The following is a 111,818-nucleotide window of genomic DNA, read 5'->3' on the forward strand; positions in this document are numbered from 1 at the left end:
TTAATTCTTTTAGGGGTGTTATTACAAGAACCCAAAAAATTGAAATTCCATCTTTTAGAAAATGAGGTCCTTTAAGCTTCCATCTTCCTTGAGTTGGGTGCGCCCGTAACCTCAGGGATAGACTCCAGACCCCTGGCAACCCTGAATAGGAGAAGTGGTTTCAGAAAATGGATGGATGGATGGATGGATGGATAAATGGATGAATGGATCCAAAAGAAAATCAGTGTAGCAGGTATCGCCCATCCCTACTAGCCAGCCTACGTTCAAAGACATTAGTGTGAATCCCAGCGTGTACTTAAAATAACAACATTTCTGTAGATGTCTGTTATGTGTGTAAAGAGAGAAAGAGTATACACACTGTAACTGTCCTAGGGGACTTGTGACAATCCCTGTAAAGTTTAAGTTTTGGTATTACCACAACACTTTCAGCAGGAAGTTTGTCATATGCTGTATGAATCATGCTGAAAAATCCAGATTTGTGATTATTATTTGAATCAGAGTTCAAGCATTTCTCAAGTCTTTCTTCCCTTATTGCAACATAGGCGTTCCTGTACCACCCTGCCAATCATGCAGTGTGACACTGGCTGTGGGTGTTTCATGTACTTGCAGGGTGAGATGTTACTAGGATGTAGCTGTGTTACTTTCCCTCAGAACATCTGAAGTGGCCCACAAGGAAATAACCTATATAAAAATATATGTTTTAATATAGGTTTTGATATAGGTTTTTAATATATGTGACATATATAAAATTGGCCGTTTTCCTATATTATATGTACATATATGTACGCATATATGTGCATATATGTACATATAATATAGGAAAACGGCCAATTTTATATATGTCACATATATTAAAAACCTATAGCAAAACCTATATTAAAACATATATGTTTATATAGGTTATTTCCGTGTGGTCTGGGAGTGACTTGAAATTGGAAAAAAGATTTGATTGACAAAATAAAAAAAACGACAAACCATTTTGTTATACATTTCCTTCTTTTCCACTATTTTCATACAAGAAAGAATTAACCTTGTAAATGTTTCAGGAAAATGTGTAGACATCATAGCTTTTCATCTTCTCTCACTTAGAATTAGGTGATCAGTGGTCATTGTCAACACACCACAGTGAAATGTGTCCTCTGCATTTGACCCATATGTGACTTTCGTGACATAGCAGGGGGCAGCTAACTCAGCGCCCGGGGAGCAGTGCTTGGGGGTGGTACTTTGCTCAGGGTACCTCAGTGGTGACTTGCTGGTGGGGGACTCGAACCTGCAATCTTTCAATTACAAGTGCGCTACCCCTAACCATCAAGCCACCACTGCCCACACTTATTCGCCATAGTTAAATTCCATAACATGCCAATTACATGTGATACCAATTTCACGTGTTCGCACATAAGTTTTTTTTTTTTTTTTTTTTTTTTAGTTAGTTCTTAGTTATTGCCTTGATAATAGAAAATATGAGCTAGGCATCATGTATGACAGTTGCCAAAGTGAGATATGAGCTAAAATGACCAGATCCTGCCATGAGCTATATAGGAGACATATCTTGTATGTACATATAGGGCTTATATGTGGATATAAAGAAGCAATACAGGAGACCTATATGGCCTGTATATGCACATATATGCACCTCAATTTTGCCTATATGTGGCATATATACGTATATATATGCATATATACTGCATATAGGTTTCATATATACGCATATATCCTCATATAGGTTCTTTCCATGTGGGGGTGGCTTGGCATAGGAGGTCTTGTTCTCCTTTGTCACTGGAAATAACTGAACGGTTTCAGTAGCCTATACCCGCCATTACATCTGCTGAAAATGGCTTACTGATGATATTCAGAATGTAATCTGCTGAAGGGAACCACATGCATGCAGCAGTTTCTAGTATCCGACTACTTTGCAGTATTCAGTGAGGTTCAGAGCTCTGTGCAGTGTGACGGTGTGGGGATGCTTCGCTGCTGCAGCACCTGGGAGACTTGCCATAGTTCAGGAACGCGTGAATTCAGCTGCCAACCAGAAAAGACTGAAGGAGAATGTCCTGTCATCAGTCTGTGATCTGAAGTTCAAGCACAACTGGATTATGTAACAAACCAATTATCCATAGTACAAGAGCAATCCCACCTCTGAATGGCTGAAAAACACAACATTAAGCGTATGGAGTGGACTGATTGGAACCTCACTCAGATGTTCTGGTGGGACCTGAAATGGGCAGTTCATAATCAAAACCCCTCCAATGTGGCTGGATTAAAACAATTCTGTAGGGAAGAATGGGCCAAAATTTATGCACAGTGAAGCCAAATACCGATCTCCTCTTACCGCAAATGTTTGATTGCAGCTGTTTCTGTTGTAGGTGGCACAACCAAGTATTAAGTTAAGGGAGGCAATTGCTTTGTCATATGGGTGCTGATTAATTATTTTATAAGCAGCAATAATAAATATGTTTCCAGGCATGCAAGGTGGCGGGCGTATTGATGAAGGTGCTGGAGATCACCAGGTGGGTGTGTTACGGCGCCATGGCGGCGCTGCACCTCATCTCACATTCAAGTGGCCATTCAGGCCGCCGTGCGACACCGACGCCCAGCCCGGTGTTCGTGAGAGCGATGCCCGCCGTGTTTTTGTTTTCTCTCCTGTGGTAACGTGGGAACCTCTCCAAGCGGTGATTTCATCCTTCATTCCTGAAATGCACCTTTTGCTCCGTCCCTGTTTCTCAGAGCAAGTCATGTCTGCCTGGAAGCCGACCAGAGCTGGGTGGAGTTTTTGAGTGGAGCAGTCGACCACAACCTGCAGAAAGTCGGCGCTTTGGCGCAGGGCTGTGGCTGACACTGACGCAGACTCGGCCTCAGCCTGCCCAAGACGCTCGATTTCCGGGGATTGTGTGATGTAATCCTGAATGCTTCTCCTCTTCTGAACTGTGCCTGCATGTGGGATGACTGAGAGCTTTTGCGAATATGACAAGAGTCTGACAGAAATAAATACAGTGGTGCCTGTGGTTCATGAACACAGATGGGAAACACAAGGTTGTCAGAAGCTGAACTGCATGACGCGCACACGGTAAGATTTACACACGTTAAATACACGTAAGGATCGGACCGGGTGCACACAAGACACGGGCAAACACATGCACAGCAACAGGGAAATGCAACCATCAACATTAACATTAACAACAACAACAATACAAGGGCTATTTACAATAGCACGTGGGGCATGCTGGGACATGTGCCCCACTGGTGCTACGCTAGTATAAAAAAAAGGAATTTGGTCAAGGAAGTTGTTCGTCAACCAAATTTTGTATGCAAACCAATGCATTTTTTTCACAAATGTTTTGATTGCGATTGTTCGTAGACCACAGGCACCACTGTATTCATGAATTGGGTGGAGAACTTGGGTTTATGGTAGCAATTTGTGGTGTTCACAGCTTCAACTAATATATATACACTCACCTAAAGGATTATTAGGAACACCATACTAATACGGTGTTTGACCCCCTTTCGCCTTCAGAACTGCCTTAATTCTACGTGGCATTGATTCAACAAGGTGCTGAAAACATTCTTTAGAAATGTTGGCCCATATTGATAGGATAGCATCTTGCAGTTGATGGAGATTTGTGGGATGCACATCCAGGGCACGAAGCTCCCGTTCCACCACATCCCAAAGATGCTCTATTGGGTTGAGATCTGGTGACTATGGGGGCCATTTTAGTACAGTGAACTCATTGTCATGTTCAAGAAACCAATTTGAAATGATTTGAGCTTTGTGACATGGTGCATTATCCTGCTAGAAGTAGCCATCAGAGGATGGGTACATGGTGGTCATAAAGGGATGGACATGGTCAGGAACAATGCTCAGGTAGGCCGTGGCATTTAAACGATGCCCAATTGGCACTAAGGGGCCTAAAGTGTGCCAAGAAAACATCCCCCACACCATTACACTACCACCACCAGCCTGCACAGTGGTAACAAGGCATGATGGATCCATGTTCTCATTCTGTTTACGCCAAATTCTGACTCTACCATTTGAATGTCTCAACAGAAATCGAGACTCATCAGACCATGCAACATTTTTCCAGTCTTCAACTGTCCAATTTTGGTGAGCTCGTGCAAATTGTAGCCTCTTTTTCCTATTTGTAGTGGAGATGAGTGGTACCCGGTGGGGTCTTCTGCTGTTGTAGCCCATCCACCTCAAGGTTGTGCGTGTTGTGGCTTCACAAATGCTTTGCTGCATACTTCGGTTGTAACGAGTGGTTATTTCAGTCAAAGTTGCTCTTCTATCAGCTTGAATCAGTCGGCCCATTCTCCTCTGACCTCTAGCATCAACAAGGCATTTTCACCCACAGGACTGCCGCATACTGGATGATTTTCCCTTTGCACACCATTCTTTGTAAACCCTAGAAATGGTTGTGTGTGAAAATCCCAGTAACTGAGCAGATTGTGAAATACTCAGACCGGCCCGTCTGGCACCAACAACCATGCCACGCTCAAAATTGCTTAAATCACCTTTCTTTCCCATTCTGACATTCAGTTTGGAGTTCAGGAGATTGTCTTGACCAGGACCACACCCCTAAATGCATTGAAGCAACTGCCATGTGATTGGTTGATTAGATAATTGCATTAATGAGAAATTGAACAGGTGTTCCTAATAATCCTTTAGGTGAGTGTATAATGCATCCGACTTGTGTTCAAGATGTTAAATTAACATGTTAAGTGCACATATATTCCCTTTTTTCTTGAGTCTGTTTGCTCATCCAAAATTAAATGTGATTAATATAGATTAAAAATGAATGATTTTAATCGTGATTAATTAAAATTAATCCACAGCAACCCAATGATTAATCTGAGTAAAATTTTTAATCGTTTGACAGCACTAACATATAAAAAAAACGTGTCTTTTCATTTTGTAGTACACAAAAGGCAACCATCATTTGTCATTACACAAAGTGTCTCATATTTAATCTTTTTGTAAAGCAATAACACATCAGTGAATCTGACAGAGGAATTATCCAGTCCCTTTCATCAATGGAGTTTGTAGGTTTTGCTTCTTTGTAGAGTGTGGAAGTAAATTACCTAGACTCACATTCTTTTCTCTAAATTCTGTTCGGCACCATACATATACCTGACACGACTTGAGTAAGAAAAAATGTCTTTTATGAAGACCGGGTATCTTGGAATTGACAGGAAAGAAAGAGTATCCCTGTTCCATGGAACTGAATCCCCGTACAAAGGAAATGCTTCAAACTACCCGTATCTCACCATATATTTGGTGCATTAATCTGCTTCATTACAACATATTCATTAGACCATATTATCCTCAATATATGTAAATATTGCAAACACATAAGAACATAAGCTTGTTTGTCTCCATTTGGTACTTCTGACTGCTTTCCCATTAGCTTTCTCTGCAGCACTGAACAGCCTACATAGTACGTCCCGTTCTTTTAGCAGAGGAGGTTCCAATTTTTTTCACAAACAGGCAGTTTCAGCAGTTTCTGGGTCAGCACAAGACACATACATACACATTTTTCATGCCTGAGGCCTAAAACACTGACAGCAATCCAAGAATGTGCCTCTCCCCGGCCCCCTTGGACCCCTTCATCCACAAGAGAAAAAAGTACATTTGTTTCTGATATGCGCATCACAAGTTGGTAGGCGACTTGCTCTAACCAGTTCTTGACGTTTGAGTCTACTGTGAGCTAAATTGAAAACGCTTGGTTGGCAGGTTTCACGTCAACAGTGATGCTCGTGTTGATGTCCGTGAACAAGTTGCAGTTGAAGTTGGCCTGCAGCTGCCTGGCACCGGCTCTGTATGGCATGAAGGGCACTAGCACTCGAATCTGACCATTGGGTTTGATGGAAGGCAGGCTAGGGAAAGAACACATCCATCAAAATTGAACTTGAACAGGACATTAATACAGTAATATATAGTACTGTGCAAAGGTCTTAGGCAATCAAAGAAAATCAAAGAAAATGATACTTTAGTGATTAGTGAGGTTCATTAATTCTAGTTCAGGTAAACACATTCAGGTTCAGGATTTGGTATTCAGGTAATGAAATTCAAGTACAGGTTAACACATTCAAATTCAGATAAATAAATTCAAATTTGGGTTGTGGTGAGTCTGATTTGATGCCATACCATACTCCACAGATCTGATATGACATGCAACCCCTCCACCCTACCTCTATGAAAATTATTGTTACAGCAATGTAAGATGTTTTTTGAACTTGGGAGATGAGTCTCACTGACTTGGTCTCGTGCACGTCCACCAGTAATCCAGAGCCGCTAACGGTGAGCTCACAGTCTGTCAGTACCATGGAGACGGGGTTGTCAAACACCACCTCTGCTGTCATTTCGGAGCCCGGGTAGGCCATCCCCTTCGTCTGGAAGAAGGAAAGCCAAACTGCTTTGAAATTTCAGTTGCTGGAAAATTAAAATACTGTTCTTAAAAGTTGTTCTTCTCAATAGCAGCTACAAGTATGGTTACATTAGTTATATCAAAACTGCTGCTATTTCTTCAGATTTGCCTCGAGAAGTAAGAAAATATTCCTATAGTTATGATTGCCTTTACATTGTTTTAAAGACCTTGAAAATATTTCTGCACTGTATTTTCTTCGTATATATATTCATATATATTTGCAGTTTCCCTTCTATTATTCTTTTAATTAAGAAACAAATATGACAACCTTGTTTTAGAAGACCTAGTGGAGACATGCTTTTTAGACTAAAACTTGTAAAGTTCTGAGTTTCCCAGAAGTCGAACGAGAGAAGACCGCACTCACAGTGATGATGAGTTTGGGGTTTTCTGGTACAATGTCTTTCTCTGTATAGTAGCTGACCCCAGCGTTATCCAGATCTGTGACGACAGCGCTCACTCTGATGGTGTTCCTCCCCAGGAGAGTAGCGTAACATGGGTAGGCGATCTGAATGGGAATGCTCATCTCTGTGGACACAAAACGGGACACTGGTTTGGTTTTCAGGCATTAGTACTGGTCTTAGCTGAGTTCTTAAATCCTGACATAATTTATTCAGGGTTAAAAAAGGTTCTTCCCTTTACACAAGGCTTGTGTTGTTTTTACAGAAGCAGCCAAATCCTGTACCTTTGCTTGAAAGTAGCAGTGTCTCTGGCTCTTTGGTCCAGATAATTGCCCCAGGCACACCATTGTAGAGCATGACCTGAGCAAGCACGTGGATTTGGAGCTTCTTGGATGCCTGGGTGCTGTTTTTCAGAACAAGACTATGGCTGATGTCCTTGCCGTTGATTGACTTGCTAACCTCTACTAACTTCAGCTGTAGGTTACGAGACCCAGGAGGTGAATTTGGCGTATTACTCAAAGGCTTGGTCCCTCTCTTCACAGCTTCTTTGTACACCTGCCTCTCCTTCTGTGTACCTGCACATAACATAACAATGACATGCTTTGATGATCAGTATCAAACCAAACCTATAATTATTCACATGACAATGCTTTGAGATTGTAGGCAATGATTGAGGTGAAACTTTTCAGCATCTCCACAGTTAGACCTACCCTCTGTGTATTTGTAGCTGGCTGTGATGTCTGATCTCTTGTCCATCCCAACCATTTTAGTGCTTATGTTCTGCCCCACTTCACATGTGTCTGAATTAAGCATTATTTTAGAGCCATTGGATAAAATCATCCAGTTGACAATATCAGCGTTGACTTCAGCAAAGACAAAAGGAACGTCGTATTTGACGTCTACATGACCTTCCAGCACAGCTTTGACTGGGGCTGGTCCACAGCAGTACAGTCCTACAGGAAGGGAAAGCAGACTTTCAGAGGTTCTCATGGAGAAGCAGGGGCTCCAGTCAAATTACTGTTTGTTCAGATTTTTGTAATGTCTCAAAGCCACATTCACCTTGTGTCCTCTTGATATTGGGTAAATCTTTTATCTGATTTCCACTATATGGTCTACAATTATTTATTGGTTTTTGGGCAGCTAGTGATAAGTGTTTCTAACCCCTACATTAAACAATACATGTCGTTTGCCATATAGAGTTGAATAGACGATTGAATTGTTATTCTTGGCTACAATTTTTTGATGGCTATTATTAGGGTTATTATAGGTGTGAAATGGAATGTGGACGACTTTGTACCATTGCTTGTTTCTTGGGGTGTGGGGTCCACCACCTGCCAACCATCATAGAAATCTCCAGAAAGGTCAGGGCGCCTCATCCAGGCCTCCACCCACACATGGAAGTTCCTACATCAGTACAGAGAGAGACTCAGGGGTCAAACTTTTTGCTACTTTATGCATTGGTAAGATGTGTTTAGTTTTACCATGAGACAGCTACCATATACTGTCTTCTTCTTTTTCAGGAATATGGCCTCTCTCTGTGCGGTATTGATCAACGACAAGATTACCGTCCGTGTCGTGGGCTGACTGGAAATTGGTGACCACTCGAGAGGGGATTCCCACGCACCTCAGAACTGCATTTGGAATTTAGAAATTGAAACTGAATCGAAATATATACAGATTTCAATCTTCAGTTGAGGGTACAGTTCCCCAGTTATTAATGCAGAATATATACTTCATCCAAAAAGAAGACAGCTGCCACCTTCTCAACATACCTGTGCACAGGACCGCTGCAAACACCCAGCACTGACCATACTTCACAGAGTTGTAGTTCCTGGCCCACTTCCTTAGGATTTGCACACTGTTGTTCCAGGATGTTGGTGATGTGCCATCAGAGAAGTCACCACACCATTTGCCATGTAAAACCCCTCCATCATCTTGGGCATTAATCTGAAAGGGGTGCAAAAGCAAACTATTGCTATTATATTATTTTTGTAGCTTTATACAGCAGTCTGATTTGCCATGAATTTGCCCTAATAGTGTAGCAAGCAAGCTATTTTTTATTAAAACAAAATTACTTTTGTACTGAACATTTTTTAACATACTGTACAAACGTCTCAGTAAATATTATAATCTACTGACGTTGACACATATGTGGGCTGTAGGTAAATTCACACCGCGTGCGGAGACATCTTCAAAGTGATCGGATGTCATTCGTTCTCTATGGGTGGGTGCGTTGCGTTGCAATTTGGGCGGTGGAAGCGTCAAAATGAAGTTGAAGCCTGGTCAACTTTATGGTAATGAGCTTTGATGCGTTTCGGCAGCAGCAAATCGGAGTGTAGAGAGCGTTCCACAGAAACCGTATATGCAATCGTTACAAGACAGAAAACGATTCCCCACCCATATGAAAAACAAGGGAAACCGCTTATAGTTATGAGATTTACATAAAGCGCTCATACAGATTAAAAAGCTTGGGACAGAATAATTCCTGTACAAATACTGTTTAAATACTTTGCTTATAGTTATCAAGTAGTCCAAGTAGTGCCAAGAAAGAGCCACTGAGATGCAGCAGCGAAACTACAATAAGCTGTATTTCAAGTACAGTATAGTACTGCATTATAGTGTATTTGAATTATACGCATGTCAGTAATTTAATTTGTACAGTACTGTAATTTGAGAAGCATTTGAAACAGCTGTATTGTAGTTTGAAAGAGTTAACACGCTCATTTTAATGGAATGTAATTGGGGTCAAAACCCTCTGAATCAACAGGTTAAATTTGTATGTCTAAATATGTCTAAAATGAATGTCTTAAAACGTCCATTTTCAGTGTCTTAAGACGTCTGGACCATTAAAGCTTCCATACTATTGGTTGGCGTCACATGCCCATAAGACGTATACCTGGAAGCCAGTAGAGTGAGGATGCAGGGAACCACCAAATGAGAGGCAGCACCTATAGTTTAGTTAATTTAACAGGTTAACTTGGGTATTAGTAGCCGAAATCTCCCCTTCTGTTCTGCCTGAGAGTGTGCGTGTACAGTATATACAAGTAAGCGTTGCATTATTGATACCTCGTATTAGTCACCTGCACACTTACCAATAACCACGTTACTTCCCTGAGTTGAGATACCGGCATTTGATATAGTTTATACTACATTGTTTATTTACATTTATACTGGCATGTACATTTAAACCATGAGTGCGTTGCGTTTAACCACATATACATTGTCTTTGATAATTTTGTGTTCCAGTGGTGATGTGTAGTTGCTAATGGAGTACATACTAGTGTATGAGATTATTGAGTTGTGTTATGGGACATATTGCATTCTGTTAATTATGTGTGAATATCATAATATTCTTGATGTTGTTTTTACTACCTAATTTAAGTTTGTATCTTTTTTACAGCTACACTCACAGATATATTCCTGCATAAGACCCCGATTCCTAGGTTCCTGTTATCTAGCCATAACTGAAGATGTACAGCAGTGTCTGACACTTTTCTTCAGGTCCAGCATGTCTTTGCAGTCCTGACTGACTGGCAACAGTGTTTCTACCTCATCTGAACCAGGTTCAATTTTGTTTATGTCCTCCTACAGTTCAGTATATCTTATGGTTTCATATCTACTCCATCTTCTTTTTATTGAAGGCTTAACATTGAATGTGTCAATGTATTTGAAACCCTACATCATTGTGGTGTAAAATGCATGAATAACACAAGCCAAGACTGACCATTGCACAGAGCACTCTGCTGACGTAGATGGGGCTGCATCGAGCAGAGAAGTCCTCCTCCTTGTTTCTCAAGCACTTGAGGTTCCTGTCCATGAGTTTCAGGCAAATGTCCACAATGTCCTGTTCAAACTGCAGAGCAAATGTTACATTTAGGTTAGATTCCAGAGATCATTTAGGTCCAACATACTCATGTATACAAATAGCTAAATATTAATGTTTCCTGTGGGGGGAATGAGGCTTTTGAACCTCTGGCAGCATAGGATTCTCATGCACTATCAGTCACTGACAGAACCACCTCACTTCTCACTGACTGGTTCCCATTGGCTTAAAACAGTCAATGATTGACAGCACGCAGAAGCCCCTCCCAGCATAAGAACATAAGACATTTATAAACGAGAGGAGGCCATTCGGCCCATCAAGCTCATTTGGGGAGAACTTAACTAATAGCTCAGAGTTGTTAAAATCTTATCTAGCTCTGATTTAAAGGAACCCAGGGTTTTAGCCTGCACTACTTGAACAGGGAGACTATTGCATACTCTAACTACTTTCTCAAATTCTGTTTAAAATGTTCTCCCGCTAAATTCCACCTATGGCCACGGGTTCTAGTATTTAAACTGATATTGAAGTAGCCATTTGGCTGAACAGCATCCAGACCTGTTAGAATCTTATAGACCTGGATCATGTCCCCCCTTAATCTCCTTTGCGCGAAGCTGATCAGATTCAGCTCAGCTAACCTCTCCTCATAAGACATTCATCTAAGACCAGGAATCACTCTTGTAGCCCTACGTTGCACCATTTCCAAGGCAGCAATGTCCTTTTTAATGTATGGTGACCAAACCTGCACACAATATTCTAGGTGGGGTCTTACCAAGGAATTATATAATTGTAGCATCACCTCCCTTTTTTTAAACTCCACACACCTAGAGATGTAACCTAACATCCTATTGGTCTTTTTAATTGCTTTCCCACACTGGCGAGAGTGGGACATGGAAGCATCAACATACACCTCGAGGTCTTTCTCATAATCAGCTACTTTTATTTCAGTGGAACCCATAAAATATCTGTACTTTATATTTCTGCTCCCTGCATGAATTACATTGATCTATAGGTACGTTAAATTTCATCTGCCAGGTATCAGCCCAGTCGCTAATTAAATTAAGATCCTGTCGTAGCCTCTGTGCTGCTACTGTAGTTTAGTATCTGCTACATCACCCACCTTGGTGTCATCTGCAAATTTAACCAGTTTACTGTATGTATTGGTGTCAATATCATTAATGTAAATTAGGAACAATAGTGGTCCTAAAATTGAACCCTGCGGTACCCCACTATGAACGCAGGCCCACTGTGACATTGTGCCTCTAATAACTACTCGCTGCTTCCTGTCAGTTAACCAGTTTTCGATCCAAGCTGCCACAGTTCCTAAAATCCCAGCAGCTTTGAGCTTTAGCAAGAGCCGTTTGTGAGGGACAACATCAAAGGCCTTCTGGAAATCTAAGTAAATCACATCATAGGCCTTTTTGTGATCAATTTCTCTTCCTCAAAGGACTCAAGTACAGTAGTTTGGTTAAACAAGATCTACCTCCCCTAAATCCATTTTGGCTATCCCTCAGAATGTTATTTGAATCCAGGTAATCTAGCATTTTCCCTTGGATTATAGCTTCCATTACTTTTCCAGTTGTGCAAGTTAAATTGATTGGCCTATAGTTTGCTGGATGACTTCTATTCCCTTTTTTGAATATGGGTATTATATGATCATGCTTCCAATCAGAAGGTACCATACCAGTAGATAAGGATTTCTGAAATAGTAAAGTTAAAGGTTGGCTAATAATATCCCTCATCTCTTTTAAAACTATAGCTAAGATGCCATTAGGGCCCTGCAATTTATTTATTTTGAGCTTAGCTAGGCTTAGTACCACATCAGCCTCAGTTATACATATATTGGTCATAGACGACGCTGTATTTGCACTTAAATGGTGGCAGGTTACTTGTGTCCTCTACTGTGAATACCCATGTAAAATAATCATTAAACTCTTTTACTATATCAATTTCATTTTGAATTATAAGACCCTTACTATCCTGCACATTAGTGAATTCAGCTTTTAGAGCTCTTTTGGAGTTGAAATATTGGAAGAAACTTTTGTCATCCTTAGCCTCCAATGCAATGTTCCTTTATACATTCCTCTAATGTTATTTTTTAAGTCAACCTGTAGACATAGATACTCCTGCTTTATTTTGAAATCATTAGTTATTTTCCATTTGTGGAAGAGAGCCCTTTTCCTCCTGACGTTATTCTTAATTTCCGTAGTAAACCACCTTGGCTGCAGTTTCCTAGATTTAGTTTTGCTGGAAACAGGTATGAAGTCCTCTTGCACTTGCAACCATGTGCTTTTAAAAAAATCCCATGCCTCTTCAACCGTTTTGCTGTTTAACTCCATCTGGTTTACAGTTTCTCCACAGCTTAATTTTTCCCATTACTAAGTATGTAAGTTTGACTGCATTCTCTTTGTACCTGTCCAAAGGTCCATGTCTTGGGGAAGATGTAATCGCTAGATCCTATGTACAGCAGACCGTGTTCATTCATCACATATTCCCGTCTGTCGCTCTCCTGGGGTATGTATACTGAATCATCTGCCAGAGATGAAAAGAAGAGCCACCAAAGGTACCATTATTCTTCAGTGTATCTGTATGAGCGCAGAGAGTGCAGTATTCATACTCAACATTTGGTGTGCTACTGTAAATGGCAAGTAACTTTAACTTGATACCCCTAAATCAAGTATTAAATAGTCCACGTGTCACTCCCCCCTCCTCCACCCTTACCCACACTGGGACTCACCTGAACACCAAGGATTAAACAGCAGGATAAACTTGTTATCACAAGTGAAGGAAGAGGCAGTCTTTATTCTCAGAGAATACTCCCCGATACAGGCTTCGGCTGGGCTGCTGACAGACAGCGTCACAGAGGAGACAGTCTTCTCCTGGATGCTGGCATTCCACAAATTATTCGCCAGCCCCGCAGGAGAGATCCTGAACATCGCCTTGGTCCTCAAAGCCTCAGAAGCCTGAAGACCTGATTGATGGTACAGAAAAATTATTACCTTTGCCAGGTCGTTATCCCCTGACCTCTCTCGGGTATTTTTAATTCATGCACCTTGCACAAATGCACGGAAATTAATTGAGATGTTTTGAGGAGATGAATCGGTGGCATCTCAGCCACAGTTGGTTTCCTAACGCTGTGTTGTGTAACACTAGTGATGCATGTGCACTAAAGCTTGTGTCATAGGCTATAATTTCGAGATGTTGTAGCATGCATGTCAGTAGTTTATACTAAGGGGCATCACACTAATGATCCAACACAGCCTCAGCTCAGTATTCAGGTACAGCTGGGTGTAACATCCAGGACTGCAAGTCTGACTGGAGGGTGGAGACTCTGGCTGACTGGCTGACTCTGACCAGCCAGAGGTGTTTCTCACACGCTTGTCCCTCATTCTCATAGAAACACTAAATTGATTAGTAAATGATGCATGCACTGACTGTTTTTTTTAAACACAATGTAGTTTTGGCTGTCCGTCACAGTCATGGTAACTTTCTGGACTGTTGTAACTGTGTACTACCATAAACATATTTTTCATAATAATGAAAACACATAATCAGAGGTGAGAACAAAACTTTTTTTTAAGCACAATGTACTTTAGACTGTCCATGGCAGTCATGACGACTTTCTGGGCTGTCTTCTACTCTGGAGTTGCTCACGAGGAGAGGCGCCGAGCTGGGGTGGGCATACTTATTGCCCCCTGGCTGGGCGCCTGTACATTGGGGTTTACCGCGGTGGACGAGAGGGTAGCCTCCCTTCGCCTTCGGGTGGGGGGACGGGTCCTGACTGTTGTTTGCGCTTATGCGCCAAACGGCAGTTCAGAATACCCACCCTTTTTGGAGTCCTTGGAAGGGGTGTTGGAGAGGGCTCCTCCCGGGGACTCTCTCGTTCTGCTGGGGGACTACAATGCTCACGTGGGCAATGACAGTGAGACCTGGAGGGACGTGATTGGGAGGAACGGCCCCCCCGATCTGGACCCGAGTGGTGTTTTGTTGTTGGATTTCTGTGCTCGTCACGGATTGTCCATAATGAACACCATGTTCAAGCATAAGGGTGTCCATATGTGCACTTGGTACCAGGACACCCTAGGCCGCAGTTCGGTGATCGACTTTGTGGTCGTGTCATCGGACTGGCGGCCGCATGTATTGGACACTCGGGTGAGGAGAGGGGCGGAGCTGTCAACTGATCACTACCTGGTGGTGGGTTGGCTCCTCTGGGGGGGAGGAAGCCGGTCAGACCTGGCAGACCCAAGCGTATAGTGCAGGTCTGCTGGGAACGTCTGGCGGAATCCCCTGTCAGAGGGAGTTTCAACTCCTACCTCCGGCAGAACTTCTCCCATGTCCCGGGGGAGGCGGGGGACATCGAGTCCGAATGGGCCATGTTCTGCGCCTCCATTGTGGAGGCGGCTGACCGGAGCTGTGGCCGTAAGGTGGTCGGTGCTTGTCGCGGCGGCAATCCCCGAACCCGCTGGTGGACACTGGCGGTGAGGGATGCTGTCAAGCTGAAGGAGGAGTCCTATCAGGCCTTTTTTTTAACCTGTGGGACTCTGGAAGCAGCTGATGAGTACCGACAGGGCAAGCAGAACGCGGCTTCGGTGGTCGCTGAGGCAAAAACTCGGGTATGGGAGGAGTTTGGCGAGGCTATGGAGAACGACTTCCGGACGGCTTCGAGGAGATTCTGGTCCACCATCTGGCGTCTCAGGGTGGGAAAGCGCAGCCAGAGCGTTGAGGGTATCCGGTTTAGTGACCTCAGAATTAGGTCTCTGCTTTTTGCAGATGATGTGGTTCTGTTGGCCTCATCAGACCGTGAGCTTTGTCTCTCACTGGAACAGTTCGCAGCCGAGTGTGAAGCGGCTGGAATGAAAATCAGCACCTCCAAATCCGAGACCATGGTCCTCAGTCGGAAAAGGGTGGAGTGCTCTCTCTGGGTCTGGGAGGGGGTCCTTCCCCAAGTGGAGGAGTTTAAGTATCTCGGGGTCTTGTTCACGAGTGAGGGAAGGTTGAAGAGGGAGATCGACAGGCGGATCGGTGCGGCATCAGCAGTGACGTGGGCGCTGCATCAGACTGTCATGGTGAAGAAGGAGCTGAGCCAAAAGGCGAAGCTCTCGATTTACCAGTCAATCTACGTTCCTACTAGAGCTTAGATCGGGCCCAAAAAATTAAACCCGATCCTACCCGAGCCCGTGCACCTTGTGTCCGAGCCCGACCCGGTCCGACACATTAACTGTAATTATGAGCCCGAGCCCGATTTAAACCCGACTATTTTTTAATACGTGAGCCGTTGTAACAGACGTTCTCAACTACAATTCTAAGTTGTTTGAACTACAGAAATTAGTTTAGATTTATCTTAATGAAAAATGCAACAAGGACGAAGCATGTAAACTGCATTGTTTGTTTATTCAGAATGGATCGCAAATAGATCCGAATGAAAAAAAAACGTGAACAATGATAAACACAGAAAATGAACAAGTAATTAACTTTGGATGGCATATTTAATAAATATGATAAGTTTTAGAATATTTTTAAACAAAATAGGTAATAGCGGAACTGTTGTTCTGATGTCCGCAATTATTGAGACACGTTTAGAAGAAAAGCACGTTTTCACTTATCAAGTTCGCTTGCTGCTGGAACCAGTTTGTGTGCTCGGCATCGAACTTTAAGTAAAGGGTTAAGAAAAAGGTTAAATCCTTCCGTAAGCAGCCAACGAGGTATGTGTTAATTAAGTTTTAGTTAAGTTTGTTGTATTTAGCCATGTAAATGCTAACTGAGGTTCATGTTAACTGTATATGAATTCTCTAAGCTGTCTTTATTGTTATTTATGTTTATATTTCATTTGAATTTCAATGTTTGTTAGCTAATATTGTAAGTAAATGTGCTTGATTTTGTGTTTCCGTATCTGTATTTAGTTCTCACGTCTGCCATGATGGTGATAATAACGAAGCCACTGTCTTTCGAATAAACCGTCGGCTCAGTTAAATGCAAAGGACTCTTGTGCTCGTGTCTTACGGGAGGGAGCTACATTTATAATTATGGCATAGCTCTCCACCCAATTAGGCTAATTAAGTAATGATTTAAAAAAAAAAACCACACACAAATGCTTGATCATGGCCCCGCCCGGCCCGGCCCGGCCCGGCCCGGCCCGGCCCGAAGATAGTGGCAGGAAATATCGGCCCGACCCGGCCCACGGGTCGGGTCGGGTCAAGTCTGGGCTCGGCCTCGGGCAGAGAATCTAAACTCTAGTTCCTACCCTCACCTATGGTCACGAGCTGTGGGTAGTGACCGAAAGAACGAGATCGTGAGTGCAAGTGGCCGAAATGAGTTTTCTCCGCAGTGGCTGGGCTCTCCCTTAGACATAGGGTGAGGAGCTCAGTCATTCGGGAGGGACTCAGAGTAGAGCCGCTGCTCCTCCGCATTGAGAGGAGCCAGATGAGGTGGCTCGGGCATCTGCTTAGGATGCCTCCTGGACGCCTCCCTGGTGAGGTGCTCCGGGCATGTCCCACTGGGAGGAGGCCCCGGGTAAGACCCAGGACACGCTGGAGGGACTATGTCTCTCGGCTGGCCTGGGAACGCCTCAGGATTCCCCCAGAGGAGCTGGAGGAAGTGGCTGGGGAGAGGGAAGTCTGGGTTTCCCTGCTGAGGCTACTGCCCCCACGACCCGACCTCGGATAAGCGGAAGTTAATGGATGGATGGATGGAACTAAGAATATTGTGATAAACAAGACCCCAAACAATATGATTTAAAGATGAACTACATCATCTTTAAATCATATTGTTTGGGGTCTTGTTTATCACTATGCATATGATCATTTTTCCATATAAAATAAAGGGCCCACTTACGGCGATCATTTGGAAGCGATCGCAGTCTTAAGTCGACAACGACCTGTACCGTGCAATCCTCCCCCGTCTATTTACAGGCTGCTAATTGAGACTGTTATTGAAACATTATTGTCAGGGGTGCAGGACAGAGACAGGAGACATATTTAATGCTTCATTTTGTTATAGGTTATGTTAAGATGTAACCAATATCACTCAAATCAGCCAAAAGACTCCCTACCTGTTTGTACAGTGAACTCCAGCTTGTCGAGAGCTGACATGTCAGCTGTTTTCATTTGGAGAGTCAGGAGAAAGGGCTTCCCCCTCCTCACTATGAGTCTGTCCACAGAGATCTCATCAGTGTTGTGAGCCTTGTTGTTTTCCCTACAGTGGAGCAGAACTAGAAAAGAGAAGAAGAAAAAAGGCAAGAGTAATCACAAAATGTTTTTTTTACAGTGTAGTGGTGCTTTCTATTTGTCCTCTCTGTCATCGATTAAAGAAATCAACAAGGCTTTGGCTGATAAGATTTACAGGAAAACTCAAATTCACTCTAAGTCACACTTGGAGATTGTATATCTTTACTAACTAGAAAATATACACAGCCAGAAGTGAAGGCAAAGCAGGAAATTCTGGGAGCCCTATAAAGTGCTGGGTGCCCAGAATCAGTCCGGGTATCGCTGTCCCTCCGACACCCCTGATGGGATGTTATCAGAGGCAGTTCTGATACCTGCTTAACAGCATTGATTTCTAAATTATGCACAGCCATTTTATTATACCAATTAAATTATTGTTTGATGTTCAACAAAGAAGTGATACAGTAGCTATAAAATTCATATATAATGCAATCTGACATAATCAAATTCTGCAGTTCACATGGTATATATGTACGTGTGTGTGTGTAATGCTGTGTATATATATATATATGTGTATGCATATGCACTCATACATACATACATGCACACACAAACATACATACATACACGCCTCGTATATGTATAAGAAAAACTGATCACATTTTGTCTCCGATTAACTTACCCAAAGCCATTGCTGCGTAAGTTGTTCTGCGTTATTGCAAGTTGTCCGCTGCCCAGAGTGTCTTTCCAAGTGAGTGGAGACACTCGGTCCTGACACCTCTATAAATACAGTGACACTGCCGGCTTTTTCCTGTTCTGCTCCCAAACAATGGCCTTAACTTACTAATATCAAATTTATCAGAAACTGGTTTTGTTTCTGCATGCCTACTTTTACTTTGTGATAATCTGTGTCTAAATGATTAGATAACAAGTAAACACACCTTCTTTTTAGAAAATTTTCAATAATGCTGAGAGATAGAAATCTTACACCGTTATGCAATTGTCGGTTTAATTCTTTTACAAATCTTTACAAGAACCGAAAGAATTTGAAATGCCATCTTTTTAAAAATTAGGTCCTTTAATCTTCCATCTGCCATGAACTAGGTGCAGGAAATTTTTCTATGAAAAGTTAAGTCTGCTAATCTATCTGTTCATACATGGCATAGGGCAGGAAAAGAGTAGGGTGACGGCTGCTGAAAGTCGATAAATAAGCGAGTGGTTTCAATCGTCTTAGGCACCATCAGGAACATACAGCTAACAGCTGAGCGGTTCCACAGATTCCGCAGGTTCCACAGTCCTCACTGAGACTGTTTACTTGCTTAGTTTTGGTTGTGGCATCTCTATGACATTGGGCCACCTCTTAAGTGATGTATTATATTCCCCTTTGTTCATTTTTTGACTTTGTTTTTGAGTACAGGTGTTTAGTCCAGCTGGATGATGAGAATTTATAGCCACAAAAGGTACCAGTGCCTGTCTTGGTCATCAACAGAATTCCAGAGCATAAGGGTACAATGGGTTAAACAGTTCAGTGAGCCCATTAATTTGTTATGGCTATTGCATGATTTCAGGGTTGGGATTAACATCAGCAATACCAACTTTGGTATTGAATTAGATTAGATCAAAAAGAAAATCAGTTCATCAGGTATCGCCCATCCCTACTAGCCAGCCTACGTTCAAAGACATTAGTGTGAATCCCAGAATGTGCATAAAATGACAAAATGTCTGATGATGTCTTGATAGATTTTTTCAGTGAAACCTCAGGTTCTTTTAGTTGAATGATGAGGCAGGTTCCTTAAGCTTAAGCAGTTTATTAAGACAGAATGAAGATGCTACAGAAAGATGTTTCACACGGACGGTTCAGTGTCTGTCTGTGTCTGTCTCTGCCCCCCCCCCCCCCCCCCCCGCCCCCGAGGGAAACAGCCCCTTTATCTATGGTCTTCGTACAGACTCCTGGAGCCGGGGGGTCAGACGGCCTTGGTGAGAGTAAGTTGTATGAGAGGCAAAGAACATGATGAGCAAGTAGCAAGGACAGAAAGAAACATCAAAATAAGAAATATGAAAGCTATAAATGAATGAACTAAATGAACATAATTAAATAACTATAAATTAACAAGTGAAATCCCCCAGTCTATTTTGTGTGTAGAGAGAAAGAGTATACATACTGTAACTGCCCTAGGGGACTTGTGACAATCCCTGGTAACTCACTTGTGATCACGCTTTTTCCCGTGAATTTTTGGTATTGCCACAACACCTTCAGCAGGAATTTTGTCATATGCTGTATGGATCATGCTGAAAAATCCAGATTTATGATTGGTGTTCAAGCATTTCTTAATTCTTTCTTCCCTTATTGCAACATACCTGTAGGCGTTCCTGTCCCACCCTGCCAATCATGCAGTGTGACACTGGCTGTGGGTGTTTCATGTAAATGCAGGTTGAGATGTTACTAGGATGTAGCTACTTTACCTCATGCAGTACATCTGGCATGGTAGCTTGGCAGCAGTGCTGGGCAAGTTATTCACAAAAGTGATCCATCACAGACAAAGGTGGAACTGACTGTGTCACCTGGCTGTGACAGCACTTCACTAAAGTCAGAGATAGGCAGTATTTCAATTAAATATATTTAAAATATGTATTTAATTACTTTTAAGTATTTTGTCATTTGTATTTTGCTAGATTGAAAAACTCTAATGTAATTTGTAACAAAATACTTTGAGAGACTGTAAACTGCTCAAAGAAATTAAAGGAACACTTTGAACACACATCAGATCTCAATGGGAAAAACACATCGTTTGATGGAAATGAAAATTAATTCAAAGTCCATTTTGCTGAAATTTCATTGCAGCAACTCAAAATTGTACTCAATAGTTTGTATGGCCCCCACATGCTTGGATGCATGCCTGACAATGGACCGAAACATGATTTCACAGAGGTGTTGTGTTCTATTGGATTTAGGTCAGGCGAGTGTAGGGGCCACACGATGGTATCAATTCCTACATCCTCCAGGAGCTGCCTGTATGCTCTCCCCACATGAAGCCGGGCATTGTTGTGCACCAGGAGGAACCCAGGACCCACTGCGCCAGCGTAGGGTCCAAATATTTCATCCCGATATCTAATGGCAGCCAAGGTGCCGCTGTCTAGCCGGTAGAGGTCTGTGTGTCCCTCCATGGATATGCCTCCCCATACCATCACTGACCCACCACCAAACCGGTCATGCTGAACAATGTCACAGGCAGCATGACGTTCTTCATGGCTTCTCCAGACTCTTTCATTTCTGTCATATGATCTCCGGGTGAACCTGCTCTCATCTGTGAAAAGCACAGATTAAAAAGTGTTCCTTTCATTTTTTCAGCACTGTATTTTATGTATTTAAAATACTTAATAAAATACATCGTTTTATTAATTTATTTTCGGTCATTTTAAGAACCTTCATCACCAGGCTTACCGATGTTTAAATAGATCACCATCTTTGGCTAGATGGAAGTAAATCACGTGACACATCCTCTTGGGTCCAGCTTGTTCATTGTGAACTTCGTTTTCCCATGACCAATTATCCAAGGAAAAAAGCTGCTTTGGTGCAAAATGCCTTAAGGTAAAGTATGTAGTATAATGTACTATCAGATATTGCTCACTGAATATCATAATACCACAGAAAAATGGAGCAATCAGCAAACAGCAGTGCTGAGCTCTAGCACTTGTGAATGAACTTGCTAGCCTGCTTCAGAGATACTAGTTCATTTCAAATATGTAAATACTACACATCACTAGGGCTGTAATGGTGCATGTATTAGTCGTGTACCATTACTATTTAACACGTACTTGTGTACATAAGTGAGTTAGTGGTGCAATTAGTAAAAATACTGCAGGATATACAGGTTTGGGAAGGTTAACAAAATGCTGTTAAAATGAGATCAAATTTAAAATACTGTCATGCAAAGAAAATTAAACAGACAATACACTCCAGATTTTTATCCCACATTCATTTGCCCAGCAGGACCCATTTGTCTAAAGCAGGGGGACCCAATCTTATCCGCAAAAGGCCGGTGTGTATGCAGGTTTTTGCTGCAACTCCCTAATTAGGTCACTAATTAGAGGACTGATTGGCTGAAGAGTCCTTACACCTGGGTTTGAACAGCTGACCTACAAGTTATCCCAAAAACCTGCATACACACCGGCCCTTTGCGGATAAGATTGGCCACCCCTGGTCTAAAGCAACATACAGGAGTGGAAGGTCTGGGGTTAGTGAAAGTCCCTGGAGCAACTGTGTCATTCTCTTTCAATCCCCTTTTAAAACTAATTATAATTACAATTTAGTTTCAGTTTTTTATTAGAGCTGGTAGACTGAGTAAAAAAATCCCTGAGGTTATGAGAAAAAACTTTGAAGGTTCACTGAACAAAAAATGTAATTCATGTATAGATGAGAGATGGCAAAAAGCTGGTGAAAATCTGCCTATAAAAGGTCGGCAACTAAGTTCAAGTTGTCATGTCATGTGCAGTCTTTGTGTCATGTGCAGTCTTTGTGTCATGTGCAGTCTTTGTGTCATTTGCAGTCTTTGGCTGGACAATAAAAGTTTATTCTATTCCCATTCAGGAGCAGTGGAACAGGCACCTGAATCTGAAATTTTGGCACTTTCACTACTACTAGATTAGTGTTACATATTTATATCACGGATGAGGTCAAAAACAGAAAAATCACAGTAATCTAAGGTCAGAGTCCACATTCTAACCATACCATACACACCTTTACATTCTCAAAGGGTGAAGATGGTAACAGTAGATCTCTTCTCTATGTCACACTTATTTCAGGCGTTGATAATAACAAAGTGGAGTTATACCTGTTTTTCATGTTGGAAGTATAACAACAGAGCTGATGACTCATACTTAAGTTGTTTTAGATATATGATTTTTTTTATTGTCTCGCAATTTCTTTTGGCCAAACCAATTACAATAACTGTCTTTTAAGCATATAGGGACACAGACAGCGAGGGTGGCTGCTGTCATGGTGAGCAATTATACAGTACAGTAGGCCTGAACGATTTGGGGAAAATAATCATATTTTTCTGACAGATACTGCGACTGCACTTTGCAGTATCAAGTCAAGCTTCAGTTCAATATTCAGAGTGTAACACATTTAAAACACGTGACGCAGCATTACCACATCAAAATATTAACTGGACTGTAATCCAATGCAAGGCAACATGTTTTTATTACTTTTTTTAACCCTTGTGTACATACCTCAAGCCTTTAGTGACCTGGCACATACTTATTTAAAAATCAAGCCACAAAAAAACGTAACTGTGCAAATCTTTTATTAAATACCTCATTCCTGAACACCAAGAACAGTTTCTAAACAAAGTGAAGGTTTTCTGACAATGGTCATATGATTCAGTGTGGACACTGTTCCCAGATTATGACACATACTCTATAAATTCTTATCAATAACATTTAATTGTTTGGTTCTCCAAAAAAATTAACGATAATCCAAAGGACTGCCTGAGCAAATACAACACAATTTTTAAATGACCATTTCATTCAATGAAGGAAAAAAAAAAATCACCAACACCCATTATCACCCATGTGACAAAGTTATCTAGTCACTCAGTCAATCAATGAACCAAATCCAAATAGATTAAGTTAAACTAGACACACCCAAACTCGAATACTGCCAGCCTTATTAAATCTACACATCATCAAACAGAACCATTCCAGCAATGTGGAGTTGGATAAGGACTCTCAAAAAGCAGCACAACATGACACGATCAAAATAACTTCCTGAAGACCAGAGAAAGAACGTTACTGAAATATATCAGTCAGGAATGGGGGACAAAGCACCTTCTAAAACCCTTGGACTGTAGTGAATCACAAATTAAAGCGGCATCTTATATTAAGTTTTAAAAAATGTTTAAAAAATTGACTCACTCATTCGTGGGCGGTGGAATGAGCTGCCAAACCACATCCCGCCATCAGATTGACTCTCCATTTCTCCACCTTCATGAAACACTTCAAGGTCCATCTGTTCTATGAATTTCAGTACTGGCCTGATGTTTCTTTACTTTCTTTGAATATTATGTTGCAATTCTGGGCATTCAATAATCCCATTAGTTTCTTGCCTTGTTTGTAAGATGCCGTGTAGCTCTTCCTCCTACACTGCTTACACTTGTTCCTGACCTTCATTGGAAGCCCACCCTAGCTGCACTTATGCCTAGTTGACTCCTTGACATGACCTATGTTTGTGTATCTACTTCATTTGTGCATTACTTTGGACAGAAGCATCTGCTAAACATGTATATGTTATTGTGTGGCACGGAGCCCCTCGCACAGATGGCCGTGCTTTTGATGCAGCCTGTGCCACTTGCCATGTTGGGTGACACCTGGGCACAGCTGGGACCTGGGCTCTCGGCCCCTGCTCCGCATCTGAGCCATGTACCGCTGAGCCTGGGGACCGCAGAGGTACGTCCGCAGGTTCGAGCAGAAGTGCTGGTGGGCAAACAGCTCTGAGGGATCCAGGTGGCGCCTGGGTGGCACCTCCGCCGTCCGCTGCTGCCAGCGGGACAGGGACAGCAGCCGCACACTTGTCTGGTGACCCACACGCCGGGCGGCATCGATGGGTGCTACGCCGCCGAGATCCCGCACATGCACCGGGGCACCAGCGGCCACCAGAATGTCGATGCACTCGGTGTAGCCCTGGCATGCAGCCGCGTGCAAGGCGTTCCGCCCCTGGGGAGTCTGGGATGTCACACACGCACCTGGCAAACACCCATGACAACAAAGGCAATAATAGCTCCTGTTACTGTCAGCGTATCTTGGTGCTAATTATTGCTAATAAACATGTGTCCACAGCAATATGAGTACAAAAAAACTCTTCAGGTAAATATATAGGTCAAACATCCTAGAGAGCGTACCCTACAGGTGAAAGCCAATCAGACGATATAAAATTTAGGATACATTCTTAAAACAGGCGTTATACTCAGAAAGATAGTTTCCATCTAATGCGACTGCATGAACCAGCCGTATAATCCAATACATGTCTGATTAATGTCTTAGGCCTGGCTCTAGTGATCTGGTCTCCATTGCTAGCTGAGCTCTTGATCGAGCTGTTGATGAAATAGATTGCATTATTAAAATTGCATTAAGAGAAATATTATGGATATTTTATCAAAGATTTAAACCAAATCAGTTGGTTTGCTGATGAATGTCTGATAAAGAAGAAGGAACTACTGCTGGTGTTTATCCATATGATGTCCTTCATCATTAATGAACTTCATAAATTCTTACTCATTTACTCATTGTAGAATTTAGTATATTCTTTGTATGTTAATGTTCAATTTTAAAATCTCACAGAGACCTGGCTTCCACAGATTTTACCCACAGTCCAATGCCGTGTCATAAAGGTATGTTGATGACTCTAAATTGTGTAAGTGGGTGCACCCCTGCCCTATGCCCTAGGTGTGCTATGCTCTACTAAACCAGTGTTTCCCAACCTGGCCCTTGGGGACCACCAGACAGACCACATTTTTGCAAAAACGTGGACTGTCTGGTGGACTGTCCCAAAGGATTGGGTTGAGAAACGCTATTCTAAACTATAGCCAGAACAGGACAGGTAGTTAATAAAGATGGAGGATTATTACTTTGACAATTTCAAAAGAAGGGGAAAAGGATTTTATACCACTTTCATTTGCTTCCCGGGACATTGCTGTGAATCACATAATTTATTAAATTGCAAGATGCATCCATAATAACTCATTGAAACCTTGGCTGAAATTAAAAGCAGCATACACAGCAGACAAGGACCAAAATGGAAATGCACATTGTTGTGGATAGTGACCAAAAAAAAAAGATGCGCACCATTTGCTATGAGGAACTGCACCACTGCCTTCTTTCCACGATGGGCGCTGACAAAGAGGGCAGGGAGGAGTCTGTGAGAGGGCCAGGGCGATGGCAGGATGGTGCCAAGCGGCTGAGAAGAACCAGCGGAGTCCGACCTGCCCAGGATGATCATCAACTGAGTGAGAGACAATGAGAAGGAGTAAAGACACAGACCAAAGAGGTGGACAACCCAGACTGACACATTACCTAACCATCTTGTTATGCTGTAGATGCCCAACATCACAAATTTCAGCTGTACCAGACTCTGAAACTTTCAATGCTACTTGCGGGACAAACTATGGTTCATTTTCCCCCACATTTGTCCCACATTATCATAGTTCATGCAGTCAGGAAAGTTTTCTAATGCAAGATGGTTTCGACATATTCATCTCCAGGTACCATAAGAAATGGATTTCATGGGAATCATGTCACACTGTTACCCTGTAATGGATAAAGAGTACAGAAGGTGTGTGGATGGATGGATGGATGGATGTCATGTCATGTCATAATGAAGGATATCCAACTCCGTAAGCATCCGAAATTACCAAAATTCAACCTAGCGATATTCAGTCAAACGTGTTTAGAATTAGCATTAAGAGAAATCCTTAGGCTGATTTCCATATACAACATCTCTCTGACTGAAAGCATGCTTAGGCACGTACTGCTGTCGCACACAAAATTTGTCTACAGATGATTATATGCGTTCTACTGTAAAACAGATGTTGTTTACTGGACGAAAGTAGTTTTCTTCAATTGTTGTTCATTGTTTACACTTTTAATTGTACCGTACCTTGCAAATGTCACCAGAAACAGCGGCTCTCACCAGGGCTGGCAAACCATTGTATGGCCAAATCGTCATGGTGATGGTACTCCTGGGAATGATGCCATTAAAGTTAAACGTAGATTCATCTACCAAATCACCTTAAAAAAGATAAGACAGATGAATGATTAGTAGGGCAGGAGCAGCATGTACTTCTGTGAACTAATCTGTGAATTAGATTTTTAAATGAATGGCCGGACTGGTTCAAGCTGATAGAAGGGCAACATTGACTCACATAACCCCTTGTTACAACCAAGGAATGTAGAAGAGCATCTCTGAACGCAGAACATGTCGAACCTTCAAGGCTACCGTGGGCAAGGGTTCAATTGAGTCTCAACTTCTACTGCGAATTTCAGATGGTAGGTTCAGAATTTGGCATCAACAACATGAGTAATGGTGTGTGGGATCTTTTTTGGCACCGTTTGGGCCCATTAGTACCTACTGAGCACACAGCCTACCTGAGTATTGTTGCTGACCATGTCCATCCCTTCATGACCACAGTGTACCCAGCTTCTAATGGCTACTTCCAACACACCATGTTACAAAACTTACATTACCTAAGACTGGTTTCTTGAACATGACAGTGAGTTCACTGTACTCAAATGGCCTCCACAGTCACCAAATCTTGATCCAACAGAACATCTACGGCATGTGGTGGAACAGGAGATTCACATAATAAAGAGGCAGCCGACAAATCTGCAGTGACTGCATGATGCTATCATGTCATCATGGACCAACGTCTCTGAGGAATGTTTCAAGCACCTTGTTGAGTTTGTCGTGAACAAATAAGACAGTTCTGATGGCAAAAGGGGGTCCAGTCTGGTATTAATACTTAATAAAGTGGTCAATTAGTCTATAATTGATAATACAGGCAAATATAGGTTCTTGATGTTATTAATATACTACAACTGCGACTCTTCTCTCAAGTAAACATCTGCAGTATTACAAGTAAGAAGCACAACCAGAATCATTCTAAAAAATACCTTCTCCTACCAGGAACAAAGGTGCTTATCATAGAATAAGATTTAAAAAGAACTCAGAATAGCACACAAAATTGTTTCCACTCAGTGTAGCATGGGCCACCAGATAATCTGATGGGCTGGGTGCTTGGGTGTAACTGTACATAAAAAAGGACGGGTCGCTTCCTTCATATTCACGATAAACAAAATAAGTCTGTGATTGGTTGTTATTGGTCCAGTCTTGGCATGGGCTTGACATCATGATTGGACAAGCCAGGATCGTCACAATGTTTTAACTGCAATGTGCAATGTCATTTAAATTAATACAGTAACATCTTGTACAACTTATAAAAAGATGGGCGAAGAAAAAAAACACAAATGTAAACTTAAATTGTCAAAAAATTACACATTAAAAACTGAACATCTGAGAAGAACCCTGGTTAAGGTTAGATTTAGCAAAACTAGTAAAGAATCAGAATTGATGTTGTTTCAAAAAAGTATGTTTAAGTTGTTGTATTTTGTATCCTGTATATTTCTGCAAATGTTTTGTTAAATCGGTGTTGGGTGAGGTATCCCACATTTGCTTACACTTCTGTGAATGGAGTGGCAGGGCAATGAGACGCCGAACAATGCCCTAGTGAGTGACAGAGCCCTGTTTTCTGATATTTGCAAACTTTCCTCACACAATGAGACCATATGTTATGCTTCCCCACCTGGAGATACACAGGCCGGACACGTTTTCTGGTACTGCAGTGTCGTTTCAGTGTTTTGTTTGTTTGTTTGTCCTTCCTTATGCCCCGATTCATCTTCCATCTGCAGAGGATGACTAATGAATAATATTATGAGCCACAACCTAAAAATTAACTGGCCTTATTACAGTGGAATCCACTCATCTGGCACTTCCAAGCAATAATTGTCACTGGTGACATCATTCAGACATATGCAGTATTATACTCATCAGTTATTATACAGCATATATTACATAAATGAATTACAATATAAATGCAGGAGTGACAGAATTTTGACATGGCTGGGCCATTAAACATGTATGGCTCAGATGCTGTCCTGTATCTTACACATACTGCAAATGTAGTCTCTTGGTGTTATTTGAATATTTTTCTCATGTTGGGTTCCACCAGTTTTTTGCATAGCTGGTGTTCCAGTACGCCACTGTACATGTTACTGGTCACTCACTTGAACCTCAGCCTAGCAGCAAACATACACTAGTGGCCAAAATTGTGGAGGCATTTTCGGCATTACACTTTAAAAATTACTGCACGAATATTGGCAGTAATGCTTATAACTGTAATGTGCAATGTCATTTAAATTAATAAAGTAACATCTTATATAAATTATAAAAATATAGATGAAGAAAAAAACACAAACTTAAACTTAATTTTTGAAAAACAATCATGGAATGTTACAAATATCATACATTGGACAATTAAATAAGTAACTGGGGCACATTTCCACACCCATACGACAAACACTGCCGTTACCTAGCACATTTTAATACTAATCCTGACATCCTTGTATTACTAATCCAGATACCTTGTGGCGTAATGTTACAACTATGCACTTAAAAAACGTAAGTCACAAAATAAAAAAGAAGAAACAAAAGCCTTGAAGAAAGAAACAGCTGTACCCAGCCCAGCAAATTAATTCTTTAATTCTTTGATTGGCTCATCAATCAGGTGGTAAAGTGAAAACACATGTAAACACTTACACCAGTCACCTATAAATGAATTTACCCCACAAATCTCACTGAATATTTTTGCAGTACTATTACTTATTTATTTAGTAATTTCAAAGCATTTCAGTTCTTATAACTGATACATGCCATTGTAATAGTAAAAAAATACAAAATAGTAATAACAAAAAAAAGTGCAGATAGCATGTTAGAATGTTTCCTCTTGAGGACCAATAAGGAGCCATAAAATGAAAAAAGTTACAGCTCACAAGAAAACACTCCAGCTAATAACGTTTTTTGTTACCTGTGGTGTAGAAATGACACTATATCTGAAGGGGATGTTTTTTTTTTAATGAAAACATTTCTGAACTCTAGAAGGCACACTGATCAGCCATAACATTAAAACCATAGACAGGTGAAATGTATAACATTGATTATGTCGTTACAATGGCACCTGTCAAGGTTGGCATTGTTTATTAGGCATGTGACCAATCAGTTATTGATGCTGATGTGTTGGAAGCAGGAAAAATGGGCGAGCATGACGGTCTGAGGAAGATGGTGGCGCAGGAGGTAGTGCTATCGTTCGGCAACCTGAAGGTTGCAGGGTCGAGCCCCGGGTCCTCCTGACCCCATCAAAGCGTCCTTGAGCAAGACACTGAACCCCAAATTGCTCCCGGTGTGCAGGTTGGTGCCTTGCATGGCAGCCTTTGCCACTGGTGTGTGAATGTGAGTGTGGATGGGTGAATGTGAGGCATGTATTGTAAAGCGCTTTGAGTACTCGTAGGAGTAGAAAAGCGCTATATAAATGCAGTCCATTTACCATTTAGTATGCAGTGGTCAGTACTTACCAAAACTGAACCAGGGAAGGCCAACTGGTGCTATGTGGTCATGGGTGCCCATGGCTCGTTGATGTGCATGCGGAGTGAAGACTATCCCATATGGTCTGATCCCACAGGTGAGCTACAGCAGAACTTTGTAGCCTGCAGACTGGTCTGAATGCTCATGCTGACCCCAAAAGCGCCTACGATGGGCATGTGAGTGTCAGAACGGGACCAGGGAGCAATAGAACAAGGTGGCCTGGTCTAATGAGCCACATGTTCTGTTACATCATGTGGACAGCCAGGTGAGTGGTGTTCCTGGGGAAGAGCTGGCACAAGGATGCACTATGGGAAGATAAGCTAATAGAGGCAGGGTGATGCTCTGGGCAATGTTTAGTGGGGTCCAGGCATTCATGTGGATATTACTTTGATGTGTACCACCTGTCTAAACATTGGGGCAGACCAAGTATACTCCTTCAATTGCGATGGCCTCATTCAGCAGGATAATGGTCCTGCCACACTGTGCTGGAATGGTTTGAGGAACATAAAAAAAAAAAAGTTCAAGCTGTTAACTTGCCTCCAAATTCCCCAGATATCAATCCAATCAAGCATCTGTGGGATGTGCTGAACAAACAAGTCTGTTCCATGGAGGCTCCACATCACAGCTTACAGGACTTAAAGGATCTGCTGCTAATGACTTGGTACCAGATTCCACAGGACACCTTCAGAGGTCTTCTGGGCCCAGTTTTGCAAAAGTAATCCAGTGGGATTTTGGATCACGGATTGGATCACATCTTGGAAATGGGTTTTTCAAAAGTAAAAGAGGGATTCTGAATTAAGATCAGACCACGTAATCCAATCTTACATTTGATTTGGATCAAACCTGCCCTTTGGGTTATTCAAAACTTTGAATTCAGATTGGGATCTATTTGATCCAAAAAAACAGGATTATCCTGATCCCATCAGAAGGGTGGATTCAGTTGTGATTTTTTGACCCAAATAAACCAAATAAAATATATATATATATATATATATATATATATACATTTTTTTTTCTTAAGTGAATGATCACAAACTTAATGGTTACTGATGATATATAAATTCCTTCATATTTGAAGCCTATATGAAGCATGTCACATATAATGATATTGAGATATGGTAAACAACAACAAATTAATATCAAAGCTATCAGATGTCAAATAAATGTCACTGTTGCTCATAGCTCTATAATTCCACAGTATATTAATGACAATGACCATAACAAATTTAGTCATTTAATAGGAAAAGTAATTTTTCACAATTGCATCTCTAATTGCATGTCCAGTGTGTCCTTCATTATGTAAGAACATTGGTGTCTGTCCTGTAAATGATTTTTGACTTTTTGACAGTATTGTTTTTGTTTTGTTATTTAACATTAGAACAAGCTAAAAAATTGTAAAAGATTATTTTTTTGTTTTGCAGTGTTTCTGTTTCTTACAATTAAAACAAACAATGGCTATTTGTGGCCACTGGTATTTTGCCTACCTGTTGTTTTTTTGCTAAGCCAGTAGGCTACACTGTTGGTTCCATTTAAGGCTATGGTAAACAGGATTTGGTAATCCTGAAATTTGATATTTGGATCACAGTGATCCAACCCAATGTTCCTTTAAAAAACTGTCATAAAAGTAAGATAGATCAGTTAATCCTGGATAGCAAAACATGGGATTTCCAAATCCGGACCAATTTGATCCAGATTAAATTTTTTGAAAAACTGGTACCTGGAGTCCATGCCTCGTTGGGTGATTTTCACGGCACGAGGGGGACCTACTCAATATTAGGCAGCTGGTTTTAATGTTATGGCTGATCGGTGTATGTATAATTCACACGACAAATTTCCTCAAAATCAAAATGGTGACACAAAAAACGGTTTTGCAAATTAGCTGAATTAAAATGGAATGACTCCATCATGACCATCTCCAGGGAATAAAGTAAAAATGGAGGGATGGATAGGTTTGCAAATCTTTATAAATCTATATGTAAAAAATGTATAATGACAATAAAGGGCATTCTATTCTATACATGTTTGTTGGGTCAGTCAATGCATCGAAACAGAGGTGTAGTATGTGAGGAATGAAGCCGATGTGTGCTTTCGCTCAGAGGCTGACACAGGCACACAAACTCATACGGAGCCATGCTGTGCTTTTGAAGTTAATTGAGGGGCTGCAGATGTATTTATAAGTATGAAGAACGCATTTATCCATATATATATATATATATACCTTCGTAGTCGCAGATGTTTTCTGTGATTAATGTGTTGTTTGTATTTAGCAGTTGTTAATCAGGCTCCACAATTTGTTTAAAATGCATATTATTATTGAGATTACCTTTGTTTTTGCATGCCAGAGTATAACATTTAAGTCACTACCAATTAAAAGGGGTGTTTTATATGGGTGCACTTACTCATATTTTTGAATAAAAAATATTTGCTCAGGAAAAAAAAAAAACCTTCGGAATAAATTACCATAATTTCTTTTTTTCCCATAAATGAGCTTTAGACCATTCCTACAATATGTAAAACGCTGTGTTGTGGTAAAGTCCACCTGAAATACTCTATGGTTTGTAATCGCCCTATATCACAGGCTTAACAACCATATTTGATTCTTCATAATGTTATTCAGCTCCGTCATGGGCCTATTCAAGCATTTAAACCTACAGTATGCCTTTCTTACTTTAGTTGAATCAATTCGCGGTTTTTCTGCGCCCGATAAATAAACAGCAGCATATCGTTCGTTAGTAATAAAATGCATGTACACAATATCGCCTGCCTTATATTAATAGTTTTTTTTTATGTGAGGAAAGTTATATTTTATGTTCACAACACACCTTGGTCCAAGTAGCTGAGTCTCTGACAGTCTGAAGGTATCCCGGCTATTAACTCTAACGCTGTCTTCAGTTCGCAGATCTTCGTGTGACCCCGACATTTAGGCACTGTGAATATTTCGCCGGTGTCCTGCAAGCTGACCCGAACGCTATACTCTGCCTTTTTGCTGCTGCGGTCCGTCACACCCGAAGCTTTTGGTTTTTGCGAAGGTAATTTTCTCATATGGACCCTCAAAGACGCATCTGTTTTAGTTAAAACCATTTTCACTGTTTGCAATGACAACCAAGCCCGTAGCCATGGTGGACCAACGCGGTAACTATGGTGAAACCAGTGATTTTTTTTTATTGCTTAGTAATCCACCGTACAATGTAAGACGAAACAAAGGTTCAATATACAGGGCGACAATTATATCATATATATATTAAATTTTCTTTACTCCGGTATCTTGCGCTTCTATTTTGGCTTGCAGAGGCCAGCCGGTCGTGGGCTGTCCTCACTCCTCTATGAAATCCACACAACCACCTCCGTAAGAGCTTATCGTTTACATGCATGTATTTCTTTCGCAGAAGCTCAAGGTGCCAGTGATATGATTATGGTGCCTGATAATATAATATAATATAATATACCCATAACCTTATGGACTCACTCACAGCTGGCTAGCCCCCTGGGTCCCGTTTCGCGAAGCCTTCTTCACGCTATGTCGTTCATGCGTTCTACTTTTTAACATAGAACTTACGAACTACGTAGCGTTAAGAAGGTTTCGCGAAACCAGGCTCAGAGCAGCCTACTCCAGTTTATCCAGTTGAAGCTATCACAGGGAATGCTAGGCTCAAACCAGCATCCCTTTCACAAACTCAGTGAAAATTACTGTGCAAATGTTACAAAATATACCTACCTTACAGCACATGCAGCGCTGCTTCAACTGCATCATACATAGCAGTTTCATTTATAGCAATAAAATCCTTTATTTTTAAACCATGATTGGGATTTAACTGCAGAAAATGACACCTGAAAGGACCTATGTTATGGCTTCACTTCTGAAGTGAATGTGTAGTACATTGTTATAAGTATTGGAATTTTCTAAACAATTGCACATTCCCCAATGCTGTGCACACAGCCAAAAACTGGCATACCTAGTACTCAAATCTCAGTGAAACTACATTGAAAAAAAAGAAAAAAAAATCACTTCACATGACTGAGCATGTCTGCATAGGCCATTAGCATTTATGAGATTCTTTGGTAGTACTTCTGAACTACAAATGCATACATTCGGTGAACCTCATCATTTTGTGTATTCCACACATTTTTGAAAACATTATTCATTTGCCTGTGACTCATTTGGAATAGAAAACAACCAAAGGTGACAGAGAAAATTGAAAAGAAAACCATTTAATGGAGAAAAGTGATTTTGAGTCCATTCTGCTATTGATTTTGAACCAGCTGCTTTTCAAATAATTAATTTTGTGCATATTATCTCCAGTCTCTACACAATCTGAAAAACTCACTTAAAAAATTAAATTCCAATTTTATAATTCTAATAGATACTGTACTAAAATACATAAAAACATCTTTTAAGAGAAAACAATTACAAAGTTTGTAAATGGAAAAGGGAGGATATAAAATATTTAAACAAGGTACATTGAAAAAAAAATAAACCTCATAAAACATATGCATAAAATCGTTCTACGGCAACATTAAACATGACAAAGGGGCCGACTGTACAGGCAGTTGAGGTGGGTTGGCTCAGCTAGAGACAAACATTTAAACACTTAAGACCATGTTTCTGTCACGGTCTGCATATACAGTATGTAAGGAAACAAAACACAACATTCATGGGGGGTGAAGGCAAATTAGCCTTCAAAACTGCACATCCCCGGTCAACACACTAACTGGCTTGGACCCTCCCCACTACAATGCCTATTTCAAACAGGCAAAACGTCTGACATTGTCTGAAAATGTGTGGAAAAGGTTCAACAGAGGTACTGGCAGGATGGGGAAGAACCCAGAGCATATACATGGACTTCAGAAATACTGAAACAAAACACAAACAAAACACAAACGGAACACAAACGAAACATGGTTCGGTAGACAGACTGAAAGCCCTGATCCGATAGATATTTCCTATGAATTTAGTCATTACAAGTAATGGTTGCATGTGCCAAAATCCTGGATGTGCTTGTTCAACAAAAACCCAAGGATGGTCCGACACCGCTGACTCAGATGTAATGTGGTGCCCCCTCTCGTCACATTCCCCTATTGGGGGTGAGCTGCACTCATGCAGGTAGAGTTATACTGATGAAAGAAATGCAATTTGCGAAACCATGGCTAAGAAAAAATAACACACCTGAAGCAAATGAAAAAAAAACATACATTTTAGTCAGAATCAGTGGACAAGGCCAGAGGGGCCACAGTTCCGAGTTAACATCTTAAAGAAATGTCACAAACGATTTGCAGTGAGCGAGCCAGCATCTCCTGTCCCAAGCTGCTCAGGTTACTGATTCCCATGAATCCAAGGAGAGACGGTGTGGGAACAACAAACAAAAAGGTCCATATGAGCTCAAGGAAGGATGGAAAACTGCTGATAATCAGTGCCAGTTAGAAATGTCACCTGGGCTCAGTGCCACTTAATGGTGTGTTACTTTACATCGGTAAAAATCGTTCCCCCTGAGTTAATACACATCCGCAAGACACCTTTGTCCATTATTTTTTTTCTTAGAAATACAAGGGTAAAATTATCGAAATAATCTATATAAACAAGAAACAATATACAATAAGCTTTGGAGAACAGACCTGCTGTATTGCACAAGTTTGTGTCCACAGAAACTCAGAGTCTTGGGGGAGCGGAGCTGCGCTGCAGTGGCTGCAGGGACCGCCTTGTGTTTCTGACAGCTGCATGCAGCACTAGTCTCTGACAAACTCAGCGGGGGCCCAGAGCAGCGTTACTCGCCTGCATCCCATTTCCTGTACTCGAATAACAAGTTTGTGTGTGTCTGTGTGCCCCCGTGCTCTGGTGCTGGTGAACTGCTGTCGGGGAGAGGCCCGTGTCAGATTAAGGCGGCCGTGTCCGCCAGATTCCTGCTGGGATTCAGGCTGGCGAAGAAGCGCACGTCGCGGTCCTTGTCCGCCTGCAGAGACAGCACCGTCTCCTCCAGCTCGTCCGAATGGGCACTGCCGGGCTCTTTGAAGTATGCTGGTCACGGACATGGAGACGGGCGCCAAAAGATAGATGTGTTTATATACATAAATATGAATATATATGCAAAAAGGCAAGGAAACAGTGCTGGAAAAAACTGAACTAAAGAAATACAAAAATACAATTCATTAAAAGAAGACTTCAATATTCTTATCTAATTACAAGGCCTTGCTGCTAAATATTCATAATTATTCATAATTCAAATATTCATCATAATTTAGTTGAAAACAAAATGATAAGGACTGTAGCTTTTCACAGGGAGACCAGGAAATCACTGCCTTTTGACTTGCGTTTGAAGTATAAACAAACAGCCCAATCAGAGATCAAAGACAGACCTGGGAGGTAAGTGGACTGACAAATGACCGTGTGTGTCTGTAAGGTTCACCTTTCTCCAGTATGCTCTGCCGGAGAGCTTTGGCCACCAAGACACGGACGTTAGCCACGGGGTCCGATGACAGGCTCAGCAGACTTGGGAGCAGGTGCTGGGCAAACTGATCCATAGGCATGCAGTCCTCCTCCACGACTGCCTGTAAGGGAAGGGTGACAAAAGGGAGGATGACGGGACATGTCGGCGTGTCGTACCTTCAGCTGGCCTGAGTGACAGTTAGCGTAATAAATAAGGATATGGACTTATAACCAGTGGGTTACTGGTTACCAGGAGGGGAGGCTGTGGCTAAACACATCACTGAATAAATGGTTGCTGTCATTTTGATTTAGTTAAATCCACTCTTGTCCCCATTGTTCACTGTACAACGAGGACGAAATGGGGCAATTCAGACAGTCCAGAGCAGAAAAGCACAAAGAGCAGCTGCCTATCCTTCCATCTCCTCACCTGACAGATGAAAGCGAAGGCCTGGCGTCCCACCCACTTGGGACAATGACAGAACTTGACAATAAGCTGGTTGATAAAGTTGAGGCCCAGCTCATGGTCTCCACTGGCGTACAACTTCTGCAAGATCTCCACCACCTTCATCAGGCATGGAACACACACACCAAACCCTATGCATTACCAATCACACGGCGACATACTGCAGTACAACTGCTAAATTAAGCTTAGAGTCCTCTGACTCGTATCTTCCGGGTCTGCAAAAATCACACAGGGTGACATGCTGCAACAGATTTGTAAAACGAAAGCGAAAAGCAAAATGCTGGCATAAAAATCATTCTCTGCAGGAGGGCTTCGTTTTAGGCAAAGTGCCTCACTACACGCATAAGAAACGGGGCATCAACATAACGAGACTTCATCTCAGGTTTCATTTTAGGATAACCAAAGAAATAGGAGAAGAGTACTGTAATAGCATCGGATAAATATTATGTAATTTAATATATAATTACAATCATTAAAGCAAGGAATGTAACATTTGGCCATCAGTTTCCTTTGCAGCTACCCAGACGAAGATCAGAGGCGTACCAGTTTGTAGGAGATCCACCTAACCTCGGAGACCTTGTCCGAGCAGAGCGTGAGCGCTATCTGGCGAAGGTAGTCGTATACGTCGTAGTGACTGTACAGCTCAATGATGAGGATCAGCTGTCTGTAGAAAGATGGTGAGTCACCTCCTGGTACTTGTGCACGTGTTTGTGCGTGCAAGCGTGACAAGGCCAGAAAAGATGAAACTGCAGACTCACTCGGCCAGTTCGTATCGGAACCTCCAGTTGCGGCTGTTGTCCGTCACCATGAACTCCTGAAGCTGGTAGAGATACTCCCTGCGTTTGTCTGCGTGAAGCAGCTGAAACAGACAATATAGATTTAACAATAAGCAACAGGCCTGGGCTACAGAGAGCAGGGAAACAAATACATATGAAACACATACGGATACAGGGCAACTGGGACTTGTTGAGTGGCTGGAGAAGTTCTCCACCAAAGTCCAGACTCACGGCGGTGCTCACCTTCAGGAAGTCGTAGAGGTGCTTGAGGACGCCGATGCGCACCTCGTCCAGGTCCTTCAGGAAGCCATTGAAGATGGGCACCAGATCCGCGGCGGTCAGCTGGTCTCCCAAAATGACGGCCAGCTCATGGATGGAGAAGGCCAGCGTTCTGCGCACCTTCCACTGAGAAAGAAATGAGGAAGATGAGAAAGGCGACAGAGTCTTATTTACTTTGACCAGTGCTTCCATAGTTAAGATTAAGATTCAACTTTATTGTCACTGCACAGAACACAAGTACAATGAAATACAGTCTTGCATCCAACCAGAAGTGGAAATAGTAGTATAAGGTAATATGTACAATAGGGGATATAAATAAATGATATAAAGGTTATATAAACACAAAAAATATACAGACTGGAAGAAAATGGCTGGCAAGGCAACATTTACAAATGTGTTGCTGAGGCAATATTTATATGTAAGAACATATAGGATGATGCCTGATTTTTTACATGAAGTATGTAAAGATGATAAAAAATACTTCACTGTTCGGCAGTATTCACAGGTAATGTGCAAAGGATTAAGGCAAGCAGATGGAATGAAAGAACGTTTTATACATTATATAGTATAAGTACAGACAGTTGCAAATGAGTACTATGTGCAAAACTACCTAGAGACCAGAGTGACACCCCGCCCCAAAATACAAAAAAAAAAGAAAACAGCAAGGCTGGTTACATCTTCAGCCATTTGAGATAAGCTGGTTCACTGGCTGTTTATTATCTGTGGTGGTGTTGAAAGAGGAGAGTGTCAAGGGGCCCACCTGAACGTCCGTGGCCAGGGTCTCGTATGTGTCCTTCAGGCAGTGCCAGTTCTGCCGGCCGAGTGTGAGGGCCACGCCGGGCAGGCTGAAGGCACAGTGCTTGGCGATCTCTGTGTCCACGGTCTGCGCTCGGGCCGGGTCCGTCATCGAGAGGTACTGATCTAGGAGCTGCTGGGGAATCACATTCTGGGGGAGAGAAAGGGGGGCAGTTTGATGGGAGTTATACTCATCTTCACCCCCACTAAGTGCACACCATGCAGCAAGCCTTTACTTCCTAAAATTTAAATTTTAATTGTGATATTTCAACACAAGTCAAATCCGATTTTATCTGCATGTAATGTGAGTTCACAGCTGACCCAAGCCTGTCATTGACAGGTAACTGTTTGACTGAATATTAGGCATGTAACAGTGATCAAGCTTGTGCAGACGGTCCAACTAACCTGGACCTTGGATTTCTCCTCTTCACACAGCTTATTTAGAGAGGAGTCCTGTCCTTCCTGTTCAGTCTTAATCAGCTCTGGAGTTTCCTAAGGGACCAGGGATTGAGCACACAGATGAACAGCAGCAGCAGCAGCAATGCACCGCAGCAGCCTTATCAAACACGCACTGAAACCCAGCAAGTAGAACACGCAGATAGTCAGGATCAGATTTCCTGTTCTACAAACAAAACATCCTACTTCCTACATGGTACCTGCAGTACCTCTGAGAGGGCAAGCATACAGAAATGCATGGTCCCCTAATTACGTCCATGCTATCGAACAGGGGCTGCTCATCTACTCATCTACTCATCCTCTCACCTCATTGCCTGCCTCTGGGTCCTTAAGCTGAAAAGACTCTGGAGCAGACTGGGGGGAATCAAGCGGCTTGGTTGCTAACACGGGTTGGTCCTCCACGGGATCAGGTTGGATAGACAGGGGTGCAGAGGGTGGCGAGGTCTGGGGTTCCAGCACCGGGATCTCTGAACTTTCAGACAGAACCTCATCCTGATCAGCCTCCTCGTTGTGACTCTCCAGCTGGGCCGCCTTCAGGGCAGCAGAGAGCACCTGCACCTGGGCTGGTGAGAGACCAGCAGGGGGCTCTGTTCACACATCGTTCAGATATAGCATCCAAAGATTTCAATGGGATATGAAACCAAAGAACATTTTACTGTGTAAACTAAATGCAGTGAAGGAGCCCGGTGCAAAGCGAAGACAGATCTGAACAGACCAGAAGGAAAAGCGCCATACAAACTCAGTTTACGTGGCACATAACCTGTAGAGCCATGAACCATGACATCTGAAGGTTCCTGGTTCAAATCCCATGCTTGGTAGAATGATTTCACCACTGGACCTTTGAGCCAGACCCTTAACCCCAATTTCTCAAGGGGGCCTTTCTGACACAGCTGTCCCATCTTCACTTGTATGTAGCTTCAGACAAAAGCATCTGCTAAACATTTAAATGTAAATATAAAGCACCCCAGCTCCAAAACCCTTACCTTGCACATCTGGGTCGTCCAAGTGGGGCTGTAAGCAGTCCAGAACTTTCTGGATCTGAGAGCTGGTGGCAGGGCCCTGGGAATCCAGAATGGGGACCTCCCTGGCTGCTGCCTCCTCAATCTGAAGGAGTTCCAAGTCCTGGCTGATGTCAGGCAGAGGAGACCTCCAGTAGTGAAAGGAGCTATATGTGTCCTCTACCAGTTGGGGCTCTCTGTCACCAGCCTGGGTAGTGGTGGGACAGTCCTGCTCCAAAGCCTCCGAAATACTGGTTCCAGTCACTTTGCAGCCACGGACAGATTCCTCATAAGATTTTTTACATAGTTCTGGTGCTGGTTTGCTGGAACACTCTGATCCTGAAGGTGTGTGTGATGGTGGCTCTGTCTGGCATTCACCCAAGTCAAAACTGCTCCCAGGAGACGCACTGCACGCTGGGCGATCACACCTGCATACACAAATACAGAGTGAGGGCCCCTCCTTAACCTCTACAGATTGTTTGAAACACTTTATTTTGTGTTTTTCTGTGCCCAGCCAACTTTAGCACCCAGAGACGAGACCTTGATGGGTTGTAGGGCACATACCTGTCAGAGGGACATCGGACGGTCTCACGTGATATCCCATCTTCTCTGAAGTACAGTGCGGTGCTGGAAGGGTTGGCGAACGTAGATATGAAGCGGCCGAGAGACTGGAAGGCTGCCTGCCGCACCTGGAGAGGTGATGATATGGTTTGATTTCCCATCAGATGCTGAAAAGCATTGTCACTGGCTCAAAGAAAGGCTTCCTCTGACAGAGTAAGAATGAGAAGACTTCCTGAAGCTGGAAGGTAAAACCCCATCATGCAAACAGGGTTTTCCTGATGTCCCATGTGTTCATGTATTCATCCATCCAGTTCTCTTCCAGCCAACAGGGTTGAGGGTTATTCTGATGTGATTTTATGATGCCAAAACATAACAAAATGTCCCAGATAAACATGGCAGCCAAGTGTCTCGTGCCTATAGTATCTTACCCAACGGGACTGGTCACTGATAAGGCTGATGAACAGTGGAGACAGCTTGGTCCGCCGGACCTCAGGGGAGGTGGAGTTGGAGACGATCATAAAGCACTCGGCACATGCCTTTCGAATCCCCCACAGGCTATCAGAGCACAGATCAAAGAACTTTGGCATCTGCACAAGGATGGGAGAAAGATTTTCCAGCATTTTAGATGGAACACACATGGATTTCAAGTTCGAGCATAAGCAGCATGAAGTCACAGCAGCAGTCCTCACCAGAAGTTTCTCTGTAGCATCCTGGCCCACGATAGAGCAAAACTCCCCAAAATTTGCTGCACACACCTGGCAGGAGAGAAGAGAAGTGGAATTCGGGGTAAACAAGAACTCGCTTTGGTAGCTAGTTAAGACAAACAGTGTGTATTTCTGCAGGAGCTCAGGTTGCCATCAGACTACAGAAAGTGCCAGAACCATACCAATAAAGTTATCACTTTCTAAAATCTCAGGAACTCTCCTTCCCATTGAGCTTTTCAACCTCCTCAAATCACTGTACCCCACTTAACAACTATATCGGGCAAAAAAAATACTAACAAAAAAAGAGAGAGAGAGTGCTTAGTTTTCTGATAACTTGATGCGCTTCAGAGACATTCATCCTGTGTCCTTTACTCGTACTTCAGAAGGTACATTCACAGCCTCCCAGGCGATTGCTGCTGCTCTCCAAGCCCCCGGGGTGTCATACCTTACGCACTTGGAAGAGGCGGACGTCACTGCAGAGCTCACAGAAGCGCAGGAGGAGCAGGTGCTCCACTGTGTCCCTGCTCAGCATGGTCACCAGCTTGCACATGATCTGTGGAGCGGAACAAACCACTGTGTGACCACAGGGGGGTGCGGACCGGGTAGCAGCCCCCTCTGCTATTCTCAGTAGAGATTAAAGGAAATGCAATCGCAAAATACACAAACTTCATTTGTGAAACAGGAGTGCAAGCAAACACTGTCAGGCAAAACTTTAAATCCACAGACAAATTCATTATATACTATCGGTGGCATGTGGCTTTGAGGGTTAAGACTGTTCTCAGGATTGGAAGGTCGCAGGTTCAAATCCCGTGTTTGGCAGAGATTTCCTCATTAGGCCCAAATTGTCCAGGGACATGCTAACCGTGTGCTGTTTGCCTCACTTGTACATCTCTTTATTTAGCTTCTGCTAAATAAATCAATGCTATTCAGACCCCCCCCCCCCCCAGCTCCTAGCTCCTAGCTCCTGGTTCATATTGCTCTCACCGCCACGGCCTCGATCTTGTAGTCGTCGTCACTGCTGGGGTCCGTGAGGTCCAGCAGCACTGGGCACACCTTGTTCTCCATGTCAGCCTTGCTGATGAGTCCCTGCTCCAGTAGCACCAGCAGTGCGGCCTGGCTGGTTTTCCGCACCTGTCCAGCAAGGCGGCATTAAGCTTTAATGTGGCTGGGGGAGGGAGTGGGCTCTAAACCCAGACTGAATCATTCATTAATACGGTTTCTCTGTAGAAAGGCAAACAGTACATTGGGGAAGGGTGTGTAGCTCAGAAGGTTAGGAGTCTGTGCCCTGGTCTATAAGGTCACTGGTTTAAATCCTGTGGACAGCAAAATCTTCATAGCACCGTGGGTAGAGTGTATGTGTATGTGTGTGTCACCAACCAAGAGCTTACACTGGTGTGGTGCTCCACTATGCTCACCTGGTTGTTGGGGTCTGTCAGGTACCGGACCACGATGGGGACTAGGTACCGAGAGAAGGCTGCTGGGAAGTTGGGCCGATTCTCGTGCAGGAACATGGCAATGTTGGGCACCTGCTCCATCAGCTCTGCCCGCACCGTGGGCTCTGGAAGGTTAACACACGGGGAACAGGACACCATAAGACAAATTAACCGTGATATACCACAGCAAATGCAGCATCATATGTAATTCGTCGCAGTGTGAGTTTCCACAGTTGATGAGGAAACTAAATATGTTGTACATGAAGCCTAAATTTCTAAAGAATAGAACTCACAAAACGAAAACACAGATATGTAACACTAATGAGAAGCAGAGCTCTCAGACATAAGTATCAGGGAGCCTGAACCAATGAAAAAGATTAATGGGTTGTCAAATATGTCAACTGCAATAAGACAAAACATTTCATTTCTAAGCTCTGCTTCTGTACAATGATCTGTAATATATGGATTTCTGTTGCTTGAAGAGAGTAGATAAAAAGCCAGAGTCACTTAAGCTCTTTACATCCAGAAAAACAATTTTCAGGTTTTAATATTCTCATATCATCAAAGTCAAGTGTAAGAGATTTGGCACTAAACATGTACACGCTATATGTCAAAATGTATGATCTTTAATCTATTTTCTGTTCATAATATTCAGAAACAAACATACTTTGATTAATGCAGGCCACACACACATAGCTCCTTTTCTGCCAAAAACCGATATGAAAACAGGAAAAAGACTCAAAATACTCCCTCTGCTCTGACACCAATCAGACCTCTCTGAGAAGGTGCCAAATACTAACTGCTCATTGTGATTCAAATGCAGCTATGCTAACTTAGCTGGGTCTAATTTCAGTTGAGCTGTGTAATGGAAGAATTTTTATTTATGCAAATTTTATTTTATATTAAGATAATTTTATGACAAACCCCCAAACATACCTGCACCAACTTTTTCTTGGACATTCAACATCACAATATTCTTAGTATTCTGTACTACAACTGAAAACACACATTCAGCAAATACTTAGTTTCTTATGTTTGTAAGACTTCATAAGAGGTTGTATCTGTGGTTATTCGCCAGATAAGAAAAACATGAAAAATATCCATAATTCTAGTGATCAACCATATATTATATATACACATACATACACACACACACAGAGCCGTGGAAAAAAATAAGAGACTACTCTATCACTCTATATTTTTAAACGAAGCTGCATTTTTAAATCCAGGACAGCAGTACACAAGAATAAGGTGAAGCAGGAGACACCTTGAACAACCAGAAACCAGCCAGGCAAAGGGCAGAAACAACTTTCTAATGCCAGAGATGACCGTTAACTTATCTGATAGTTTCTCATGAAATGTAAGATGACATCAACTAACCTTCAAAAGGAATGAGAAACATTAAGTGGTGTGAAGTGCACTGCTAGGACAATTTGTATCAGGTTCCTAGAAGCAGGACTGAGGTCCCATAAACCAAGGAAGCCCTTCATCAGTGAGAAACAGAGAACCAGGCTGCAGTTTGCAAATAATATTTTATTATATACAGATGCAGACCATAAATTGAGAAATAGTCTATTTTTCCACAGCTGTACCCACACACACACACACACACACGTAAAGAAATGAAAAGTTTCTTTAGTTTCATCAACCATTTTTTCACAGTGTACAAATAGTTTTTGGCTACACGACTACACTGTATATATGTATACACACACACACGATTTATTTGTTTATTTGTTTTTTGAAGTGCTAATATCAGGTTAGTTCATACTGGGAGCATTGCATGCTAAATGCACAACTGCAGCATATAATCAGTCAAATGGTGAAGATGCTGAAAGACAACTGAAAACCTTTTAACAAGAATGGATTACTGGACCAGTCATGTAGTCCATCGGACATTATTGCTGGATAACAACACATCATTAAATAGTATTCTTAGCCAGCAGGACCGGCGGTTTAATCATTAATTTTTAATGGCATACATAAATAAACAACGGAACATCACTCCGGGTGGCTGGATACTAACTGAATACTAACCTCCATCCTCAGACATGCGGGCGACCGTTTCCATGACAGTGACAAAGTCATTCTCGTTGTCACTGAACTCCCTCAGCACATCTAGCAGACCACGAGCCACGATCTGCCTGCAAAGCAGCGACGGCAATAAGCATGAAGCACATGAAAGCTGTGGCTGCAGCCTCTGGAATTCACACTTCAGCTGGCTGAGCAGTGGGGCAGCAGCCAGCCACGTTGTAAAAATATACATATACTATTTTGTTTCTGCTTAAGGCCTGCGCTGAACTGCAAGTGTTTCTAATGTGCGAGGGGAGGGAGCGTGGGGCCACGGGCAAGTTTGCCACTGCTTTTGGCAGAATTATTCCACTGCTCTAAATGCTGACTAAGCCCTTTTGTATTAGGGGATGGCTGGTTGCCACGCTTCTTTGATTAGCTGCAAACCACATCAATGGCACTTGAGTTAAAAAAAAAAAAAACAGAAAAAAATACAACACCAGCACATATACAATGCAAGATATGGCCGTGTTACAGGTGGCATCATGCCTGATTCTGGCATCAGTTACAGTCAACTGCACAGCAGACTAATTTTATATGACATGTCTATTAACGTCATAAGAACAGATGCCGCATCCAGCGACAGCCAGTGTTTTCTGCAGTGCTCCCTACCTGTTGAAAACATTCTCGCTGAAGGCGTACTTCTCGAGCCGTCCCAGTGGGGTGAGGTTGTCCTGGCCCGCATCAAGAAAGGCAGTGATCCGGATTCCATCGCAGTCTGAACCGTAATCATCAAACCCAACTGAGGAGGGGAAAAGAAGGGATTTATTGATCAAACGGCTACTAAAAATCTAACATGTGCAAAACACATTACATCGCTGGCCTGCAATTCAATTGAGGTTTAAATAAAACTTTGATAGTAGCACTCAAAATTGCAAAGGACTGAATCAGACTGTTCGGGAGCAGAAAACTGAGCGCTAAATTGATACTGACAGAACATGACACTGCAGAGGATGAAAGGGATGCAGGGGTTGTCATCAGCTTCATCTAGCATATCTCTAAATTGTTCACAATGTCTGTTAGTGCATGGGTTCCTAAATTTTCAGGCCACGTCTCCTGAAATAACAGGTGTCAACAGGTATAATAACAGACGTGTGTGTGTGTGTGTGTGTGTGTGGTGGGAGTGGGAGGAGTTCGGTAGATTTATCTCAATGACCGGTTGCAATTAGAGTTGCGGTCACATTTTAAATAGACCCCCCCCAATTTTACAATGCAGTAAGCATATTCTGTGAATCATTGGTGTCTCGCGGCCTGTACTTTGGGTATATTTTGTTTTTGCTTTGTCAGTGATGTGGGATCAGAGCTTTTACTCAGAAATGACATGTCCATCCTGTGAGGTACATGCATTTGTAAAATTTGCCCCATTCCCACATTTCTTCGTTCTATTTTCCCACCCCTGGATTGTAAATCCAATAATGATGTTCTGGTGCATTTCAAAATTATGGCTTCAAATGGCTGAAAAGAAAGGACTTAAAACAAAATTTAAAACAATAAAACACTGCAGCAAACAATGACAGTAATAACAACATGCTGCATCATCCAAGATGTCTAAAAGTAAGCAATAAATGATCTTAACTTTGTTGGTCACTGGAATTCAACACTGCAATTCATAACATGTCATGTGGATCATCATTAAAATGTCAGGCTTAACAAGAAGCAGATCATGTTTAATTAAAATGAACAGATTCATAAAATCTCTTTCTGTTTTTGACCACTTAGGGAACATCTAAAGGACATTGTAATAATTTGCACTTGAAAATGTAGTATATTAATTATGAGTATAATTATATTAATTATCCATTATGCTGATTGGGCTGGGATGTATTTATATCCGAGTCAAACATCTCACTTCCATCTATCAGTGCGGTTTGCCTGCATGTGATGCAAATGCACTAAAAGGACAGATACGCTAGTGAGCCAATGCCTGCTCATCTCACTGCGCATCATGAAGCAGCGAGCAAGACGGCTACCATCGACTGGCTGAGTGGGGCAGAGCTGGGCCCTGGCAGTGGACTTTGAATTATTGGGCAGCCAGCAAAATTCATCTTGCTGACGATGAATATGAAAGACAAACCTTAACTGGATGCAGTTATCAGACACGTGTCTTGGAAAGAAAGTATTAACAGGGGATTTACAGGAATATTTCCATTTGAGGTTTCCATACGGTCAACTGACAGGTTATAGCACCACCTCAAAGGTCATGATTTATGGCATATTCAACATTTACAAAGAACCACTACATTTGTTTTATACCACAGCAGTCAATTTATTTTATTGTGGTTGGTGGGTCAAATACTTACAGTCATCCATATCATCATGGCCATCCTCGAAGTATAATGACAGACCTGAAGAACAAAATGAAACTGCAAGTAAGACTGTTGGCTTTACAAACTTACAAATTAAATATTTCTTACCAAGCTGCTGGCAGTGTTTACATACAGCTAGTCAATCCGAATTTGTTGACAATAGGTGAGGTTACAGAGGTTACGGCGCGATAAAATTATATAATTATCCAACAAGAGTCAAAAGCAACATAATTTTTTTTTTTACTTTTTAGGTTTTCTTTGGGTTTATTTTGTCCCTATTTCCCAAAAAGAAACAATGTGTGGTTAGCAATGGGAATAAATTCATATGATATATATTCTGTATTATTAGAACAATAAAAAGTACTAAACAAAATTCACAATGTAAATATAAATCAATTTCCCACAATTCCCATCACCAGCACAGGTAAGATATGGAACTTGAACCTCAACTATGCGTTCAACTCAAATGTTTTTTCGTCCAGTTATCAGCTTCCCATTGTTAAATATCCGCAGGCTCAGTTTAACGCAAACCGCGCAGCACACTGCGCCCGCAACTAACCTGGACTAATCCGATCTGACGACTTCTAAGAAAGCCATCTAAAGATAGAATAGGAGATAAAATGCGTACGGGAAGCGCCAAATCACGTCTAACTGGCACAAGGAAACACGTTTCTAAGTTTTATATCAACCAACACTAATCATGACAATAAAACAATAAAGATATTGCTACTAAATGTCGACAGAGTATACTTTACCAAACTGACATCATTCTGAGGTTACGACACAGAACAAAGGCAAGATCATTATTATTAAAGTCTTCTTTAAGTATTGAGCAAAACGTGTAAGGAGAAAAACATCAGGTTCATCTTCAAATCTATTACAGTGGTATAGAATTATTATGTGTTAAATCACAGTATGAATCAAATGCTAAATGGATTGTCAAATGCCTTTTGTCCTAATAACGTACATCTTCAGGTGCAAAGAATCGCGAATGAAATATTAGCAGTACCTAAAACCTGTCTGATGTCAACACAAAACCTGCATCTAACAAAGAAAAGCGGTTTACCATCGAGTTGGTCTTGTACGTCCAGCGAACACGTTTTTGTTATGCACTGCCATCTTTAAATGACCATCCGGTCATATAAACCATAACGATCAACAAAATGTAAATACACAGCCAGTCTCCGAGCTAGCAAAACGAGTGACCATAATAATCACTCAAACAGTTATCAGTCATATCAAATATAAAAACTGATGTGTCATAAAAAAGAAAATACAGCAAATAACGTAATGACAATTTGACAACAAATAACACTCATTCTAACTATAATTTAAAAACACATATTTGTTAAAGCACAGACGGGAGAATAACATATTCAGTTTCTTTGGACTTGTAAAGTGACAATAATAGGATTCAATTCAGTTCAACAAAATCTTAAAATCAAAACAACGCCAAATCTGCAAAAAGACAGGTCTGCTTTATGCTGGGCGGGAAAACAATGAAAAAACAACTAGGGATTCTTCGTTACGATTTCTGTGTTCCTTATTTCATGTTGGTTAACAATAAAGAAATCCCTAATAACGATATGCATTGTATTTATACTATACAACTATGTTGGAGGTTGTCAACAAGCTAGCAAAGTAGCTAACTCGCGGTGCCAGTTATTAATTTCAATAATATTCATGACATTTAATTTAAATAGCATGTTTAGGATGCATCATCTAGTTAAATGACACGTTAATTCTATCATACAGAGTTAGAATTACCATTTCCAAACACGTAAAAGTAGCCTTTATTCTTCATCAAGCTAGCTAAGTAACTAGCTGCTATATCAGCTGACCAGACTTTGCATGATCTTAGTAAGCGGTTAGCAGGTAGCGAAATTTGGAGAAAGTGAAACGCGACAGTCAAACTCCACGCATATATGCAGCAAGCTTATCAAAAAGGCAGAATAAAAAGCCTCGACATTTTCTCAAGTAAAGTTTAAACCAAATTAAATGTCTCGACGTTACCTGCCATCTTGAGTTTTTTCTCGGTGTCGCCTGTCAGAGAGGGTGAGCTTCACCACTTCCTGAAGGTCACGTTCCTCCAATATTAATTCAATAAAAAATATTTCACCACAGTCGAAACACAGTTTAACAAAATGCCAAAAGTGTGCGACGAAGAATACTAATACTGTATTTAGGGGGGGGAATTATATATTTGTTAACATAACCCGTAGGGGAAAAAAACCCGCTCGGGTCACGTGACGCGTCCACTGAACTCCAAGATGGCGTCTGCTGTGCTACAACGTTAGCGAGATCAACGAGACTCCCAGTAGTACTAAATAAAACAAAACTTGGCGCTTCTGTTATATATATAAATAAAGAACATATGTAGCTAAACAGGCGCTAGCCCTTTAATGTTTTGATTAATATCTTTTCGACAACTAAACGTGCTGCCTTTGCGTGTGTGTGAGAACCCGGTAGCTACCTGACTATCGGTTAAGGTTGAAGTTGTGTTTAATGTTGGTGGCATGTCCGTAAACGTTTTACTTTTTCGTGGATCGGCATGGCATTGAGAGAGCTGAAAGTTTGTCTTCTTGGGGTAAGCCGTTTTCGACCCGTTTCAGTTTTACTTAACATATGACGTGTAGCCCGTTAGATTACTGAGTAGCCTGAGCTGTGAGGTAAACATTCGGATTCGATTTTAATGTAAGTTAGCACGCTGTCACCTAATTAAATGTTAAGTAGTTATGTTGTATTTCTAGTATACATTTAAAAGACTTATAGCTTTCTAAGAGTGGGGTGTTAATTTGGAAAGATGAGTTGGTGATCTCCAGTGTTGCGTTAAATAGCTTAGCATTTCCCTCATAATCATTTGGAAGATTTAGTTACGTTGCGAATAAAGAAACTGCACGATCAGATATCAGAGTCTTTTTTGAGGGATATTGTTGTTTTTAAAGAAGAAACAAAGTACAGTAAATCCAAACAAAAAATAAATTGGCTATGTAATTAGATGAACAATTCGTGTGTGGTGTGTACTGTATCATTTCTTGCTATGATGTCACTTTAAATATTAAGAATGATTATTTATGTAATGTTAACAAAAACGTAGACTTTCAGAACAGAGTGAAGAAATGTTATAATCCTAAACTGTAAAGTTTAAGCTAAGCTAAAGTATAACTTGAGTGGTGGGAAACCACTTCATAGATAGATGTAAAGATAGATCTTCATTAAATCCCCACAGGGGAAATTCCCTTGCGGTGTTGATGCTATTTCGGAGCTGCATATTCGATTGTGATCTTAAATATTCACTTACCTTGTAAAATATAGGCACTTCAGAAAGCAATTTTATTAAGTGCTTTGGTGTGTGTGTTTTTTTTTTATTATAAACACCCCCCCCCCCCCCCCCCCCAATATATATATATATATATATACACACACACACACACACACATACATATAGTGTGTACTGGTTATAAACAGGTGTAAAGCTTGGCTGTTTTAAGGGTAGTTTAAAAAGATATTTAAGAATAAATGTGTAGTCTAAACGCTGCATTTTTCTCATTTAGGAGACTGGTGTTGGAAAGTCGAGCATTGTGTGGAGGTTTGTGGAAGACAGCTTTGACCCAAACATTAATCCAACTATTGGGTGAGTTCTCTATGTTAGTGACGTATAATAACACTTGGGTTTTCTGTGACTGTAGTAGTTTTAACTCGGTGTGCCCCAAACATAGGGGAAATATTCCAGCTCTTTTTTTACTGTAAGCACAGATGCCAGTTAAAGTGTGTGCATTAAACCGTGTGCTCTCCAGGGCATCCTTCATGACAAAGACGGTTCAGTACCAGAATGAACTGCACAAATTCCTTATCTGGGATACAGCGGGACAAGAGAGGGTGAGCAATTCCTGTCTATTTTTTCCCCCCATCTTTTTATTGGTGTCTGATATTTAATTTTTGAGCCCCCAAAAAGGTGAAAGCCTAAAAAAAATATTAATATACCTAAAATCCACTAAACATCCGGCATTAAGACCTTCCACCCGTGGTGTGGGGCTCAGGCTGATCGTAACACTGCTGATCATCATTTTAGCTTCGTTGGAAGATGATGGATCGGCAGATTACTTATGATTTAAAAACATGTTACCCTGAAAGCTCTAAAACAGTGGTTCACAAACTTTTTACACCGCGTACTACCTCAGAAAGTATTGCAGTTTCCATGTACCACCATTATGACATTGTGCCTGACCAATATGGGGTGAAGCTTCTGTTCTGTATGAGGGTTATTTAACTCCCCTTGCTAGCTGCATGCTTGCTTGTTGCAGTGTGTTGCTGGTGGCGGTTTCGTCATACTCTTTCTTATGTTTAGTACTACTTGTGTTGCATGAAGCTGATTTTTGTGCCTCCTTCCGATAGTTTAGTAGAGCAGAGTTTGCAGTCTGCTGCGTTTTGGATTTTGTTGTTGACTTTGAAGTTTTTCCACACCGCAGATATTTTGTCTGTTTTACTTTGCTCATTGACATTGCTGAAGTCCCATTACTGTATGTGGCACTGGTTATAGTATCGACACATTGTCACAAGGGCACGAGCCAAGGATCGGACCCGACACGCATTCTAGCATTATATTGGTACATTCCTAGTTATTTGTATAAAAACTATTGATTTTAGTATGGTTCCAGTTGGGAATGTGTTCGCTCTTTTGGATAAAGCTAGTGGCATTGCTACTCAAGGTGTTGGGGCCTTGAATATTCTTAGTTTTTAGTTTCAGCTTCACTTTTTACATGTCTTGTTTTGAAAATGATTCAATTGTGTGTTGATCTTCATGTTATTGTGAGCTTCATGAAGTATTTAAATGGCTACGATGGTTGTTTTGGGTCTGGGGCCACTAGAAGCAATGCTTTAAGTCATCTTTCAGCCAGCAGCTCATTCAAATTCAAACAAATAAACAGGTATAGTCAGTCCTGCTATAATGAGACTAATGCATTCCTGAAGAACCTTGTGTTCACTAAACTCATGCACTAAAATACACACGTCCAATGGGGAATAACTAGGGTTAGGAGAATGCAACTCCAAAACTTAATAACTTACGGCAAACAAAATTAATTATATAATAAAACATTTAAATAAGAAATAATACATTAATAAATTATATCATAAACATTTCCTGTGGGTCTTATGAGTCTCAGGAGAAGTGCCTAGTAACTGCTTCAATCAAACATGCAGAACTTGCTGTCGGTCGCTGGCTGACAGCTGGGAATAGTGAGCCGCAGCCGCCACGCGGCTGTGCATGCACGCAGCACAAATGCGACAGATTACGGTCTGCGGAGGGGCACTGAAGGCAACATGGTGGCAGACAAACGACAAATGTAAGTCAGTTTGAAAAGGTTGCTGTGTTTTTGTATGATGACTTTGTCGTATTTTTATCTAAGATTTTGACCTGTGCAAAGAGGTCAAGTGCTACCTGTAGTGACCGAAGCAAACCTGCTTTATTTGTGTATATATATATAATGCAGCTGCAGATTACAAATTGACTTGAGGGGCAGTGTGCGGCTCAGAGGGTTCAGCCTTTGTGGTTGTGATCGGAAGGTTGCCAGTTCAAATCCTGTGGTTAGCCGAATTTTCACATTACTATTGAGTTTACTCTAAATTAATTACTGAGTTCTGCTATTTATATTTTCGCAGTTGGTTTTCTTTTCTAAAACATCTAAAGTCGCTGGTGAGCACGTCATATAGGCCAGAGGAAAAACGTATGAGAGAAACCTGGTAACTGGTTCGTATGTGGTGTTGTTTTCATTTGTCGCAACCAGGCTGCAACCATTTTTGGAGACAGTGCGACTAAATTTTATCAGTATGTGCACCAGCACAACTTGCAGATATCCCCCCCCCCCCCATATAGTGGCTGACCACGTCGACGTATATCACGTGAAACACTTAAAGAGAGCGAGAATTTGTGTGTATGTGTGTGCGTGTGTGTGAGCAAGACCATTGGAATTTGGTCCAATTCAATTCCTCGGAGGCACTACTGTGAAGGCGCTTACAGCGAGTATTTGGTGATTGCTTCACCACAAGCACCGGCGCTAACATGGAAGGTGCGCAGAAGTGCAGAAGAAAAAACAGTCGATGGAATTATTTTTATACCTCATTAGGGTTGAATACCTTTTGCCTGCGTCTCCAGCCAGTGCCAGCAGTGAACAGTGCCAGGGCTTATTAGAGGGATAACCTTACATCATTTTTTATTCTGTGGAAAATGAAAGATCGATTTGCTGGCCAGATTTATTTATGAATTATAAACATGTCATGGGTCATATAAGTGAAATCAGGACTCTCAAGACTCACGCATTGACTGTGAGACACGCATTTCAACCAGTTCACACGCTCACACACCACAACTCGTGTTTCTTGCGCTGAGAAGTAATGGATGATGCCCACCAATGTGCCCCGTTATGGAGAATTAATGGATGAGGCACAGGCATATGGAGTGGAGTTTTCCACTGAGTTCATAGTTGACCCAATCAAGCTAGTTAATAACCACCTACCAGCCAATCAGAAAATAGTATTTGTTGCTTGTGATCCCGCTGCAAGCACGTTATTACTTGGATACGCACATATACAGAATGCAGACGAGGTGTAAGTGGCAGAGCAAGATCCGATGAATGTGGTAGGCAGGGCTCTGAAGTGTCACACATTGACCGTGAGACACAGGCTCCGCCCCTAACAGATGTAATCTCACTCCAAACTTTTGATGAAACTTGAGAGCCCTGGTAAAATATAAATGAATGGCTTTGTCCTGTTATGATTGCTATCGAGCCCCCTAGTAACTACCCAATAACTAACAAAACAACGTGTTCAAATAAAAGATTAGTGCTGTAATGTTTAATGTATTTTTGTTGTTGTTGAAATTGATTAAAAAATATATTGGTATCGAAAAAAAGCATTGTTCAGGAACCGGTATTGAAATCAAGGTATCATTCTGGTGCTGGCATTGAAAATTTTTAAACAATGCCCAGGAAAGGTAGATGATTTATCGTCTTTGTTTTGCTAGAAGTGTTCGCCTTTGTTCCATTACTAAATTGTCTGTTTTACAAACTCTTGGAACTCATGTTTCACGCATTTTGCTGATTGGTCAATGGCGAGTCTCAGGTCATTGGTATCTTACATTCCACCTTGCATACTTTACGATCTGCCCTCTCCGTAGAATGTCATCCGACAACTATGCTCTTTCTCAGTAGTAATCTCCAGGATCAGATAGCAGGACTGATCGCTACATCTTTTGTATGCTTAAAGGTGCAGTGCTCTGTATACAGCATCAAATGATTTGAAACATTCTTAGACCTGCTCAAGCATGGTGGGAAACAGAAGCGTGTGACACGGGGGTGGGGGGATGGAACAGGGGCACCAATGAGGGATGGGCGTGCAGACAGGTTTAGCAGAAACTGTATGGGTGACTGAAATGGCAGCCATTTTGGCATCAACCCTAGACTCTGTGTTGCGTAGCATCGACCGCTAATAGCATGTATCTATTGTGAAGTATCTCACAACAGCAACAGTAATTTTGTTTCATAAGGTTTTACTTAAAGCATCTTGCACGTTTGACCCATTTTTATAGCTGGAAAATTTTTACCTGGAAGTATTTGGGTCGAATGTCTAACAACAGGCCTCACTGTCTGGAACTCGACCCTGTAAACTTTGGTTTATTGAGTCTATTCTTAACTACCAAGCTACCTGTGTTGTGTGCCAGTAAGATTAGCCTCTGGGTCATAATTATGTATTTGTAACAGATTTAAGAGATTAACATGAATCTGAAAGTGAAACCAGTGGTTTGGTGGGTGGGGCTGACCTTGTCACTTATGCAAACAATTAAGGGAGTTCTTTAGTTGTGCTTCAGGCTCATGCTCTTAGGATCACATTATAGTGCAGTATATAGTTTTTTTTAAACTTGCTGTACTTTTTTTTTTCAACAGACTGTTTACTATGAGCTTGGCAGTAGGTAGTGTTTTGGTTATGGTTAATGTACCCTTAAGTGTTTAATCTCATTTGTGCTAGTAAAAAATAAAGCAATAGAAATGGTGAAACAGTCATTTTCTTTGGGTAAAACTAAGCAAGTACAATAAAAATTGCAATTTTTTCAGTTTTACGCAAAAAGCATTTTCAGTGGTTTATTTGACTTTGGTCTATGTCCGGAGTGTATAATCTAATGCAGAAAAGGTGATTATTATTTTTCTTTTGTGATCTGAAAAATGAGCGTAATGGACAGCAGACGGCATTCCGCGGACTCTGCCGCGTCCTCTGTGGGCCAGTGCTGTGAGCACTGGCTGTCAAAAGCGGCGGTTAGTAACACATTCTGGCTGGCAGGGGGCGATAGCTGCACTGCCATATAGGGGTCCCGTGCAGAACATGGCATGATCTGTTATACCACTGGAGCTTCCTCACCCCCCCCCCCCCCATGCTGGACGCTTCTGAGAGGTTTATTATAACTTACGCTTCTATGAGGGCTGTAATGTCTGTTTAGTCTGGGAGGCTGTGACTCACTCAAACTGGACTTTCGTCACCTGCCCCCCCAAGAATATATACGTGCTGTGTGGCAGGGATCCATGTGTATTAATGTTATTGTTTCTGTCTTACTGGGTTTTTTTTGGTGTTTTATATTTTTATACTTAGTAATTTTATACTCTTGTATACTTTAAATATATTATGCCTTGTACCATCCATCCATTCATCCATTTTCCGCCGCTTATCCAGGTTCAGGTAATGAGGGCAGCAGTCTAAGCAGGGATGCCCAGACCTCCCTCTCACTCAGGGGCACCATAAGGGGGAGAAAGTTAGGACGATTCCAAGGGCCCCTAAGTGGACAAAATTTGGAAAATAATTGGATTGGTCTGCACTGGGGAGCCCAATATATGCTTTCATGGGGCCCAAAATCTTTGCTCTCACCAGCCACGTCCTCCAGCTCCTTTGGGGGATACCAAGGCATTCCCGGGCTTGCTGAGAGATATAATCTCTCCAGCGTGTTCTGGGTCTGCCCCGGGGCCTTCTCCCAATTGGACATGCCCGAAACACCTCCCCAGGGAGCCGTCCAGGAGGCATCTGAGATAGATACCTGAAGCACCTCAACTGGCTCCTTTCAATGCAGAGGAGCAGCGGCTCTCCTTTGAGCCCCTCCCAAGCATCTGAGCTCCTCACCCCATCTCTAAGGCTGAGCCCAGACACCCTGCAGAGGAAGCTAATTTCGGCCACTTGCATCTCATTCTTTTGGTCACTACCCAGAGCTCATGACCACAGGTGAGGATAGGAATGTAGATCGGCCGGTAAATTGAGAGCTTTGCCTTCTGGCTCAGCTCCTCCTTCACCACAACAGAACGGAATAGTGTCCGCGTTACTGTCCACATTACTTAGTATAATACAGTGGTACCTCAGAACTTGAACTTAATACGTTCAGAATTCTGGTTTGAATCCTAAAAAGTTTGAGTTCTGATCGAATTTTCCCCATAAGAAATAATGGAAAAACAATTAATTGGTTCCCGGCCTCAAAGAATTACACCTAAATAGGTTTTTTTTTCTTTTTTCATTTAAACACAAAATGAACAGGATAAAGCAAGAAGAACATATACTAAACACATCTAAGCACACTTATCAAAACAGTAATTTTGTCACACCGCGTGCAGGATGACTGAGCAGGGAGTGCGGAATCAGGGTGAGGCAGACGGAAATCCAAGAACACAGGGTTCATTGCTGGCAAACAAGGCACAACACGGAGTAGACTTCAGTGACAGGACTGGGGAAACATACTTGAACGCGGACTTAAATACACGTGACTAATTGGAAATAACGAGAAACAGCTGATGACATGGGGATTTCACACGAGGTTAACGAGGGGGGTGTGGCACACAGAAGGATCGTACGAGCCCGGCGTGACAAGTTTGTAAAGTAAGAAAATAAATGTATCCAAACAATGTGCAATGGCTACCAAAATGATATAAAGTACAGTGTATTACCTGATATTTTCAATAAAAAAAGCACTATCACCAACAAACGATGCTCTCACAGCGAATGCGAAGCTGAGACAAGCGTTACGCTTTGTTTCCACTGAGAGACGTGCCGCGTGACTCATTTCCCAGCGCGTACAAGTTATCTTAGGTCGGCGTTCACGGTTCAACTTCTGAGATTCAGATCGAGTTCCAGGTCATTATTTTTTCGAACTGGTTGGTTCGACTTTTAAGAAATTCAAATTCTAATGAGTTTTGGTACTGAGGTACCGCTGTATATTATGCATTTCCTATTTATATAGCACAGTCAATGAAACTGCCAGAACAAGCATTTCACTGCGCATTGTATGAGTATGACTGCGTGTGATAAATAAGGAACTTTGAAGTTGGCCCAGGATGCACATTTTCAGGCGGTTAATATGGCCTGAGGTCCTCGTGTTGTAAGAAGGTGGTCAGAGGTTGTCCAGGACAGAACCCTTTTTTTTTGTTTGCAGAATAGCTATTGTCCTCTGCCTGTTCCAACTCCAATCAGAGGACCTGCCTGCAGCTGCATTAGGGAGATGTATTCATAAGAGTGATGACTGAATCCTGACCATTGAAATTTAGGGCAGACCATTCAGATCACCTCCATTACATCCTTCTGCTGTTTCTTCTTGTCAGCTGGGGTTTATTTGCACGTCTTTGTAAGTTTTCCTCCATGATCTGTCGCACTGATTAGAAGTGGATAGATGTTTGTCGCCTACCCGAGACCATTTTTCATAGGACATCGTTTTTTTTGCAGTGCGGTGATTACTCTACACACTCAAGAAACTGAACTGGTTTATAGAACTGCAACGCCGTGCCTCCGTTTGGGACGGGAGAGGTCATGCTCAACGGGATCCGCACTGCTCTCGACCCGGGCAAAAATGTGAATTTTACTCAAGATGTCAGAACAAATTTACATATGAGGGTCTTCCAAGAAAAAGGACTCAGAGCTTATGGGAGATGATTTTTTTTTTTCTTCCGTTTCTCATGCGATGGACATAGTTAAGTAACCCTCTGTGACGACTTTCTCTGAAGCAGAGATGAAGGCCATCATGTCCTCAGTCGCTCCACATGTGATTTAACAGACATTAGATGAAACCACATGAAGCTACTCCTGTCTGCTGGCTCTTTTATTATTAGATTATTAGATTTCTTCTTTAGTGGTGGTGATTTTGCTGTTCACTTGTCTCAATCGGAGTCACGTTGTTGGATTCTGTTCAGAGTTCAGGTTCTAGATGTATTTTCTTGGCAGAAGGAAAAGTATTTGATCATGCGGTATTTTCGGTCACGTCTGTTTAGCATCAGGCTCCGACTTGAAAGCCCCGAACCTCCATCCTTATCAATCAAAATGCGGGGAATCTGCCCACAGCGGCAAGAGTCAGGAGCTGCATCCACAGTCCCCAAAACGGCTAGTTCGTTCACAAATGATAGCCGCCCGTCTGGGAGAAAGCGTGAAATCCTGTTCCGACTGTGGCGGATGACACAGAGCGCGGACGGGCCAGCCAATTCTGCAGCTGCGGCGCATTAGAGAACTATCAAGGATAAGGATAAAAAAAAATGTGCCGAAATGTGTGTTTCATTTGGTGTGTTCCTGAGGCAGGCCTTGGCTAATTGGGCTGAGATGCTCAAGCCAGAACTGAAGAGCTTCTGGAAAATATTATACGTCTTTTTTTTTGGTGGGGGGGTATATCTGCCGCAAAAAGGGGTACATTAGAATATCTTTAAACACCGATGATTGTGCAGAGTTTATTTCCATATGGGGTATTCATGCTGACGTTTGACACGTATTGTTCTTGTGATGGATTCCACACTCAGGGTGAAGGTCTTTTTCGGATAGGATCCACGATGGTCAAACCCCGGAATTGCGAGGCCTTGGGCTGTTGGGTTAAATGTTCTTTGGTGGTATAGCTGTGAAGTCTTCTGGAGCTGTTGATCTTCTGTGATTTCATGAGACTAAATCACCTGCATGGCTTGACAGCCACGAGAAAAATCCACTTTGTGGAAGAGCAGGAGCAGCCTTCCGCTGGTGACCCTCAGGCTATTTATACTGCACATGGTTTCACCTGTAGGCATTTCCACATGATGGCCATCGCGGTGGATGAGTTGGGGGAAGAGAGGGGGGCTGTTCGCTAGCCGTCGGGTACTCTCCACAGGGACAGGAGTTTCCAAGTACCTGTGACCTTCAGTAGAAGAACAGGGCACATCCTTACTCATCTCTGCAGTGACCTCCAAACCTGGCCAGCGCTCTGCAGGATTTCTTGCATTCCACAGGAGTGATGATCTGAGAGTCCAAGCCCAGGAAAAGAATTCAGCATCCTATAAAGCAGCCTCATAACTCACTGTTAAAAAAATGTAAATTATTCTCTATTGGACTTTGCTGTGTCATATGTGAAATATTTAAATTGAAATGCTTTAATCCCTGTGCTCTCTGTCTCTCTCTCTCTTGTCCTCTGATAGTTCCGAGCCTTGGCACCGATGTACTACAGAGGCTCTGCTGCCGCCATCATCGTTTACGACATCACGAAAGAGGTACCGTTTCCCGTCCCTCCCGCCATTAACCACTGCAATCTCTACACACATTTGGAGTCGGCTGTTGGGAAGGGCGATGTACAGCTAAAAAATGAATCTCGTCACCACAGACATCAGTGAGGAAGTGGTACTGACAAGATGAGGGGCTGTTGTGTTATTTAGCGGGATCAAATAATGTCCTCCATCATTTATTTGGAATTACTCATGCAAAGCATAGACATTGATTTTTGTGGAGGACCATAAAGGACGGCTCATTAGACAATCAAGATCCTTTAAATCCCGACACTCTCTTTGCCTCGCAGTGTTAGTGGGAGCTCACCCCACACCAGCCCCCTTTTGGTTTCCCGCCGTGTGCAGCTCCATCTTGGCCTGGAGGTGCTTCACACATGCTGAGCCCTGATCAATTACTGGCGCCCCCTTTTTTTTTTTCTTCCCCTCCTGGCTTCCGTCCTTCCAGCAAAGCCTTCTGAACACACGCCTCTGGCAGGCCGTTTGGGATCCCTATAACCACCCAGGAAATGAGGGCAGGCCTTAGTTTTGGGTTCTGAAAGTGGTTTGAACCTCCTACGCTTGCTGCTTTAGCCTGGTAGGTTTGGAGGTGGATGAAAATGTGCCAGAGGAGGATTGTGGGACTCTGGTGTACACAGCTAGAGACATGCCGATTTCTCCATAACCTAAGTCCAGAGAGCTGTAGGGGTCCTGGAAGTGTCTCAAGCAGATCTCTCTTCCACTGACTGGCTGTGCTGGAACCAGCCGGTTCTTTTTAATACCTGCTTCCCGCTGTCATTTTATGTGCGCCATTTCTGAACCAAATGTGGAATTTTCAAAGCCACCTAAGAGTTGGAATCATTTCAGTGGACACCGTAACCAAGGCGACCGCTGCCTGCGTCTCCTTCCCTAATTGGTTAAACACGAAGTCGTCATACCATCAGTGGAACTTGTGAATGGAACTGTTTTTAAATCTATTTCCAGTTAATGCTGAAGTTTTAATGGGGTCTCAAGCACATTGGACCCTGGATGAAGTCCAAGCATTTATTAACATGATAGGCTGAAATCTCCATGTGGAGGTTCTTATGTGCTGCTCCGTAATGAGCCCAAACACTGTTTTAACGCTCAGATGATGTGTCATTGGACCACATGGATGGTGTTCAAGGGGCACATGATCTTAAACTTCACAATTCCAGAGCTGACACGCTATAGCTTGCTGCTGCTTACCATATTGTCATATCAGACTCTGGTTTTAAAATACCTGCGGCCACTTTAAATCTTAATTGGTTTGTCTTTAATACTGAGGTGGGGAAAATAATTCAAAGAAGCAACCGAGGCTTTTCTAGCCCAGTAAAACGCCTGGATTAGCCGTGTTGGGGGCACCTCAGAGCTGGTTATGACAAAGACGGATTGGTGACACATGGTCAGCAACATGCACCGTGTGGCTGAAATGGCGGTAATGTGAGGACTTAACCTCCCCCTGCCCCCCCCCAGGAGTCCTTTCAGACACTGAAGAACTGGGTGAAGGAGCTGCGCCAACATGGCCCCCCCAACATAGTCGTGGCCATTGCTGGCAACAAATGTGATCTCGGCGATGCCAGGTACGCCCTGTTTTGAGCCCCTGAGTTATCCTGTATCTCAGGGCTTTGAGGAAATGCTGTGTAATAATTAATGAGCCATGAATATTACAAATGAGGAAGATAGGGTAAACAATTAGCTCTAAACTATAATGAGAAAATAAACTGTAAACCTATTCATCAATCTACAACAGAATAGAATAGATTAGAATGGAATAGAAGGGCTTTATTGTCATTGTAAAAATTACAACGGAATTATGAGATGTACTATAAACGTTTATCTAGTACAGGGTTACACTGAGGCTGGAATCAGTCCCAGGAATCACATGGCAGAAGACGGAGAACACCCTGATGCCAGTCCAGCACAGGGCTCCGCCTTGCACACAGTCACACACTTAGAGATACGATTTCTGTTATGGAATGATGTCATCATGACTGCTGTTAGGCTGGGACATGAATGCTGTGGCATTTCACCATTGGCTGGATCTGTGGAGATCAGTATCCAATCACTATCCAGTTTCAGTGTGTGCATAATGGCAAGTGTTAAGCTGTCCAGCTATTTACTGTTAAAGCACTAGCAGATATGCTTTATTGTCTGAATAACCAATGTAAAGTTTAACCACATGTGATATAGCCTGGCATTGCATGTATAATGTACATATTGTTGCAGTTGCTACTATAATTTTTAGTGTGATATGGTCTGATTGCCTTCCAGAATTACCCTAAATTAATCATTAGACCAAGTAATCCAAGTTAAGGGGGCAATTCTTAGTCAACACAGACTGAATTAACTGTAGGTAGACAAAATAATGCTTATTCCATTGCATAGCAGTAGTAGTGAAACGGGTCAGTCCCTGGTCCACGACCAGCACTACTCGGAGATCACCATGTGCAATTTGATCGGTGGCCCATGGGTTGGATTTCAGGGGCAGCAGGAACCCCATAAACTGCATACTGTGTGATGTCAAGGAGACATTAGCGTGATAAATGGCGGCTGCAGTCAACTACTACCCTCAGATTAGGTGTCAGGTCATTTTAGGTTTGCATTTAAGGTGCACTGCACCCTACTACATAGTCATTGTCAGGCTGTAGTGTAACACAGTGCACGCCTTTGACATTGTCCTGATTGTCATTCACTCAGTCATTTATTTGTTCATCTTTGTGAAGTTGATCAAAGGCGCCCCATCCTTCTGCCACCTGCCCTTAGGGATGTGAACACAACCTTCTCTCTTCACAGGGAAGTGACAGAGAAGGATGCCAAGGATTTCGCCGACTCCATCCATGCCATCTTTGTGGAAACCAGTGCCAAGAATGCAATTAACATTAATGAGGTCTTCAGAGAGATAAGTAAGTTTTCAGTTGGGATCTCCTTTGTGTGGGTCTTTTTCCTGCAGTCAGTTAAGCTCTGTTAGTCTGACACTGTTCAGGAACCAGGCGTACGCGGTCAGCCCACTCTCCATGGTCTCCTGCCACATTGTCCCTCTGGATTACGCTGTGAAAGAAGCACTGTCTCTGGGCAGCTTCGGGTTATAGAGACAGCCTGGAAGAAGTGAGAAATTGCAATTAAGCTCATTTACTTTTTTTTTTAGGATTTTTGGGAATCGTCGTTATCTGGCACACCCCTGTGCTTATAGACGGAACTGCAAGTTACTGAGAGCCTGACAAATGGCCAGAATACTTCACTTGCAGTTCAGCGCCAAAACCCACAAGGTCCTTGGCGGTTTAAGGCCTTTTCTGTTTTTTTTTTTTCCCTACTCACCGTTCTATTAAACGTACGGCCCAAGCAAAGCAGGTGTAGCTGCCAGCTTCAAGGCCGCCGACCCTGCAAACGGAAGGATGCAATTATCAGCAGGTCTGACAGGATAAATGGCTTTAACTTTGCGCCCCAAAAGTGGAGCGACTAAGGTACTGGTGTAATGTAGTCCCATAAGAAAAATAATACGTATGTCATATAATATCCCCCCCCCCCCAAAACCTTTTAGTGAATGAGACCGCTTTGTAGCCATCTTGTACGTTGGCTGTAATTACATGGTGTGTCGTTCCTCACTCAGGTCAGAGAATTCCTGTCGCCGAAGCCAGCGGAGCGGCAGCAGGAAAGGGCTTCAAGTTGCGGCGACAGCCATCTGACACACGTCGCAGCTGCTGCTGACCCCCCACACCTTTCCCATCGCACCACCGCCCCCCCCCCCACGCTCCACCTCTTTGACATGGAATGGAGAGCCCTCCCGGATCCCTGTCAGGGAGCCCCTTCGCCGCACTATGCATGTGTATATGGCCGTACGTTTGCTCCGGTTGGGGGGGGGGGTATTTTTGCCCCTCCCCTTAGACATGTGTGTTAATACTGAATGTTTTTGGGCCTGTGGGGAGGACAGTTGGCATCCGCACAGCAACGGTCAACCAGCTGAGCATAAAAAAGTCACAAACTTTCTTTGCACACTGTTGACACTCTCTCGAGCTCTGACATAAGACCGCATTACCAATGCCCATCCAATCCCTGACAGAGCCTGTCCCCCACCCAGGTCTTCCAATCTCATCATTTTAAACCAGCTCCCTGTTTCTAGCTGCTCAACGCTAACAGTCTGACCAGACCTTTCATGCTACAGAGCCTCTGACCCCTGTCCCCCTTTTCCAATTTCTATTGGACTAGTAATACTTGAGGAAAACTAACACAATGAGATTTATTCCTGCACTATTCTCTTCATATCCCTTAAACCCAGCTTCTGGCATCATATGTCTGCATTTGACATCAGCAGTCTCTACGTCACCTACAGGGATCGCACTGTGTTATTATTTTTTTTTTCTCCTCGTACTCTTGGATCCTTTTCAGCTTGTACAGGTTAGGCACAGTGTTGTCAATTTGTATTGCGCCAAAATGTCCTGCTCTGAAAAAACAAATCTTGATCTAGTTTTGATCCAGTCCTCACAGTGGACAAAATATCAATTCTGTCTACATCACCCTGCCTTCTGTGCATTATTACGTCATAAGGCCGTGTTTAGCGGGTAGATCCCTGTTTATGGATGGAACTCAGCAGAACTGTGAGGTTACATGTCAGTGTCCCCATGTGATCCAAAGCCGACGTGACGAAGCAAGGAGCTTGACACACACAATAAGAGAAAAAGTGAATGTGACTTTCTTAAAGGGAATATGACTGAACTATTTATGAGATTGATAAGACTGAATTGCTTTGAGCTTTTATTTTGAAACGCTTTTTTACACAGTCTAGGTTATCAGGTATACCAGTTTGCTCTTTGCCATCAGCCGTCATGTTTTTTTAAACTGCTGCACTTTAAAAGAAAACTGTCTTGGCAAATTAGATTGTACATGGAAGGTTTGACAAATATGTCATAGAAAAATTAAGTGCTTGGTTATCTTTCCATACCTCTTCTCAGAGAAGCCTATGTTTGGAGTTTTCTGGTTTGTGTCTTCGGATCGTAACAAGTCTGGCTTGTAAGCATGCTGACCAGATTCACAGGCTACAGATATATAATGTGATCTCTCTTCCAAATATTTAAAGGTTTCCCTTATTTCAGCTTTAATAGTCAGTAGAAAAGACCCTGGAAATGAATTATCCTATTGTGGCTAAGAAAATAACCTTTTTCCCCTTTTACAGTATCCATTTAATCGGGAATGTTTTTAAAATGGCATTTTAACTGTTTGCATTTGGTGATTTTACCCCTTATATCCCTTGCTGGGTTTTACTGTGATTTTACTAGAGAAAGTAATTTGGTGAGGTCCTGCCAAAGCTTTAATTGTCCCATAAATGTTTTTATCTTTCTTTCTTTCACAGAATAAGTGTTGGCCCTCACATCCAGCAAATGTGACTTTATTATCTGGCTACAGATGAAAAGCTAAATATTGGGAAACCTAACATGTAACATTTAAAAGGTGGACAAACCTTGGATATCAAAGGTCTTAATAAAAAATAAAAAAAATGTCAGACGATCATTTTGTCTGACACAGGTTACTAGCAGACAGTCTTTTCCCTGTGTTCCATGTTACATTGTGTGCTGTGTTTTACACGTTGGCTCTAACTTCAGTTCTCCTGTGATCAAGCTCGTAAATCACGGGGCTGTCTTGAAATGTACAGAGGGGAAAAAGGTATACCTTGTTAGCTGTCACAGATGAACTAAGAAAGGGAATTCCGGCACGCTGGTTAGTGACGGCTGTCGGAGAACAGCTGATATGGTCATAATATAGTAGAATGTGACAAGCACTTGCCAGAGGTGTGTGTCTGAACTTTCTTCCTTATGCCCAAGTCCTCTTTCCTTTCATCTGCGTTTGGTTGTCGATTTTCACTCTGACTGCCTCTTATCGCCGTTCGTATTTCACACGTACTTCATGTAGTGTTACACTATTCCTGGTGTCATTTGAGGGCCACCTCTGCCATTTCAGACGTTCTTTTTATGGAAGGTAGTCTTGTATTTCTAAGAACCAAGGCGCAGCTACAGTATGTCTCTTGTGTCCATTCTGAAGAAAGTTAAGCTTTCTGTATTATTATGGTATGGAGGAGGGTTTTGTAAGTACCGTATCTCTCTGGGCGTCGACATCTAGACATCATCCTTTTAAAGCTTAATTTCTCGTGTGGTGTATTTGTAGCAACAGATTTTTTTTCCCAATATAACGACAATAACATGTCACAAAATCTTTCCATCCTCTGAGGGTTGTGTCATTTTATGTTACATATATACACAAACACGATGTATTCTAATACGAACACAGCCATGTTATTTGGTTTGCTACATTAAAGAAATCTAAATTCTAAGAAAATAATACAGTAAAAAATGTTTCTTAATATTTTGGGACTCGTTAAATGATTGGGGGGGGGGGGGGGGGGGGGATAAGGATACAGTGAGCCCTCAGAGCTGTTCAGTAACCCAGTTTGAGGTCCGCTGTACCAGAAGCTGGCCTTCCCCTGAGCCAGGATTAGGGATACTCTGACTTACAACACATTTCTGTGTACATTTTTTACTCATTTTACTCGCGCTTCATCCATTTTATCAGCCTAAATGGTTTATTTTTCAAAGAATTGTATTCAAACTTTCATGCAAAAAGAATTATCCAGTTTTACAAGTAAGTGTAGATAAGATGAGCTTTTAAAAAAAGCTTAAAAATATCTCTGGTACCACTAACCCTATTGCACACCTGGCACTTGTGGTTAGGGTTTGCAAGTCCTGTGCCGTCCTTAGTGTTTTGGATCAATGATGAGCCAAAAGCTGAGTAGACTGAGCAAAGGATGCTTTGGGTGATATTTACTAGAAATGAATTTCCTTCAATATTAGACATTCTTCTCCTTGAAGACTTTTTATTCATCATCATCATCTCCTTTTGCAGCTGCGAAAATACTGCACTGGTGATTGGAGATTAACTGAATTTATCCAGCTGACTCATGCATTTTTCTATTTAAAAATGGCTTTGCATGTCCGGATATTTGAGCCTTAATTCTTTTTCATATTCCTATTTTATATTTTGGAAGCAATGAACATTCTCTGTGCCAACTTAAAACTGTCTTTAATATAAAGAAGTAGCATAGCACTCTTAAAGTAGGTTGCAATCACAATGCTGAATGGTGGCAAGGTATCCTCAGTGCATAGCAGTTGTCATTGTGTGCAGTGTCTGTGTCCGTCTGCTTTGGTCTCGGACGGATATAGCTTCAGCAAACGCAACACTAGCTTAAACTGTTTACTAGAGTAACTTTCGGAAGTTTCTAAAGTATTGTTTGTATGTGGCTTACACTGTTTTGGAAAATCATCCGCGAGTCTGTCTTGGGCTGGACCTGAGAGTTTCCCCCTCCCTTCTGCAAAATCCCAGTTAATGTTGTGTACTGTTTCAATGTATATACCATTAAAAATGTGGATGAACACTTACTATATGGTTAAAGTACTATATGATATTTGCAATTATCTGTTTTTGCCACAGATTATATATGACATTGCATTTGCACCTACGATTTTTGTCATATTCAGCTTTAATATTTTTACTATTTCATGATAAGTGGGAGAAAGCCTTACATAACTTTTATGTTACCATGAATGTGTAAAAAGGGAGATGTCAAGTTGTTTACTAATAAAGAAAACAAACTTCTAATGACCTGATTGTGCAGTGTTTGTTTGGTGGGACAGGCTGACGGGAGATTCACAGGAATGTGCTGGCTGTGTTGCCGGAGTGTTCCGGCATACCCGCCTCTGTCCTGCAGTTTAAATAGTGCGGCACTGGACACCAGCATTCAGCTCCGGTCTCTCAAGCACCCCAGCACTGGACCTTCAGACAAGTCTTTGATACAGGATGGTATTTTCAGCCTAGTGTTCGCCAGGTGCTCTCAGTTCCTCGGGTGTGTGACCACCCCCCCCCCCACCCCCACCTGGCCTTTTACCTGCAGGCCAACAGATGGCAGATGTGAACTTCACCAAAACGGCTGCCGCTTCCCAGATGGGGCTATGCTGCTGGATGAAAGACAAGGTACTTAAACTGAGAAGCTTTACATTAATAATGATGTCACCACAATAACCTGAATGTACAAAGTGCAACACAGATGCACTAACTTAAGCAAAAATAAATATGGAATTATTTTCCAAATTAGAGAATAAATCCATGGCGAGCACCTTTAATTTTGCTAAGTACCTGCGCCCACTCCTCCTCACGATGTACCATATTAATAAAGAAGGATGCAAACTAACAGGGATGCGTGATAAGAGCAGATGGGGATCAGTCCTCACCTTGCATCGCCCCTCGCCTCTACCAGGAGCGGCTGATGCGGAGGCTGTGACGTCACGCTGGAAGCCTCCCTCTCTCTGTCCCTCTCTCTCCCAATCTCTCTCTCTCTCCCTCACCTCCTTCCTGCTGCATCATCACAGCTGCTAGCCGCTCGAGTCGCACTCATCCTATTTGCTGGGCAAAGTGGGAGAAAAGATAATCGCAGCTAATTACCATAATAACGACAACAACAGTAGGCAGCGACGCCCAAAAGCGGCAGCACCGTTAAAGCACCGGCGCACTGAGGCTTCTCGTAGTAACTGTGATTATAAGAGTGATAATATTAAACTGCGCCGAAACGCTGGGACATGGCCAGGCAAGAGCAGGTCCTGCTGCTAGAGCCTCAACACGAACTGAAATTCCGAGGTAAGAGCGGAGGGCCCCTGTCCCGCGATCAGTCGAAATCCGGTGTGGGATTCTGCTCCGCCGGCCCCCGAGTAAGGCGTGTGTGCACCGAGGAGGGACGCTATGGCAGGAGGCGGGGGGTGGAAGGCGGCAGCCATTTTTCCGACAATGCGACTGGAAGTGTAAATGGGAAAGGATGATGACAAGGGAAGGGTGGTGGGGGGGTACCCCCGCGTGTCAGCGTGCACCTTGTCCTGCAGACACAGATATTACTGGTTGACCGCCCGGAGCCTCATTACTGTGCCGTCTTGTTGTCTTAATTAGACTGAAAGCCGGATCCGGTTCATACGTGCCTTGTTGTCTCCCCACCGTGTTATTTCTCCATACCTTGTCAAAGGATTAAGTGTTGAGGCTTGTAGGTGGTCGTGGACATGTCGCTGTCCGCCACCAGCAGGACTGATCGACTTGTTCTGACCCGTAAACGTCAGGTTTTTTAAAATCTCGTTTTCCTATAATAGCCAAACCGGTAGTGAGAGGCGTTGTTTCAGGAACAGGCCGGCACTGTAGTTCGGAATAGCTGGTTCCGACCTAAGATAATCACCAGCATGACAAATAATTTAGTTGGCCGATACGTATGTGGCGTATGTTTTGCTCTCAGTTTATTAATTAATTGATTTAGTCATCACTGCAAGGAAGGAACAGGTGTTGGATAACTCCATATGTAACTTATAAAGCAATAAAAACAGCATGAGCCCTCTGCCACCCACTTATTTTAAATGGCCCATGAACACTGTATCGTATTATGTGAATAAGTATTAATGTTACTTTTCATGGTGTAAGACACCTAATGCATGTATAATAAGCCCTGCTTATCCAAACATACGAAACGGAGGACAGACTTATCTATGTTATTATTACAGACATGAAACTCTGGCTCCTAAAAAGACCCTGATGTGATGCAAAAAGTAATGTTAAAGAGAATACATTTATTTATTAGTTCTATTAGACTGTTGCCAGGGGTGCTCCAAGAGATTTTGGGCCCCCAACCCAGACCAATCCAATTATGATTGAATATTAAAGACCCTTCCCCCCTTTATGCCGCCATGATTGTTGCTAATAATCCTCTCAGGATATTCTGTGTGCAGCGTTTCCGCATCGTTGTTATTTGTGCAGAGTAAAAGCAACCTAAATAAACAGAGTACTCTGAGTCCTCAGACATTTCTGTAGGTAGAACAAGGCCTAGAAAAATGTAACATTTTTCAATGAACTCCTGCTGCTGATTTTTACCTGGGCATATATGAGCCGAAAATATCCTTAATGGATGATGGTGATTGTAAATGTGTTTCTGAAAGTAACCGTTATTTTAGCAGTAGGTGAATTTCCCCCATCAGGTGTCTGTCTCGTGATGGACTGCTGCTCCATGCCTCTCTACCTCCACTTCCTGGGATAAGCTCCACATGGGCTCATGTGTCATTATGTCACCAGAGCAGAGGATTGTGGGATAGGTCAGTGTTTCTGAGTTTGGTCCTTGGGAACCCCCAGGCAGTCCATGTTTTTGCTCCCTTTCAGCTTCCTGCCAGTCCATGTTTTTGCTCCCTTTCAGCTTCCTGCCAGTCCATGTTTTTGCTCCCTTTCAGCTTCCTGCCAGTCCACGTTTTTGCTCCCTTTCAGCTTCTTGTCAGTCCACATTTTTGCTCCCTTTCAGCTTCCTGTCAGTCCATGTTTTTGCTCCCTTTCAGCTTCCTGCCAGTCCACGTTTTTGCTCCCTTTCAGCTTCTTGTCAGTCCACATTTTTGCTCCCTTTCAGCTTCCTGTCAGTCCATGTTTTTGCTCCCTTTCAGCTTCCTGCCAGTCCACGTTTTTGCCGGCAGCACGGTTGTGGACTGTCTGGCAAGGCACCGAGAAGGTCCGGGTTGGGAAACACCGGGATAGGTAGTTGATGAAAACAGAGTTATAGTTATGACCAAACCCTGATATTAGTGTCACCCCCCCCCCCCCCCCACCCCAGAAGCAAGGGTTTTCTGTTAACAAGCAGCACTAAAGTCAACCCTGAAGCAACCAGCGGTGTAGCCCTGATTTCAGTATGTATCTGATGGCGGCTATCTGATTTGTGTCTTCTGAACAGCCGTTCGTGATGATAAGACCCTGTGTTATGACAGAACTTTATCTGAGAGAGAGATCCTAGTCTTTCAGACCAGTGATTGTCACTTTTTGGTAGAGCATGATGTCCTATTTAATTTTGCATCAGATAATTGAAGCCAGGGGAACTTCTGAACAATTACCCGAGGTGCAAAGAATTGATAGTGAGAAAAAATGGAGTAGTGGAAGTATGAATACTTCTTGTTCTGTTATCGGACTAGTTTACTGTCAGTGTCCTTCTAGAGCAGTGTTTCCCGACAGTTCACATTTTTGCTCCTTACCAAGAGAGGGGAGCGAAAATGTATGTTTCATACCAAAATACAGCCATCTTTTGTTGTGTCTTGCTGTCTAGTTTATGACATAAATGAATGTTTAATCATATGTAAAATTTCTAATTTTCAAACTACCTACACCAAAGTTTTTCAAACCAGTCCTCAAGAGCCCCCAGACAGACCACATTTTTGCTCCTTTCCAGCTCCCAACACACCTGTAACAAGTATTTGGTGTTCTTGATTGTTTGGTTCATTCATGATTATTTGGAGCTGGTTGGGAGCAAAAATGTGTACTTTCTGGGGGTCCCCAAGGACTGGCCGAGACACTGACCTACACCAGTAGCTCCAGCACTGGTGTGGTTTGCAGCTATAGCCTCAATAATAAGTCACCAGCCTCCTTCAGTGTGTTTATGGGTAATATCTTTCTTTTTGAGAACGACGCTTTGCTTGTTAAACACAAAGCCCAGGTACATCGGTGCATTAAGCTGGATTTCGGTACCTAGAGAATTTAAACTGTACAACAACGTTTTCAAAAATCATTTTATGCTCTGCGTCCTAAGTGTAAAAGACAGGTGTTATACTGTATGTGCAGTGTTTTTCTGTACTCTCTAAAATTTGCCTCTAGCAACATACAAAATGTCATTTGAATTGCTCTGAATTCCCATTTTATTTAAAACTTAAAGCTTTTTGGTTTGGAGAGTCGATTAAAATGTCCGCCTTCACATCCAGCTGTCAGAATACTGAGCGCGCTCAGAAAGGCCGCTGTGGGACTGGAAAACAGTCTCCGCCCAGTGCGTTTGTAGGAGTACGGCACAGCGTGATGGACCCCTTTGCGTGCCTATCGTGTAGGACCTCCCACAGTATAGTGTAACAGTCTGAATTTCGTCTCACGCTCTCTGTCCTACAATCTTGGCAGGAGAGGCGGCTTTTGCTTTCAACGTTTGCAGTGTGAATCTGCATCACAGCATCCTCCCGCAGTCCAGAAGCACGTGATTATGCATCTTCAGATTGCCTTTAGTGTGTGACTGTGACTGTGAGTGTTTGATTGGCTGGCATTCTCTCCCGGGTGTCCCCTGCCTGGCGCCTTATGCTTTCTGGGATAGGAAACAGTGTCACCACGGTCCTGTATTGGATAAGAGGCTATGGGGGATGGATGGATGGATCAGACTGAATCCCTTCAATGAATATTTAATGGGCCGTACCCCCCCTCCCTCCCTCCCTCCCAGGATGGACGTTGGCCTCTCTGTTCTCATATTCTGGGATCATTGAATGGGTTTTATTCTCTAGAGATTCTCATGTGGGATCAGTGAGGTTTATCTGTTCTCCTTTCTGTAGGATACTGCTTGCTGGAGGTTGTCATGTAGCTCCTAAGGAAACTTCACACTTCTGCTCTGAAAGCGACATTATGTGACATGGTAGGATGTGTAGTACTGAGTGTTGAAGAGTGTAATTTTTTTGCAGTATCTCTGTTTTCAAGTTTTCTGAGATTTACTTTGCGATGGGTTTTTTTTTTTTGAGGAAATAAATCCTGTTGCTTCATTTAATCTCATTGGAGTTTATAGCTATGATATAGTATCTGGAAATACAGTAGCTTTGCAACAGCGCCATTAGCAATTAGCTGGTGACATGAAAAAGTCACGTATACAGATTGCAAGCAACCGCCAGTCAGTTGAGGCCTTTTACGCTGCAGTTCTATTAAGGTTGTTGATCTTGTACCAAGTGCACATGCTTCGCGGCGGTGGTTTTTTCCCACGATCCGGTATGTGCCGGCCAAGTAGCTTAAAGCTCCGGCTGGCCGGAATCAGCCTCTGGGCATTCGCTGGTGGGATCACACCTGGGGTTCAGGCAATCCGGCTCCTACCCTCCAGGAGGCCCTGCCCTCCAGCAGCAAGATGGTAGCTACTGGGGAGGTGGGACTGTGGGCACTAGACAGGATTCATTCAAGGAGAGATCTGCATGTTACTGTTTCTGGTATCCTGAAGTCATTTTCTCTGGAAAGCCAGCATGTGTAGTTTCAATAGAGCATATTACAATATCATTGCTATACATAATGCATCTTAATAAACATAAAACTTGATACCAAACAGTATTTTGCAATTTTTTTGTTTGTATTCTCTTCCTCAAATTGATTATAATCATATATATAATGTATATATGTGTGAGTGGGTGTTATTTAGTTTTCGTTTGACCTTGGCTTTTATAAATAGGTTACCTCATTGCTATTTATAGCTGGTCACCCAATAACAAAACACCTGTTTCATGACCCTCTGGGGCCATCTGTGACCCGTACACGCCGTGGCCCCAACTGCCCCGCTTCACCATGACATCCACCGTGTTGTTTCAAACACCCTGAAGCAGTGCTTCCCAATCCAGTCCTCGGGGACCTATAGACAGTCTGTGTTTTTGCTACCGGGAACTGGGAGAGAGCAAAAATGTGGACTGCCTGGCAGGGAGCTCAGGTGGAGCAAAAACACGGACCGACTGTGGGTCGGCGAGGACCGGATTGGGAAACGCTGCCCTAAAGAGGAAGTGGGGGGGAGGGGGGGTGCTTTAGTCCATCCCTTTGAGTTGGATGATTCTCTGCAGGAGTTGGAGAGATTTCAAAATGGTCGCTTCACTGCAGTAATGTGGCGGAGTTGTAGTTATGTCCTTTCCTTCTTTCTGAGTCTTTTTTTTTTTTTGTGTGTCAAGTATCATTTTCATGCAGAGAAAACAGATCTAGTTCTGGGGACTTCAGGGTTTTGCGTTATAATCCTGAGCAGCCGACCCCTTTCGGGAAGGAATTAAATAAATGTGCCTCCTCATTGCTTTATGCCAGGCCTGCGGTATCGATTCCCGACGTTTCTATCAAGGACCTAATGGAGCTGATGGACAGAGGAGAACAAGGAAAATGTAGCCCGCAGGAAACATGCCTGCCCATTAGTCGTGCCCTAATTATATCAGTCGCTCCATTTATTAGGGCAGAGGAAGGCCTTTGATTTAAAGCGGCTTCATTTGTCTCGCATTGTTTAAGTGACTAAGGAGACCTGCTCTTTCTTGTTTAACGTATCTGCCGGTGTCCGCCATTTGTCTGCTATAGTATTACAGGCCTTAGAAGGGACAGAACAGGCCGGTGTGCTGCTTGGAATGTGTCTGCTCAGTCTGACAGATCAATCCTCAGCTTTCCTGAAGCGATGCCAGCCAGCAGTCCGTGCTGCTTAGGAGCCACGGTCTACAACGAGCGCCGGGCAGTGGTGCTGGGCAGCAGGCTTTAACCAGACGAATCCAGAGTAATATCGAGTTTTGGCCCCATAGCTAGAGGACGTGGCCTAGCCAGAAATAGAGCTAAGCAAGCAATCTATGTGGCTCATTGGGTTAGCATGCTGTATTTGTGATAAGATAGGATGAGCTTTATTGATCCCAGGGTGAACGAAGGTCTCTGGTTGAAATCCCTGTGGTCAGCACAGTCCTTTCCCTGTTAGGCCCTAGAACAAGACCCTTAATCTGGGCCTGGAAGACCCCGACGTCTCAATTCCCTCAGTTGTACCTCGTTTTGGATAAAAACGTAAATGTGGCAGAGGCTTTTTCTGTGCCCTCCCCCGCTCCAGTAATCCTCCCACATCCACAGAGCTGCTCCCAAAGTCAGCTCCGAGCCATTGCTGCGCCTCCCACAGGCCCGCACCTCCTCCCAGCTAAACGCGGAGGTCTTGAGAGGGTGTCAGCCACATCCAGAGCAGCAGGGAAAATAGCAGGGAAAGTATGAAAATTACACACTAGCATCAGAGACCGGGATTGAAAGCAGATGATGTGAGATATGTGTGATATATGACAGGTTTCAATTGCTTTCGCTTAATTTCCCTCCTCACTATAGATCCTTATTGCCTGAACTTAGCAACCTAGTGCGTTGTCAAGTGACTGAACCTTTCTCAGAATATCTCAACACTGACGGGAAGGCTGAACGCAGAATAGTAAACAGAGCTAAGGGGACTAATGCGCACACATGGTCCTGGTGGGATATGTATACAAAAAGCCGCCATTTTCATTTAACCCTTCACTTTTGGTATTACGGGTTATGGATGTAGAATGTGAGCTAGGCCAATGTAAACATCAAGGGGGGGGGGGGTGTTAAGAAGCATGTGTGTTCCCTTATTAATTTCCAGGATGTTCAGGATCCTGCAGCGGTCTCAGAGCACCACCACTTCACAAACATTATCCAGAGATAATCATGTTTATCTTCCTGCATTTCTATGTTTCTGTAATTGCTCTTGGCAGATCTTAGAAGGGGGCTGGGGGAAGCATCTTCTTCCGGAACTCTCTGCCGTCTCCCTCCTCCTGTACAGTGACAGGTGGCAAGGTGCTGGGAGCCCCCCCAGGTGTCCCTGAGGTTTTCTGCTTCGTGTTTATTGAACCTAGTGCCTTAATCCAATGCCACCCTTTTTGATTCCTGTCTCCGCAGGTCCGTTTACAGATGTCGTTACTACCACCTTGAAGTTGGCCAATCCGACAGACAGGAACGTATGTTTTAAAGTGAAGACGACGGCCCCGCGTCGGTACTGCGTCCGGCCGAACAGCGGCGTGATCGATGCCGGAACCTCAATCAATGTGTCTGGTAGGTGTTTGCCCTGGGGTCGCTTTCTGTGTCTGTCCCTCTAAGTTTTTCTGCTTTCTTAGCTAAAATCGATTTAGAATTCTTTATTGCTAAGAAGCTAATCCGCGATCTCTGTGCTTCCCAGTGTGCAGTTTTGCACCGTAATGCATGTACATGTACGTTAGCACAGCATTGAATTTTAGCACTTATTGGTCACCCCTTTATCGATGCCTTGACCAAAGCAATGAAATCATTGCAGCTCATATATAATTATATAATATATAATATATATAAATTATGTTTTTATACGAAAAACAGTTTAAAAGGAGATATAACTGTAGGTATATCACAAAAACAAAAAGATGGGGAAAATGGAAAAAGACAAAACGCAGTGAGATTTCTGAATAATTCAGGATAAAAGTGGAAGAGTGCTACACTGAGAGCGGTGCTCTGCGTCTTTTGAAATCTGACAGTCTGTTGGGCCAAAAATCAATAAATAAATTGAACTAATGATGTTCTTCAGCCGGCTGGGCCTAAGCAGGTATTCCAGTCGGGGCTGTCCAGGGTGGTGCGGTACTGCAACTCTGCGGGGGGCATTCTGGCCTCACGGCTTGTCAGGGTAGTGAGTTTGATTCTTGCCCCGGTGGGGTGAGATAGTGCTCCCATAACCTCCTGAGACGTGCACCAGTGTCTCTGAAATTACACTTGTGTGCGTGTGTTTCTGTGCGTGTGTGTGCGCACGCGTGCCCGTGTGCGTGGCATGTAAATATTACATTGCAAAGAACAAATGTCCCCAAATCATGATTAACAACCTGATATTTTGACCTTGTGGAGACCCTGTTTCACCAAAATGGGAAACTCACAATCAAAAAACTAAAAATGCCATAAGTCTTGTATTTTGTTTGGTTACTTATGATTAACATTAGGGATTCGCTAGTTGGGATTCGGGTTATGCCTATAGAAATTAATGGCTAGTCCCCATAACGATGTGGCTTAATGATTAAGGAAGCACACTTGTAATTGAAAGATTGCAGGTTCGAATCCCCAACCAGCAAGACACCACTGAGGTACCCTGAGCAAGGTACCGCCCCCAAGTACTGCTTCACCAATGACCACTGGTCACTAAATTCTAAAAAATTCTAAATTCTAAGATGTTGATACCAAGCGTCTGTGCGTCCGTCCGTCCGTTCCTCCCTCCCCCCCCCCAGTGCTCTGTGTATCCTTGGATAAGCTTCCGGCTCACTGCATCCCTGCATCGCACAAGCAATTTTAAGAATATAAATGAACCTGAAAATTCATTTTCTGAATGTGACTTGTCAACCAGGGCCTCCTGAACCTTTATTAAATATTGCGATGGCTCCCTTAAGCAGGATGCATAGATTGTCTGCACCACTAACTAGCTAAATGAGTACAGCAAAACACGACAGTCAAAAATAATAGGGAAGTAATAAATAATTTGTTTGTTTTGTAAGGACCCATGAGCGTCGGTGAAGCAGCACGTTTACAAGCCTTGTCTCTGCTATGTGCCTTTGATCGGCTTTTGTTCTATAGGGACCTTTTTAGATTTGCATTTTTATTTTTATTAACACAATGTATAAAATGCTTCCACCTTGTTTGTATTTCCTCTTTGGAATGTTGCATAGTATTGTAGTTGTTTATATACCTAGAGGAACTTTTTGTATCTGTTGAAGAATCCTTGAGCAGAAGACAAAGTGCTGTCTCTGAACATCATATTCCAAAACATAAAGGCTACGTTTTTTTTTTTGTTTTTTTTTTAAATAGTATGCATCCTTTTAGTTCAGCATGATTGCAGTAACACTAGAGTCGTTTTACCTGTGTCTGTCCCGCCTTGCCAAACCAGCTACATCTGCCAGGGAGAGACCAAGGACGGAGCCTGAGATTAATAGATGCTGGTCCTTCATGAACAATTCATTCGTTTTGTAAGAAATAATGTCGGCCACTGTACTTATTTTATTCATTTCATTCGTGAGTAAACTAGATCTTGCCACTCACGACTGAGATACCCTCTCTTTCGCCACCCGCTGGTGTAATGCTTTGCACACATAAGAATCTACATGCAGTGTGATACATAGTGATATGCATAGGAAATCTGTTGTGTTTTAACATACATATTCACATATGATTCTCAGTTCAAGCAACATATGTAAAACTTTACACACGTTCTAACTGAACAAATCTTTTCAATTAACTCAGAATCGATTCGCTCAAAAGAGTCATGATTTCCATCTCTAGTGATTAATGCCAGGCTCATCACTGTCTCTAGAGAGCTAATTAATTACAGCAAGGAGAGCGCTCCCTCATTCCCCGTCCCTTTATAAATTGCAACAGTTGAGTGTCAACCAGTAGAAATGGATGTTCAGTTAGCCTCGTTAGAACAGGACGTTTTACAGCATCTCAGGCAAAGGTTAATTTTCAGTTTCCTTTTTTTTTTTGTGAAATTTAAATGCTCAGGAATTTCAATGATGTCATAACATAAATCTGTTATGAAAAAGGGGCCCTTTGTTTCTGCTTTTATGGATGTTAGATGTCATCCTATTTAACCCAACCAGAAGGTGACTGCAATTGGGGCTGACTGGACAGGACAATGTCTCAGACGTCTGTTTTCGGTTTGCTATATAGAACTTGCCTGATTGCTGTTAATAGCGTGCAAAAGTCGTGAGGTTTTATTAAGCTAAGTATTGGCATGTGCCCCGTAGGAAAGAGAGGGTATTACAGCCACATCTGAGAATGAATTCACTTCCTTGAAAATTTCCTTGAAATTTTGAGGTCACTTTTTCTTAGCAAATGTTAGCCACAGATCTCTTCAAAGCACCCATTCTGCATTCAAGTTAAATGTGCCTTTGAATTAAATGCATTTAAAAGGGGGTGGGGGGGTAGCCACTGTTATCCATTTTTGCCCCACCGCCTGAGCTGAATGCCAGAAATAAGGAAGTCATAAGCATGAACGGTAACATGTAAATCATTTATAACTGAATAAAAACACCTTCGTCTTGTGACATCAGGTAGCACTGGTAGGGACACGCTCACAAACAGCTGTCTTTTATGGCTCCAAGCTAGTGATGATATGAAGAAGTACAATGTTTAGAGGATTGGGGTCCGGTCAGTCGATCAATTTTACATCAAATACTTTTGCCGTTATGCCTCTCTGCTTGCCGTCCATCTCAGCAGATACTTTTATGAGCTCCGTTAAACGGTGGGAGGGTGACGATTTGTTTTCTTGCTTTTGTTACTGCAATGTGGAGGAGCTGCTCGGGAATGCTTTATTATAGACGAAGTTAAAACAATCTAATGAAGTATTAAACAGAATGCAGACTACTTTATTGCTGGATGTTTTTTTTTTTCTATTCTTCTAAATTTTTCAAAACAGTGCTCCAGCAATGCAATCTTAATTCACCAGGCATTTTTTAAATAAGCTTTTTCTACCTAAACATGGTACCAATTTTTTATTTATCTTCGAAAAGCCTGAAGTGAATTAGCATGAAGCTGCAACACGTGAACCCTGAACAGACTCTGTTTTTCAAAGAGTTGTTCCCTTTGATATGATGGAGATGCTTGGTTTCGTATTTGAATTGGAAATCTGTGGGAGCAGAGTTTTGTGCTTTTATGCACAATGCTCTCAGAGGATTTTTAAGAAACTCTAGATGTTGTGTGCTGTTGTGGTTTCCAGACATTTTAAAAACTGCAATTATCTTGCCAAAATAAAACAACTGCAATTTGATATGGATGTCTTCTACAGTTGGCATGTGTGTATAAAAAAAACATTCAGTAGTTCAGTTTCACTTGGTTTCCTTTCGCATAAGGTTTAAAATTGTGTGAAACTGACAATATTTTGTAGTTGGTTTTAAAAAATTGAATGTATAAATCACGCATCCTTAATCAGTAATAACAGCTAACTTTGGATTTATGGTTTGACCATTTTAAAACATTTGCTGCACTCAGATGATGTCAAACTAAGCACAGAAATACCAAACTAAGCATGGAAATGTCACTTTTGAACAACAGCAGAGGGCTAGCATTCAGTACATATATTGTTTTAGGTGCGGAATATGACATCTGCCGCGCTGTTTCAGGAAACCGAAATTACATTTTCCGCACAGATCATAAAAGATGCTGCATTTTGCATGTTATATTTATTTGCCTTTCTTGTTCAGTTAGCAGGAACATTGAACACGTTGCAGAAATCCACCTTTTTAAAAGTCACTAATAAACGCTTATGTCACATATAAAAGCTTTTCTGTTCACTCATCAGGTTATTTCCAGTTGGAAGTTAATTTGAGAGTAATTTGGAGGATTTGACGTACAAACAACGGTGTCTACGTTACTCTTGGTTTTTAGTTGTTGGTTTTTTTTAACTCAAACTTTATGGAAACTTATGGTTAACGAAACGATCAAGCTTCATGGAAACAGGTTTGAGCCCAAACCCATCGAACAATTACAGGATACAAGGCAGACTGCTTGCCTTCGGCAATTAAACTGTGTAGTTTTGCACAAATAAATCCAGTACATCTCTATACCGCTTGAGTGCTTTCTGCCTCTGCAATTTCAATTTAAGGGCCGCCTGACTGTAGAGCAAGTGCTTGTTCAGAGAAATTGTTGACATGGACATGATGGCGGCTTGTGGTTGGGTAGAGTTACAGACGCACAATGCACATGATTCCCAGAGTAGACTGCTCCATTATAAGTAGATGTGACATGAAATAAAAATACAAAAGAAATATTTTCAAAAGGATGTTTGAGAGATGAATAGAACTCTCTTTTCATGGCAGAATATGAGAAATAGTTCTGTGGACTGGAAAAACAATGTACATTTGTGCAATAATTGCAGTGGGACTGTTTTTACTATTACATTTTAGAAAGGTACATATATTTATTTATAACAGTCTGACATGGTATAACTACAAGCAGTAAAACAAAACAATGTGTTGTCGTTTTCTTTCTTACTGCAGATGCATCACCAAGCCCAGCTTTCTGTCCAGCACATTCGATCCATGACACATGCTGAATTAATTCCTATGATGCAAAGATGTGCCAACTGGAAATAGATCAGACTTGGCTTGTGGTTTAGCCAGTTTACAAAGCGATAACATTTGGCGGGACGGCATGTGCGTATTTATAGACTTAAATAATTCTGTATAGTAATATTACTATAACATTCTTATGCTAGTTTAAAAAAAAATTATGAAACGTGAACACTTTACCACACCAGAAATGAAATTTGATTGAATACTGTTCTTTTACTCAGTGCTATATTTGCGTTTAAATGTATGTACCCTTAAGAAAATATAAATCCATATAAATTAGCCAGACTTTTCTTTATTTATCTTGACTTCAAAGATCACCAGTTCTCAGAATGTAACTTGCCTTATGAATTTCAATGAAAAATTATGGTTCAACTGTCTAACAAATATGTTCTCTTTGTGAATTGACAACCTCTTTACAGAACACATTTAATTTATTTTATTTTACCTGCATTGTTTTGTGATGCAGCAGTCTCTGCCATATTTCATATTTGACCGTGAGGCAGGACACCAGCCGTGCCGCTCACTGAGAGAGTGCGAACAAATGAAGAGTAGTCGTAGAATGAAATGGAGATGTTTGAGGAGGCCTGGAAGCTCCTGACGGGGCAGGTGTCGGTGAGCTCGGCACGAAGATGCGCGTGGCGGGGAAAGGGGATTGGACAAAGTGTTCCATGTGGCCATCTTGTCTTTCTTCTCAGTCATGCTCCAGCCCTTTGACTACGACCCCAATGAGAAAAGCAAACACAAGTTCATGGTGCAGTCACTGCTGGCACCTCCAGACATGACCGACATGGAAGGACTGGTGAGTTTACTTTGCGAGTTTTTTACTTTCCTTTTTGACCCCCAACCCGATTTGATCTTCTCTCATATGCAGCACCAGTCTAAAGTCTGGACACACCTACTGAAAATCATTTGTTTTTCAACAAGATAATGACCCTAAGCCCATCTAGATGTTATGCAAGTACTGAATTATCGTGTGAACAAGGAAACGGATGCAGTGCTGCAACAGAGACCTGGCCCCCACAACCCCCCTCCCCCAGCTTAAACCCTACAAAGCTGGTTTGGGATGAGCTGGATCGAGGAGTAAAGAGCAAGTTTGGCCAACTTGTACCCAGGACTTGTGGAAACACTTTCAACTGTTGGAGAAACATCCAAGGTGGCTACATCTGGAAGTTGGTTGAAAGAATGCCCAGAGTCTGCAATGCTGTCATCGAGGCGAAAGGGGGCTGCTTTGAAGACTCTAAATTTGAGAAAATTTTGAGATGTTGAACAATTCTCTTGGTTGCTGTAGTTTTTGATAGGTATTACTTCATTGCCTCGAGGCCTTATACTATGAGGTGAATAACAGCTAAAATAGAGATAAATGCATTAAAAGCAGGTGTCCAGACTTTTGCCTGGTACTGTAACTATCAAGACCTCTTTTGGGAATCGGAGTCAGATATTACAAATGTGCAGATTCCCCCTGCATTACAAATAGCTAGGCAAACATCTTTTCTTCATTTATCTTAACAGAGTGCTTTGAAGGTTTAAAACTCTCCCCTTTGTCACCATGGTCCAGAAAGTAAAAAATCCAAACCAGGATTTTGTTTCAACCAACCAGTTGAGTACACTGTGACTGTGACTCTTTATGCTCAACTGGTTGGTTGAAACAAAATCCTGGTTTGGATTTTTACTTTCTGGACCTGAAATGTCCGCCTCTGCACAGACATCGTAACCAAGATTTTGCTGTCGAACACAATAGCTAGCAAATGCTGTCTTGGATCAGTCAACCGTCTAATGTTTCTACTGTTTCTAGCAATTGAGTAGCCTCTTAAATATGTACCATAAAAAAGGCATCTATTGCCAGTTAGTAATGATGGGAAATTACAGTTTCAATTCCAGGCTTTTCCACCACGTCTCCAGAATAACTCTTGGATTGTAAGTGTAGTTTGAATACGATCAAAAATATCCATAAAAATGTAACTAGAAGTGCGGGTAATCTTTGACATTTATTGTACTAACCAATGTTTTGTTAACTCTGACACAGTATTTATTTTAAATGGCACTTCTGCTATGTTCTTTGGATATCAGCGGGAGGTGACTTACCAAAAGTACTGTGAAACTGAACACATCAAAGTTTCACAAAAGCAGACGGCTTGGATTCGATGAGGCCATGGATTTAATATCTGTCACAGTTCATTGGTCAACGTATGCCACTGTAATTAACTACTCCCATGCTGATGTCTCCCAGGTGGCTCTTATGAATAGAGCTTTGGATGGGTACAGATCTGTTTTTTTGTCACCATAGAATCAGATTTTCACTGCACAGCACAGCCTGGTTTGTAGAAATTGAATTGTACAGTTGACTGATCTTCTGGGTGTGCTGAAGGCAGCTGGGACACATGAGGACCAAGAAGAAATGCAGTAAAGGCCATGGTATTTCCTTTCCTCATCACACTTCTGACCTTTCCTTGTAGTGGAAAGAAGCAAAGCCCGAGGAGTTGATGGACTCCAAGCTGAGGTGTGTTTTCGAGCTGCCCGCAGAGAACGAGAAAATGGTGAGCCTGCCCCTTCTCCAGCTCCCCGGCCGTGAGAGAAAAGGGACTTTGGAATCCTGCCACGGGTGGGACAAACCGTGCTTGGTTTAACTTGGTGCCACCCAGTGCAGTAACCAGTGGGAAGTGGGTTAAGTCAATTGTTGATTTGACAGTGTGTAACAGTCCCACTCACGGCAGATTTCAGAGCCTCATTTAGCCTGTCGCTCATTTTCGCTGTAAGACTGTGGATGGTTCTGGAAGAATCCTCGCTGGCCTGTCAGCGGGACAGTGTGTGAGTCATCCAAATGCCAGGGCCAAGCCTGGCCGGCACTGTCCAGGACCCTGTTTAGACTTTGTTTTGATATTATTAATACTTTGAAATGCTCTGCTTGTGTAACATCTCTAATTGGTGATTAAATGACAAAATAAGATAAATCTGGCTGTCGGCAGTTATTCGATGTGGAATGGGCGGCGGTCTGTGGCTCCAGCGGGTTGGGACCCTCCCCCTGTGCTCAGAGCGCCGGTTCATATCTCACGGACAGCAGAGTGATGCCACTGTTGGGTGCCTGAGCAAGGCCCTTAATTCCCAATTGCTCCATGGACTGGCTGATCCTGCATTCTCAATTGTACATTGGTTTGGATAAAAATAATATAAATGGTTGGGTAGTTTTGGAGTGTTATAATAGAATAGAACCCAAGATTCTGGTTTTATTGAAGCGAAGCGGTCTTCCTCTATGCAAGCAGTGGTAGGTTGAGTAGAGGGGGCCACAGCCAAAGCTTCAGACCCAAAGCCAATGCTTCCCTCCCCTCCTGTGTCCAAGCAGCACGACATGGACTCCAACAAGATTCTGTCCTCCAGCCTGCTGAAGTCCGACTCCTCGACATTGTCCATGAAGTCGTTGAGCTCGTGCCTGGATGACGGGGAGGTGAAGAGAATCATGGAGGAGTGCAAACGGCTGCAGTTGGAAGTTCAGCGGCTACGGGAAGAAAACAAACAGATCAGGGTAAGAGACTCCGATTCCAGCCAAGACGAATCGCACCTTGGTCTTCTCTTTGGCCTGAGGTCCTCTTACTGGTAGGATGTTGACAGGTGTCACAGGTGTTTCCATTGAGTTGTCTGAGAGTTCCTGTTAGGACCCTGCGAGGAAGAGCATCCTTCTAACAGTACTTCCCAATGACTTCTACAGGACGATGATGGTTTGCGGATGAGGAAGAGCACGATGATGCACTCTTCCTCCTCCACCTCCTCTTCCTCCTCTGCTCCCAGAGCCATGCTGAAGGAGGAGGGCCTCAGCGTCCGGGTGCTGGCGCTGGTCGTGCTCTTCTTTGTCATCGGTGTGGTCGTTGGGAAACTGCTCTTGTAGGTGCCCTTGGCAGGAGGCAGCATGCTTTGTGGATGAAACCGACAACAAAAAAAAAAAAACAGATGTGGAATTTCCATCAGAATGCCATATCTCTGGCACTGTTCTAATTATGTAAAATAACGAGAGTAAAATTGATCACATTATGGGAAAGGGATTCAAGTCACAGGTCTTGCCTCTTAATCACATTCTCATTGTCCCCTTCCCCTTCTCGCACAGATAACATCTCAAGGGGAGCGAACATTGTGATAAGATAAAATAATAATAAATTATGAAATATGAAGTCTATGTGAGACTTTTTTCCCCCGTAACGCCCGAGATGCAATGTGAGTGAATTCTGTTCCAGATGTTCAGATGTCTTTTTGTGAATGTCTCTTTAGTATGTTATATTTTAAGGTGAGGAGGCCGAATCAGCCCCTTACAAGAAGTGCGTAACGTGACATTTTCCTCTGAGATACAGAAAAGCAATTTTTGAAAGAAAGTCGCGCAGAGTCGACAGAGGTGGGGCTTATAGGCGGAAGTGAGTATTCTCACCACTGGCTCTTCCAGTCGGATGATTTATACATTTTCCGTGTGTGGTAAGCAACAGTGTTTGGATGTTCTTGTTTTGTAACTATCTCTTCCCATGCAAGTATTTCTTCCACAAAACGAGTACTAGCGTTACGCTACGGAAAATGATGTCATTTTATTTTATAATTTCTTGATCGTCTTTGCCATTGCAGTGCTTCCTTTGTCACCTTTAGAACTGCGCATGGCTGCACGGTTATCTCTACGGTATCGTTAGTTTTTACCTTCTTTGTTTGTTTTTATGTGTGACGTCGCTTATGACCTAGTACAGCACTGTAGGCTTACCTTAAATTAGCGCTTGCAAGAAATAAGCCTTCGCGACCCGTGTCTGGCAAAATATTTTAATTCTTTTCATTCTAATTGCTGAAAATATGAAAGGATTATCACGAAAGGTTGTGCATCAGTATTTCACAGCTTGCGCAATCTGTAGAAAAAAATTATTGGAAAAGGCTCCGGTTTATTTGGTTTTGATGTGTAGTCTTATGGCGCTTGGCAGTCCTCGGAAAAGGCTCTGCCACAGTTGCTGTGAAAAACACACCAGAGCTGCGTGTTGTTTCAGGTGTAATTAAAAACAGCGATTTGCCTGCCTAAGATAACACTGTTACAAGGGAGTAACATTTATCAGGGGTTAGTGAACAGTCAAAAGAAATTTTCCTGTGATGGACTGGCACCCATCCTGGGTTTTCCTCAGCTTTGTACTCTGTCCTGATTCATGACCCTCACTAGGATGGATGGATGGACGCGTAGAAGAAACCACGCAGCGCGTCTGTATCGCTCTCTGAACGTTTTAAGCTATGACATCATTAATCAGACAGTAAAATGTCATGTTCATGTCTCATTTCGGGAATCATTGTGCTGCTAGTAAAGTTTGAATATTCTACATAAAAATACAGCTCTGCTATAACCAGCGCTTGGATCACGCAGTGTTCCCATGTTCAAGAAATCAGCAGAAACACTTGGGGTGGGGGTGGGGGGAGTCAGTACAGGGACCATTCTGTTTGTATATTCGATTTTCATTTTCACGTTTGTTTTTTTTTGTTTTGTTTTGTTTTGTTTTTCATTGTTCTGGTGTATTTAAAAGGAAGGCACCTAAATTATTCCACCTCAATGTTACATATTATGATAAAAAAACACTTAAAACTACAAATGAGTGATGGAGGGGGAGAGGACAAAAAAACTATGGAATTTAACACATAATCCATTAACATGAGAAGTGACTAGAGGGTGAGATGTTGCAGGAAGATGGCGCTGTGGAGCCCTGGCCGCTCCTGGGGCCTCAGACACTACACAAGCCTGTACTGGAGTTTGAGACCATCACCATGATGTAACCATGGCAATTGTTTTGTATGTACATAAATAAATATGTCTATCAAAGCATTAATATTCGTAGTCAAGTAGTCACTGGTGAGGAAAAAAAACCAACAAAAAGCTTGTTGAACTATGTAGCATCTTAATAAATTAAATCCCCGTACCTCATCTCTTTGTGATGTTGTTTTTTGTGCTTATTTTTCTGTGCAGCACATTTCACATTGGAATGGCCGGGACAGTATTAATAACCTAGGTTTCTCACAATAACTGCATGTGTTAAACTCATCAGCATGAAACGTACGTAAGTATGCCAAAACTTTCTGAATAAAACTGGAGATATGCATGCGATTTAAATTATCTACTGCTGAAGTATCATATTATGAAGCTGTTTCATTTGGTATAAGGTTTGAAAGTCTCAGCAAAGAGAGAGAGAGTTTTCTTTTGCTTGTTCTCTGCATTGAGTATCTGGTACTTATTTAATCCTGTAACTAAACTAATCCCCGTTTCTTAATGTATATGAAAGATGATCACCTGTGAATGTCTTAAGCACGTGTGGGGTAACTGAGCACCAGCCAGCAAAGAGACGTGTCTCATCTTTGCCAGAGTCCTGCCACATCTGAACCCATGATCTCTGCAGACGTCATTACGAAGTGGCAGGCCCCGGGACTCGCCCCTGATGATAACCACAGCCCATTCTGACATACAGCACCGGCATTCCCATCTGCCAGATCCCTTCTGGTCCACCTTAAGAATCCACCCTCACGTCATAAGCCTCCAAACTGATATGCTGGTCAAGTGCATTTGTTATGTCTATGAAGAATCCAGCATATTAGAAACAATAATCTGGTACAATATATTTAGATCAGGGGTGTCAAACTCCAGTCCTGGAGGGCCGGAGCTCTGTGTAGCTTAGTTCTGTCCCTGTTCCACCACAAATGATTCAGCTCAAGAGCTGTGTGGTAATTAGCATGAGGAGTTGAATCAGGTGTGTTAAATGAGGGGAAACTGAAAAATGTGAGTTTGACAGCCCTGATTTAGACCATAGATGCTATAATCCATGCATTATACACCAGCAGACGTAGAGGATGTTCACTCAGCTGTTTCACTTCATAGCAAATAAATCACAGATGACTGGCTGAACATTCTGCCTTCGTGAGACGTGTCTCAAACAAATGAAATTATTTTAATGGCAGTTTTGTCCGGATCAAGTAGAGAAAAAAATTATGGAATCACCTTGTAATTTTGCATTTCTAAATCAAGTCAAAAAATGCGAATTAGTCTGCCGTTAGAGAGGACTTACAGACCTTAACAAGCTGTGTTAATTGAAACAATGGAAAGGATTATAAAACTCCTTCAAGAAGGAAATCCAAAGTGGAGTGTGGTGAAAGATGTTGGCTGTTCCCAGTCTGCTGTCTAAAATTTAAAAAAAGGGAAACACAAACAGACGAAGGGAGACATCAGAGCATCAGGATAGAAAATGCAAAGCAACATGGTTTGAAAATAGAAAATGCACAACAAAACAAATGAGTAACAAATAGACAGAATCAGGAGTCAATGTTTGTGACAGAACTGTAAGAAATTGCCTGATTGAAATGGAGTTTACATGTAGAAAAGGCAAAATGACAACCAGCACTAATACCTACACTGAAGAAGGTGAGTTAAACAGAAGCAATCATGGACTGTGGATGTTTGGATGAAAGTGATATTGATGAATCACAAATCTGCATTGGCTAAGGAGATGATGCTGGAACTTTTGTCTAGTGCCATTCTAATAAAATATATAAAGGATAAAGCAAATTTCCCCAATCACAGGTGTATATTGACATTTAGGACACTTTTCTTATTACATTCATAGAAAATTGTTTTGGTGATGATTAAGTCATTTTCAAGATGATAATGCATGTTGCTACAGTGTAAAGAGTGTGGAAGCTTTTCTTCAGTAAAAGGCATATTAACTCAATCACATACATGGCCAGCAAACCGTCTAGATCTCAATATGATTGCATGTTTCCGGTGGAATTTTTTTTTTCCAATGGTCCATGAAAAGGCTCCATCCCGCAAAACTGATCTTTCAACTGCTAATTGAGAAAGCTGGAACTAACTTGATGTGGAATCTTGTTTTTCGTTAAAGTCCATGCTTCAAAGAATTCAGGCCATCATACAAGCCCAAGGAGAAGCAACAACGTACTTACTGTGAGTTTTTTTAGTTGATGATTCCATAATTTTTTTCCTCAGCATTCAGTGATTCCATAATTTTGTCCTCTACTTGACCTGGACAAAACAATGCCATTAATTAAAATAACTTAATTTAATTTGTTCTATGGTATGTTTCATGCAGCCAGAATCTTCAGCTATTAAACAAAAAATGTTACGTGTCATATATATTATTTTATTTTTTTTACAAAGTAAAAAGTTGGGTGAACATCCTGAAGTGTGGTGATACCATAATTTTTGTCAGGGGTTGTACTTGCATTAATTTTTCCAACCTTTCATCCAAAGCAACATATAGTATAGCAATTCTACCGGGTAGATTGTGTTCATTCCAACGCACACTGCTTTCAACCCTCCACATTCATTATTAGCCTATTAAGGACCATATGAGCCTGATTAAGGTAGGGTTGGAATGAAAACATTCTGGGAGGGGGGGTGAAAGGAACAGGACTGAGAACCACTGACATATTAGAAGGAAAGGGGTACTTGATGAGCCCTAGGAGCTACATATGAAGATGAGTGACTTCTGCATTCGCAGAAGTCCACACAAAGAACAGAAGAAGCTGAACATAACCTGTAATTGCTGTAGATGTTGAACATTTACTCTCATTAGGCCTAAGTGTTTTGGCTGAGGTCTAGTTGCTGCCGTACAGGACCGTCGCATTTGTAGAAATTCAGCAAAGTCCACGGACTTTCACGGTCCCCCAGGACAATGTGCGTTACTAGGACATCTGAGTGTCTCCAATTTAAAATCCTCTGAAACTGAGTCCCGTTTCAGCCTTGGCTCTTCAGAAACTCTCAGATGTGGGGGATCCATTCCATTCAAAAATAAAAGTTGGAAAACCTACATCTTCAAACCACTCTGTGGTCAAGATGCCAGAAGACTCCAAGGATTCTTCCTACTAATAATTCCATGCATAATTATCAAGGCTGCCAGTACATGTAAACTTTTGGGACTCCATCAAAGATCTAAGTTTATACTTTTTATCTTAATTTAAGTTTTCTTTTTTAGGGAGTTAAGTTGTCTAGGAGTTAGAATGTTTTATACCGTCACCATCATTAACATCTAACATTCCATCGACTGCAACAGCTACTTTACTCATGAGGGCTTCATTTGTTTTGTAAATAAACTCATTTTCTAATATGTCCAAGACAATGTAACCTTTTGCCCCCGTGCAGTATTACATAAATCGCTATAAAACAAAACAACAAAAATCATCCAAGTACAACAGGCAATGAGCTTCATTTGAAAAAATGTACACAGTTGCTGGGAAACTGGATAAGAATGTATCTATTGTTTTCGTCTTTTCATCCGCAGGACACTGTACGGTATTAAATCAAAAGGTTAACATTTTATTCTGGTATTCATTTGGCTAAGGCTTTGAAATGGGTTGGAACAAGTTAGCAGATATTCCAAGCCAAAGCTTTTTGTTCTTGTTTAATATGGTCGGGACATTAAGGTCTCAGCCTACAAGGTCAATACGGTTTCTTTTTTCCAGGATCTATTTGTACAGGCGTGACCACGTGAATGTGGGAAGAGCTGCAAAAATGATCAACACAACCCAGAAAGATGTAAAAGCTTTGTGTACAATTAGGCTAGATATCTTAGGAAGATCTATGGATCCAGGATTAAAACCTGCATAAATGCAGAGAGAAACATACAGTGAAACCCCAGGACCGTGGTGATCTGAGACAGTGATACAACCCAGGGGCATGCCTTAACCACCGTTGGGCATTTCAGATCCAGAAGCTACAAATCCAGACTTTGTTTCTATCAACCAGGTGACTACTCTGTGACTGTGACTCTTTATGCTCTACTAGTTGGTAGAAACAAAATCTTTGTCTTGGATTTGTACTTTCTGGACCTGAGATGCCCAACATTGGTCTTATGGTGCAGAGATATGGAAATTAAGGAGAATCGTAACATTTACGGCTTTAACACCATTGTACTTTATATGTTAAAAAAATCAGTGTGCCCTCCTGCAATTATTCTAAATATTTAAATTTTTAAGAATGTTTCATAAGTTTTTAAGCACATCACGGCATGTAAAACAAACAAAGGCATTTCCACAACCCCCTTGCCTTACAGTGGTACAGTGTTCCAGCCTTTCAATAGTACTTCCAGAGCTATTTAGTACAGTATTTACTACAGATCTGCAGAAGAGATTACAGTTTTAACTCTTCCCCCCCCTTTTGTGAATTCTGGCATGTGTGTGTGTGTGTTTTTCCACAGTTCAATATGAAAAACTATGTTGCTGAAAGAAAGATGTTTGGCTCTTAAGCAGTGAGGGGGGGGGGGTAGCCTCGGTAATCATTTCCCCTCTAGTTTTCCACATGAGTACAAAGTTGTAATAAAACGAGGAGCCCACTTTTGGCAACCAGTGCTATAGGAAAGCACACCCAGTACAATAGTCCTGTGGGTGCACTTTTGTTTTTTTACTCATTTTAGAAAGGGGGGGAGCATTTTTCAACAGCTATGCATTTTCTAAGCCAAAGGAATAACATACAACCAGTGTTATTATTTTTTTAATGGGCAGCTGTTGCTCATATATGCTTATAAATAATGGAGGTTTCTCAGCAGAGCTTAAAATTAAAGGGTACGTAGGGTAAAGCGAGTAAGTGTAATAATTATTAAAACAAAAAACGAGACATACAACGCTGACGTCGGTTTTTGGCGTGGTTGCCCTTCTGGAGCTGAGTAAAAGTAAATCTCATTGCACTGCATCTGCTGCAGCTGAGTCTGCTACTCGGTCGGCTTACATGAAAATGGATGTTTTCTCTAATATTTTATGGGAGTGTGCTGCACTGCTACCACACTCCCATTCCTCTGGACCCGGTGCCGTTCAAAAGAACTGGCCCGAATCACTTCCCTCGAATGGAATTAATATGACAAACCCACAGAAGTTGTTTGCGGTTTGGAAGCTCTTTTGCTGAAAGTATGCATTTTTTAAGTAGTATTTGCTTTCGGTGCTTTTTTTTTTTTTTTTTTAAAGCATCCTCTCCTGTGTGCCGTCCAGGGAGCCCCTCCCCAGAGAAGGTAATGTAGGCACAATCTGCTCCTCACGCTGCAAAGTGTGATATCAGGGCTGGACAGGCTATCCGGCAAACCGGGCAACACCTACATTCTTCGGCCATCCCTGCATGCATTGCACCCTGGACTTGCACCCCCCAGCTCCAAGAAGCGTGAAAATATGTAATTCCGGAAAGGCTCTACAAAATAAATTGTGGGCATGTATGTGATGGCCTGGTTTTTAATTCCAGTCCAGCCCTGAATCGCATGTGCTGCAGCGTATCGCCTGCTCCATGCCCTGTAATTCCTTGGATACGCTCCAGGCTCACCAAGACCCTATACTGGACAAGTGGGTCTGAGAGATGGATGGATAGATGGATGGATGGATGGATGGATGGATGAAACACTGCTAGAGTGTGGGTGGATATATAGCTGAAGGATCAAACTGGAAACCATCTGTGAATTTTGCCTCATCAACTGTAAGACCCTTGAAGGGACTTCAAGGCCACAGGAGTGTCTTTTGGTGTCTTGCTCAGTGCCAGTGATGAAAACTCATTTTATTATTTTTATTTAATGGATGCTGTTAATGGGCCATAATGCTGGGTTCTGTTCTCCATGCCCGATGACTGACTTATATTATATGCACAAAAACCACTAACAGACCCTGAAAACCATCGCTCTTTCTTTTCTCCACATCCCAGTTCACCCTATTCATGCCATTGGTATATTCCTCTATTATTTTTGGCCCAATGATAGGACACGAAATTAGGAATGTGTAACCTCCTCATAATGGTGGATCCAGAACATTACTGCTATGATAAACACCAGCCGTTTGAACTCTCTGTCCCTCCTCATCTTTGTCATTGTGCAAACCCAAGCCCTTGATACACTTGCTGAAACCAAAAAGATTACCTCACCCTGCTCCCAGTCACCATCATCATCCTGACAGCCCTTAATGGGAACAGCCTGCTGTCTTTGGATGCAGAGCGGGCCTCTCTTCCCCCCCCCCCCCCCCCCATCACCTCGCTCCCCAGCCTGCTCGACATCATCTCTCTATAACTTTCAAGGAATAAACCCAAAGCGGTCTAGTTACATTGCTCCAAATATTTCATTAGAATATGCGAACGGTGAAATGAAGCAACCCATAATCACTGAAAGTCTTAACGGTGACAATTGTTGTTTAAATACCTAGCAGTATTTCAGCGTAAAGCCAGGATCGGTGACGGTGTGAAGGTACATGCATTCACACCCAGGGATGGATGGGATTGGAGCGACGGGAACTTAGGAACACACCACTGCGGCTAGTCTCTCCTGCCCTGTTTCCAAATGGGGTTCATGCAAATATTTGGGTGTCGGAAAATAACAAAATACCTATGCATCAGGCCACAGTTCTGGCCACATATTACACTTAACTAAGAAATGGTTAATGTTAAGAAATGCAATACTAATGACGGTAATTATTTTTTACTGTAAGGCGACACTGCTTTGGCCGATATCTGTCAGATCTTTCTTACGAGTTTTAAAGTTTCCCAGAAGGCTCAGCTGGATCTAAAACATAAGCACCTGCAGTCTCTCGTGGAAACCTGTCTTCATTATTCCTCACGTGAGTTAGTCATTTTTCATCTTAAATTTACTTTCCTGCTTAAACTGCTTCAATGTAAAGTTTAGGTGAACCGATTAAAATAGAAATATACTTTGAGTTATACCAACTTAGCCTCCTATTGTTTTTCTTGTGAAATAAGGCAACTTTGGCCTGTACAAGATTATTTATCTGCAGTTATTTTCCTGTCACTTTCAATTATCTTCCAAACTTTAAGTCATAGCTATAACCATAAATAATATTGCTCACAAGCTGTGTATGTGACATCTCACACTATGTTGGCCTATTGTTTAATTTTAATACAGAATTTCACCATTGCCTTTTGTATGTACATACTCCTCTTCAAACAACATGAATATGCACATAGCACCTTTAAACTCACTTACTGTATCATAAAATACTTTAATGAAACTTATCTTAAACAAAATTATTGATAAAATTGCAAAGATCCGATATAAAAGCAGTTAATACAAGCATCTTTGGCACCCACATATCTGATTTGCTATAAAACTGGGGAACAAAGCAATCTATTTTTTAAACATCTTAAGATAACAATAAATACGTGTCTGACTTGCGTCAGATCGTTTTATATTCATCCTGTACAATCCCCAAGCTTTCGTGAACACCCCGACAAGCCGAAGCTTGTGCTGGACCCCAGGGTTCTCCTTTAAACAGTTTCATTAAACTGTTGCGTAGTTTCCCACCCACTGTCTGTGCCGCATTCAGGGACCATCCACAAATTGCTTATGGATTTCTTTGCAGCTGAGGTGCAGTGAGGCGATTATTGTTCACTGTCCTTCAACCGAGTTGGTCATCATCGTTATCGCAGTCCGGAAACACTGAGCACACCGACTCACCGTACGTGTGACACAGCAGGGACACAGGCCCTAATGCTGAAAAACATGTGCTCTTCCCAATCGCTTTTCAGTCTGCCTTTCACATCCAAGGCACTGCATTTCCTGTTTTGTGGTCCTTTTTTTTTTTTTTTGCAATTTTATGTTCCGTTTAAGAGTTTGTCATCTGGAATGTCTACATCCTATGCTCAAAATAAAATTTCATGGATATATATATATAGAGAGAGACAGCTTATACACACCTTACATTATTAATATTGTACAGCCGTGGATGGAGAAAATGCATCCTAATCCTTACAAAGCTGTTAGACAAAGACCTATCATCAAAATGCCGCAAGTGTTTTTCTAAGATGGCACTAATAGATAGTTCTCCAGCGTTAGGCAGTTATCTAATATTAAAAACACATTTATACAGACAGATTCATATGAAATATAATGTTATAACTGCAGTAAAAAGATGATTCTATTTTGTTTTTAGGGACATTCTTGGGATAAGCACCATATTCTTGTGTTTCTACACATTCCGATCTGTATTCTTGACAAACATGGTAAAATAAAGACGTCTAAAGAATAAGGCTTGATGCATAACATTCATACTTCCGCTGATGACACAGCAAGGCAAGCTCAACTTCCAGCAGCATATATGTCACTGGGTCTCTACGACACACCATCCACCGAACAAGGAGGCCAAGACCGAAGCAAGAAGCCACGTCAGAGAGGTTACACCACTGACAGGCTGGAAGGTGAAAGATCTCTGCTGGTCATGGCGGTGAGATCCACTGACATCCAGGCTGCACTGGATGAGCGGAGCCTGGTAGGATGTAGGCCTCTTGTGGGGACGGTCCGGACTGGAGCCATCGGTCGGCCTTTCCCCAGTGAACAGCAGGGGGCGCTGTTTGTGATCAAACTCTATTTTGAAGAGCTCGTACTCTTTGTGCGGCAGTTTGATCCCCAGCGCGGTGCATCCATGTGTGGGGGTGATATCCTGCTCCACGCCCACCGCCCAGCCCCCGGCCTGCCCGCAGCTCCCCTCCTGGGAGGCATTGAACACCCTGGCGACAGCCTCATCCTGAGCAACCACTGTGGCCCGCGTGACCTTGAAGACAAACTCGGTGGCGCCATGTATCACGGGCGAGGGCCCTACGCGGGCATAGTGGCCCCATGCCCGCACGCTGAAGGTCGGCTGGCGGCACGTGGGGTCCGAGTAGTGCCGGTAGAAGCCTTCCCAGCCACGCAGGTCCTCGTGGAAGGTGAAGTCTCGCGTGAGGAAGAGCACAGCTGGCCGCACCTCGCAGCCCTGGCTCACCCAGCGCCCGTCCAGGGAGAGCGGCAGGGTCGGGGAAGACGGCAGCACGGGCGGGTGCAGCTCGGAGGAGCGGTACACCAGGGCACACACCGGGCACGGGTGCACATGGTTCTGTGGGAAAACGGGCCAAAAAGCATGTGCAATAATTAAGACAGGTCCAAGTTCCAAACATTCATAATCCAGATTATGTGAAACCTAGTAAAACCTTAGCTCAAATCACATATAGTCACTTAACTCCATTTATTTAATTCAGGTGTTTAATGAAGACAGTGTCTAGGACCTGTGTAATCAACAGTCTACTCAGCTGTACACACATACAGCTATTTCACCATCTGCAGCTCAACAGTAATGTATCTTCCTGCACATTGCACTCAGTATAGTTGTGTATGTGACTAATAAAACTTTGAATTAACCTTGTGTATGATGGGTCTATGGCTTATCCATATATGGGCAGAAAATAAGGTAAATTGGTTGTACTGTACTATCTTTGTAACCCTAAAGTTAGTGTTAGGGAACCTCCTACAGTATATCCATGAGCAAAGTACATCACCTAAATTGCTACAGCAAAATTAATTTTTATATATCACTTTTCCCAACAAAGAAACCGAAACAGCACATAAACAGCATTAAGGTTATTATACTATAGTATTATAGCTAAGTGTGAACTTAGCAAATCAGTTATTTAAGTGGTATATTTTCCATAAAAAAGCTACACCGCCGCGACCAAAACACGTAGCTCTCATGTCATATCATACTGTAAACACTATGATGATACGTATATTTGTCGCGACGGCTCCTATTTCTGCCTTCGACAGCACACAGTTTTGCTTGTCATAAGGATATTAACATTTTGAATTACAAGCCCAGTGTTTAGACGTTGGCTACTATACTCCTTGGGTTCAAAGAGTAGGGGGGGGAATTAACAGAGAAGGGCTGTAACGGCGTGCAGGCAGAGCCCGCACATGTGGCGGTAATGCTGCCTGCAACCATCCGCTATAAACTGCACGGAGTCAGCAGGCCAGCGTCTGCTCAGGACACCGCCGCTAAACCGGCGGTTAACTCCGGGGTGGTCCGAACGCCAGTATCACAAAAACATACCCTCGCCAAAAAGTCTCTATGCACACAAGAAAGTATCGGCACTCCAAAAAATACTGAATTATGCGGGTTAATTTACGTAAAAGATAAGTTTATTGCAATAAATAATAAAAACGAATTTCAGGCTTAACATTCTCATAGCTAGAAAAGTAAGCTTTCAAAAAAAGTTAAATGTGTTCATTACCAGTTTCACGTCATTACCAGTAAAAGCAGAAAAGAGCGGATGATTAATGAAATTAAATACTGCAAAAGCAGAACATTTTGAGGAACAGTAAAAATGTTTGATATATAATTCTGCAAGATTTCTCCTGACATGTGATTATAGTGTTATTTTAAATATCTTGATTTAACCTGTTGGTTCACCCTACAGTACTGTGTTATATTCGCAGAATCGTTAATGAAAATAACGATTCGTTTTCATTAAAGTTAACCAAAAAAATGGCATTGGGGATTTTTCTGACTAAACTGCAGAATGGAAAGTAATGAACTTCAAAAGACTGTTTCCCTCGGTCGCTTATTTCTTATTGTATTAAATAAAATAAAATAAAATAAAACAGATGAACCCTCAGATCTTACGAGCTGCATGGTGGTGAATGTCAGTTAGTCCCAGTAAAACACAGTAAAACATAATTTGGATTCGCATTACAGTGTGAAATGCTTACACACAAAGTCTTGTGGCTTGGGTAGGAGAATTGGACTTGACACAAGAAAATCATACAGCTGAAATCCTACATTTTATTCTACACATATATATGTGTATATCCAGCTGTAGAAATACATAAATAATGAAACTGAAGCCCTGTGTCACCTTCCATATGCTGGCGTGCCGCAGTTTGTTTATGCAGTTGGCCGTAGTCCATAAATAATTGCACTTCATTACAAAACTGAATTTGGCTGCATTAATATATTAGTGAAAAAGGTAAGCTGTTATGGAAGTTTGCACGTGTTAACGTGGTAATTTATCTTCTAACTAAATATTAACAAGCAGCGTGAGTGTTTTCATTTTAGATGTAGAGGCACACGGCTCAAACAGCCTTGAGCATGGCCATCTTCTCGGGGTGTAACTTTGAGCGGGCAGTGCGCGTGTTTTGTCTAGCCGTCCCGTACAGCATGCACATACCCCCCGCCCCGCCCCGCCCCGCCCCTCCTCACCATTGCGTTCTGTAGCGGCATCTGGTAGCCAGTGGGCCGATAGCGGGTGCGATGTTCCCACTCCGTGTGGATGTCTCCCAGGAAAAGCTCCTGAACCAGCTTGCTGTGGATCTGCTGCCGACTTTCCAGGCGCAGGAGGTCCAGCTCCAGCATGGAGAAGCCCAGAGGCCCCAGACAGTCTCGGCCCGCCTTGGGGCTGAACAGATCGTAGAGCCGCCCGGGCACCCAGCACCCCGAGCCGCTGCACCGACAGACAGCCGGCAGGCGGGCGGAGACCTGCTGTACCGCGGCGGAGCTGTGGAACATGATGGCCACCCTGTGTAGGTGGTGCTCTGCCTCGGTGCCCCCGCGGGTGATCCAGGAAGCCTGCCGCAGACGCAGTTTGCCCCTGATCACCAGTGAGTAGGCTGGGTCCTGACACCTGCTGTCCCTGTAATAGAACTGCAGGGCTTTGAACAGTCGGCTCGGGTAGAACGTATATAACCGGGTCAGGAACTCCGGACCGGGTCGCACTTCACACCTGCAAGAAGAGGGCCGTGTTTGAAACTGAGCTGCGTTGGCCAATTCCAACAAAACCACAGGCAGCTTGAAAAATTCAAACCTTAAAACTATTATGTTAATTCTGCCAATTTACATTCTTTTCCCTGATGTTTACTCAAAAATGCAGTATTTACTTATCGACTAAATATTTACGTTGCCAGCACGTGCTCAGCTCCAGAGTTTCTTTATAGCCTTAATGTCCCCATTGAAATCAACGAACGTCAGCTGAAGAGTACTTGCCTGGTTGAAACCCAGTTTCCATCCAGCGTTGGTGGGATGACTGCTCTAATGCTTCCCCCATCCTGTAGGTGGCGCAGCTGAGCCTGGCACTGTGGCTCCCATAACAGCTTGGCAGTACTGTTGGCGGCCACAGTGAAAGGGGCTGTTGGAACCTCCCACAGTTTGCTGCCGGACACCAGCACAGCTGCTAAACATGGAAACACATGCAACAGTCACGCACACCTTGTTGCAGAAATATACAAACTGAATTTGCACTGTTTGCATTAGCTTAAAAGTCACTGAAATATGCCATACCCTTATTAGAAACATTCATGCAGGGCCTGGACAAATAGTCATATGTCCCACACAAGGTCCACACCGCAGCCTGTTATCTTATAATATTTGAAATTTCTGTGAAGAAAGACCGGTGTTTGCACGTTTTTTCTTTATTCAGTGTAAATGACATAATTTAATTTAATTCCAAAGAAAATTCAAAAAGTATTGTAGTTTATACCAATCTGCAATATACCACGTGAGTGCCACATGACTAAAGAAATGGCTCTGAGGGATAACGCAAGAGATTACGAGAAAAAAATATATTTTACGAGATTTTCATTTGTCACTGCTCGGCGATTTCCAGATATACGCATTTGTATTGCTAAACATCTAAAAAAAAAAAAAAAGTTTTTAAAAGTGAGACTCATAAATCAAATGTTCATATCTTTTATATAAAACATATGAGATTTCAACAATGACTAATGGGTGGATATGAATCACAATATTACACGACAGGCAAATGATTATAACAGACCTTTAAAATAACAATCTGAAAGCCGAAAAAAATCTTCAGCATTGGGGGGTTACACTAACCGTTTTAATCTTTTATATATATATATACAGTATTACACATTCATTTAAATTGAACAAATAGACCAATCAAACCTAATATTAAACTCTAGATGTTCACAACTAATTAATTTTGTGGATAAAGTTCAAGTTTAACAATAACGGAAATCGTGCTTATTCATTAGGACAAAATATGAAGTGAATTAAAGCAAATTCATAAAATACAGTTAAGCACCTGTGAGAGTTTCTGATAAGATTATTATCGCACTTCTGGAAATGTAAGCAGTGAATAGCTCAGAAACTCTGCATATAAGATCTTGGAAAACGGAGAAACTCAGGAAAAGGGAAAGCGCCATCACAATTAGGAAAACTCGTGTGGTGATGATTACCTCGTGTTCTATTTTTTTGGGCAGCAGTGGTTTTTCAAATGGCGTAGGAAGAATCAAAATTGAATACAAATATAATAAGATTATTATTTTAAATATCCGTTAGTGAGCCAGCTATTGAAACTTTTTTTCAGTTTTTAAAACTTTCGTTTTAGCTTTCGTTACCCCTGTCTCGCAAAGCTTCTTAAAAAACAGGTTGTGTGTAAGAAAATATACCTAATCGTTTATAGAATAGTATAGCTACGATTGCGGTAGGACTGTCTCATTTGTGACTGGTAGTTGTATCTACCCTGAAGGTTTCTTGTGGCCATGCATGGTAATCGTTAATTATTTAGTTAGTTTGGTGTTAGGCGGCAGAGAAAATATGAGTACAGGAGAGCTGCTGTTTACTTAGTAGGTGTAGGATCGAGATCCACAGAGTTCATCTGAAAGGTATAAATCCAACAGTGGGACTAAAGCTGCAGGTGCAGCAGTAATAGGTTCGTTCTCACGGCGCACGTCAATGCGCAGACTCGGCTTCAGCCTCTGTAAATACGGCCAAAAGCTGCTTCGCCGTTTTGTTTCAATGAAGCGGTAAGGTTTACGTACATTCACTGTGCATGTCCGTTTACTCATTTTCCCGTAAGCCTGCTGTGCCAGGCGCCGGACACTGTGTGGTCTTGGAAAGCAATGGAGAAAGAAAGCAGGGCCGAGAGGGGCACCTCGACTCAGGCTGATTTTTGATTGAACCCAAATGCTCACAAAAGTGAAGAGGCTCTTGTCCAGGGGGACGGCTTGTTTGTCAAGAACTGCACAGTTCCAGTTTCAGCCTCCTTATGCAAACATCAGACAAGGAGGGCAGAGTCCCTCTAGACTCGTTTCCTGATTTCCTCACCTCCACCCTGCTGCGCCACCCCGATCGCAATCCAAGAGGCTGCTCGAATTAGCAGTGTTTTGCAGATGATCTTATTCATGCGCTGACCATGTTCAGGAAACGTTCTGTGTTTGTGTTAGGAGTAGAAATTGGGGATCGGACGGTATAGTTTTGCGGATGTGTCGGCATTTCAATCCCTCTGTCCGATGGCTGAGGTCCAGTTACAGCGTATTTGTGTTCCCACAGAGGGACAGGTCCGCTCTGGGGCCCCAAGAGAAGCTTTTTTTCTTCCAGCGATGGTTTTAATTACGAGGTTTAGAAGAGCCAGCGTGCTTCTCCTTGAACTACTTTGAGCCAATAATAAGACCACTGTTTTTAATGTGCTAATCAATCCGCGCCTCAGTGTTGTTTGTTTCTCAAACGCTGGGAATCATTTCCATATGGTGGCGAGAACTGACGCTTTGAGGAACCTCGTGCGCACATCATTTTCGTCTCCATCCTAAAAAACAGAATATAAAAAAATGCAGAAACTAGACAGCGTGTCAGACGGCCTCTTCTGTTTTTGCCATGGTCCACATTATTACCGATCCAGCTTGCACTAAAGTAACTTTAAGCTGACAGTTTGGTTAGGTGTATTTGCGTGTTTGTTGTTCTTTCACGAACAGGTTAATTACTAATGCAATTAGTTTAAATTGGCAATCGTTAATATACGGACCGGAGACTTTAGGATGATAACAACATATTGACATTGAAGGCAGTTTTTAAATAATTTTATATAGCATAGAACTGTAAAACTAAACTCAAGGGAGTTTTAAGCCTTCTTTGGAGCAAGCGCAACCATGCTTGTAAAGAGGATTCTCCTTTCTTAAGTTCTGCCTTTTAAGGACCAATACAAGATGACCACGAGATGGCACTGCTGCGAAGCACGTTCAGCTTCCACAATTTATCAATTTAATTTTGTCAGGACAGGGCTAGATGGTTCAGAGCCAAAGTAATCGTTCTGTGTCGATGGTCCATCGCTAGACATTTCCACACTTAAGTAACGCTGATTTGTCGGAGGAATGCTTATGTAAAACTGTGCCTGTAAAAATATAACTTATGGAGGACTACCAGGGATAATTTTTTGTGTATTTATGATTTAGTTTGGCAGCTTGGCCTCTTACAGACCCCATCCTCTGGGAAGATTCAGACATTTCTCACATTATCTGTCCATACAGAGTCACCTCAAGACGCTATGTTGGTGATGCCAACTTAAGGTAAACCGTGCAGTATTTTGGGTACCCTCTTTCTAAAGCGACGGGGGAGGGGGGGAGGTTTCCCATCCCATTTCGTGGCACTGCACGCTTCCTCATGTACATCTTAGTGCTTTTGGCGTCAAGCCCATCATCGAAAATCTAAGCCCTCGCTCACCACCGCAGCAGTTAAAGCACCGCAATACCCATCTGCTGCCTTGCATCCGCAGAGCTTTTTGCAACCACTGACCCTTTCATCACCGATCCTGCGGCAAGCGGGGAATGTTTATGGCTCATTTGTCCATGGAGGCTCTCAGACTGTTCTCCTCTTGTTTTCCTCTTAGTTCACATTTGCATTCACCCGCGTTGCTGGCCAGGCAGCAACAGACAGCCCCAATTGCCCCCCCACATCCCTCGAGTCTTGCTTTTAAAATGAGGGTGGGGGAGTCGATAAAATACAGACTCGCATATTCACACAGCACCAATCCAAAGATGTTGGGGTTCATTTGTAATGTTTACGCCACCCTTACACTCATCATTCATAATTCTGCTGGTAAAAAATCTCACTGATGAGGTAAATCTGACCAAACAGAATGCATCTCGCACACCCTTAGTGCACATGAACACTGATCAAGATATTTCTTATTAATATTATAACAGTTAATATAAGACCTATTGTCTACTTGTCTAACTTCTTGTTCCAAAGTCTTTAGCGTCAAAACACATATATTATTATTATAATGGAGGAAATCGCTGTTCCTGATCTTTGGCAGATGTTCATAGAATGAAGTCTTAAAAATAAACTTAATCCTTTCCTCATTATGTATTTCAGCCCTGCTGTTTTTTCAGAGACATGTTAGGTTTGGGTATCCTCTGGGCCGAATTCATCTAAAAACACGTAGGAAAAATACACACTGCCACTACAAAAAAAAAAAAGTATATTTTTATATGATTTTTGAAATGCGTTCCTTTGTGAAATAGCCTTGACATTACTGCCAATTAGCATTTCTTCAGTTCTCCACCTGTTTCACCTCCCTGTGACACAGTTCAACGATGCAAACATGCCTTACTTTGAAGTAAAAGGCTGCCTTATGTCTGGATATCCGCCTGCGTGCTGGTTTAGTCGTGGTCACCAGTAACAAGCTAGACTCCTGAAGGTGGGGGCTTTATTGCACAGTTTCACATTTGCACAAAATGACTGTCAGACTCAGGCTGAGAGACAGGTGGGAGTGGGTGGGGAGGGAATCAGTAGGCAACTCATTAGAACAGAAATAACCTGTGATATGTGGGGGGAGTAAATTAATTACTCGATTAATTTCAGTGATCCACTCAGGTAAAATGGTTTCTCTTCTGATATATAAACTGTTTTGTTTTCTGGGCTTTGATGATCTTGCACAGTCTGTATTAACTTATCCAGCTTAAATTTAATCCAGCACTGCATGAAGCACATTAGAGGGAATTTAAGAGGAACTGTGTATGAAAATCATTAATCACAAGCCGGTCCATCTTCAGTTTTTTTTTAAGTTAATACAAAAGGGGAAACCAGGACGTCAGAGTTTGGGGGGGGTGGGCACCATTTCTGTAACACTGCAATGTCCTGCTGTGCCTCAGTTCTTCATACAATTGTGCGGGTTGAACCAAGATAAAATTCCATTAGTTGTCATTTTGCAAGAAAAAAAGGAAGAAAAAAATATATTTTAATCAGTCACAAAGATGGGTTTCAGTCTTCTTTTGATTAATATGCAGGGCTTTGTTTCTGTTAAATTGAATTTGGATAAATAGTTTTATAAGGAAAAAAACAACCATTATCAAGCACTTTCACTAAGGAAGTTTTAACAGTTTAGGTAACTGCATCTACACATAGGTTGCCAGATCTATTTAAATTATAACCGGTTTGTATCACCTTTCCTTGCAGCAATTTGGAATATTCACAGTACATTTTCAATCCATAAATCCCACTGGTCGCTGCAATAATTGCTATTATAATGTTGTTTAAAAATAATATATGGTTGTCATCACCAGTTATTAATTCTAAATTGTCCTTTCTGATATTAAGTAAATTTTCAGAAACCTTTCTGTGAAATTCAACAATTTATGTGTAAGATTTTTGGCACTGGTCTTATGCCACTTCATTCTTTTGATCTTCCTTAGGTGTTCACGCGCCAGGAAGCGCTACCCCCAATGAATTTATTTTGGTTAATGTTCCGTCTATTCCCAGTGATCGATGTTTACTGAAGATTTATCTTCCCTATACCGCATCTGGTACCTCCTGTTCAGCTCCTTAGCCACTGTGACACTAAATGCCCTAAATTATATCTTACATAGTCCAAGTATTTCTCCACAAGCACAAACATTGAGCAGTGTTAGCGCACGTGCTCGACATCTTCATCTACATGCGGACAATCCGCACCACAGCAGGGTGATTTAGAAGCGCCACATATACTGAGCGTGGATTGAACATAAAAACTAATTTGTTGCGGTGGTATGTCATATCAACATGGAAGAAAAGCATCACAAAAGGGCATTTATAGGTTTAATAATTCATAATTCATTATAAGATACAGCCTCGTTTAATATGTGGGGGGAGAATGTGCAAATATATAATTAATTCCGAGATTACTGTTAGTTGGACGAAATCGACACAGCTGGCTAGAACACATAGTTTTGCCCCTGCTTTGCTGGAGTTCAGCAGTGAAGTTTACCTCGCGGTGCGATAAATCTATGAAACCGCATTCGAAATATATAACTCACGCGGCCTTCGGGGGCAGAAACGGGAGAGGGCGTTTGACAAGAGGCAGATGACCACAGTGCTTTGTCTGGACATAGTACTCGTTCTAGGACGTTTCTTTGCAAATCTCTCCCGTATAATGTTAAAAACACACCCCGTATCTGTTCTGATCTGTAGATGGAGATTGTACAAATAAAGAAACAATGCCAGGAATAACAGGATAGTATGTAATTGCTATGCGTATAGTTGAATGGCGAGGTTGTGGGGAATCCTTGAATTCTTGACTTGGGTCAAAGTAAAGAAACGCTATTTTATTATCTCGAGCATTGAAGATGGGGCATTGCCTCTCATTCTGGTCATCATAAATGGGAAAAATATTTGGCTTCCATTGATGGCAGTGGAAAATATAGGGGATATAAAGCTGGGAGTTTGTAATAGCGGCGCCCTGTTATTCCATCCATTATCATAATCAGCGTTACTTTCTGAACTGTGCTTCTGTGAATATACGGAGATTTGTAGTTGATTTTTAGTAAATTGGTTTCCTGTTCTTAGATAATAAATAATGTAATTGGATACATTTATCAGAATGATTGTTACAGTTCTTAAGATGTTTCATTTCTGTACAATAAAGGTTAATATCTCCAGATTTTTTGCTTGTGAAATCTGTCTGGATCCTATCAATTCATATAGTCATCTGACTTATATTTGTATGATTTGGTGTTTTAATGTGACATATAAGACCAGCAATAGCTTAAATATGCCATTATACATAATTCAATTCATTTGGATACTGTGTTTTACAGAAGAACATTTCGTCATCAGCCATTTTAAATACTGAAACATTTTAATCGTAGTAACTTTGAAATTCCAGTGACAATTTTGCAATTAAAGTATTAGTGAGCGAAAACTTTTTTTTACCCCAGATCACAGTACCACCATTATTATAGCCACTAAAAACCAGAATCTTTAGTTCCTCAGCCATCCTCAGCCGCTTACGTGTAACTTAGCGCACCTGTGTCCGCTACCGTGGCTTGGCGTGGGAAAGGCTTCGAGGAGAACGTGGCACTAGGATCCCGAAACGATGCCTCTTAACGATGTAATGAAACTCATCCTCAACACAACTGGCATCAAGGATAAAGCGTAAATCTCAGTCGAACAAGAATGAATATACATTTCCGTCTGAATGCACACGAGACAAATCCACAAAACAGGCACAAAAAAATCACGCAGCTCGACCGCAAGCAGGCAGTTTAAGTCTCCGGTCTCTGTGGAGACGCACGTATCAGTGAGGATGATCATTTTCTCTCTAGCGCATCGAGAGATAATTCAGAGAAATCTGAGCGAAAATCCAGCGAAACCATAATTTGGGGTGTGGGGGGATATGCACTCACCTTCCAAGAGCCACAGCACCCAAAGTGCCCCCAACAGGTGAGTGAGACTGTTCCTCAGCATGATCAAATGTACGAGGATACGCATGCCAGGCGACCAGAGAGTCCTTAACCTCCAAGGTTAGAAAAACGTCCTCAAAAAACTATCACCAATCCCATTGTTTTGTCAGTGAAAACCAACGATGTTCCTTAATTTAAAGTATTCCTTATACGTTTTTTTAAGTTATGCCAACGTTACCGAATGCATGTTCATTTGCAAATATCAATCAATATTAGCTTCGGTTCTTTCTCTTATCCGGCTTGAGAGTCATTAGATCATAAAGTTTTGGGTCTGTCTGTCAGTGCCGTTGTCTGAGCAACTGTGCCGCTCTGAGATGTCAGTCAGGCTGACTGTGCCTGTGCGGGGGCTTCTGCTTCACTGCTGGTTAAAAGAGCAACGAGGGATGAGGGGGAGGGAGTGAAAGAATAAGAGAAAGAGAGAGAGGGAGGGAGAGAGAGGGGAGGAGAAGTAGGAAGGACTTGAGACTTCCCAAAATCAACTCCCTTGGGAACATTTACAGCAAGGTGCAGGAGAGCAAAGTCAATGCAGGAAAAACAAAAGGACAGGCATTCAAGCTAAATTAATCCTAAGCAAAAAGCACCTATTAAATGAAGAGGGTTTTATGGGGGTTTTTTTCACCTAAAATATATGGTAGTTTAGATGATTTCTATAGAGCAGAAGTGAGTTGGAAAGGTCCACAGTTGCAAGTAAATTCAGGAAACGGTCTATCTCACAGAAGAGGATGTTCAGATCCTGTTAGATCTGGGCCATCTCTGTACCTGGAAGCCACATATGACCTGCATCTCCGACCCAGAGTCAACTTGGTGTCATGCCCACTTTAACATCATTCTGGGAAGATGGATGAAGACACAGTTGTTGCAGTAGGAGTTTAAAAAAAAAAACTGGGGTTCTCCACACATAAAGGCAAACAGATGGGTGCAGTTTGTTTAAAGTGTGTTTCGATTCAGAGTGAGTTTTACAGGCTGAGGTTAAAGCCCAGCTTCACTAGGATTGTCACCATCTGTCCAGATGTGATCTATGTTTTTGAGGCGATGGTCCCATTTGAGCAAGACCAATACTGAGAGCGTTCCAAAAAATGTGCTGACAGTGCCCCCCATTGGGGACACAGGGCCGTGCACCCTCCTTCTCCATTCCGCTACTCCCAGCTTACGGCCCAGCAGACATGGTTCCCTATGATTGTGGTCTGAATAGCTCTGGACCCGCTGCAAATCCGACACGCTCACGAAGGGAAACACATGCTGTGTAATGAAAAGGGAAAAAAAGACCAAAAAAAACACCCCCCTTCCCCATTCCTCTGGCAAAGTGGCGTCTTCCAGCACATCCCGTCGATCAGATTCGATTAAACTGAAGTGCAAGGAGTTTGCAGACCAAAATATTTACTCTGGCGCAAGCCGGTCTCTCACCTGGTGGACAACAGCGTTGGGGAGGCGCATGGAGAGAGGGGCAGGGCGGTGTTGTTTTATTTTTTAAAAGGGGGAGAAAGAGAGACAAAAAAGATGACAGTGACATGGGCAGCTCACGGGGAGCTGAGGTTGTTATGCGGCAGGTTTCCAGGCTGCAGGGGGGACTAGGCAGAACCCAGGTGTGGGGGGGGCCAGCCCTCATCTCTGATAAGATGGCCCCTCTAATCATCACACATTCACATCCCCAGTGCACTATCTGGCAGCTGCACGGCTTTTTCTACACAAACAGCCATGCAGAGACTGGCAGGCTGTCGCATTCCCAGGACAACCCCCCCCCCCCCCAACCCCCTACACCCCCCTTCCTGCTCCCGGCACGCGAGGGGCGAATTCCTTCACTGCCGTCAATGATCACGAGTGCAGTAACTGGCTTCTCTTCAGGAACCCCAATCCTTGACAGACATATCAGCTTAGTGTTTTTTTCTGAGTAATTTACAGTCGTCCCCCCCACTGGTATAATACTAAGCTGAGACACGTTTCCTCGGTAGGGATTTTTTTTAACTGCACATTTATTATTCCAAACAAAACATGTCCAAACAACATAGCTTGTTTGATTACTAGAATCAGACAATCATACAGTAGTTGCGATGAAGCCTCTTTAAACAATCAGAAAAAAAAAACATTTAACAAAAGGGCAATTGAAATTCTGCATGAAGTACAAAGACGGGCATCTCCACACTGGTCCCAGACTCGAATCTTCACAGCTGACTTCAAACCAGCAACCTTTAGCCCTGCCGTAGCATCTGCACGCATTGCCTGCTCCCTGTCACCCAGGCAATTTCCACAGCTGTGTCTCCCCCGCCCCATTCAGACCAGCCGCCACTAGGACAGGAAAGACAGGCCCAGTAGACTCTTTCAGCAAAGCCTGACGCCTATCCTCCATCACCAGACACTCTCCTCTCTCTAGAGCGAGTGGGAGTACACTACATTCCCTCCCATGTCCTACAGGACAGCCGCAGATTCTCCTATTTACACTGAAGCCCTGATTGTGTTTAGGTTACCCCTGCGACAGCCAATGCTTCCCATCTTCCTGTTTGAATTATTCTGCCCATTTGTTTAATTTATATTATACCTAAATGGGAAGCTAAAATTAAAACGTAATTGTTTTGTGTGCTTTAGCTAATGGCATTTAACTTTATGTCAGAGTTTATTTTTTTATACCACGTGCATGCATTTGTATATTTCTATCTTTTCCGAGCAGTTTAATGAGTCACTCTTGCATGTGTAATTAACCATCAGTCAGTAGTGATGGAGGACAAATGAGCTTTTGAAACTCCTTCTTACTGGTTACTTCAGTGGTTCCCTGGAACTGATTGACAGTATGTCGTAATCCCACAAGCCACTTAGTTCAGTGTTCTCATGATTATTACAGACTTATTTAAGAGTTTTCTTCCTTTTTTACAACTCTTTGGGGTGCACGCGGGTTCCCTCAAACATTTTTCCTGTCAGACACCTTTTTTTCAGCTTTCCTTTGTTCTGCCCACATGTTCTACATCCACTCCAGAACACCTCAGCAAAACCGGGCATGCGGAACAGGAGAAAATTGCATCATTGACCAATATATGAGTAGAGTGAGAAGGCAATATGCGATATAATCTCAGTGTTTGATCTTGGATGTTTGCTATTATCACAAGTCTGTTGGATGAATTTCAGCAATGATGTGTCTTCCTAGGAAAGACCGGCCCAGCTTGTGTTATAAGGGCCGGCTGGATTGTCTCTGTTTATGAAACCCACCAGCTTGGGTGGCTGTTGGAGATGCACAATGTTACGGCAGGGGCAAGACGGAGAGACGATCCACAGTGTAGCACACAAAACGCAAGGAACTTTATTTTAAACTGAACTATAAACAAACAAACAAAAGGGACCACAAGGGGTCTAACAAAGGAATAAAATAAGAACTTAACAGACTACAACTAAAAAAAAAAAAAAAAAAAACGTATACCAAACCGGTTCTAGGAACAACCACAATGCAGCATATAGAGGAAGAGCTGCAATGACCAAGTGAAGAAGTAAATAAAGGACCTTAAAGGCCTTGAAAAGGGACTGGGAACATAGGTAAAACAGAACATAATAACTAAACTAGGCACATTTGAACTAGGATCAAAGGTATAAAAAAAAAACTAAAATACATGAACACAAGGACATCATAAACTGAAGGAAAACAGGGCACACTAACATCCAGCCTCAAACCCACAACAGAGTAGTTGCTTGGTTCAGAGCTGCCTACTTAGCCCATTAAGCCACACTGCAGCCCAGGTAACAGGGGAACACACTGAGAACAGAACAAATAGGACGGCAAGCCATACCTGCTGGCCAAACGGGGAAATGATGAACAGAACGGGGAAAGACAGGGAGCGCTCCCTATATATCAGTTAACATATCAGTATTGGCTGATATTCCTTAAAAATCATGATATCAGTATCAGTCTGATGTGTCAGTCTTGGCCAATACTGCCAGCCGATATTCAAACTTCATCCATTTCCTATACCCGCTTGTCCTAAGCAAGGTCGTGAGAGGCAATATTTAATATTAGTAGCACCACAGCTGAAGACGTAACTGCTAAAACAATGGAGATGATTGCAAGTTGATGATTGCATTGAATTTTCAGCAGTGGCAGATGAGGTATTTCATCAGCTCTTTCATCAGTTAGAAGCTCAAGAAATAAGGGATCACTAGTGATTGTTCACATTGGGCCTTGCTAGGCTTATTTAACCTATCTGCCATCATTCTGAGGACATCTGAAGGGGATGTTGCCTAGCGAGCAGACAGCCACTGATCTGCTAAGAGTCCAGCCATGGTCCCCCAAGGGAAGAAGTGATTGGTACCATCCTGGGAAAGCCCATCCCTCTACGGGGGGTGTCACCCACTTCCTCTGGGGTTTTAAGAACTCGTCATGATTTCTGCTGTCTTTGTCGTATTGGTCCAGTTTAATTTTCCAGACTGTTCTACAAGAGCGCACCATAGTTTGCATACACTGCTGGAATTACTATGGAAAATTACTCAATTAAGTTTGAGGAATAAATAATAATGGAGTAATACATTATTTCCTGAAATTTAGGATTGTTTCTAATGAGCTGACCAGATGTAGCTGTAGCTGTGTGACAGAGTGAGAGGTCTTTCAAATCTTTGTTCCCTAAGTGATTTCAGGTGTGCTAATTCAATTCAAATCATTTAATTTCAATGAAATTCAATTCAATTCAATTCAATATTACATTCTCTCAAAGTGCTTCACATTGTACCCGTCCAGTGCCCCCAGAGAGTAAGCCAGAGGTAACTGTGGAAAGAAAAATACTCCCTCATAGGAAGAGACCTTGGGAGGAACCAGACCATCCTCCCTGGACCGGCATAGGAAGTCCAAAATAAGAGAGTCCCACTTTATGAAGCAAAATTGTGCAGGTATAAATGTGGAAGGTCTAGCTGAGGTCAGGGCAGGCAAGTGAGGGAACTGCTTCCTTCAGCAGGGTGGAGGGGTGGTGGGTCCAGCTGCAAGCAGGTGAGGATGGCAGATGTGTGGTCAGGCTGGGTGGCCAGACAGGGAACTGTCCACATTCAGGACCTCCAGGACAGAATTGAACAGTGCATTAATAAAACTGTGTGACAAATAGTTGAAATTACGGTATATGAGGTATTTTGTAGTTTAATATAGAGATAAGGAGGCTCTGGCAGTTATAATGAACTATAGCAGTTTAACTAGGTGGGAGAGCTGAGGGTACTGCAGGCATGAGGAATCTCTGAACACCAGCACTTCAATCACACATGAGATATGTGATGACACAAAGGCATGACATGTGAGGGCGATGCAGTACTAGAACCTCACCCTTTCTAGGCTGACGGATTCCTCTGGCTCGTGTTTCATGAGTGTGGGGAATCCATGGCCAATTCCGGCAAATGGAAAAGCGAGGTCGACATGACAGCTATGTCAGAATCAAATGGTCCCTTGACAAACATCCCCCCCCCCACTACCATTCCCAGCATTTCTACATGGTACAGTACAGTGTGGTAGACAAATCTTCATGTATAGGGGCAAACTCAGGGCATGTACACCAAGGAAGACCAGCACAAGATCTGCAACAAAAGACTGACCAAGCTTGCGGTTGAGCATATATTGCCCCAGATATTTGCTTGGTAATTCCAGCATTTCCCAAGAAATCTTAGAAACAGTAATTGTTAGTCAGCTTTCTCCGTTCTTGCCAAAGAACAGCATTAATGAAACGTTCCAATCAGTTCAGGCCAAATCACAGCACTGAAACTGCACTAATCAGAGGCATGAATGACTTGCTTTGTGGCTCCTGATGACGGTTGCATATCCCTGTTGGTTCTACTGGATCTAAGTGCAGAATTTGATACTGTTGACCATGCCATTTTATTGCCGAGGCTGAAGTCTTGATTGATGTTAAAGGGCAGGCACTGTCCTGGTTCTGCTCATAATTAACTGACCATCACTAGCTTGTTCATGTGAACAATGAATCCTCTGATTCCATCACAGTGAGGTATGGCGTTCTGCAAGGTTCTGTCCTGGGCCCACTGCTGTTCACCTTCTTATGCTGCCCCTTAGTGATACTGTTAGTGTGGAAGTAAAATTGGACATTAGTAGGCCCGGGAGGGGAGGCATATTGGGTCTGTTATGTCTTAGGCCTTAGGCCAGAAGAGATTGTTTTGAATACCATGTGACCTCGCTTTGTGATA

At 42.4% G+C, this 111,818-nt stretch overlaps 6 protein-coding genes and 1 long non-coding RNA gene across 16 annotated transcripts; 2 read left to right on the forward strand and 5 right to left on the reverse strand.

Moving 5' to 3' along the window:
* Nucleotides 1–4,838: 4,838 nt before the first annotated feature.
* Nucleotides 4,839–18,586, reverse strand: LOC111835290 (protein-glutamine gamma-glutamyltransferase 5-like). Its single transcript, XM_023795433.2, has 13 exons — nucleotides 18,480–18,586; nucleotides 17,686–17,844; nucleotides 13,375–13,608; nucleotides 13,051–13,169; nucleotides 10,542–10,670; nucleotides 8,590–8,764; nucleotides 8,313–8,448; nucleotides 8,115–8,221; nucleotides 7,528–7,770; nucleotides 7,102–7,392; nucleotides 6,784–6,944; nucleotides 6,251–6,384; nucleotides 4,839–5,868 (listed from the first exon to the last, which is right to left on the reverse strand). Exons 1-13 carry the CDS (start codon nucleotides 18,487–18,489, stop codon nucleotides 5,700–5,702), a joined length of 2,067 nt encoding a protein of 688 aa, XP_023651201.2. The 5' UTR covers nucleotides 18,490–18,586; the 3' UTR covers nucleotides 4,839–5,699.
* A 4,479-nt stretch (nucleotides 18,587–23,065) lies between these two features.
* LOC111835313 (ankyrin repeat domain-containing protein 60) lies at nucleotides 23,066–34,050 on the reverse strand. Of its 6 annotated transcripts, none has more exons than XM_072715467.1 (5): nucleotides 32,810–33,059; nucleotides 28,153–28,265; nucleotides 26,451–26,532; nucleotides 25,640–25,796; nucleotides 23,066–24,540 (listed from the first exon to the last, which is right to left on the reverse strand). In XM_072715467.1, the coding sequence occupies exons 3-5, from the start codon at nucleotides 26,517–26,519 to the stop codon at nucleotides 24,086–24,088; spliced, it is 681 nt and encodes a 226-aa protein (XP_072571568.1). In that variant the 5' UTR covers nucleotides 26,520–26,532; nucleotides 28,153–28,265; nucleotides 32,810–33,059; the 3' UTR covers nucleotides 23,066–24,085. The 6 variants fall into 6 exon arrangements, with proteins under 6 accessions (XP_072571568.1, XP_072571564.1, XP_072571567.1 ...); XM_072715463.1 differs by having other exon boundaries at nucleotides 26,451–26,581; XM_072715466.1 differs by lacking the exons at nucleotides 28,153–28,265; nucleotides 32,810–33,059 and adding an exon at nucleotides 33,703–34,050 and having other exon boundaries at nucleotides 26,451–26,581.
* A 130-nt stretch (nucleotides 34,051–34,180) lies between these two features.
* Nucleotides 34,181–49,499, reverse strand: ppp4r1l (protein phosphatase 4, regulatory subunit 1-like). Of its 2 annotated transcripts, XM_023795477.2 has the most exons (20): nucleotides 49,260–49,499; nucleotides 47,241–47,285; nucleotides 45,553–45,682; nucleotides 44,908–45,014; nucleotides 42,853–42,995; nucleotides 42,422–42,568; nucleotides 41,883–41,990; nucleotides 41,423–41,488; nucleotides 41,162–41,320; nucleotides 40,737–40,861; nucleotides 40,158–40,600; nucleotides 39,481–39,737; nucleotides 39,124–39,210; nucleotides 38,684–38,869; nucleotides 37,888–38,049; nucleotides 37,627–37,727; nucleotides 37,412–37,532; nucleotides 36,833–36,967; nucleotides 36,386–36,527; nucleotides 34,181–35,997 (listed from the first exon to the last, which is right to left on the reverse strand). In XM_023795477.2, the coding sequence occupies exons 1-20, from the start codon at nucleotides 49,264–49,266 to the stop codon at nucleotides 35,852–35,854; spliced, it is 2,817 nt and encodes a 938-aa protein (XP_023651245.2). In that variant the 5' UTR covers nucleotides 49,267–49,499; the 3' UTR covers nucleotides 34,181–35,851. The 2 variants fall into 2 exon arrangements, with proteins under 2 accessions (XP_023651245.2, XP_072571563.1); XM_072715462.1 differs by lacking the exon at nucleotides 44,908–45,014.
* rab22a (RAB22A, member RAS oncogene family) lies at nucleotides 49,476–65,971 on the forward strand. Of its 2 annotated transcripts, XR_002836206.2 has the most exons (8): nucleotides 49,476–49,833; nucleotides 50,801–50,880; nucleotides 51,044–51,125; nucleotides 59,690–59,761; nucleotides 61,244–61,350; nucleotides 62,564–62,673; nucleotides 62,916–63,231; nucleotides 63,378–63,495. XR_002836206.2 is itself a non-coding variant. In XM_023795482.2 (7 exons), the coding sequence occupies exons 1-7, from the start codon at nucleotides 49,798–49,800 to the stop codon at nucleotides 63,473–63,475; spliced, it is 585 nt and encodes a 194-aa protein (XP_023651250.1). In that variant the 5' UTR covers nucleotides 49,477–49,797; the 3' UTR covers nucleotides 63,476–65,971. The 2 variants fall into 2 exon arrangements, 1 of the variants encoding a protein (XP_023651250.1); XM_023795482.2 differs by lacking the exon at nucleotides 62,916–63,231 and having other exon boundaries at nucleotides 49,477–49,833; nucleotides 63,378–65,971.
* Nucleotides 62,672–68,122, reverse strand: LOC111835316 (uncharacterized). Its single transcript, XR_002836207.2, has 4 exons — nucleotides 68,041–68,122; nucleotides 67,698–67,764; nucleotides 63,086–63,148; nucleotides 62,672–62,866 (listed from the first exon to the last, which is right to left on the reverse strand). It is a non-coding gene; the product is annotated as an uncharacterized lncRNA (long non-coding RNA).
* Nucleotides 68,123–68,155: 33 nt separating this feature from the next.
* vapb (VAMP (vesicle-associated membrane protein)-associated protein B and C) lies at nucleotides 68,156–86,359 on the forward strand. 2 transcript variants are annotated; one of them, XM_023795480.2, is made up of 6 exons: nucleotides 68,156–68,443; nucleotides 75,269–75,421; nucleotides 81,138–81,241; nucleotides 82,896–82,976; nucleotides 83,777–83,959; nucleotides 84,143–86,359. In XM_023795480.2, exons 1-6 carry the CDS (start codon nucleotides 68,386–68,388, stop codon nucleotides 84,317–84,319), a joined length of 756 nt encoding a protein of 251 aa, XP_023651248.1. In that variant the 5' UTR covers nucleotides 68,156–68,385; the 3' UTR covers nucleotides 84,320–86,359. The 2 variants fall into 2 exon arrangements, with proteins under 2 accessions (XP_023651248.1, XP_023651249.1); XM_023795481.2 differs by having other exon boundaries at nucleotides 68,159–68,443; nucleotides 83,780–83,959.
* Nucleotides 86,360–93,290: 6,931 nt separating this feature from the next.
* Nucleotides 93,291–106,036, reverse strand: apcdd1l (adenomatosis polyposis coli down-regulated 1-like). 2 transcript variants are annotated; one of them, XM_023795267.1, is made up of 4 exons: nucleotides 105,615–106,036; nucleotides 98,200–98,383; nucleotides 97,420–97,939; nucleotides 93,291–95,283 (listed from the first exon to the last, which is right to left on the reverse strand). In XM_023795267.1, exons 1-4 carry the CDS (start codon nucleotides 105,697–105,699, stop codon nucleotides 94,513–94,515), a joined length of 1,560 nt encoding a protein of 519 aa, XP_023651035.1. In that variant the 5' UTR covers nucleotides 105,700–106,036; the 3' UTR covers nucleotides 93,291–94,512. The 2 variants fall into 2 exon arrangements, with proteins under 2 accessions (XP_023651035.1, XP_023651034.1); XM_023795266.1 differs by having other exon boundaries at nucleotides 98,200–98,386.
* Nucleotides 106,037–111,818: the final 5,782 nt, after the last annotated feature.

The sequence above is a fragment of the Paramormyrops kingsleyae genome, chromosome 8 (assembly GCF_048594095.1).
Source record: "Paramormyrops kingsleyae isolate MSU_618 chromosome 8, PKINGS_0.4, whole genome shotgun sequence".
In the NCBI taxonomy this organism is placed as follows: domain Eukaryota; kingdom Metazoa; phylum Chordata; class Actinopteri; order Osteoglossiformes; family Mormyridae; genus Paramormyrops; species Paramormyrops kingsleyae.

Coding starts and splice junctions, on each gene's coding strand:
- LOC111835290 (XM_023795433.2), bottom strand. Junction 13,170..13,374: donor GTTTAATCCTTGGTGTTCAG/GTGAGTCCCAGT, acceptor CATCTCTGGCAG/ATGATTCAGTATACATACCC. Junction 7,393..7,527: donor CAGCTACAAATACACAGAGG/GTAGGTCTAACT, acceptor TGTTATGTGCAG/GTACACAGAAGGAGAGGCAG.
- LOC111835313 (XM_023795479.2), bottom strand. CDS start 33,029: ATGAGAAAATTACCTTCGCAAAAACCAAAAGCTTCGGGTGTGACGGAC. Junction 26,582..32,809: donor ACTCAGCTACTTGGACCAAG/GTGTGTTGTGAA, acceptor ATCTTTTTTAAG/GTGATTTGGTAGATGAATCT. Junction 24,541..25,639: donor GCAGTTCCTCATAGCAAATG/GTGCGCATCTTT, acceptor GGTGTTTGCCAG/GTGCGTGTGTGACATCCCAG.
- ppp4r1l (XM_023795477.2), bottom strand. Junction 42,569..42,852: donor TGACAGACCCCAACAACCAG/GTGAGCATAGTG, acceptor CTTGCTGGACAG/GTGCGGAAAACCAGCCAGGC. Junction 37,728..37,887: donor ACCTCTACGACTTCCTGAAG/GTGAGCACCGCC, acceptor TGTCTGTTTCAG/CTGCTTCACGCAGACAAACG.
- rab22a (XM_023795482.2), top strand. CDS start 49,798: ATGGCATTGAGAGAGCTGAAAGTTTGTCTTCTTGGG. Junction 61,351..62,563: donor TGTGATCTCGGCGATGCCAG/GTACGCCCTGTT, acceptor CTCTCTTCACAG/GGAAGTGACAGAGAAGGATG. Junction 62,674..63,377: donor TGAGGTCTTCAGAGAGATAA/GTAAGTTTTCAG, acceptor TTCCTCACTCAG/GTCAGAGAATTCCTGTCGCC.
- vapb (XM_023795480.2), top strand. CDS start 68,386: ATGGCCAGGCAAGAGCAGGTCCTGCTGCTAGAGCCTCAACACGAACTG. Junction 68,444..75,268: donor ACACGAACTGAAATTCCGAG/GTAAGAGCGGAG, acceptor CTGTCTCCGCAG/GTCCGTTTACAGATGTCGTT. Junction 75,422..81,137: donor AACCTCAATCAATGTGTCTG/GTAGGTGTTTGC, acceptor CTTTCTTCTCAG/TCATGCTCCAGCCCTTTGAC.
- apcdd1l (XM_023795266.1), bottom strand. CDS start 105,699: ATGCGTATCCTCGTACATTTGATCATGCTGAGGAACAGTCTCACTCAC. Junction 97,940..98,199: donor GGAAACTGGGTTTCAACCAG/GCAAGTACTCTT, acceptor CTCTTCTTGCAG/GTGTGAAGTGCGACCCGGTC. Junction 95,284..97,419: donor TGCCGCTACAGAACGCAATG/GTGAGGAGGGGC, acceptor GTTTTCCCACAG/AACCATGTGCACCCGTGCCC.